Source organism: Rutidosis leptorrhynchoides, chromosome 4, assembly GCF_046630445.1.
Source record: "Rutidosis leptorrhynchoides isolate AG116_Rl617_1_P2 chromosome 4, CSIRO_AGI_Rlap_v1, whole genome shotgun sequence".
NCBI classification, from domain to species: domain Eukaryota; kingdom Viridiplantae; phylum Streptophyta; class Magnoliopsida; order Asterales; family Asteraceae; genus Rutidosis; species Rutidosis leptorrhynchoides.
The window spans coordinates 306,006,201-306,150,379 of NC_092336.1; positions in this window are offsets into that span (position 1 = coordinate 306,006,201).

Consider the following 144,179-nt stretch of genomic DNA (forward strand, 5'->3'; position numbering starts at 1 on the left):
ATAAGCAGTACTCATGTCTAGACGAGATCCTAATGCTTGCTGTAATGTCTGCCAGAATCTTGAAATAAATCTGCCATCCCTATCAGGGATAATAGAGATTGGTATTCTATGTTTGGAGACAACTTCCTTCAAATACAATTGTGTTAACTTCTCTATCAAGTCATCTTCTCTTATTGGCAGGAAGTGTGCTGATTTGGTGAGACGATCAACTACTACCCAAATAGTATCAAAACCACTTGCAGTCCTTGGCAATTTAGTGATGAAATCCATGGTAATGTTTTCCCATTTCCATTTCGTGATTTTGGGTTGTTGAAGTAGATCTGATGGTTTCTGATGCTCAGCTTTGACCTTAGAACACGTCAAACATTCTCCTACGTATTTAGCAACATCGGCTTTCATACCCGGCCACCAAAAATGTTTCTTGAGATCCTTGTACATCTTCCCCGTTCCAGGATGTATTGAGTATCTGGTTTTATGAGCTTCTCTAAGTACCATTTCTCTCATATCTCCAAATTTTGGTACCCAAATCCTTTCAGCCCTATACCGGGTTCCGTCTTCCCGAATATTAAGATGCTTCTCCGATCCTTTGGGTATTTCATCCTTTAAATTTCCCTCTTTTAAAACTCCTTGTTGCGCCTCCTTTATTTGAGTAGTAAGGTTATTGTGAATCATAATATTCATAGCTTTTACTCGAATGGGTTCTCTGTCCTTTCTGCTCAAGGCGTCGGCTACCACATTTGCCTTCCCCGAGTGGTAACGAATCTCAAAGTCATAATCATTCAACAATTCAATCCACCTGCGCTGCCTCATGTTCAGTTTTTTCTGGTTAAATATGTATTGAAGACTTTTATGGTCGGTATATATAATACTTTTGACCCCATATAAGTAGTGCCTCCAAGTCTTTAATGCAAAAACATCCGCGCCTAATTCCAAATCATGCGTCGTATAATTCTGCTCGTGAATATTCAATTGTCTAGACGCATAAGCAATTACCTTCGTTCGTTGCATTAATACACAACCGAGACCTTGCTTTAAGGAATCACAATATATCACAAAATCATCATTCCCTTCAGGTAATGTAAATATAGGTGCCGTAGTTAACTTTTTCTTTAATAATTGAAACGCTTTCTCTTATTCATCCTTCCATTCAAATTTCCTCCCTTTATGCGTTAAGGCAGTCAAGGGTTTTGCTATTTTGGAAAAATCTTGGTTGAATCCCCTGTAATAACCAGCTATCCCTAAAAATTGGCGTATGTGTTTCGGAGTTTTCGGGGTTTCCCACTTTTCAACGATTTCAATCTTTGCTGGATCCACCTGAATACCTTCTTTGTTCATTATATGACCGAGGAATTGAACTTCTTCAAACCAAAATGCACACTTTGAAAACTTAGCGTACAGTTTCTCTTGCCTTAACAACTCTAACACTTTTCTCAAATTTTCTTCCTGCTCTTGGTCATTCTTTGAGTAAATAAGTATGTCATCGATGATAACAATGACAAACTTGTCAAGGTATGGTCCACACACTCGGTTCATGAGGTCCATGAACACAGCTGGTGCGTTAGTCAACCCAAACGGCATAACCATAAACTCGTAATGACCGTAACGCATCCTAAAAGTAGTCTTTGGAATATCATCCTCCTTCACCCGCATTTAATGATACCCAGAACGTAAATCAATCTTTGAATAAACCGACGAGCTTTGTAGTTGATTAAATAAGTCATCGATTCTCGGTAGCGGGTAGCGGTTCTTGATGGTAAGTTTGTTCAACTCTCGGTAATCGATACACAACCTAAATGTACCATCCTTCTTCTTGACAAACAAAACAGGAGCTCCCCACGGTGATGTACTTGGTCGAATGAAACCATGCTCTAAAAGTTCTTGTAATTGGCTCTGAAGTTCCTTCATTTCGCTGGGTGCGAGTGTGTGTGGAGCACGAGCTATTGGTGCAGCTCCCGGTACAAGGTCTATTTGAAATTCAACGGATCGGTGTAGAGGTAGTCCCGGTAATTCTTTCAGAAATACATCCGGAAATTCTTTTGCAACGGGAACATCATTGATGTTCTTTTCTTCGGAATTAACTTTTTTGACGTGTGCTAGCACAGCATAGCAACCTTTTCTTATTAGTTTTTGTGCCTTCGGGTTACTAATAAGATTTAACTTCGCGTTGCTCTTTTCTCCGTACACCATTAAGGGTTTTCCTTTTTCTCGTATAATGCGAATTGCATTTTTGTAACAAACGATCTCTGCTTTCACTTCTTTCAACCAGTCCATACAGATTATCACATCAAAACTCCCTAACTCTATTGGTATCAAGTCAATCTTAAATGTTTCGCTAACCATTTTAATTTCTCGATTCCGACATATATTATCTGCAGTAATTAATTTACCGTTTGCTAATTCGAGTAAAAATTTATTATCCAAGGGCGTCGGTGAGCAACTTAGTTTAGCACAAAAATCTCTACTCATATAGCTTCTATCCACACCCGAATCAAATAAAACATAAGCAGATTTATTGTCAATGATAAACGTACCCGTAACAAGCTCCTGATCTTCCTGCGCTTCTGCCTATTAATATTGAAAACTCCTCCATGGCCCTGCCCATTAGTATTCCCCTGATTCGGGCAATTTCTACTAAAGTGGCCCGGTTTTCCACATCCAAAACAAACTATGGCGGTGTTATTTGTTCCAACATTATTTGTTCTTTTAGTTCTGTTATGCATTGGTTCGTAGATTTCGCACTTCTTCGCGCTATGACCATTTCTTTTACACTTGTTGCAAAATGTCATGCAGAACCCCAGGTGATGCTCTTCACATCTTTGGCATGGTTGTTTTTGGTTTTTGTTGCTATTGTTGTTATTGAGATTGTTGTTGGGATTGTTATTGTTGCTGTTGTTGTTGTTGTTGTTGTTGTTGTTGTTGTTGTTGTTGTTATTGTTGTTGGGACGGTTATTGTAGTTGTTGTTGGGACGTTTATTGAAGTTGTTGTTGAGATTGATGTTGCGGTTATTGGGATAGTTATTGCGATTGTGGTTGTGATTGTTGTTGTTGTATTGGTGACTCTTGTCATTGGTTTCTTCCCACTTTCTCTTGACTTGTTTCATGTTAGTCTCTTCGGTCGCCTGCTCTTTAATCCTTCCTTCAATCTGGTTCACTAATTTGTGAGCCATTTGACTTGCCTTTTGTATGGAGACGGGCTCGTGTGAACTCACATCTTCTTGAATTCTTTCCGGTAACCCTTTTACAAATGCGTCGATTTTCTCTTCTTCGTCTTCGAACGTTCTGGGACACAATAGGCACAATTATGTGAATCGTCGTTCGTACGTGGTGATATCGAAACCTTGCGTTCGTAATTCTCTAAGCTCTACCTTGAGCTTATTGACCTCATTTCTGGGACGATACTGCTCGTTCATCAATTGCTTGAATGCTGACCATGGTAGTGCGTAAGCAGCATCTTGTCCTACCTGCTAGAGATAGGTATTCCACCATGTAAATGCCTTACCTGTGAAGGTATGCATAGCGTACTTAAATTTCTCCTCTTCAGTACACTTAATTATGGCAAACACCGATTCGAGTTTCTCGGTCCACCGTTTCAATCCAATTGGTCCTTCGGTTCCATCAAATTCCAAAGGTTTGTGTCAAGACCCATCCTAATCCATCCAGACGAAGTCCATATCGATTATAAATGATTCACAACAGTTGATTACATCGCGAGGTACTTGGCCTCTATATGATTCATTTTACAAACATTGCATTCGTTTTTGAAAAGACAATCTTTCATTACAACGAAAGTTGACGACATGCATACCATTTCATAATATATCTAACTATAATCGACTTAATAATACTCTTGATGATCTCAACGACTCGAATGCAACGTCTTTTGAAATATGTCATGAATGACTTCAAGTAATATCTCTAAAATGAGCAAATGCACAGCGGAAGATTTCTTTCGTACCTGAGAATAAACATGCTTTCAAGTGTCAACCAAAAGGTTGGTGAGTTCATTAGTTTAACATAAATAATCATTTCCATCCTTTTAATAGACCACAAGATTTCATATTTCAATACACATCCCATACATAGAGATAAAAATCATTCATATGGATTGAACACCTGGTAACCGACATTAACAATATGCATATTAGAATATCCCCATCATTCCGGGATCCTCCATCGGACATGATATAAATTTCAAAGTACTAAAGCATCCGGTACTTTAGATGGGGCTTGTTGGGCCCGATAGATCTATCTTTGGGATTCGCGTCAATTAGGGTGTCTGTTCTCTAATTCTTAGATTACCAGACTTAATAAAAAAGGGCATATTCAATTTCGATAATTCAACCATAGAATGTAGTTTCGATCACTTGTGTCTATTTCGTAAAGCATTTATAAAAGCAGCGCATGTATTCTCAGTCTCAAAAATATATATTGCAAAAGCATTTAAAAAAGGAGTAATGAAACTCACGCATATAAATTGTAGTGACCCGAACTTTTCCATGTTTATATATATTAATTGAGATTGATATTTACATGATTAAATGTTTCCAACATGTTAAGCAATCAAATTTGTTAAGACTTGATTAATTGAAATATGTTTCATATAGACAATTGACCACCCAAGTTGATCGGTGATTCACGAACGTTAAAACTTGTAAAAACTATATGATGACATATATATGGATATATATATATAGTTAACATGATACTATGATAAGAAAACATATCATAAAGTATATTAACAATGAACTACATATGTAAAAACAAGACTACTAACTTAATGATTTTTAAACGATACATATATGTAACGATTATCGTTGTAAAGACATTTAATGTATATATATCATATTAAGAGATATTCATACATGATAATATCATGATAATATAATAATTTAAAATCTCATTTGATATTATAAACATTGGGTTAACAACATTTAACAAGATCGTTAACCTAAAGGTTTCAAAACAACACTTACATGTAACGACTAACGATGACTTAACGACTCAGTTAAAATGTATATACATGTAGTGTTTTAATATGTATTTATACACTTTTGAAAGACTTCAATACACTTATCAAAATACTTCTACTTAACAAAAATGCTTACAATTACATCCTCGTTCAGTTTCATCAACAATTCTACTCGTATGCACTCGTATTCGTATTCGTACAATACACAGCTTTTAGATGTATGTACTATTGGTATATACACTCCAATGATCAGCTCTTAGCAGCCCATGTGAGTCACCTAACACATGTGGGAACCATCATTTGGCAACTAGCATGAAATATCTCATAAAATTACAAAAATATGAGTAATCATTCATGACTTATTTACATGAAAACAAAATTACATATCCTTTATATCTAATCCATACACCAACGACCAAAAACACCTACAAACACTTTCATTCTTCAATTTTCTTCATCTAATTGATCTCTCTCAAGTTCTATCTTCAAGTTCTAAGTGTTCTTCATAAATTCCAAAAGTTCTAGTTTCATAAAATCAAGAATACTTTCAAGTTTGCTAGCTCACTTCCAATCTTGTAAGGTGATCATCCAACCTCAAGAAATCTTTGTTTCTTACAGTAGGTTATCATTCTAATACAAGGTAATAATCATATTCAAACTTTGGTTCAATTTCTATAACTATAACAATCTTATTTCAAGTGATGATCTTACTTGAACTTGTTTTCGTGTCATGATTCTGCTTCAAGAACTTCGAGCCATCCAAGGATCCATTGAAGCTAGATCCATTTTTATCTTTTCCAGTAGGTTTATCCAAGGAAATTAAGGTAGTAATGATGTTCATAACATCATTCGATTCATACATATAAAGCTATCTTATTCGAAGGTTTAAACTTGTAATCACTAGAACATAGTTTAGTTAATTCTAAACTTGTTCGCAAACAAAAGTTAATCCTTCTAACTTGACTTTTAAAATCAACTAAACACATGTTCTATATCTATATGATATGCTAACTTAATGATTTAAAACCTGGAAACACGAAAAACACCGTAAAACCGGATTTACGCCGTCGTAGTAACACCGCGGGCTGTTTTGGGTTAGTTAATTAAAAACTATGATAAACTTTGATTTAAAAGTTGTTATTCTGAGAAAATGATTTTTATTATGAACATGAAACTATATCCAAAAATTATGGTTAAACTCAAAGTGGACGTATGTTTTCTAAAATGGTCATCTAGACGTCATTCTTTCGACTGAAATGACTACCTTTACAAAAATGACTTGTAACTTATTTTTCCGACTATAAACCTATACTTTTTCTGTTTAGATTCATAAAATAGAGTTCAATATGAAACCATAGCAATTTGATTCACTCAAAACGGATTTAAAATGAAGAAGTTATGGGTAAAACAAGATTGGATAATTTTTCTCATTTTAGCAACGTGAAAATTGGTAACAAATCTATTCCAACCATAACTTAATCAACTTGTATTGTATATTATGTAATCTTGAGATACCATAGACACGTATACAATGTTTCGACCTATCATGTCGACACATCTATATATATTTCGGAACAACCATAGACACTCTATATGTGAATGTTGGAGTTAGCTATACAGGGTTGAGGTTGATTCCAAAATATATATAGTTTGAGTTGTGATCAATACTGAGATACGTATACACTGTGTCGTGGATTGATTCAAGATAATATTTATCGATTTATTTCTGTACATCTAACTGTGGACAACTAGTTATAGGTTACTAACGAGGACAGCTGACTTAATAAACTTAAAACATCAAAATATATTAAAAGTGTTGTAAATATATTTTGAACATACTTTAATATATATGTATATATTGTTATAGGTTCGTGAATCAACAGTGGCCAAGTCTTACTTCCCGACGAAGTAAAAATCTGTGAAAGTGAGTTATAGTCCCACTTTTAAAATCTAATATTTTTGGGATGAGAATACATGCAGGTTTTATAAATGATTTACAAAATAGACACAAGTACGTGAAACTACATTCTATGGTTGAATTATCGAAATCGAATATGCCCCTTTTTATTAAGTCTGGTAATCTAAGAATTAGGGAACAGACACCCTAATTGACGCGAATCCTAAAGATAGATCTATTGGGCCTAACAAACCCCATCCAAAGTACCGGATGCTTTAGTACTTCGAAATTTATATCATATCCGAAGGGTGTCCCGGAATGATGGGGATATTCTTATATATGCATCTTGTTATTGTCGGTTACCAGGTGTTCACCATATGAATGATTTTTATCTCTATGTATGGGATGTGTATTGAAATATGAAATTTTGTGGTCTATTGTTACGATTTGATATATATAGGTTAAACCTATAACTCACCAACATTTTTGTTGACGTTTAAAGCATGTTTATTCTCAGGTGAATATTAAGAGCTTCCGCTGTTGCATACTAAAATAAGGACAAGATTTGGAGTCCATGTTTGTATGATATTGTGTAAAAACTGCATTCAAGAAACTGATTTCGATGTAACATATTTGTATTGTAAACCATTATGTAATGGTCGTGTGTAAACAGGATATTTTAGATTATCATTATTTGATAATCTACGTAAAGCTTTTTAAACCTTTATTTATGAAATAAAGGTTATGGTTTGTTTTAAAAAGGAATGCAGTCTTTGAAAAACGTCTCATATAGAGGTCAAAACCTCGCAACGAAATCAATTAATATGGAACGTTTTTAATCAATAAGAACGGGACATTTCAGTTGGTATCCGAGCGTTGGTCTTAGAGAACCAGAAAATTTGCATTAGTGTGTCTTATCGAGTTTGTTAGGATGCATTAGTGAGTCTGGACTTCGACCGTGTTTTCTTTAAAAATGATTGCTTAACATTTTTGTTGGAAACTATATATTTTTAACATATGAATATTATATGATATATTAATCTCTTAACGTGTTTGATATTATGTGATAGATGTCTACCTCTAGAACAAGTCCCATTGACTCACCTAATAATAATGAAGAGTCAAATGTAAATTGGAATGATTTGTGGACTAATTCACAAGTTCCCGAAGAGGAACCGGAAGAAGAGTCGGAACCGGAAGAAGAATCGGAACCGGAAGAAGAATCGGAACCGGGAGAAGAATCGGAACCGGATGAAGAAATAGAACCGGTGGGGGAAATAATAAAACGGTTAAGTAAAAGAAAATCCTCAACCAACCGACCAAAGTTAATTATGGTCAATGGTGTTTCCGCCAAGGAAGCAAAATATTGGGAGGATTACCAATTCTCCGATGAATCGGATTCCGACGAGAATTCCGATGATGTTATAGAAATTACCCCAACTGAATTTAAAAAGGCAAAAGAAAATAATAAGGGAAAGGGCATAAAAATAGAGAAATCTAATTCCAACCCCGATGAACTTTATATGTATCGTCAACCCCCGAAGTCCTTAAGTTGTAACAATGACCCGGGAACCTCTAAACCACCAGGTTTTTCTAAACCAATGTGGACAACGACGGCTCGTATTAGGGGAACATCATATATCCCTAGAAACTTGGCAAAACGAACCAAAACCGAAGAAGAAGAAACGAGCGAGTCGGAATAAGATAGTTGTATTCGTGTGGTGTAATATATGTAATATAGTGTTCTTATGCTTTATGATATATGTAAAAATTGCTTGTATTAATAAGTATTTTTTTATGAATCTAACTCTTGTCTATTTTACAGTTTAAAAACACAAAATGGATAGACAACCCAATATTTTAAGAGACCTACCCGGAGACATGATTGATGAAATCTTGTCTAGAGTCGGCCAGAATTCTTCGGCACAACTATTTAAGGCGAGATCAGTTTGTAAGACATTCGAAGAATGTTCCAAGAATGTCTTGGTTTATAAGAGACTTTCGTTTGAAAGATGGGGGATCTCACATTGGGAAACCCATAAGTTACGATGTGTTTACTTTGACGCATATATTGCGGGGAACCCAAATGCTATTTTACGCAACGGGTTAAGAAATTATTTTGACTCAATATATCCGAATATTGGACTTCGTGATTTAGAAAAAGCGGCTAACATGCAACATAAAGAAGCATGTTATGCTTACGGGTTAGTAATGTTCGCTTCTCACCAAAGTGAGAACAAGAACATCGGGCTACAACTATTAAACAAAACGTTTCCACAAGTGACGGAGTCGGTAATTGGGGTAAGAAATGAGGTTTTTAGATTATTACGGGACTGTTGGACATTACGTAACCCTCGTCCCTTGGATGACGTTACAACACACTGTCTTATCAACGGCCATAACGGTTATGTTGCACAAGACCAAGGATGGGAAGTAGTCCTAGTAAAACCAGAATGCATGACTTGTTTCTGGACGTATGAATTACGTGTCTTTATTGCCTTTGCTGAACGACTTGTGTACTAGCTAGAATTGTCTTCACAACTATCTTGTATCAAAGTTATTGTGTGCTATATTTCATGCATTATGTAAAATAAGCGGTATTGTAAGTTTGTAAAATATTGTATAAAAGTTTGAACGCGAAATATTATTATAATCAGTTTTTCATATAGAATTGTAGTAGTTGAATTGTATATTAGCTACTAAGTATGAACTTAACGGGTAGGTACTACCCGAATTTAAACTTATAAAATGCTAATATGAAGAAAAAGCTTTTATAAATGAGTTCATATTATGCTACAAAATACTATTAACTACTCTTAATATTCTGTATGATTAACTTGTTCCATTTAACTATTTTGAAGGAAATGGCACCGACTACTCGACACACCGTGAATATGAATGAAGAGGAATTCCGTACTTTTCTAGCTTCAAACATAGCCGCAGTACAGGCTGCGCTACATACCAACAATAACCTTGGATCTAGCAGTACAGGAAATCGTGTAGGATGCACCTACAAAGAATTCACTGCCTGCAAACCTTTGGAATTTGATGGAACCGAAGGACCGATCGGATTGAAACGGTGGACCGAGAAGGTTGAATCGGTGTTTGCCATAAGTAAGTGTACTGAAGAGGACAAAGTGAAGTATGCTACGCATACCTTCACAGGTTCTGCGTTAACATGGTGGAATACCTATCTAGAGCAAGTGGGACAAGATGATGCGTACGCACTACCGTGGTCAGCATTCAAGCACTTGATGAACGAGAAGTACCGTCCCAGAACCGAGGTCAATAAGCTCAAGAGAGAACTTAGAGGGTTACGAACCCAAGGATTTGATATTACCACGTACGAAAGACGATTCACAGAATTGTGCCTATTGTGTCCGGGAGCATTCGAAGATGAGGAAGAGAAGATCGACGCGTTTGTGAAAGGATTACCGGAAAGAATCCAAGAAGATATAAGTTCACACGAGCCCGCCTCCATACAACAGGCATGTAGAATGGCTCACAAACTAGTGAACCAGATTGAAGAAAGAATTAAAGAACAGACTGCTGAAGAGGCCAATGTGAAGCAAGTCAAAAGAAAGTGGGAGGAAAACGGTGATAAGAATCACCAATACAACAACAACAGCAATTACAACAATAATCGCAACAATTATCCCAACAATCGCAACATCAATCGCAACTACAACAAACGGCCCAACAACAACAACAACAACAACAACAACTACAACAATCATCCCAACAACAATAATAACCGCAACAACAACAACAATCAGAAGCAGCTATGCCAAAGGTGTGAAAAGAATCACTCGGGGTTCTGCACCAAATTTTGCAACAAGTATAAAAGAAATGGTCATAGCGCGGCGAAGTGTGAGGTCTACGGACCAGGGGTTAATAGAACGAAAGGAACAAATGGTGTCGGAACGAGTAATGGCGGAGCAAGTAGTGTCGGAGCAAGTTATGCCAACGTAGTTTGTTATAAATGTGGAAAACCAGGCCACATTATTAGAAATTGCCCGAACCAGGAGAACACGAATGGACAAGGCCGTGGAAGAGTTTTCAACATTAATGCGGTAGAGGCACAGGAAGACCCGGAGCTTGTTACGGGTACGTTTCTTATTGACAATAAATCTGCTTACGTTTTATTTGATTCGGGTGCGGATAGAAGCTATATGAGTAGAGATTTTTGTGCTAAATTAAGTTGTCCATTGACGCCTTTGGATAGTAAAGTTTTACTCGAATTAGCAAATGGTAAATTAATTTCAGCAGATAATATATGTCGGAATCGAGAAATTAAACTGGTTAGCGAAACATTTAAGATTGATTTGATACCAGTAGAGTTAGGGAGTTTTGATGTGATAATCGGTATGGACTGGTTGAAAGAAGTGAAAGCGGAGATTGTTTGTTACAAAAATGCAATTCGCATTATACGAGAAAAAGGAAAACCCTTAATGGTGTACGGAGAAAAGGGCAACACGAAGCTACATCTTATTAGTAATTTGAAGGCACAAAAACTAATAAGAAAAGGTTGCTATGCTGTTCTAGCACACGTCGAGAAAGTACAAACTGAAGAAAAGAGCATCAATGATGTTCCCATTGCAAAAGAATTTCCCGATGTATTTCCGAAAGAATTACCGGGATTACCCCCACATCGATCCGTTGAATTTCAAATAGATCTTGTACCAGGAGCTGCACCAATAGCTCGTGCTCCTTACAGACTCGCACCCAGCGAGATGAAAGAATTGCAAAGCCAATTACAAGAACTTTTAGAGCGTGGTTTCATTCGACCAAGCACATCACCGTGGGGAGCTCCTGTTTTGTTTGTCAAGAAGAAAGATGGTACATTCAGGTTGTGTATCGACTACCGAGAGTTGAACAAACTTACCATCAAGAACCGCTACCCACTACCGAGAATCGACGACTTATTTGATCAACTACAAGGCTCGTCTGTTTATTCAAAGATTGACTTACGTTCCGGGTATCATCAAATGCGGGTGAAAGAAGATGATATTCCAAAGACTGCTTTCAGAACACGTTACGGTCATTACGAGTTTATGGTCATGCCGTTTGGTTTAACTAATGCACCAGCTGTGTTCATGGACCTTATGAACCGAGTGTGTGGACCATACCTTGACAAGTTTGTCATTGTTTTCATTGATGACATACTTATTTACTCAAAGAATGACCAAGAACACGGTGAACATTTGAGAAAGGTGTTAGAAGTATTGAGGAAGGAAGAATTGTACGCTAAGTTTTCAAAGTGTGCATTTTGGTTGGAAGAAGTTCAATTCCTCGGTCACATAGTGAACAAAGAAGGTATTAAGGTGGATCCGGCAAAGATAGAAACTGTTGAAAAGTGGGAAACCCTGAAAACTCCGAAACACATACGCCAGTTTTTAGGACTAGCTGGTTACTACAGAAGGTTCATCCAAGACTTTTCCAGAATAGCAAAACCCTTGACTGCATTAACGCATAAAGGGAAGAAATTTGAATGGAATGATGAACAAGAGAAAGCGTTTCAGTTATTGAAGAAAAAGCTAACTACGGCACCTATATTGTCATTGCTTGAAGGGAATGATGATTTTGTGATTTATTGTGATGCATCAAAGCAAGGTCTCGGTTGTGTATTAATGCAACGAACGAAGGTGATTGCTTATGCGTCTAGACAATTGAAGATTCACGAACAAAATTATACGACGCATGATTTGGAATTAGGCGCGGTTGTTTTTGCATTAACGACTTGGAGGCACTACTTATATGGGGTCAAAAGTATTATATATACCGACCACAAAAGTCTTCAACACATATTTAATCAGAAACAACTGAATATGAGGCAGCGTAGGTGGATTGAATTATTGAATGATTACGACTTTGAGATTCGTTACCACCCGGGGAAGGCAAATGTGGTAGCCGATGCCTTGAACAGGAAGGACAGAGAACCCATTCGAGTAAAATCTATGAATATAATGATTCATAATAACATTACTACTCAAATAAAGGAGGCGCAACAAGGAGTTTTAAAAGAGGGAAATTTAAAGGATGAAATACCCAAAGGATCGGAGAAGCATCTTAATATTCGGGAAGACGGAACCCGGTATAGGGCTGAAAGGATTTGGGTACCAAAATTTGGAGATATGAGAGAAATGGTACTTAGAGAAGCTCATAAAACCAGATACTCAATACATCCTGGAACGGGGAAGATGTACAAGGATCTCAAGAAACATTTTTGGTGGCCGGGTATGAAAGCCGATGTTGCTAAATACGTAGGAGAATGTTTGACGTGTTCTAAGGTCAAAGCTGAGCATCAGAAACCATCAGGTCTACTTCAACAACCTGAAATCCCGGAATGGAAATGGGAAAACATTACCATGGATTTCATCACTAAATTGCCAAGGACTGCAAGTGGTTTTGATACTATTTGGGTAATAGTTGATCGTCTCACCAAATCAGCACACTTCCTACCAATAAGAGAAGATGACAAGATGGAGAAGTTAACACGACTGTATTTGAAGGAAGTCGTCTCCAGACATGGAATACCAATCTCTATTATCTCTGATAGGGATGGCAGATTTATTTCAAGATTTTGGCAGACATTACAGCAAGCATTAGGAACTCGTCTAGACATGAGTACTGCCTATCATCCACAAACTGATGGGCAGAGCGAAAGGACGATACAAATGCTTGAAGACATGCTACGAGCATGTGTTATTGATTTCGGAAACAGTTGGGATCGACATCTACCGTTAGCAGAATTTTCCTACAACAACAGCTACCATTCAAGCATTGAGATGGCGCCGTTTGAAGCACTTTATGGTAGAAAGTGCAGGTCTCCGATTTGTTGGAGTGAAGTGGGGGATAGACAGATTACGGGTCCGGAGATTATACAAGAAACTACCGAGAAGATCATCCAAATTCAACAACGGTTGAAAACCGCCCAAAGTCGACAAAAGAGCTACGCTGACATTAAAAGAAAAGATATAGAATTTGAAATTGGAGAGATGGTCATGCTTAAAGTTGCACCTTGGAAAGGCGTTGTTCGATTTGGTAAACGAGGGAAATTAGATCCAAGGTATATTGGACCATTCAAGATTATTGATCGTGTCGGACCAGTAGCTTACCGACTAGAGTTACCTCAACAACTCGCGGCTGTACATAACACTTTCCACGTCTCGAATTTAAAGAAATGTTTTGCTAAAGAAGATCTCACTATTCCGTTAGATGAAATCCAAATCAACGAAAAACTTCAATTCATCGAAGAACCCGTCGAAATAATGGATCGTGAGGTTAAAAGACTTAAGCAAAACAAGATACCAATTGTTAAGGTTCGATGGAATGCTCGTAGAGGACCCGAGTTCACCTGGGAGCGTGAAGATCAGATGAAGAAGAAATACCCGCATCTATTTCCAGAAGATTCGTCAACACCTTCAACAGCTTAAAATTTCGGGACGAAATTTATTTAACGGGTAGGTACTGTAGTGACCCGAACTTTTCCATGTTTATATATATTAATTGAGATTGATATTTACATGATTAAATGTTTCCAACATGTTAAGCAATCAAATTTGTTAAGACTTGATTAATTGAAATATGTTTCATATAGACAATTGACCACCCAAGTTGATCGGTGATTCACGAACGTTAAAACTTGTAAAAACTATATGATGACATATATATGGATATATATATATAGTTAACATGATACTATGATAAGAAAACATATCATAAAGTATATTAACAATGAACTACATATGTAAAAACAAGACTACTAACTTAATGATTTTTAAACGAGACATATATGTAACGATTATCGTTGTAAAGACATTTAATGTATATATATCATATTAAGAGATATTCATACATGATAATATCATGATAATATAATAATTTAAAATCTCATTTGATATTATAAACATTGGGTTAACAACATTTAACAAGATCGTTAACCTAAAGGTTTCAAAACAACACTTACATGTAACGACTAACGATGACTTAACGACTCGGTTAAAATGTATATACATGTAGTGTTTTAATATGTATTTATACACTTTTGAAAGACTTCAATACACTTATCAAAATAATTCTACTTAACAAAAATGCTTACAATTACATCCTCGTTCAGTTTCATCAACAATTCTACTCGTATGCACCCGTATTCGTACTCGTACAATACACAGCTTTTAGATGTATGTACTATTGGTATATACACTCCAATGATCAGCTCTTAGCAGCCCATGTGAGTCACCTAACACATGTGGGAACCATCATTTGGCAACTAGCATGAAATATCTCATAAAATTACAAAAATATGAGTAATCATTCATGACTTATTTACATGAAAACAAAATTACATATCCTTTATATCTAATCCATACACCAACGACCAAAAACACCTACAAAAACTTTCATTCTTCAATTTTCTTCATCTAATTGATCTCTCTCAAGTTCTATCTTCAAGTTCTAAGTGTTCTTCATAAATTCCAAAAGTTCTAGTTTCATAAAATCAAGAATACTTTCAAGTTTGCTAGCTCACTTCCAATCTTGTAAGGTGATCATCCAACCTCAAGAAATCTTTGTTTCTTACAGTAGGTTATCATTCTAATACAAGGTAATAATCATATTCAAACTTTGGTTCAATTTCTATAACTATAACAATCTTATTTCAAGTGATGATCTTACTTGAACTTGTTTTCGTGTCATGATTCTGCTTCAAGAACTTCGAGCCATCCAAGGATCCATTGAAGCTAGATCCATTTTTATCTTTTCCAGTAGGTTTATCCAAGGAAATTAAGGTAGTAATGATGTTCATAACATCATTCGATTCATACATATAAAGCTATCTTATTCGAAGGTTTAAACTTGTAATCACTAGAACATAGTTTAGTTAATTCTAAACTTGTTCGCAAACAAAAGTTAATCCTTCTAACTTGACTTTTAAAATCAACTAAACACATGTTCTATATCTATATGATATGCTAACTTAATGATTTAAAACCTGGAAACACGAAAAACACCGTAAAACCGGATTTACGCCGTCGTAGTAACACCGCGGGCTGTTTTGGGTTAGTTAATTAAAAACTATGATAAACTTTGATTTAAAAGTTGTTATTCTGAGAAAATTATTTTTATTATGAACATGAAACTATATCCAAAAATTATGGTTAAACTCAAAGTGGAAGTATGTTTTCTAAAATGGTCATCTAGACGTCATTCTTTCGACTGAAATGACTACCTTTACAAAAATGACTTGTAACTTATTTTTCTGACTATAAACCTATACTTTTTCTGTTTAGATTCATAAAATAGAGTTCAATATGAAACCATAGCAATTTGATTCACTCAAAACGGATTTAAAATGAAGAAGTTATGGGTAAAACAAGATTGGATAATTTTTCTCATTTTAGCTACGTGAAAATTGGTAACAAATCTATTCCAACCATAACTTAATCAACTTGTATTGTATATTATGTAATCTTGAGATACCATAGACACGTATACAATGTTTCGACCTATCATGTCGACACATCTATATATATTTCGGAACAACCATAGACACTCTATATGTGAATGTTGGAGTTAGCTATACAGGGTTGAGGTTGATTCCAAAATATATATAGTTTGAGTTGTGATCAATACTGAGATACGTATACACTGGGTCGTGGATTGATTCAAGATAATATTTATCGATTTATTTCTGTACATCTAACTGTGGACAACTAGTTATAGGTTACTAACGAGGACAGCTGACTTAATAAACTTAAAACATCAAAATATATTAAAAGTGTTGTAAATATATTTTGAACATACTTTAATATATATGTATATATTGTTATAGGTTCGTGAATCAACAGTGGCCAAGTCTTACTTCCCGACGAAGTAAAAATCTGTGAAAGTGAGTTATAGTCCCACTTTTAAAATCTAATATTTTTGGGATGAGAATACATGCAGGTTTTATAAATGATTTACAAAATAGACACAAGTACGTGAAACTACATTCTATGGTTGAATTATCGAAATCGAATATGCCCCTTTTTATTAAGTCTGGTAATCTAAGAATTAGGGAACAGACACCCTAATTGACGCGAATCCTAAAGATAGATCTATTGGGCCTAACAAACCCCATCCAAAGTACCGGATGCTTTAGTACTTCGAAATTTATATCATATCCGAAGGGTGTCCCGGAATGATGGGGATATTCTTATATATGCATCTTGTTATTGTCGGTTACCAGGTGTTCACCATATGAATGATTTTTATCTCTATGTATGGGATGTGTATTGAAATATGAAATCTTGTGGTCTATTGTTACGATTTGATATATATAGGTTAAACCTATAACTCACCAACATTTTTGTTGACGTTTAAAGCATGTTTATTCTCAGGTGAATATTAAGAGCTTCCGCTGTTGCATACTAAAATAAGGACAAGATTTGGAGTCCATGTTTGTATGATATTGTGTAAAAACTGCATTCAAGAAACTGATTTCGATGTAACATATTTGTATTGTAAACCATTATGTAATGGTCGTGTGTAAACAGGATATTTTAGATTATCATTATTTGATAATCTACGTAAAGCTTTTTAAACCTTTATTTATGAAATAAAGGTTATGGTTTGTTTTAAAAAGGAATGCAGTCTTTGAAAAACGTCTCATATAGAGGTCAAAACCTCGCAACGAAATCAATTAATATGGAACGTTTTTAATCAATAAGAACGGGACATTTCATAAATATTGTAAAACAGTTATTAAAACAGTGCATGTATTCTCAGCCCAAAAATGTAATGAGTAAAAGGGAGCAAATGAAACTCACCTAATGTATTTTGTAGTAAAAATACATATGACTATATTGAACAATGCGGAGTTGGCCTCGGATTCACGAACATAGATCAATTGTATATTTATTAACACATATCCTTGTAATCGAATAAATATATATATTACTATTAATGATATAATTATTGATATTAATAACTTATTTTCAAAAATAGTAGAACTTGTTATATTATATAGTTTTATATATGGATAACCTTTATTTGTTAAAATTAGTAATTATAATAATACTAAAATATTGTTTGTAATGGTAAAAATGATAATAATGATAATACTTAATTAAAAATATTACAGTTAGTAAATTTGTTAATAATACTATTAATGATAGTTTTTAATTATAAATCTTATAATGATGATATCAGTAGTTTTTGATAATAAAAAAATAATAATTTAATAATAATGGTAGTGAAAATAATATTTTTTGATATTAGTACATAATACTTAATAATAATAATAATAATAATAATAATAATAATAATAATAATAATAATAATAATAATAATAATAATAATAATAATAATAATAATAATAATAATAACAATCTTATTACTAATAATAATAAAAATTCTAAATGTTACTAATACTAATATTAATGTTAATTATAATAGTTTGTATTATTTTCATATTAACAATAATAATAATAATAATAATCCTATCCACAATAATACTATGTCAATATTAATAACACTTTCAACACTTAATGATGTTACTTAATAATAACTAAATGGTAATATTAAAAATCATATTATTAATATTAACATAACAATAACGATAATTAATAATGATCATAATATCAGTAATAATACTAAAAATGTTTATGCTACTTTCAATTATGATGATAATAATAATAATTATAATCATAATAATGATACTTATATTAATAATAAGGATATTAGTAATAATGAATAATAATAATATAACTTATAATGATAATAATAATAAAATTTTATTATTAATAATCATACTACTTAATAATAATACTTAAAATGATAAGATTAATAATGATAATATTGATGATACTTATTTTAATACAATTGATAACAATAATTCTAGTACTTATAAAAGTATAAATATGATAATAATTATAATTATCATACTAATAATAACAATAATCATAATAATAACAATAATACATATACATATAATAATAATAATAATGAAAAATTAAGTAACTACCTCAAGTGAAAGGGGTTTCCTCAAAAAAATATATGACAGCCCCTGGACTCGAACACCAGACCTCTCGAATATACCAAACACACCATAACCACTCGACCCATTTTGTTTTTCTGAAATTAACCCCAAACATTAAAATATAAACCGTGATATATTTCTGTAACACTTTCTTCTTCACTCAAAACCAAATTCGATCGTTGAATCCTAACACGTTTCAGAAAAATAATCTGTTGGCTTTAGTAACTATAAATGAAACGAAATTAACTTAAATGGGGTGCTTAAAATAATTTAACGAACGAAATCAGAAAAAAATAAATGAAAACTACTACTGCAGTTTCGCTGAAAAGAAAAAAAAATAGTAATTTCGATTTTTAGAATATTTGAGACCAAGATTATAACACGAACTGCGTTTGAAATCACTTCTAAAATCTTTATCAATCATCAATTTAATCGAAAACAGCAACACGAACACGAATTTGATCCAAGAACACATTTTGACTTTTTATTTCAAGATTTTTGACTCGAAAATTCGAAATCAAAACTTCGAATTGTGACCTGAAACTTTACAGCAATTTCAACCATATGAATCCTAACTTAACTGCTATTTTAGATTTTGGAAAAACATTTGAATTCGCGTTTTCACTAAAAAGCTAAATACACAGAGTTCCTCGAGCTGTTTTTAAAAAAATATATATATCTGTAAAAAAAATAAAGAAGGCAGTGTGAAATGTTCCGTTCTTATTGATTAAAAACGTTCCATATTAATTGATTTCGTTGCGAGGTTTTGACCTCTATATGAGACGTTTTTCAAAGACTGCATTCATTTTAAAACAAACCATAACCTTTATTTCATAAATAAAGGTATAAAAAGCTTTACGTAGATTATCAAATAATGATAATCTAAAATATCATGTTTACACACGACCATTACATAATGGTTTACAATACAAATATGTTATATCGAAATCAGTTTCTTGAATGCAGTTTTTACACAATATCATACAAACATGGACTCCAAATCTTGTCCTTATTTTAGTATGCAACAGCGGAAGCTCTTAGTATTCACCTGAGAATAAACATGCTTTAAACGTCAACAAAAATGTTGGTGAGTTATAGGTTTAACCTATATATATCAAATCGTAACAATAGACCACAAGATTTCATATTTCAATACACATCCCATACATAGAGATAAAAATCATTCATATGGTGAACACCTGGTAACCGACATTAACAAGATGCATATATAAGAATATCCACATCATTCCGGGACACCCTTCGGATATGATATAAATTTCGAAGTACTAAAGCATCCGGTACTTTGGATGGGGTTTGTTAGGCCCAATAGATCTATCTTTAGGATTCGTGTCTGTTCCCTAATTCTTAGATTACCAGACTTAATAAAAAGGGGCATATTCGATTTTGATAATTCAACCATAGAATGTAGTTTCACGTACTTGTGTCTATTTTGTAAATCATTTATAAAACCTGCATGTATTCTCATCCCAAAAATATTAGATTTTAAAAGTGGGACTATAACTCACTTTCACAGATTTTTACTTCGTCGGGAAGTAAGACTTGGCCACTGGTTGATTCACGAACCTATAACAATATATACATATATATCAAAGTATGTTCAAAATATATTTACAATACTTTTAATACATTTTGATGTTTTAAGTTTATTAAGTCACCTGTCCTCGTTAGTAACCTACAACTAGTTGTCCACAGTTAGATGTACAGAAATAAATCGATAAATATTATCTTGAATCAATCCACGACCCAGTGTATACGTATCTCAGTATTGATCACAACTCAAACTATATATATATTTTGGAATCAACCTCAACCCTGTATAGCTAACTCCAACATTCACATATAGAGTGTCTATGGTTGTTCCGCAATATATATATAGATGGGTCGACATGATAGGTCGAAACATTGTATACTTGTCTATGGTATCTCAAGATTACATAATATACAATATAAGTTGATTAGATTATGGTTGGAATAGATTTATTACTAACTTTCACGTAGGTAAAATGAGTAGTTTTTATCAATCTTGTTTTACTCGCCATTTCTTCGTTTCTAATCCGTTTTGAGTGATTCCAGTGGCCACGGTTTCGTATAGAACTTAAATTTATGAATCTAAATAGAAAAAGTATAAGTTTATAGTCAGAAATACAAGTTACAAGTCTTTTTTGAAAGAGGTAGTCATTTCCGTCGAAAGAACGACATCTTGATGACCATTTTGAAAAACAAACTTTCACTTTGAGTTTAACCATGATTTTTGGATATAGTTTCATGTTCATAAGAAAAATAATTTTTCCAGAAGTATAGCTTTTAAATCAAAGTTCTTCTTAGCTTTTAATTATCCCAACCAAAACAGCCCCCGGTTTTACTACGACGGCGTATATCCAGTTTTATGGTGTTTATCGTGTTTCCGGGTTTTAAATCATTAAGTTATCATATCATATAGATATAGAACATGTGTTTAGTTGATTTTAAAAGTCTAGTTAGAAGGATTAACTTTATTTGCGAACAAGTTTAGAATTAACTAAACTATGTTCTAGTGATTACAAGTTTATAACGTTGAATAAGACAGCTTTTTATGTATGAATCGAATGATGTTATGAACATCATTACTACCTCAAGTTCCTTGGATAAACCTACTGGAAATGAGAAAAATTGATCTAGCTTCAAAGGATCCTTGGATGGCTTGAAAGTTCTTGAAGCAGAATCATGAAACGAAAATAATTTCAAGTAAGATTTCCACTCGAAATAAGATTGTTATAGTTATAGAAATTAAATTAAAGTTTGAATATGATTATTACCTTGTATTAGAAATATAACCTACTGTAAGTAACAAAGGTTTCTTGATCTTGGATGATTACTTGGAATGGATTTAGAAAACCTGGAAGTAAACTTACAATCTTGGAAGTATTCTTGATTTTATGAAACTAGAACTTTTGGAATTTATGAAGAACACTTAGAACTTGAAGATAGAACTTGAGAGAGATCAATTTGATGAAGAAAATTGAAGAATAAAAGTTTTTGTAGGTGTTTTTGTTCGTTGGTGTATGGATTAGATATAAAGGATATGTAATTTTATTTTCATGTAAATAAGTCATGAATGATTACTCATATTTTTGTAATTTTATGAGATATTTCATGCTAGTTGCCAAATGATGGTTCCCACATGTGTTAGGTGACTCACATGGGCTACTAAGAGCTGATAATTGGAGTGTATATACCAATAGTACATACATCTAAAATCTGTGTATTGTACGAGTACGAATACGGGTGCATACGAGTAGAATTGTTGATGAAACTGAACGAGGATGTAATTGTAAGCATTTTTGTTAAGTAGAATTATTTTGATAAGTGTCTTGAAGTCTTTCAAAATTGTATGAATACATATTAAAACACTACATGTATATACATTTTAACTGAGTCGTTAAGTCATCGTTAGTCGTTACATGTAAGTGTTGTTTTGAAACCTTTAGGTTAACGATCTTGTTAAGTGTTGTTAACCCAATGTTTAAAATATCAAATGAGATTTTAATTATTATATTATCATGATATTATGATGTATAAATATCTCTAAATATGATATATATACATTAAATGTCGTTACAACGATAATCGTTACATATATGTCTCGTTTCAAAATCATTAAGTTAGTAGTCTTGTTTTTACATATGTAGTTCATTGTTAATATACTTAATGATATGTTTAATTATCATAATATCATGTTAACTATATATATATATATCCATATATATGTCATCATATAGTTTTTACAAGTTTTAACGTTCGTGAATCACCGGTCAACTTGGGTGGTCAATTGTCTATATGAAACCTATTTCAATTAATCAAGTCTTAACAAATTTGATTGCTTAACATGTTAGAAACACTTAATCATGTAAATAACAATTTCATTTAATATATATATAAACATGGAAAAGTTCGGGTCACTACAGTACCTACCCGTTAAATAAATTTCGTCCAGAAATTTTAAGCAGTTGGAGGTGTTGACGTATCTTCTGGAAATAAATGCGGGTATTTCTTCTTCATCTGATCTTCTCATTCCCAGGTGAACTCGGGTCCTCTACGAGCATTCCATCGAACCTTAACAATTGGTATCTTGTTTTGCTTAAGTCTTTTAACCTCACGATCCATTATTTCGACGGGTTCTTCGATGAATTGAAGTTTTTCGTTGATTTGGATTTCATCTAATGGAATAGTTAGATCTTCTTTAGCAAAACATTTCTTCAAATTCGAGACATGGAAAGTGTTATGTACAGCCGCGAGTTGTTGAGGTAATTCAAGTCGGTAAGCTACTGGTCCGACACGATCAATAATCTTGAATGGTCCAATATACCTTGGATTTAATTTCCCTCGTTTACCAAATCGAACAACGCCTTTCCAAGGTGCAACTTTAAGCATGACCATCTCTCCAATTTCAAATTCTATATCTTTTCTTTTAATGTCAGCGTAGCTCTTTTGTCGACTTTGGGCGGTTTTCAACCGTTGTTGAATTTGGATGATCTTCTCGGTAGTTTCTTGTATTATCTCTGGACCCGTAATCTGTCTATCCCCCACTTCACTCCAACAAATTGGAGACCTGCACTTTCTACTATAAAGTGCTTCAAACGGCGCCATCTCAATGCTTGAATGGTAGCTGTTGTTGTAGGAAAATTCTGCTAACGGTAGATGTCGATCCCAACTGTTTCTAAAATCAATAACACATGCTCGTAGCATGTCTTCAAGCGTTTGTATCGTCCTTTCGCTCTGCCCATCAGTTTGTGGATGATAGGCAGTACTCATGTCTAGACGAGTTCCTAATGCTTGCTGTAATGTCTGCCAAAATCTTGAAATAAATCTGCCATCCCTATCAGAGATAATAGAGATTGGTATTCCATGTCTGGAGATGACTTCCTTCAAATACAGCCGTGCTAACTTCTCCATCTTGTCATCTTCTCTTATTGGCAAGAAGTGTGCTGATTTGGTGAGACGATCAACTATTACCCAAATAGTATCAAAACCACTTGCAGTCCTTGGCAATTTAGTGATGAAATCCATGGTAATGTTTTCCCATTTCCATTCCGGGATTTCCGGTTGTTGAAGTAGACCTGATGGTTTCTGATGCTCAGCTTTGACCTTAGAACACGTCAAATATTCTCCTACGTATTTAGCAACATCGGCTTTCATACCCGGCCAACAAAAATGTTTCTTGAGATCCTTGTACATCTTCCTCGTTCCAGGATGTATTGAGTATCTGGTTTTATGAGCTTCTCTAAGTACCATTTCTCTCATATCTCCAAATTTTGGTACCCAAATCATTTAAGCCCTATACCGGGTTCCGTCTTCCCGAATATCAAGATGCTTCTCCGATCCTTTGGGTATTTCATTGTAGTGACCCAAACTTTTCCATGTTTATATATATTAAATGAAATTATTATTTTACATGATTAAGTGTTTCCAACATGTTAAGCAATCAAACTTGTTAAGAATTGATTAATTGAAATAGGTTTCATATAGACAATTGACCACCCAAGTTGACCGGTGATTCACGAACGTTAAAACTTGTAAAAACTATACGATGACATATATATGGTTATATATATAGTTAAAATGATTTTATTATAAGTATGTATCTCATTAGGTATTTTAACAATGAGTTATATACATAAAAAATGAGACTATTAATTTAAGAAACTCGAAAACGATATATATAACGATTATCGTTATAACAACGTCTTACTAGGTCATATGAATCATATTAAGATATTGATGCACTTGGTTAATTATGTTAAATGATAAGTAACTATATTATTAAGTGTATTAACAATGAAATACATATGTAAAAATAAGACTACTAACTTAATGATTTCGAAACGAGACATATATGTAACGATTATCGTTGTAACGACATTTAACTGTATATATATCATACTAAGATATATTATATATCATAATATCATGATAATATAACAATTTAACTTCTCATTTGTTATAATAAACAATGGGTTAACAACATTCAACAAGATCGTTAACCTAAAGGTTTCAAAACAACATTTACATGTAACGACTAACGATGACTTAACGACTCAGTTAAAATGTATATACATGTAGTGTTTTAATATGTATTCATACACTTTTGAAAGACTGCAAGACACTTATCAAAATACTTCTACTTAACAAAAATGCTTACAATTACATCCTCGTTCAGTTTCATCAACAATTCTACTCGTATGCACCCGTATTCGTACTCGTACAAACACAGCTTTTAGATGTACGTACTATTGGTATATACACTCCAATGATCAGCTCTTAGTAGCCCATTTGAGTCACCTAACACATGTGGGAACCATCATTTGGTAACTAGCATGAAATATCTCATAAAATTACAAAAATATGAGTAATCATTCATGACTTATTTACATGAAAACAAAATTACATATCCTTTATATCTAATCCATACACCAACGACCAAAAACACCTACAAACACTTTCATTCTTCAATTTTCTTCATCTAATTAATCTCTCTTAAGTTCTATCTTCAAGTTCTAAGTGTTCTTCATAAATTCCAAAAGTTCTAGTTTCATAAAATCAAGAATACTTCCAAGATTGCAAGTTTACTTCCAAGTTTTCTAAATCCATTCCAAGTAATCATCCAAGATCAAGAAACCTTTGTTACTTACAGTAGGTTATCTTTCTAATACAAGGTAATAATCATATTCAAACTTTAATTCAATTTCTATAACTATAACAATCTTATTTCGAGTGGAAATCTTACTTGAAATTGTTTTCATGTCATGATTCTGCTTCAAGAACTTTCAAGCCATCCAAAGATCCTTTGAAGCTAGATCTATTTTTCTCATTTCCAGTAGGTTTATCCAAGGAACTTGAGGTAGTAATGATATTCATAACATCATTCGATTCATACATATAAAGCTATCTTATTCGAAGGTTTAAACTTGTAATCACTAGAACATAGTTTAGTTAATTCTAAACTTGTTCACAAATAAAAGTTAATCATTCTAACTTGACTTTTAAAATCAACTAAACACATGTTATATATCTATATGATATGCTAATTTAATGATTTAAAACCTGGAAACACAAAAAACACCGTAAAACCGGATTTACGCCGTCGTAGTAACACCGCGGGCTGTTTTGGGTTAGTTAATTAAAAACTATGATAAACTTTGATTTAAAAGTTGTTATTCTGGGAAAATGATTTTTATTATGAACATGAAACTATATCCAAAAAATATGGTTAAACTCAAAGTGGAAGTATGTTTTCTAAAATGGTCATCTAGACGTCGTTCTTTCGACTGAAATGACTACCTTTACAAAAACGACTTGTAACTTATTTTTCCGACTATAAACCTGTACTTTTTCTGTTTAGATTCATAAAATAGAGTTCAATATGAAACCATAGCAATTTGATTCACTCAAAACGGATTTAAAATGAAGAAGTTATGGGTAAAATAAGATTGGATAATTTTTCTCATTTTAGCTACGTGAAAATTGGTAACAAATCTATTCCAACCATAACTTAATCAACTTGTATTGTATATTATGCAATCTTGAGATACCATAGACACGTATACAATGTTTCGACCTATCATGTCGACACATCTATATATATTTCGGAACAACCATAGACACTCTATATGTGAATGTTGGAGTTAGCTATACAGGGTTGAGGTTGATTCCAAAATATATATAGTTTGAGTTGTGATCAATACTGAGATACGTATACACTGGGTCGTGGATTGATTCAAGATAATATTTATCGATTTATTTCTGTACATCTAACTGTGGACAACTAGTTGTAGGTTACTAACGAGGACAGCTGACTTAATAAACTTAAAACATCAAAATATATTAAAAGTGTTGTAAATATATTTTGAACATACTTTGATATATATGTATATATTATTATAGGTTCGTGAATCAACCAGTGGCCAAGTCTTACTTCCCGACGAAGTAAAAATATGTGAAAGTGAGTTATAGTCCCACTTTTAAAATCTAATATTTTTGGGATGAGAATACATGCAGGTTTTATAAATGATTTACAAAATAGACACAAGTACGTGAAACTACATTCTATGGTTGAATTATCGAAATTGAATATGCCCCTTTTTATTAAGTCTGGTAATCTAAGAATTAGGGAACAGACACCCTAATTGACGCGAATCCTAAAGATAGATCTATTGGGCCTAACAAACCCCATCCAAAGTACCGGATGCTTTAGTACTTCGAAATTTATATCATATCCGAAGGGTGTCCCGGAATGATGGGGATATTCTTATATATGCATCTTGTTAATGTCGGTTACCAGGTGTTCACCATATGAATGATTTTTATCTCTATGTATGGGATGTTTATTGAAATATGAAATCTTGTGGTCTATTATTATGATTTGATAATATATAGGTTAAACCTATAACTCACCAACATTTTTGTTGACATTTTAAGCATGTTTATTCTCAGGTGATTATTAAGAGCTTCTGCTGTCGCATACTTAAATAAGGACGAGATTTGGAGTCCATACTTGTATGATATTGTGTAAAAACTGCATTCAAGAAACTTATTTCGTTGTAACATATTTGTATTGTAAATCTTTATGTAATGGTCGTGTGTAAACAGGATATTTTAGATTATCATTATTTGATAATCTACGTAAAGCTTTTTAAACCTTTATTTATGAAATAAAGGTTATGGTTTGTTTTAAAAATGAATGCAGTCTTTGAAAAACGTCTCATATAGAGGTCATAACCTCGCAATGAAATCAATTAATATGGAACGTTTTTAATCAATAAGAACGGGACATTTCAGTTGGTATCCGAGCGTTGGTCTTAGAGAACCAGAAATTTTCATTAGTGTGTCTTATCGAGTTTGTTAGGATGCATTACTGAGTTGTAACAACCCAAACCATACCGCGTATAAAACCCCGTTAAATTTCATGACAAAAAAAAAAAATTTGCTGTCTGACCCAGTTGCGCGGCGCGCCAACAGGTTGCGCGGCGCGCAAAACCTGTCTGGCAGCCCGCTGTCCCGTTTTCCTTGAAATGTGAAAATGTTTGACCCGTTCCCGACGCTTTTAGCCAAAACGCTTTTAACCATGAATTCATACATATAAAACTAACACGTTTAATTAATAAAATTAAGTTTACGAAGCGGGTCCCACATCGACCCATTTTACCACCTTAAGTACCAAAATACAATTTTCGACTTTAAGACTTTAATACAACACAAAGCCGAGCATGGCGATCGGGGATACGCTACCCAATCCTAAACGATCCAAAAGCAAGTCTCTAAAGCAAGCTATGAAAGTCTTCTAGTCCTCGCACTTACCCGAGCCACCGTCCGCATGAAATCTATAAAAAGAGTCAACAACGAGAGGGTAAGCTAACGCTTAGTGAATGATAATATACTACATACATATATATGTATAAAATGAATACGCCACACAAAACAAATACCGCATACCGAAGCATCCAAGTATAAAGCGTCTACACTAAGCATACCGTACGATCTAAGCAACGAGCTAAAGATACAACACAAAAGATAGTCCATCAACGACAAAGTAAACATCGCCAAATAGCTACACCCGGAGGGTTAGCTACAACACAACAACACATTAATATATATATATAACAATATAAACGAACAAGGTTAACCCCTTAACCTCAAACACACGAACATTGGCCGAACAACCCGAGCCTTGTGAATTCGCACAACCCGAAATTCACTTCTCAACCATAAGATGACCGAACAACCCGAGTCATCATGAATCCGCACTACCCGAGATTCATTACCTCCAATAAGGTGACCGAACAACCCGAGTCACCATGAATCCGCACTACCCGAGATTCATTTCACAATACTAAAACCCACGGTCACGGGATTATAAAATCCACCACACAACCATATCAACCCTTCGCCATTAGGGTTATAACAACCAAATCACAACCAAGTGTGATAACGTGCACACAAACATGTACTTCGCCAAAGATGGTCAACCAAGACGCACAAACGTGCCAATTGGACTCATACACAAGTCCTTCAAATCCACCTATATGTGAAGTGAGCTCTATAACCGAGAATCACTTCACCTGACCCGCACCCATCCTACACATACATATGCATATAGGATATTATCACTCACCTTGAAGTCTTGAAGAAGCTTCCAAGTGAATCCGCAACTTGCCAATGGAAGATACCTATTCCATTATCACAATTACAACAATACAATTAGAATGGATTTATAAACCACCCAATTCGACCCTTAGTGCAAATTCGACCCAAATGCACTTTCAAGTACAAACCGCGCCCAAAACTAATCAATAATCACTAACACGAGTGAGAATGGTCCTAATACATCCATTAAACCCGAACACAAGTGCCAAACACGTGTCATACCCATTTTGACACTTAAACCCTAATTTTGACCCATAAAGGCCAAAATCTCATCCTTTACAAGTTTTGACACCAAAACTCATTTAACTCGGTTCTATACTTCAACTTAATCCATTTTAAGTTTATAAACCTCATTAAATCGCCAATCGGGTCATAGTCACCACCAAACCCTAATTTGACCCAAAGTCAAAGTTAGTCAACCAAACAACCTCCAATGGGTTCCAATACTTCCATAATCGCTAACTAAAGTGATTAAACTAAATTTCAAGTTCTAAACATGGCCAATTTGTTCACCAACCCAAAATCCACCAACAATTAACAATAAACCCGATTACTAGCATCACTAAACCCATTTCATCACCTAAAAGGGTATTACAACAAATTAACTCAAAACCCTAACTTGAATATCAAATTAAATAATTGAAATTCGGAGTTTGAGCTTACCAATACTATCACCGTGTAGCCGAGAACGAAAGGAACAACTTTAAAACCCGAGCTTTTGCGAGAAATCCACTCCTTCTTCCCCAATCAAGCTCTCTCTCTAAACTCCCTTCTCTCTCTCTAGATGTAAGTGTGTGAGTGAAAGAGGTGAAAATGAAGATAAGATTGCCCATGGATCAGTTTTGTGGCTCAAAACCCGGCCACCAAGTGAAATACCCATTTTACCCTTTTTAAAACACTTAAAAGAAAAAGGGGTCTGCCAGCTCGATTCTGCGCGGCGCGCACCAGGACCGCGCTGCGCGCAACATGCCTGTTCCAGCTTCTTTTGCTTTTTAACTAATACAAATAGCCAATGCAACCAGAACTCGAATGTTATAAGTACATAAGTATGTAATATAAATATTTGGGTCTTACAACTCTCCCCCACTTAGACTCGATCACGTCCTCGTGATCCTCGTCACTTAACCCAACGGACCTCACCTCACGGTCCTCGACGTAAGTCCCAAACCGACTTTCCTAAGCAATTCTTTCCAACGAATCGCCTTCTACAACTTAATCGTCACCCGCGATTTCTCAAGTTCACAACCCGAGCACTAAACCATGCTCATTCCCCAACATCGAGGAAAACTCAACTAATCTCGTACCGGGATGTCAATCCCTTAGCATACTAATACCGAGTACAACTCTAAAAGCAACCAAGTCTCAACCTAAGGTCAACGACCCGAAACAATGAAGACCGAACCAAAAGAATCCTTACGGATACCACCAATCACGAATCATCCATTGTAGTGCGCAATACGACCCATACGCAACTACCGTAACAACACAATCCACGGTTAGAAACCGATAGCGCCCAAAGCGGCTATGGGAACATAAATCCTAAGGTGTACGAAATCGTCCATCGTCACACCCGTAACAAACATGTGAGCGAAACACGGCTATCGCATCATTAATCCTACCACGTGGTCCTCACGACCCCACCATCGACGCATAAAACGACCGATAGTTCCCACAACATGGTCCTTACGACCCCACCATTGGTGTATCAAACAACCAATAGATTACAACTCAACATGGCCGAAACAACCCGAGCCAAAACACATATGGAGGATGGTCGAAACAACCCGAACCTTAGTGAATTCGCACAACCCGAAATCCACCAACCCAATCCATATATCTCACAACGAAATGACCGCACAACCCGAGTCATCGTGAATACGCGCAAACCGATATTCACTACTACCGCCACATAGTATAACCGAGGATGGCCGTACAACCCGAACCTTAGTGAATCCGAACTACCCGACATTCACTACCTCAAACTATGAGCCCAACCAACAGGGACATTCGTACTACCCGAAATATTGTGAATACGAACAACCCGATATTCACGTCCCACAACACAACCCTCTTGATGAAGTCAGCGGACCCCGAAGGTCATGCTCCACCAATCTCAATATCGGATGAAGTCAGCGGACCCGAAGATCATGCTTCACCGATCTCAATACCGGATGAAGTCAGCGGACCCGAAGATCATGCTTCACCGATCTCAACACCACACTCATGACGAAGTCAGCGGACCCTAAAGATCATGCTCCATCAATCACGTACTCCCATGATGAAGTCAGCGGACCCTAAAGATCATGCTCCATCACGCAACCATACTATAATGAAGTCAGCGGACCCCGAAAGTCATGCTTCATTAATCATCAATACCACGATGAAGTCAGCGGACCCCGAAGGTCATGCTTCATCAACTACATACCATAATCGAGCAAGAACCACCTATATCAAACATAGGTACCGAACAAGAATTCTCCAAAAGAGAACCCGACACACACCTTCCTTAACCGAAGGATTTCACCTTGCTCACCAAACACGTCCATTATCTCTCAACGAGATTTACCACATTACCGCCTCGGTGGGATTCCAATCCAAACCATAAGTACAATTTATCCGAAATCGCACTCTACCACGAATCGACCCAAAACTAGGTCTCGGTAAAAATTCCAGATCTACCAAAATCATCATCCGAAATATCACACTAACACTTTCCTCGCGCAGGAGTGCGACTCCCCCACTTGGAAACACGTTCCTATATCACAACTCGTACACCCGTACGATGCTACCAAAGGTAGACTTTACCAACAATTGGGTACACACGACCCATCACCACACCTTGCTCTAACCTTGAGCACACGAAGGATTTCAATCAATCCTTAAACACTTCGAACGAAAAGTGTACCACGATTACACAAACCATACCCTCGCAATTATCCAATTGCTTTAGTTTGTCAAGTTTCACCTAGTCACTCATGTACCTACGGGTTTCTCCCGGTACCCTAAGTACAATGTAACCACAACACAATCGGAGTCGACACCACGCTAGTAGGTATAAAAGAGGCACCTAATGTCGCGTCATAAGGACTCCATTACCAACACACATCGAGATTTTAAACACTCGGCCTCAAAGGTTCCAATCACCCGACGAACCTCATGGTTCATCACTTCAACACCAAAAGCGAACACGCGCTAAACAATCGAACACCAAAACCATTTCCGTGGCTTGGTAGTAACATTCCCCAAATACTAAGGAATGCTTGGTTACACCAAGTCTTACGCCCTTCGTCCAACAACCAAACATGCAAATTACTATGCAATTAACAAGTCCGAACATATATGCCACGTAAATAAATATTCAAAGACATATTTATTAAAACGAAACATACCTCAACGTCTCCTTGCGGCATTCGCCGCCGCCAACTCGGGACAATCCGGCTTGCGATGTCCCTCTTTATGACAATAGTAGCACATTCCGTCATCACTTCTCGGCATTGTGCATTCCCACAACTTGTGACCCCTAACGCCACAATTGAAACACCTAGGCGCACGAGAATCCACCGCGCCCTTTACCACATTACTCGTACTCGCACTCGGACCCTTAGTCCTCTTACTCGGAGCACCATAAGAAATAACCCTTCTCTCACTTGAAGGTTCGCCCTTTTTCGATCGCGTATAAGACTCGAAACCTCTAACCACCGCAAATAACTCCGCAAACGACTTCGCGTAACCCCGGCTAATTTTATCTTTCAAGTCATCATTCAAAGTTCGATAGAAATCCTCCATCAACAAACGATCATTCCCCAAATATTCCGGGCAAAAACGAGCCTTCGACATAAAAGTCGTCTTTAAAGTATTCAAGTCCATAGAACCCTGTTGCAAATTTCGCAACTCACAACGCAATTCCGATAAATCGGCTGAAGTTCGGAACTCCTCGAAGAATTCCTCCTTAAATTCATCCCATGATAACGCCATAAACGTCTCACCACCGACAAGATCAATCTTGCCATCCAACCAATCCTTCGACCTACCCCGCAACAAACTAGTAGCGAGTCTCGTCTTTTTCTCGGGAGGGCATTCCATAGTACGAAAACACCCTTCGACATCCGAAACGCAAGTCGTACTCACCAAAGGATCCGGCTTCCCATCATACATCGGGGGTCTAGTCCTCATGAAGCTCTTAAGACAACGCTCCATTTCACCCCTATTTTGGAATTCGGAATACTTCCCATCCATTTCTTCTCGAAACGCTCTCATTTGCTCCGCAACGGCGGTCGCAACTCTAGCGTTAAATTCCGTGTCATTCGTCTCGTTCTCGTTTCGCGTCGTCATTCTAAAGAATGCAAAACGATTAGTCCACGCACGTATAAAACGACACGCACAACACCACCCCATCTTGCTAAACACTCGTCGTACATCACTTGTTAGACACGATTTGCACCCGTAATAAGGTCTGCAAGTTCTTATTACGCACACACGCCGCATCGACTTGTTAGTACAACGACCGCCTCGCTCGATGATATAAACAAACACAACCAAAATTCTACGCGGTACAAACACACGCGAGAATTACTATCACAACCAAGAGCATATTAATAATATCCGCATTACTAATATAAACGTTAGTCAACCTATAAACAAGGCACTAACTAAACCCATTCCGACCCGTAATCCTACAAGTCCCGCAACAAATTAAGCACACACAAAAGTCTAAGTCTAGGCACCTATCTCAAGTCACCTAAATCCCTTAGACCATGCTCTGATACCACTTGTAACAACCCAAACCATACCGCGTATAAAACCCCGTTAAATTTCATGACAAAAAAAAAAATTTGCTGTCTGACCCAGTTGCGCGGCGCGCCAACAGGTTGCGCGGCGCGCAGAACCTGTCTGGCAGCCCGCTGTCCCGTTTTCCTTGAAATGTGAAAATGTTTGACCCGTTCCCGACGTTTTTAGCCAAAACGCTTTTAACCATGAATTCATACATATAAAACTAACACGTTTAATTAATAAAATTAAGTTTACGAAGCGGGTCCCACATCGACCCATTTTACCACCTTAAGTACCAAAATACAATTTTCGACTTTAAGACTTTAATACAACACAAAGCCGAGCATGGCGATCGGGGATACGCTACCCAATCCTAAACGATCCAAAAGCAAGTCTCTAAAGCAAGCTATGAAAGTCTTCTAGTCCTCGCACTTACCCGAGCCACCGTCCGCATGAAATCTATAAAAAGAGTCAACAACGAGAGGGTAAGCTAACGCTTAGTGAATGATAATATACTACATACATATATATGTATAAAATGAATACGCCACACAAAACAAATACCGCATACCGAAGCATCCAAGTATAAAGCGTCTACACTAAGCATACCGTACGATCTAAGCAACGAGCTAAAGATACAACGCAAAAGATAGTCCATCAACGACAAAGTAAACATCGCCAAATAGCTACACCCGGAGGGTTAGCTACAACACAACAACACATTAATATATATATATAACAATATAAACGAACAAGGTTAACCCCTTAACCTCAAACACACGAACATTGGCCGAACAACCCGAGCCTTGTGAATTCGCACAACCCGAAATTCACTTCTCAACCATAAGATGACCGAACAACCCGAGTCATCATGAATCCGCACTACCCGAGATTCATTACCTCCAATAAGGTGACCGAACAACCCGAGTCACCATGAATCCGCACTACCCGAGATTCATTTCACAATACTAAAACCCACGGTCACGGGATTATAAAATCCACCACACAACCATATCAACCCTTCGCCATTAGGGTTATAACAACCAAATCACAACCAAGTGTGATAACGTGCACACAAACGTGTACTTCGCCAAAGATGGTCAACCAAGACGCACAAACGTGCCAATTGGACTCATACACAAGTCCTTCAAATCCACCTATATGTGAAGTGAGCTCTATAACCGAGAATCACTTCACCCGACCCGCACCCATCCTACACATACATATGCATATAGGATATTATCACTCACCTTGAAGTCTTGAAGAAGCTTCCAAGTGAATCCGCAACTTGCCAATGGAAGATACCTATTCCATTATCACAATTACAACAATACAATTAGGATGGATTTATAAACCACCCAATTCGACCCTTAGTGCAAATTCGACCCAAATGCACTTCCAAGTACAAACCGCGCCCAAAACTAATCAATAATCACTAACACGAGTGAGAATGGTCCTAATACATCCATTAAACCCGAACACAAGTGCCAAACACGTGTCATACCCATTTTGACACTTAAACCCTAATTTTGACCCATAAAGGCCAAAATCTCATCCTTTACAAGTTTTGACACCAAAACTCATTTAACTCGGTTCTATACTTCAACTTAATCCATTTTAAGTTTATAAACCTCATTAAATCGCCAATCGGGTCATAGTCACCACCAAACCCTAATTTGACCCAAAGTCAAAGTTAGTCAACCAAACAACCTCCAATGGGTTCCAATACTTCCATAATCGCTAACTAAAGTGATTAAACTAAATTTCAAGTTCTAAACATGGCCAATTTGTTCACCAACCCAAAATCCACCAACAATTAACAATAAACCCGATTACTAGCATCACTAAACCCATTTCATCACCTAAAAGGGTATTCCAACAAATTAACTCAAAACCCTAACTTGAATATCAAATTAAATAATTGAAATTCGGAGTTTGAGCTTACCAATACTATCACCGTGTAGCCGAGAACGAAAGGAACAACTTTAAAACCCGAGCTTTTGCGAGAAATCCACTCCTTCTTCCCCAATCAAGCTCTCTCTCTCTAAACTCCCTTCTCTCTCTCTAGATGTAAGTGTGTGAGTGAAAGAGGTGAAAATGAAGATAAGATTGCCCATGGATCAGTTTTGTGGCTCAAAACCCGGCCACCAAGTGAAATACCCATTTTACCCTTTTTAAAACACTTAAAAGAAAAAGGGGTCTGCCAGCTCGATTCTGTGCGGCGCGCACCAGGACCGCGCGGCGCGCAACATGCCTGTTCCAGCTTCTTTTGCTTTTTAACTAATACAAATAGCCAATGCAACCAGAACTCGAATGTTATAAGTACATAAGTATGTAATATAAATATTTGGGTCTTACATGAGTCTGGACTTCGACCGTGTTTTCTTTAAAAATGATTGCTTAACATTTTTGTTGGAAACCATATATTATTAACATGTATATATTATGTGATATATTAATCTCTTAACATGTTTGATATTGTGTGATAGATGTCTACCTCTAGCACAAATCCCATTGACTCACCTAATAATAACGAAGAGTCGAATATATATTGGACTGATTCACAAGTTCCCGAAGAAGAACCGGAAGAAGAATCAGAATCGGAAGAGGAGGAACCGGAGGAGGAAATAGAACCGGTGGGGGAAATAATAAAACGGTTAAGTAAAAGAAAATCCTCAACCAACTGACCAAGGTTAATTATGGTCAATGGTGTTTCCGCCAAGGAAGCAAAATATTGGGAGGATTACCAATTCTCCGATGAATCGGATCCTGACGAGGATTCCGATGATGTTATAGAAATTACCCCAACTGAATTTAAAAAGGCAAAAGAGAACAATAAGGGAAAGGGCATAAAAATAGAGAAATCTGATTCAACCCCGATGAACTTTATATGTATCGTCAACACCCGTATTTCTTAAGTTGTAACAATGACCCGGGAACCTCTAAACCACCAGCTTTTTCTAGACCAATGTGGAAAACGACGGCTCGTATTAGGGGAACATCATATATCCCTAAAAACTTAGCAAAAAGAACCAAGTTCGAAAATGAAGAAACGAGTGAGTCGGAATAAGATAGTTGTATTTGTGCGGTGTAATATATGTAATATAGTGTGCTTATGCTTTACGATATATGTAAAAATTGCTTGTATTAATAAGTATCTTTTATGAATCTAACTCTTGTCTATTTTACAGTATAAAAACACAAAATGGATAGACAACCCAATATTTTAGAAGACTTACCCGGAGACATGATTGATGAAATCTTGTCTAGAGTCGGTCAGAATTCTTTGGCACAACTATTTACGGCGAAATCAGTTTGTAAGACATTCGAAGAACGTTCCAAGAATTCCTTGGTTTATAAAAGGCTTTCGTTCGAAAGATGGGGGATATCACATTGGGAAATCCATAAGTTACGATGTGTTTACTTTGACGCATATATTGCGGGGAACCCAAATGCTATTTTACGCAACGGGTTAAGAAATTATTTTGACTCAATATATCCGAATATAGGACTACGTGATTTAGAAAAAGCGGCTACCATGCAACATAAAGAAGCATGTTATGCTTACGGCTTAGTAATGTTCGCTTCTCACCAAAGTGAGAATAAGAACATCGGGCTACAACTATTAAACAAAACATTCACACAAGTGACGGAGTCGGTAATTGGGGTAAGAAATGAGGTTTTTAGGTTATTACGAGACTGTTGGTCATTACGTAACCTTCGTCTCTTTGACGACGTTAAAACACGCTGTCTTATCAATGGCCATAACGGTTATGTTCCACAAGACCAAGGATGAGAAGTAGTCCTAGTAAAACCAGAATGCATGACTTGTTTCTGGACGTATGAATTACGTGTCTTTATTGCCTTTGCTGAACGACTTGTGTACTAGCTAGAATTATCTTCACAACCATCTTGTATCAAATTTATTGGGTGCTATATTTCATGCTATATGTAAAATAAACGGTATTGTAAGTTTGTAAAATATTGTGTAAAAGTTTGAACGCGAAATATTATTATAATCAGTTTTTCATATAGAATTGTAGTAGTTGAATTGTATATTAGCTACTAAGTATGAACTTAACGGGTAGGTACTACCCGAATTTAAACTTATAAAACGCTAATATGAAGAAAATGCTTTTATAAATGAGTTCATATTATGCTACGAAATACTATTAACTACTCTTAATATTCTGTATGATTAACTTGTTCCATTTGACTATTTTGAAGGAAATGGCACCGACTACTCGACACACCGTGAATATGAATGAAGAGGAATTCCGTACTTTTCTAGCTTCAAACATAGCCGCAGTACAGGCTGCGCTACATACCAACAATAACCTTGGATCTAGCAATACAGGAAATCGTGTAGGATGCACCTACAAAGAATTCACTGCCTGCAAACCTTTGGAATTTGATGGAACCGAAGGACCGATCGGATTGAAACGGTGGACCGAGAAGGTCGAATCGGTGTTTGCCATAAGTAAGTGTACTGAAGAGGACAAAGTGAAGTACGCTACGCATACCTTCATAGGTTCTGCGTTAACATGGTGGAATACCTATCTAGAGCAAGTGGGACAAGATGATGCGTACGCACTACCGTGGTCAGCATTTAAGCACTTGATGAACGAGAAGTACCGTCCCAGAACCGAGGTCAATAAGCTCAAGACAGAACTTAGAGGGTTACGAACCCAAGGATTTGATATTACCACGTACGAAATACGATTCACAGAATTGTGCCTATTGTGTCCGGGAGCGTTCGAAGATGAGGAAGAGATGATCGACGCGTTTGTGAAAGGATTACCGGAAAGAATCCAAGAAGATATAAGTTCACACGAGCCCGCCTCCATACAACAGGCATGTAGAATGGCTCACAAACTAGTGAACCAGATTGAGGAAAGAATTAAAGAACAGACGGCTGAAGAGGCCAATGTGAAGCAAGTCAAAAGAAAGTGGGAGGAAAACGGTGATAAGAATCACCAATACAACAACAACAGCAATTACAATAATAAACGCAACAATTATCCCAACAATCGCAACATCAATCGCAACTACAACAAACGGACCAACAACAACAACAACAACAACAACAACAACAACAACAACAACAACAACAACAACAACAACAATAACAACCGCAACAACAACAACAATCAGAAGCAGCTATGCCAAAGGTGTGAAAAGTATCACTCGGGGTTCTGCACCAAATTTTGCAACAAGTGTAAAAGAAATGGTCATAGCGTGGCGAAGTGTGAGGTCTACGGACCAGGGGTTAACAGAACAAAAGGAACAAATGGTGTCAGAACGAGTAATGGCGGAGCAAGTAGTGTCGGAGCAAGTTATGCCAATGTAGTTTGTTATAAATGTGGAAAACCGGGCCACATTATTAGAAATTTCCCGAACTAAGAGAACACGAATGGACAAGGCCGCGGAAGAGTTTTCAATATTAATGCGGCAGAGGCACTGGAAGACCAGGAGCTTGTTAAGGGTACATTTCTTATTGACAATTAATCTGCTTACGTTTTATTTGATTCGGGTGCGGATAGAAGCTATATGAGTAGAGATTTTTGTGCTAAATTAAGTTATCCATTGACGCCGTTGGAGAGTAAATTTTTACTCGAATTAGCAAAGGTAAATTAATTTCAGCAGATAATATATGCCGGAATCGAGAAATTAAACTGGGTAGCGAAATATTTAAGATTGATTTGATACCAGTAGAGTTAGGGAGTTTTGATGTAATAGTTGGCATGGACTGGCTGAAGAAGGTGAAAGCAGAGATCGTATGTTATAAAAATGCAATTCACATTATACGAGAAGAAGGAGAACCCTTAATGGTGTACGGAGAAAAGGGCAACATGAAGCTACATCTTATTAGTAATTTGAAGGCACAAAAACTAATAAGAAAAGGTTGATATGATGTTCTAGCACACGTCGAGAAAGTACAAACTGAAGAAAAGAGCATCAATGATGTTCCCGTCGCAAAAAAATTTCCCGATGTATTACCGAAAGAATTACCGGGACTACCTCTACACCGATCTGTTGAATTTCAAATAGATCTTGTACCAGGAGCTGCACCAATAGCTCGTGCTCCTTATAGACTCGCACCCAGCGAGATGAAAGAACTGCAAAGCCAACTGCAAGAACTATTAGAACTTGGTTTCATTCGACCAAGCACATCACCATGGGGAGCTCCTGTTTTGTTTGTCAAGAAGAAGGATGGTACATTTAGGTTGTGTATTGACTACAGAGAGTTGAACAAACTTACCATCAAAAACCGTTATCCACTACCGAGAATTGACGACTTATTTGATCAAATACAAGGCTCGTCGGTTTATTTGAAGATCGATTTACGTTCTGGATATCATCAAATGCGAGTAAAGGAGGATGATATTCCAAAAACTGCTTTTAGGACGCGTTATGGTCATTACGAGTTTATGGTTATGCCGTTTGGATTGACTAACGCACCAGCTGTGTTCATGGACCTTATGAACCGAGTGTGTGGGCCATATCTTGACAAGTTTGTATTTGTTTTCATCGATGACATACTTATTTATTCAAAGAATGATCAAGAGCACGAAGAACATTTGAGAAAAGTGCTAGAAGTATTGAGGAAAGAAAAACTGTATGCTAAGTTTTCAAAGTGTGCATTTTGGTTGGAAGAAGTTCAATTCCTCGGTCACATAGTGAACAAAGAAGGTATCCAGGTGGACCCAGCAAAGATCGAAACCGTTGAAAAGTGGGAAACCCCGAAAACTCCAAAACACATACGCCAGTTTTTAGGACTAGCTGGTTACTACAGAAGGTTCATCCAAGACTTTTCCAGAATAGCAAAACCCTTGACTGCATTAACGCATAAAGTGAAGAAATTTGAATGGAAGGATGAACAAGAGGAAGCCTTCCAGTTATTGAAGAAAAAGCTAACTACGGCACCTATATTGTCATTGCCTGAAGGGAATGATGATTTTGTGATTTATTGTGATGCATCAAAGCAAGGTCTCGGTTGTGTATTAATGCAACGAACGAAGGTGATTGCTTATGCGTCTAGACAATTGAAGATTCATGAACAAAATTATACAACGCATGATTTGGAATTAGGCGCGGTTGTTTTTGCATTAAAGACTTAGAGGCACTACTTATATGGGGTCAAAAGTATTATATATACCGACCACAAAAGTCTTCAACACATATTTAATCAGAAACAACTGAATATAAGGCAGCGTAGGTGGATTGAATTGTTGAATGATTACAACTTTGAGATTCGTTACCACTCGGGGAAGGCAAATGTGGTAGCCGACGCCTTGAGCAGAAAGGACAGAGAACCCATTCGAGTAAAATCTATGAATATAATGATTCACACTAACCTTACTACTCAAATAAAGGAGGCGCAACAAGGAGTTTTAAAAGAGGGAAATTTAAAGGATGAAATACCCAAAGGATCGGAGAAGCATCTTAATATTCGGGAAGACGGAACCCGGTATAGGGCTGAAAGAATTTGGGTACCAAAATTTAGAGATATGAGAGAAATGGTACTTAGAGAATCTCATAAAACCAGATACTCAATACATCCTGGAATGGGGAAGATGTACAAGGATCTTAAGAAACATTTTTGGTGGCCAGGTATGAAAGCCGATATTGCTAAATATGTAGGAGAATGTTTGACGTGTTCTAAGGTCAAAGCTGAACATCAGAAACCATCAGGTCTACTACAACAACCTGAAATCCCGGAATGGAAATGGGAAAACATTACCATGGATTTTATTACTAAATTGCCAAGGACTGCAAGTGATTCTGATACTATTTGGGTAATAGTTGATCGTCTCACCAAGTCAGCACACTTCCTGCCAATAAGAGAAGATGACAAGATGGAGAAGTTAGCACGACTGTATTTGAAGGAAGTCGTCTCCAGACATGGAATACCAATCTCTATTATCTCTGATAGGGATGGCAGATTTATTTCAAGATTCTGGCAGACATTACAGCAAGCATTGGGAACTCGTCTAGACATGAGTACTGCCTATCATCCACAAACTGATGGGCAGAGTGAAAGGACGATACAAACGCTTGAAGACATGCTACGAGCTTGTGTTATTGATTTCGGAAACAGTTGGGATCGACATCTACCATTAGCAGAATTTTCCTACAACAACAACTACCATTCAAGCATTGAGATGGCACCGTTTGAAGCACTTTATGGTAGAAAGTGCAGGTCTCCGATTTGTTGGAGTGAAGTGGGGGATAGACAGATTACGGGTCCGGAGATAATACAAGAAACTACCGAGATTAATCATCCAAATTCAACAAAGATTGAAAACCGCCCAGAGTCGACAAAAGAGCTACGCGGACAGTAAAAGAAAAGATATAGAGTTTGAAATTGGAGAAATGGTCATGCTTAAGGTTTCACCTTGGAAAGGCGTTGTTCGATTTGGTAAACGGGGGAAACTAAATCCAAGGTACATTGGACCATTCAAGATTATAGATCGTGTCGGACCAGTAGCTTACCAACTGGAGCTACCTCAACAACTCGCGGCTGTACATAACACTTTCCACGTCTCAAATTTGAAGAAATGTTTTGCTAAAGAAGATCTCACTATTCCTTTGGACGAAATCCAAATCAATGAAAAACTTCAATTCATTGAAGAACCCGTCGAAATAATGGATTGTGAGGTTAAGAGACTTAAACAAAACAAGATACCGATTGTTAAGGTTCGATGGAATGCTCGTAGAGGACCCGAGTTCACTGGGAGCGTGAAGATCAGATGAAGAAGAAATACCCGCATTTATTTCCAGAAGATACGTCAACACCTCCAATTGCTTAAAATTTCGGGACCAAATTTATTTAACGGGTAGGTACTGTAGTGACCCGAACTTTTCCATGTTTATATATATATATATTAAATGAAATTGTTATTTTACATGATTAAGTGTTTCCAACATGTTAAGCAATCAAACTTGTTAAGACTTGATTAATTGAAATAGGTTTCATATAGACAATTGGCCACCCAAGTTGACTGGTGATTCACGAACGTTAAAACTTGTAAAAACTATACGATGACATATATATATATGGTTATATATATAGTTAACATGATTTTATTATAAGTATGTATCTCATTAGGTATTTTAACAATGAGTTATATACATAAAAATGAGACTATTAATTTAAGAAACTCGAAAACGATATATATTACGATTATCGTTATAACAACGTCTTACTAGGTACATATGAATCATATTAAGATATTGATACACTTGGTTAATTATGTTAAATAATAAGTAACTATATTATTAAGTGTATTAACAATGAAATACATATGTAAAAATAAGACTACTAACTTAATGATTTCGAAACGAGACATATATGTAACAATTATCGTTGTAACGACATTTAACTGTATATATATCATACTAAGATATATTATATATCATAATATCATGATAATATAACAATATAACATCTCATTTGTTATAATAAACAATGGGTTAACAATATTCAACAAGATCGTTAACCTAAAGGTTTCAAAACAACATTTACATGTAACGACTAACGATGACTTAACGACTCAGTTAAAATGTATATACATGTAGTGTTTTAATATGTATTCATACACTTTTGAAAGACTTCAAGACACTTATCAAAATACTTCTACTTAACAAAAATGCTTACAATTACATCCTCGTTCAGTTTCATCAACAATTCTACTCGTATGCACCCGTATTCATACTCGTACAATACACAGCTTTTAGATGTATGTACTATTGGTATATACACTCCAATGATCAGCTCTTAGCAGCCCATGTGAGTCACCTAATACATGTGGGAACCATCATTTGGCAACTAGCATGAAATATCTCATAAAATTTCAAAAATATGAGTAATCATTCATGACTTATTTACATGAAAACAAAATTACATATCCGTTATATCTAATCCATACACCAATGACCAAAAACACCTACAAACACTTTCATTCTTCAATTTTCATCATCTAATTGATCTCTCTCAAGTTCTATCTTCAAATTCTAAGTGTTCTTCATAAATTCCAAAAGTTCTAGTTTCATAAAATCAAGAATACTTCCAAGATTGCAAGTTTACTTCCAAGTTTTCTAAATCCATTCCAAGTAATCATCCAAGATCAAGAAACCTTTGTTACTTACAGTAGGTTATCTTTCTAATACAAGGTAATAATCATATTCAAACTTTAATTCAATTTCTATAACTATAACAATCTTATTTCGAGTGGAAATCTTACTTGAAATTATTTTCGTGTCATGATTCTGCTTCAAGAACTTTCAAGCCATCCAAAGATCCTTTGAAGCTAGATCTATTTTTCTCATTTCCAGTAGGTTTATCCAAGGAACTTGAGGTAGTAATTATGTTCATAACATTATTCGATTCATACATATAAAGCTATCTTATTCGAAGGTTTAAACTTGTAATCACTAGAACATAGTTTAGTTAATTCTAAACTTGTTCGCAAATAAAAGTTAATCCTTCTAACTTGACTTTTAAAATCAACTAAACACATGTTCTATATCTATATGATATGCTAACTTAATGATTTAAAACCTGGAAACACGAAAAACACCGTAAAACCGGATTTACGCCGTCGTAGTAACACCGCGGGCTGTTTTGGGTTAGTTAATTAAAAACTATGATAAACTTTGATTTAAAAGTTGTTATTCTGGGAAAATGATTTTTATTATGAACATGAAACTATATCCAAAAATTATGGTTAAACTCAAAGTGAAAGTATGTTTTCTAAAATGGTCATCTAGACGTCGTTCTTTCGACTGAAATGACTACCTTTACAAAAACGACTTGTAACTTATTTTTCTGACTATAAACCTATACTTTTTCTGTTTAGATTCATAAAATAGAGTTCAATATGAAACCATAGCAATTTGATTCACTCAAAACGGATTTAAAATGAAGAAGTTATGGGTAAAACAAGATTGGATAATTTTTCTCATTTTAGCTACGTGAAAATTGGTAACAAATCTATTCCAACCATAACTTAATCAACTTGTATTGTATATTATGTAATCTTGAGATACCATAGACACGTATACAATGTTTCGACCTATCATGTTGACACATCTATATATATTTCGGAACAACCATAGACACTCTATATGTGAATGTTGGAGTTAGCTATACAGGGTTGAGGTTGATTCCAAAATATATATAGTTTGAGTTGTGATCAATACTGAGATACGTATACACTGGGTCGTGGATTGATTCAAGATAATATTTATCGATTTATTTCTGTACATCTAACTGTGGACAACTAGTTGTAGGTTACTAACGAGGACAGCTGGCTTAATAAACTTAAAACATCAAAATAAATTAAAAGTGTTGTAAATATATTTTGAACATACTTTGATATATATGTATATATTGTTATAGGTTCGTGAATCAACCAGTGGCCAATTCTTACTTCCCGACGAAGTAAAAATCTGTGAAAGTGAGTTATAGTCCCACTTTTAAAATCTAATATTTTTGGGATGAGAATACATGCAGGTTTTATAAATGATTTACAAAATAGACACAAGTACGTGAAACTACATTCTATGGTTAAATTATCGAAATCGAATATGCCCCTTTTTATTAAGTCTGGTAATCTAAGAATTAGGGAACAGACACCCTAATTGACACGAATCCTAAAGATAGATCTATTGGGCCTAACAAACCCCATCCAAAGTACCGGATGATTTAGTACTTCGAAATTTATATCATATCCGAAGGGTGTCCCGGAATGATGGGGATATTCTTATATATGCATCTTGTTAATGTCGGTTACCAGGTGTTCACCATATGAATGATTTTTATCTCTATGTATGGGATGTGTATTGAAATATGAAATCTTGTGGTCTATTATTATGATTTGATAATATATAGGTTAAACCTATAACTCACCAACATTTTTGTTGACGTTTTAAGCATGTTTATTCTCAGGTGATTATTAAGAGCTTCCGCTGTCGCATACTTAAATAAGGACGAGATTTGGAGTCCATGCTTGTATGATATTGTGTAAAAACTGCATTCAAGAAACTTATTTCATTGTAACATATTTGTATTGTAAACCATTATGTAATGGTCGTGTGTAAACAGGATATTTTAGATTATCATTATTTGATAATCTACGTAAAGCTTTTTAAACCTTTATTTATGAAATAAAGGTTATGGTTTGTTTTAAAAATGAATGCAGTCTTTGAAAAACGTCTCATATAGAGGTCAAAACCTCGCAACGAAATCAATTAATATGGAACGTTTTTAATCAATAAGAACGGGACATTTCATTCATCCTTTAAATTTCCCTCTTTTAAAACTCCTTGTGGCGCCTCCTTTATTTGAGTAGTAAGCTTATTGTGAATCATTATATTCATAGATTTTACTCGAATGGGTTCTCTGTCCTTCCTGCTCAAGGCGTCGGCTACCACATTTGCCTTCCCCGGGTGGTAACGAATATCAAAGTCGTAATCATTCAACAATTCAATCCACCTATGCTGCCTCATATTCAGTTGTTGCTGATTAAATATGTGCTGAAGACTTTTGTGGTCAGTATATATAATACTTTTGACCCCATATAAGTAGTGCCTCCAAGTCTTTAATGCAAAAACAACCGCGCCTAATTCCAAATCATGCGTCGTATAATTTTGTTCGTGAATCTTCAATTGTCTAGACACATAAGCAATCACCTTAGTTCATTGCATTAATACACAACCGAGACCTTGCTTTGATGCGTCACAATAAATCACAAAATCATCATTCCCTTCAGGCAATGACAATATAGGTGCCGTAGTTAGCTTTTTCTTCAATAACTGAAACGCTTTCTCTTGTTCATCCTTCCATTCAAATTTCTTCCCTTTATGCGTTAATGCAATCAAGGGTTTTGCTATTCTGGAAAAGTCTTGGATGAACCTTCTGTAGTAACCAGCTAGTCCTAAAAACTGGCGTATGTGTTTTGGAGTTTTTGGGGTTTCCCACTTTTCAACGGTTTCGATCTTTGCTGGGTCCACCTGGATACCTTCTTTGTTCACTATGTGACCGAGGAATTGAACTTCTTCCAACCAAAATGCACACTTTGAAAACTTAGCATACAGTTTTTCTTTCCTCAATACTTCTAGCACTTTTCTCAAATGTTCTTCGTGCTCTTGATCATTCTTTGAATAAATAAGTATGTCATCGATGAAAACAAATACAAACTTGTCAAGATATGGCCCGCACACTCAGTTCATAAGGTCCATGAACACAGCTGGTGCATTAGTTAAAGCAAACGGCATGACCATAAACTCGTAATGACCGTAACATGTTCTGAAAGCAGTCTTTGGAATATCATCTTCTTTCACCCGCATTTGATGATACCCGGAACGTAAGTCAATCTTTGAATAAATAGACGAGCCTTGTAGTTGATCAAATAAGTCGTCGGTTCTCGGTAGTGGGTAGCGGTTCTTGATGGTAAGTTTGTTCAACTCTCGGTAGTCGATACACAACCTGAATGTACCATCTTTCTTCTTGACAAACAAAACAGGAGCTCCCCACGTTGATGTGCTTGGTCGAATGAAACCACGCTCTAAAAGTTCTTGTAATTGGCTTTGCAGTTCTTTCATCTCGCTGGGTGCGAGTCTGTAAGGAGCACGAGCTATTGGTGCAGCTCCTGGTACAAGATCTATTTGAAATTCAACGGATCGATGTGGGGGTAATCCCGGTAATTCTTTCGGAAATACATCGGGAAATTCTTTTGCGATGGGAACATCATTGATGCTCTTTTCTTCAGTTTGTAATTTCTGGACGTGTGCTAGAATAGCATAGCAAGCTTTTCTTATTAGTTTTTGTGCCTTCAAATTACTAATAAGATGTAGCTTCGTGTTGCCCTTTTCTCCGTACACCATTAAGGGTTTTCCTTTTTCTCGTATAATGCGAATTGCATTTTTGTAACAAATGATCTCTGCTTTCACTTCTTTCAACCAGTCCATACCGATTATCACATCAAAACTCCCTAACTCTACTGGTATCAAGTCAATCTTAAATATTTCGCTACCCAGTTTAATTTCTCGATTCCGGCATATATTATCTGCTAAAATTAATTTACCGTTTGCTAATTCGAGTAAAAATTTACTATCCAACGGCGTCAATGGACAACTTAATTTAGCACAAAAATCTCTACTCATATAGCTTCTATCCGCACTCGAATCAAATAAAACTTAAGAAGATTTATTGTCAATAAGAAACGTACCCGTAACAAGCTCCGGGTCTTCCTGTGCCTCTGCCGCATTAATATTGAAAAGTCTTCCGCGGCCTTGTCCATTCGTGTTCTCCTGGTTCGGGCAATTTCTAATAATGTGGCCTGGTTTTCCACATTTATAACAAACTACATTGGCATAACTTGCTCCGACACTACTTGCTCCGCCATTACTCGTTCTGACACCATTTGTTCCTTTCGTTCTGTTAACCCCTGGTCCGTAGACCTCACACTTCGCCACGCTATGACCATTTCTTTTACACTTGTTGCAAAATTTGGTGCAGAATCCCGAGTGATACTTTTCACACCTTTGGCATAGCTGCTTCTGATTGTTGTTGTTGTTGTTGCGGTTGTTATTGTTGTTGGGATGATTGTTGTAGTTGCTGTTGTTGTTGTTGTTGTTGTTGTTGTTGTTGTTGTTGTTGTTGTTGTTGTTGTTGTTGTTGTTGTTGTTGTTGTTGTTGTTGTTGTTGTTGTTGTTGTTGTTGTTGTTGGGCCGTTCGTTGTAGTTGCGATTGATGTTGCAATTGTTGGGATAATTGTTGCGATTATTGTTGTAATTGCTTTTGTTGTTGTATTGGTGATTCTTATCACCGTTTTCCTCCCACTTTCTTTTGACTTGCTTCACATTGGCCTCTTCAGCAGTCTGTTCTTTAATTCTTTCTTCAATCTGGTTCACTAGTTTGTGTGCCATTCTACATGCCTGTTGTATGGAGGCGGGCTCGTGTGAATTTATATCTTCTTGGATTCTTTTCGGTAATCCTTTCACAAACGCGTCGATCTTCTCTTCCTCATCTTCGAACGCTCCCGGACACAATAGGCATAATTCTGTGAATCGTCTTTCGTACGTGGTAATATCAAATCCTTGGGTTCGTAAGCCTCTAAGTTCTGTCTTAAGCTTATTGACCTCTGTTCTGGGACGGTACTTCTCGTTCATCAAGTGCTTGAATGCTGACCACGGTAGTGCGTAAGCATCATCTTGTCCCACTTGCTCTAGATAGGTATTCCACCATGTTAACGCAGAACCTGTGAAGGTATGCGTAGCGTACTTCACTTTGTCCTCTTCAGTAAACTTACTTATGGCAAACACCGATTCGACCTTCTCGGTCCACTGTTTCAATCCGATCGGTCCTTCGGTTCCATCAAATTCCAAAGGTTTGCAGGCAGTGAATTCTTTGTAGGTGCATCCTACACGATTTCCTGTACTGCTAGATCCAAGGTTATTGTTGGTATGTAGCGCAGCCTGTACTGCGGCTATGTTTGAAGCTAGAAAAGTACGGAATTCCTCTTCATTCATATTCACGGTGAGTCGAGTAGTTGGTGCCATTTCCTTCAAAATAGTCAAATGGAACAAGTTAATCATACAGAATATTAAGAGTAGTTAATAGTATTTCGTAGCATAATATGAACTCATTTATAAAAGCTTTTTCTTCATATTAGCGTTTTATAAGTTTAAATTCGGGTAGTACCTACCCGTTAAATTCATACTTAGTAGCTAATATACAATTCAACTACTACAATTCTATATGAAAAACTGATTATAATAATATTTCGCGTTCAAACTTTTACACAATATTTTACAAACTTACAATACCGCTTATTTTACATATAGCATGAAATATAGCACACAATAAATTTGATACAAGATGGTTGTGAAGATAATTCTAGCTAGTACACAAGTCGTTCAGCAAAGGCAATAAAGACACGTAATTCATACGTCCAGAAACAAGTCATGCATTCTGGTTTTACTAGGACTACTTCCCATCCTTGGTCTTGTGGAACATAACCGTTATGGCCGTTGATAAGACAGCGTGTTGTAACGTCGTCAAAGGGACGAGGGTTACGTAATGACCAACAGTCCTGTAACAATCTAAAAACCTTGTTTCTCACCCCAACTACTGAGTCCGTTACTTGTGGAAATGTTTTGTTTAATAGTTGTAGCCCGATGTTCTTGTTCTCACTTTGGTGAGAAGCGAACATTACTAACCCGTAAGCATAACATGCTTCTTTATGTTGCATGTTAGCCTCTTTTTCTAAATCATGAAGTCCTATGTTCGGATACATTGAGTCAAAATAATTTCTTAACCCGTTGCGTAAAATAGCACTTGGGTTTCCCTCAATATATGCGTCAAAGTAAACACATCGTAACTTATGGGTTTCCCAATGTGATATCCCCCATCTTTCAAACGAAAGTCTCTTATAAACCAAGTTATTCTTTGAACATTCTTCGAATGTCTTACCAACTGATTTCGCCGTAAACAGTTGTGCCGAAGAATTCTGACCGACTGTAGGCAAGATTTCATCAATCATGTCTCCGGGTAGGTCTCTTAAAATATTGGGTTGTCTACCCATTTTGTGTTTTTATACTGTAAAATAGATAAGAGTTAGATTCATAAAAAAAATACTTATTAATACAAGCAATTTTTACATATATCATAAAGCATAAGCACACTATATTATATATATTACACCATACGAATACAACTATCTTATTCCGACTCGCTCATTTCTTCTTCTTCGGTTTTGGTTCGTTTTGCCAAGTTTCTAGGGATATATGATGTTCCCCTAATACTAGCTGTCGTTTTCCACAACGGTTTAGAAAAACCTGGTGGTTTAGAGGTTCCCGGGTCATTGTTACAACTTAAGGACTTCGGGGGTTGACGATACATATAAAGTTCATCGGAGTTGGAATTAGATTTCTCTATTTTTATGCCCTTTCCCTTATTATTTTCTTTTGCCTTTTTAAATTCAGTTGGGGTAATTTCTATAACATCATCGGAATTCTCGTCAGAATCCTATTCATCGGAGAATTGGTAATCCTCCCAATATTTTGCTTCCTTGGCGGAAACACCATTGACCATAATTAACCTTGGCCGGTTGGTTGAGGATTTTCTTTTACTTAACCATTTTATTATTTCCCCCACCAGTTCTATTTCCTCCTCCGGTTCCTCCTCTTCTTGTTCTGATTCTTCTTCCGGTTCTGATTCTTCTTCCGGTTCCTCTTTGGGAACTTGTGAATCAGTCCAATATATATTCGACTCTTCGTTATTATTAGGTGAGTCAATGGGATTTATGCTAGAGGTAGACATCTATCACACAATATCAAACATGTTAAGAGATTAATATATCACATAATATTTGCATGTTAATAATATATAGTTTCCAACAAAAATGTTAAGCAATCATTTTTAAAGAAAACACGGACGAAGTCCAGACTCACTAATGCATCCTAACAAACTCGATAAGACACACTAATGCAAATTTTCTGGTTCTCTGAGACCAACACTCGGATACCAACTGAAATGTCCCGTTCATATTGATTATAAACGTTCCATATTAAATGATTTCGTTGCGAGGTTTTGACCTCTATATGAGACGTTTTTCAAAGACTGCATTCATTTTTAAAACAACCATAACCTTTATTTTATCAATAAAGGTTTTAAAAACATTACGTTGATTATCAAATAATGATAATCTAAAATATACTGTTTACACACGACCATTACATAATGGTTTACAATAGAAATATATTACATCGACATATATTTCTTGAATGCAGTTTTTACACAATATCATACAAACATGGACTCCAAATCTTGTCCTTATTTTAGTATGCAACAGCGGAAGATCTTAGTATTCACCTGAGAATAAACATGCTTTAAACGTCAACAAAAATGTTGGTGAGTTATAGGTTTAACCTATATATATCAAATCGTAACAATAGACCACAAGATTTCATATTTCAATACACATCCCATACATAGAGATAAAAATCATTCATATGGTGAACACCTGGTAACCGACATTAACAAGATGCATATATAAGAATATCCCCATCATTCCGGGACACCCTTTGGATATGATATAAATTTCGAAGTACTAAAGCATCCGGTACTTTGGATGGGGTTTGTTAGGCCCAATAGATCTATCTTTAGGATTCGCGTCAATTAGGGTATCTGTTCCCTAATTCTTAGATTACCAAACTTAATAAAAAGGGGCATATTCGATTTCGATAATTCAACCATAGAATGTAGTTTCATGTACTTGTGTCTATTTTGTAAATCATTTATAAAACCTGCATGTATTCTCATCCCAAAAATATTAGATTTTAAAAGTGGGACTATAACTCACTTTCACAGATTTTTACTTCGTCGGGAAGTAAGACTTGGCCACTGGTTGATTCACGAACCTATAACAATATATACATATATATCAAAGTATGTTCCAAATATATTTACAATACTTTTAATACATTTTGATGTTTTAAGTTTATTAAGTCAGCTGTCCTCGTTAGTAACCTACAACTAGTTGTCCACAGTTAGATGTACAGAAATAAATCAATAAATATTATCTTGAATCAATCCACGACCCGGTGTATACGTATCTCAGTATTGATCACAACTCAAACTATATATATATTTTGGAATCAACCTCAACCCTGTATAGCTAACTCCAACATTCACATATAGAGTGTCTATGGTTGTTCCGCAATATATATATAGATGGGTCGACATGATAGGTCGAAACATTGTATACGTGTCTATGGTATCTCAAGATTACATAATATACAATATAAGTTGATTAGATTATGGTTGGAATAGATTTATTACTAACTTTCACGTAGGTAAAATGAGTAGTTTTTATCAATCTTGTTTTACTCGCCATTTCTTCGTTTCTAATCCGTTTTGAGTGATTCCAGTGGCCACGGTTTCGTATTGAACTTAAATTTATGAATCTAAATAGAAAAAGTATAAGTTTATAGTCGGAAATACAAGTTATAAGTCTTTTTTGAAAGAGGTAGTCATTTCCGTTGAAAGAACGACATCTTGATGACCATTTTGAAAAACATACTTTCACTTTGAGTTTAACCATGATTTTTGGATATAGTTTCATGTTCATAAGAAAAATCATTTTTCCAGAAGTATAGCTTTTAAATCAAAGTTATTCTTAGCTTTTAATTATCCCAACCAAAACAGGCCCTGGTTTTACTACGACGGCGTATATCCAGTTTTATGGTGTTTATCGTGTTTCCGGGTTTTAAATCATTAAGTTATCATATCATATAGATATAGAACATGTGTTTAGTTGATTTTAAAAGTCTAGTTAGAAGGATTAACTTTATTTGCGAACAAGTTTAGAATTAACTAAACTATGTTCTAGTGATTACAAGTTTATAACGTTGAATAAGACAGCTTTTTATGTATGAATCGAATGATGTTATGAACATCATTACTACCTCAAGTTCCTTGGATAAACCTACTGGAAATGAGAAAAATGGATCTAGCTTCAAAGGATCCTTGGATGGCTTGAAAGTTCTTGAAGCAGAATCATGAAACGAAAACAATTTCAAGTAAGATTTCCACTCGAAATAAGATTGTTATAGTTATAGAAATTGAATTAAAGTTTGAATATGATTATTACCTTGTATTAGAAAGATAACCTACTGTAAGTAACAAAGGTTTCTTAATCTTGGATGATTACTTGGAATGGATTTAGAAAACTTGGAAGTAAAATTACAATCTTGGAAGTATTCTTGATTTTATGAAACTAGAACTTTTGGAATTTATGAAGAACACTTAGAACTTGAAGATAGAACTTGAGAGAGATCAATTAGATGAAGAAAATTGAAGAGTGAAAGTGTTTGTAGGTGTTTTTGGTCGTTGGTGTATGGATTAGATATAAAGGATATGTAATTTTGTTTTCATGTAAATAAGTCATGAATGATTACTCATATTTTTGTAATTTTATGAGATATTTCATGCTAGTTGCCAAATGATGGTTCCCACATGTGTTAGGTGACTCACATGGGCTGCTAAGAGCTGATCATTTCAGTGTATATACCAATATTACATACATCTAAAAGCTGTGTATTGTACGAGTACGAATAAGGGTGCATACGAGTAGAATTGTTGATGAAACTGAACGAGGATGTAATTGTAAGAACTTTTGTTAAGTAGAAGTATTTTGATAAGTGTCTTGAAGTCTTTCAAAAGTGTATGAATACATATTAAAACACTACATGTATATACATTTTAACTGAGTCGTTAAGTCATCGTTAGTCGTTACATGTAAGTGTTGTTTTGAAACCTTTAGGTTAACGATCTTGTTAAGTGTTGTTAACCCAATGTTTATAATATCAAATGAGATTTTAAATTATTATATTATCATGATATTATGATGTATAAATATCTCTTAATATGATATATATACATTAAATGTCGTTACAACGATAATCGTTACATATATGTCTCGTTTCAAAATCATTAAGTTAGTAGTCTTGTTTTTACATATGTAGTTCATTGTTAATATACTTAATGATATGTTTAATTATCATAATATCATGTTAACTATATATATATCCATATATATGTCATCATATAGTTTTTACAAGTTTTAACGTTCGTGAATCACCGGTCAACTTGGGTGGTCAATTGTCTATATGAAACCTATTTCAATTAATCAAGTCTTAACAAGTTTGATTGCTTAACATGTTGGAAACACTTAATCATGTAAATAACAATTTTATTTAATATATATATAAACATGGAAAAGTTCGAGTCACTACACAGTGTGGAGAATGATATCTGTACAATTCATATTTTCATAAATCAGATGTAGTTGATTGATATAAGAGACTATGGCTCGACATGAATATTCACACAGAGGAAAAACAAACAGAAAAAAATAAAAGACTTTTTAACAGAAAAAGACAGATTCAAGTATTAAGCGTAATTTATGCCCCTTTTATTTTATTTATAATATATTTAATTAATATTAATATTTAATAATTATATTAATAATTCTATTATTAATAATAAGAATACAAATAATAATACTAATACGAATAATAATATTAATAATCATAATATCAAATAATACTACTAATAATACTAATAATTAAAATTATAATAATTATAATGATAATAAATATAATTCCAATAATAATAACAATAAGAATAATTTTAGTAATGATAATAAAAATGATAATAATATTAACAATACTAATAATACTACTAATTATAATAATAATATTATAATATCAATAAATTTGATAATGATAATAATATAACCACTCTACATAACAAATTTCATATTTATATGTTATATGAAATAATATTATTAATACTGATATTACTATTAATATTTATTTTAATAATAGTACTGAAAGTACTATCTATATTTTAACTTACTTAATGTTATACATCATTAGTTATTTCGTATTTACTGATTACATAATATTTTCATTTTAGTAGTAACTTAATTATTATAAATACTACTTTACATTTCAATTCGATTTAAATGATTTATTGATATTATATTAATTTAAATTAATATATGCACTTATAATTATATTTACATATATACAAATTTATTTATGCACAATTGCTCGTGAATCGTCGGCACAGTCGAAGGTCAATTGAACACATGAACATAGTTGCGAAGTTTTCGAGACTCAACATTACAGACTTTGCTTATCGTGTCGAAATCATATAAAGATTAAGTTTAAATTTAGTCGGAAATTTCCGGGTCACTACAGTAACTACCCGTTAAAGAAATTTCGTCCCGAAATTTGAGTAAGGTCGTCATGGCTAACAATAAAAAATGTTTTCATGACGAATACGAGTTGTTGAATAGAGTTTTATCATTATTGATTAATATAGATTAAACAATTCGATTACTCGAAGAGTACGAGTGAAGCTATCATAAAATATTGAAATGAGTAAATGCATGTTTGTCTTAACTGGTGACGTAGTCAGGGTTGAGTTCCGTAATTCAAGGGATTTAAAGAAAATCTTCGAAATCTAAAAGATTTGATTCTTCGGCGAATAAGAAAATTAGGATCTCTTTAATTAAATGCGATCATCTGCCTCAAGTGCTTTGTCTGATATTTTCACTATAAATTTACCTTTTCCGTTCCCTTACTTTCACTACTTCAATACTTTCTTTCTTAATTCATAATTCCAAGAATTGTGAAAATGCTTAATCCCGTTCTAATCCTTGATATTTTTCTAATTATCACTTATGTCATCCTTCTTTTCAATCTTCCACCAGAAGAATCTGTTTACTTCTACTATTACCTTGGGGTGATGCTATTCTTAATTATACCGTGTCTTTATATTGCTATTCGTACTAATATCCACGGTTTGTAATCTCGTTGTTGTTATTGGGCTTTATATTTTCTCTTATATTTTGGGAGCTCTTTTGCCTTTTTATTCTCTTCCCAACCTCTAGTAAAGCGAGTAATGGTCCAGAATTCTTAAGTATGGAATTTCGAATGAACTTAATGTTCTAAACAAGAAAGAATGTAATAGCACGATTTGATTTGTCAAATTACCAGAATCACTGAGAATAGAACTATCAAGAATATATTTTCTTGATATGTTCAGAAGTTAAGCAAAATGAAAGAGTTATGTAACATGGCACATGATGATGTTATGATCTGTGAATCATCACGTTCAATTTAGAAACTCAGCATGACTTACTGTAATATAATCACGTTGATCAAGTGTCATTATATTATACTAACTCATGCATCAGTTCCCAACATTACTTCTATAACATTCATATTTTAAGCTCGAAAGTTTACAGAATATAGAAACTAACAGTTTCTATATGATGTAATATTGATAGCGCGAAGAGATTAATGATTTCAGATAAGAATAGTTATAAAAATATCTCCAGAAATATGGAGGATATTTATAATGAAAGATACGATAGTATCACGGAATATCTAATATCAGAGGATGATAGAAACTATTATCTGCAAGGGTTTAGAGTAAGGAGCAAGATATTCACTAAAGACTTTAGCAGACATTGAATCATTTGGATTCTTTGAAGTAAAACTTATTCTTTGTGATTTATCCACGGATTTCTTCCTAGTTTCACATAATCTGCTTTTTGGTACTAAATTTTCTATTGAATGTTTCCAATATAATGATACACAGGAAGCACGAGGAGGTATATAATTTCGAATGAGAATATTTATGAAAATATCCACAGAAATATCGAAGATATTGATGATGATATTTTGGAATTTCTAAGTTCGATGGTTGATGGAGAAAGATTTTCCGCAAGATTTTAACATGACTTTGGAGCAAGATATTCTCTAAAGATTTCAACGGATCCAGAATTACCTGAATCTTTTGAATATAGGGTTTGGTCCTTGTATTTGTCCTTGGTCTCCTTCATGGGTAGCTCAATCTGTTTTTCATACCCAATTTTCTATCGAGCGTTCCTAACACTCCTTTCTTTATCATCAAACTTTTAGTCGTTTAGACCATCTACCATTTTTCTGTTTCCTCTGCATTTAATGCTATGATATCTGAATCATCGGTTATTAATCCGAGGTGGTTTCAGGAAAATTGTGTTTTTAGATGATTAAACGTTGATGGTAATATGGTGGAATATGAAAGGTTCCCTGGTAACAATAAAAGAGCACGCGTATATATCAACGTTATAATAAGGTTGTTTCGTACGAATAGTCGAAGTTGTCTTGTTGGAGCTGTGACAAAACTGGCTATCTCGAACAGCAGATGCAAAGTTATTTTAAGTAATAATAACGCTAAAGAAGCTAGCACAGATACGTGTTAAACGTTTACTCAGGTTTCGAGTATTTTCAGGTGCATGACTATATGCATCAATCTTTTCTTCGGTAGATGAAATGCGGTTGGTTCATCCTCTCGATTGAGGTGTTTTCAAGATTCATGAAAGGTTTGATCGCAGATTTTAATCGTCAAGATACAAATGAGATTTAGATGAAATCAAGTGGCAAACTTGAAGAATTGTTTAGTTTCATATATTATAATCAATATTTTAATTCATTTTAATTGTCCAATGTTATTAGTCCACAGTCGATAGTCCACAGTTAACAGTCTAATAATTTATATATAGTTTAATATATAATATTCGAATTAATTAATAAATATCGTGACCCGTGTACATGTCTCAGACTCGATCACAACTCAAAGTATATATATTATTTGAGAATCAACCTCAACCCTGTATAGAGAACTCGATCATTACTGCATATAGAGTGTCTATGGTGATTCCAAATAATATATATAGATGCGTCGATATGATATGTCAAAACCTTGTATACGTGTCCCGATATTTAAAGTGCGTAAAATAAATATCAGAAATTAAATAACGATAAATAAAGTGCATAAAGTAAATAACAGAAATTAAATGACGATAAATAAAATTGCGAGAATGTAAATTGCGATAAATAAACTGCGATAAATAAATTGCGATAATTAAATGGTAATACGAAATTAACAGTTAGCTAGGAACAGTTAGCTAGGATTTTGTTAGCGTGGATTCTTAATAGAATTTCATATTGTTAATTAATCTGTTTCTAATCAATTTTTATTGTGTCCATTATTTCTTCATTATGCCACTTGTTGGATTCTGATAGGTCAAAATCCAAATATGTAATTGGATGAATATGGTTATTCCGTGGTGAACGGATTTGTATATCGGTGGATGTAAGTAGGATAGTATATGACTGTTGAAACAAATTCGAAGAACGTACACTGTAACTTATTAATGTGAAATTTAAATAGTCCTCGGGTATTACCTACCCGTTAAAATATTTTCACCATTAACAGTTTGTACAAGAGAATTTTTAATTACAATCTTTATGAAAACATATATACATATATATTTTCTCCAGATGTATTCATGGATTTAATGAGTTAATATGATATTAAACTCATTTGCTTTTCGGTTGGAACTAGAATAAATAATCTCTAAAACTTTAGAGATTACATATTCGACATGTCGAACGAAGATCATACTCAAAGTACAGATGATGATATTGAAGCATGGATTGTTGATGGTACTGGTGCTGTTATTGATTGTACTGTTGGTGCCGGTGATGTTGTTGAAGCTGGTACATTTTGCACCATATTCTCCGAATTGATTATTCGAGCGCGAAGTTCGTTGACTTATTACTCCAGGATGATTTTCGGTCGGAACGAGCGGATGAATAAGGTTCAGAATTGTGGATAGAATATAATCTTGTCGAGTTACCCCGGAAATGAGACTGAAAATGGTGTCTCAAACGGGTTCGCCGGTAAACGCTTCAGGTTCATTGTCAAGAGGTGAATTCGGTTGGCGGAAGAGATTGCCTTCTGCGCATTTCCATTAATTAAGTCGACTACGAACCCACCAGATGAATTGACAATGGCAGATTGGTTGATTCATGCCGATGACGCTGTTTTCGGAGCTTAGGTGAACATCTATGTCGGAATAGCTGTCGGAATAACTATCGGAATAACTATCGGAATCTGAGGGACTCGAACTGGTTGTAGTATTCATCTCGTACGATCAGATGAAGGATTTTCGATAAGAAATCGATTATAGGATGTAGATTAGTACCCTGCAATACATAATTTACATATGCATATATAATACTAAAATCCCGTAAGTTACGGAGGAATCTACGGAAGTTGTCAGGCAAAGTTACAGTAACAGATACGCTAAGATATGAAGTAGCAGATACGCTAAGATATAAATTTTGTCTATACACTATTCATGCAGTCAATGCAGTAAAACGTGTCTAGACTAAGAATGATAAGCAAGTGATTCTCTAAGAATGATAAGCAGGTAATTTTTGACACCAAATGATAAGCAAAACTTTTGACATGCAGATACAGTCGAAGTCCAGACTCACTAATGCATCCTAACGACTTATCAGTTAGACACAATAATGCAGACATGGTTCGCTAAGACCACTGCTCTGATACCAACTGTCAAGACGCGTCCTAATCCATCCAGATGAAGTTCATATCAATTATAAACGATTCACAGCAGTTGATTACATCGCGAGGTACTTGACCTCTATATGATACATTTTAAAAACATTGCATTCGTTTTTGAAAAGACAATCTTTCATTACAACGAAAGTTGACGACATGCATACCATTTCATAATATATCTAACTATAATCGACTTAATAATACTCTTGATGATCTCAACGACTCGAATGCAACGTCTTTTGAAATATGTCATGAATGACTCCAAGTAATATCTCTAAAATGAGCAAATGCACAGTGGAAGATTTCTTTCGTACCTGAGAATAAACATGCTTTCAAGTGTCAACCAAAAGGTTGGTGAATTCATTAGTTTAACATAAATAATCATTTCCATCCTTTTAATAGACCACAAGATTTCATATTTCAATGCACATCCCATACATAAAGATAAAAATCATTCATATGGATTGAACACCTGGTAACCGACATTAACAATATGCATATTAGAATATCCCCATCATTCCGGGATCCTCCATCGGACATGATATAAATTTCAAAGTACTAAAGCATCCGGTACTTTGGATGGGGCTTGTTGGGCCCGATAGATCTATATTTAGGATTCGCGTCAATTAGGGTGTCTGTTTCCTAATTCTTAGATTACCATACTTAATAAAAAGGGACATATTCGATTTCGATAATTCAACCATAGAATGTAGTTTCGATCACTTGTGTCTATTTCGTAAAGCATTTATAAAAGCAGCGCATGTATTCTCAGTCCCAAAAATATATATTGCAAAAGCATTTAAAAAGGGAGTAATGAAACTCACGCATATAAATATTGTAAAACAGTTATTAAAACAGTGCATGTATTCTCAGCCTAAAAATGTAATGAGTAAAAGGGAGCAAATGAAACTCACCTAATGTATTTTGTAGTAAAAATACATATGACTATATTCAACAATGCGGGGTTGGCCTCGGATTCACGAACCTATATCAATTGTATATTTATTAACACATATCCTTGTAATCGAATAAATATATATATTACTATTAATGATATAATTATTGATATTAATAACTTATTTTCAAAAATAGTAGAACTTGTTATATTATATAGTTTTATATATGGATAACCTTTGTTTGTTAAAATTAGTAATTATAATAATACTAAAATATTGTTTGTAATGGTAAAAATGATAATAATGATAATACTTAATTAAAAATATTACAGTTAGTAAATTTGTTAATAATACTATTAATGATAGTTTTTAATTATAAATCTTATAATGATGATATCAGTAGTTTTTGATAATAAAAAAATAATAATTTAATAATAATGGTCGTGAAAATAATAATTTTTGATATTAGTAAATAATACTTAATAATAATAATAATAATAATAATAATAATAATAATAATAATAATAATAATAATAATAATAATAATAATAATAATAATAATAACAACAATCTTATTACTAGTGATAACCTTAATAATAATACTTTTGTTAATAATATAAAAATTCTAAATGTTACTAATACTAATATTAATGTTAATTATAATAGTTTGTATTATTTTCATATTAACAATAATAATAATAATAATAATAATAATAATAATAATAATAATAATAATAATAATAATAATAATAATAATAATAATAATAATAATAATAATAATAATAATAATAATAATAATAATAATAATAATCCTATCCACAATAATACTATGTCAATATTAATAACACTTTCAACACTTAATGATGTTACTTAATAATAACTAAATGGTAATATTAAAAATCATATTATTAATATTAACATAACAATAACGATAATTAATAATGATCATAATATCAGTAATAATACTAAAAATGTTTATGCTACTTTCAATTATGATGATAATAATAATAATTATAATCATAATAATGATACTTATATTAATAATAAGGATATTAATAATAATGAATAATAATAATAATAATAATAATATAACTTATAATGATAATAATAATAAAATTTTATTATTAATAATCATACTACTTAATAATAATACTTAAAATGATAAGAATAATAATGATAATATTGATGATACTTATTTTAATACAATTGATAACAATAATTCTAGTACTTATAAAAGTATAAATATGATAATAATTATAATTATCATACTAATAATAACAATAATCATAATAATAACAATAATACATATACATATAATAATAATAATAATGAAAAATTAAGTAACTACCTCAAGTGAAAGGGGTTTCCTCAAAAAAAATATATGACAGCCCCTGGACTCGAACAACCGACCTCTCGAATATACCAAACACCCCATAACTACTCGACCCATTTTGTTTTTCTGAAATTAACCCCAAACATTAAAATATAAACCGTGATATATTTCTGTAACACTTTCTTCTTCACTCAAAACTAAATTCGATTGTTGAATCCTAACACGTTTCAGAAAAATAATCTGTAGGCTTTAGTAACTATAAATGAAACGAAATTAACTTAAATGGGGTGCTTAAAATAATTTAACGAACAAAATCAGAAAAAAATAAATGAAAACTGCTACTGCAGTTTCGCTGAAAAGAAAAAAAATAGTAATTTCGATTTTTAGAATATTTGAGACCAAGATTATAACACGAACTGCGTTTGAAATCACTTCTAAAATCTTTATCAATCATCAATTTAATCGGAAACAGCAACACGAACGCGAATTTGATCCAAGAACACATTTTGACTTTTTATTTCAAGATTTTTGACTCGAAAATTCGAAATCAAAACTTCGAATTGTGACCTGAAACTTTACAGCAATTTCAACCATATGAATCCTAACTTAACTGCAATTTTAGATTTTGGAAAAACATTTGAATTTGCGTTTTCACTAAAAAGCTAAATACATAGAGTTCCTCGAGCTGTTTTAAAAAAATATATATATCTGTAAAAAAAATAAAGAAGGCAGTATGGAGAATGATATCTGTACAATTCATATTTTCATAAATCAGATGTAGTTGATTGATATAAGAGACTATGGCTCGACATGAATATTCACACAGAGGAAAAACAAACAGAAAAAAATAAAAGACATTTTAACAGAAAAAGACAGATTCAAGTATTAAGCGTAATTTATGCCCCTTTTATTTTATTTATAATATATTTAATTAATATTAATATTTAATAATTGTATTAATAATTCTATTATTAATAATAAGAATACCAATAATAATACTAATATGAATAATAATATTAATAATCATAATATCAAATAATACTACTAATAATACTAATAATTAAAATTATAATAATTATAATGATAATAAATATAATTCCAATAATAATAACAATAAGAATAATTTTAGTAATGATAATAAAAATGATAATAATATTAACAATACTAATAATACTACTAATTATAATAATAATATTATGATATTAATAAATTTGATAATGATAATAATATAACCACTCTACATAACAAATTTCATATTTATATGTTATATGAAATAATATTATTAATACTGATATTACTATTAATATTTATTTTAATAATAGTACTGAAAGTACTATCTATATTTTAACTTACTTAATGTTATACATTATTAGTTATTTCATATTTACTGATTATATAATATTTTCGTTTTAGTAGTAACTTAATTATTATAAATACTACTTTACATTTCAATTCGATTTAAATGATTTATTGATATTATATTAATTTAAATTAATATATGCAGTTATAATTATATTTATATATATACACATTTATTTACACACAATTACTCGTGAATCGTCGGGCACAGTCGAAGGTCAATTGAACACATGAACATAGTTACAAAGTTTTCGAGACTCAACATTACAGACTTTGCTTATCGTGTCAAAATCATATAAAGATTAAGTTTAAATTTAGTCAGAAATTTCCGGGTCACTACAGTTTGCAGGTAGTGAATTCTTTGTAGGAGCATCCTACACGATTTCTTGTGGAATTAGTTCCACTGCTAGATCCAGAGTTATTGTTATTTTGCATCGCATCCTGCACTGCAACTATGTTCGCAGCAAGGAAAACATGGAAGTCTTCCTCACTCATGTTCAAGTTCTGACGAGTCACCGGTGCCATTTCCTTCAAATTAGCTAAAAGAATTGAGTTAATCATATAGAATTTAAGAGTAGTCAATAGTATTTCATAGCATAATATGAACATATTTATAAAAGCTTTTTCTTCATATTAGCATTTTATAGTTTTAATTCGGGTAGTACCTACCCGTTAAGTTCATACTTAGCAGCTATTATACAATTCAACTACTACGATTCTATATGAAAAACTTATTACAATAATATTTCGCGTTCAATCTTTATACAATATTTTACAAACTTACAATACCGCTATTATACATATAGGATGAAATATAGCACATAATAACTTTGCTACTCGGTAGCTATGAAGGCAATTCTAGTTAATACACAAGTTGTTCAGCAAAAGAAATAAAGACACGTAATTCATAAGTCCAGAAACAAGTCATGCATTCAGGTTTTACTTGTGACGACCCGGGAATTTCTGACTAAATTTAAACTTAATCTTTATATGAATTCGACACGATAAGTAAAGTCTGTAATGTTGAGTCTCAAAGTTTTTGAACTGTTTCATATATTCAATTACACTTCAACTGTTCTCGACGATTCACGAACAATTGTTGTAAGTAATATTAATATTACTTTCATTATTACTATTAATATTAACATTAATATTGGTATTGTTGATATTAGTATTATTATTATTATTATTATTATTATTATGATTAAAAGGCTTTTATTCGCCACTGATTATCAATGTAGTACGAAATCCAGTCCGTAAATAGTGACGACTAATATTATTACATGGTTATATATTTATATTATATATATATATATATATATATATATATATATATATATATATATATATATATATATATATATATATATATATATATATATATATATATATATATATATATATATATATATATATATATATATATATATATATATATATATATATATATATATATATATATATATATATAATCCTTTTCTCATTTGTCTAAATTTCTACCCGTGAATTGATTAATGTCACCAAATTATTAAAGGAGTTAGTATGCTTTATTGTTTTCTTTCTTTTGTCATTTCATCCTCATAAATTAACTAACCGTCTATTCTTTATAAATATGCATATATATGAAGAGATGTAGAGATATGAGTGGGATATGACATCACCCACAAACCTTTATCAAATATCAAATTTACGTTTCTGTTTCCTTTCATTTTCGTACCCGACCACCTTACCCACTTAATCCTTTCCATCTTTTCTAATTCACATGTTTCTTTTGCTTTGATTAATTAACATATATATATATATATATATATATATATATATTTATATATATTAACTTTTGGGACAATCATCAATCCACATATGCTCGATATTGTATATATATACATATAATACCGTACCCACTTGATTCATTTAATATATCTGCTCGATATTGGATCTTCCTGTTTCACTATGTATGTCCGAACATCAAAACAAACAACCACCAAAACTCTAGTTCTATTTCTGCTGCCATCGATAGGCAAATTAAAGCTGCAACTTTGCTACCATACTAATCGATCACTAATTCTATTCGGTCACCACCTACAATTTCACCCTCACCATGGCTCCACAATCATGAACAACCATCAACCGCTACCATCTCTCTTCCCTCTCTCCTATTTGTGTTCAAAGAAAACCACCAACGAACATTTCTAGCTATTTTGTTTATGGTCATTAACACCACCATTTTGTTCACCAATTTGTTGAACCATCATCATTGAGCTTCGCCACCCTACACCGGCATCCTCTACCACCACAACCATCTAGAATCACCACCATGCCATACTTTTTCCTCATAAATATTTAACACCCACCACTATCATAAACAACCACCTCCATCACTATAACGTTTCTTCACCACCTTCACTACTTTTCTCCAACTACCACATAAAATTATCCATATCACTACCTCTCTCTCTCTTTTCTCTCTCACCTTCTTATTCCTTCTTTCGTGAACTCAACACCACAACCATCATCTTACAGCCGCTGCTATTTTTGTTAATATATCGATCATGGTGATGACGAAGAAGAGGTGGGAGATGATAAATAGTATCGACATACACGGTAATTATATTATTACTGAATATTTCGATGATGTATATATAAATTAGGATAAAAAAATCATAAAGGGATGGTGACAGCCTAAAGTGGTTGATAATCAAATCATTCCACGTAACAACTTGGATTGCCAACGAATCCTTATCTGTTTAATTGACATGGGCCAGGATTCCTATTTGTGTTGTTGGACTACTGATGCAACCTGGGCCGAAGCCCATAACACACATATATTAGAATCAAGCGGTCCAAAAATCCACTTAGATTAACTGAATTGCTTATCGACTTACTACTGTTACCATATTGTGTTTCTGTGTTACGTTATACATGGGTATGTGATGAGTGAGATAACAAGATGTTGATGATGATCGATTATAGATGTATGTGGTATTGTTGAGGTACAATGAGGAGAACGAGGGTTAAGAGATGACAATACAACCACCATCTATCTGCGTAGTTATTTCTGTTTCTAATTGTAGTGACCCGAACTTTTCCGAACCTTTCTATGATTATATGTTTAATGAAAACTATATTTACATGATTAAATGTTTCCAACATGTTAAGCAATCAAACTTGTTAAGACTTGGTTAATTGAAACAGAAATTTTGTAAACGTCTGATTACCCAGTTTGACCAATGATTCACGAACGCTATAAGTTGTATATGACATGATGATACATAAATGAATAAATATATATGTTTAACATGATATAATGATCATCAAGTATCTCATTAAAAATAGTAACAATAAGTTATATACTTAAAAAGGAAACTATTGACGTATGAAACTCGAAAGGATACATATAACGATTATCGTTATAACCACGTCTTACTAAATATATATGAAGCATATTAATACATTGTTATATTATATATAACATGATAATATGATAATTAAATATATCATTAAGTGTATTAACAATGAAATACATAAGTAAAAACAAGACTACTAACTTAAGGATTTCGAAACGAGACATATATGTAACGATTATCGTTGTAACGACATATAAATGTATATATCATATTAAGATATATTAATATATCATAATATCATGATAATATAATAATTTAAAATCTCATTTGATATTATAAACTTTGGGTTAACAACATTTAACAAGATCGTTAACCTAAAGGTCTCAAAACAACACTTACATGTAACGACTAACGATGACTTAACGACTCAGTTAAAATGTATATACATGTAGTGTTTTAATATGTATTCATACACTTTTGAAAGACTTCAAGACACTTATCAAAATACTTCTACTTTACAAAAATGCTTACAATTACATCTTCGTTCAGTTTCATCAACAATTCTGAAATGTCCCGTTCTTATTGATTAAAAACGTTCCATATTAATTGATTTCGTTGCGAGGTTTTGACCTCTATATGAGACGTTTTTCAAAGACTGCATTCATTTTAAAACAAAACATAACCTTTATTTCATCAATAAAGGTTTAAAAAGCTTTACGTAGATTATCAAATAATGATAATCTAAAATATCCTGTTTACACGCGACCATTACATAATGGTTTACAATACAAATATGTTACAACGAAATAAGTTTCTTGAATGCAGTTTTTACACAATATCATACAAGCATGGACTCCAAATCTCGTCCTTATTTAAGTATGCAACAGCGGAAGCTCTTAATAATCACCTGAGAATAAACATGCTTAAAACGTCAACAAAAATGTTGGTGAGTTATAGGTTTAACCTATTTATTATCAAATCATAATAATAGACCACAAGATTTCATATTTCAATACACATCCCATACATAGAGATAAAAATCATTCATATGGTGAACACCTGGTAACCGACATTAACAAGATGCATATATAAGAATATCCCCATCATTCCGGGACACCCTTCGGATATGATATAAATTTTGAAGTACTAAAGCATCTGGTAGTTTGGATGGGGTTTGTTAGGCCCAATAGATCTATCTTTAGGATTCGCTTCAATTAGGGTGTCTGTTCCCTAATTCTTAGATTACCAGACTTAATAAAAAGGGGCATATTCGATTTCGATAATTCAACCATAGAATGTAGTTTCACGTACTTGTGTCTATTTTGTAAATCATTTATAAAACCTGCATGTATTCTCATCCCAAAAATATTAGATTTTAAAAGTGGGACTATAACTCACTTTCACAGATTTTTACTTCGTCGGGAAGTAAGACTTGGCCAATGGTCGATTCACGAACCTATAACAAATATGTACATATATATCAAAGTATATTCAAAATATATTTACAACACTTTTAATACATTTTGATGTTTTAAGTTTATTAAGTCAGCAGTCCTCATTAGTAACCTACAACTAGTTGTCCAATGTTAGATGTACAGAAAAAATTGATATATATTATCTTAAATCAATCCACGACCCAGTGTATACACGTCTCAGGCTAGATCACAACTCAAAGTATATATATTTTTGGAATCAACCTCAACCCTATATAGCTAACTCCCTCATTACTGCATATAGAGTGTCTATGGTTGTTCCAAATAATATATACACATGGGTCGATATTATATGTCAAAACATTTGTATACGTGTCTATGGTATCCCAAGATTACATAATATATTAGAATACATGTATAATACAATATAAGTTAGCTAGGATATGATTAATATAGATTTGTTACCAATTTTCACGTTGCTACAACAAGAAAAATTATCCAATCTTGTTTTACCCATAACTTCTTCATTTTAAATCCGTTTTGAGTGAATCAAATTGCTATGGTTTCATATTGAACTCTATTTTATGAATCTAAAAAGAAAAAATATAGGTTTATAGTCGAAAATATAAGTTACAAGTCATTTTTGTAAAGGTAGTCATTTCAGTCGAAAGAACGACGTCTAGATGACCATTTTAGAAAACGTACTTCCACTTTGAGTTTAACCATGATTTTTGGATATAGTTTCATGTTCATAAGAAAAATTATTTTCCCAGAAGAACAACTTTTAAATCAAAGTTTATCATAGTTTTTAATTAACTAACCCAAAACAGCCCGCGGTGTTACTGCGACGGCGTATGTCCGGTTGTACAGTGTTCTTCGTGTTTCCAGGTTTTAAATCATTAAGTTAGCATATCATATAGATATAGAACATATGTTTAGTTGGTTTTAAAAGTCAAGTTAGAAGGATTAACTTTTATTTGCGAACAAGTTTAGAATTAACTAAACTATGTTCTAGTGATTACAAGTTTAAACCTTCGAATAAGATAGCTTTATATTTATGAATCGAATGATGTTATGAACATCATTACTACCTCAAGTTTTTTGGATAAAGCTACTGAAAATGAGAAAAATGGATCTAGCTTCAAAGGATCCTTGGATGGCTTGAAAGTTCTTGAAGCAGAATCATGACATGAAAAACAAGTTCAAGTAAGATTTCCACTCGAAATAAGATTGTTATAGTTATAGAAATTGAATCATAGTTTGAATATGAGTATTACCTTGTATTAGAAAGATATATTACTGTATATAAAAAAGATTTCTTGAGGTTGGATGATTATTCTACAAGATTGGAAGTAAGCTAGCAAACTTGGAAGTATTCTTGATTTTATGAAACTAGAACTTGTAGAATTTATGAAGAACACTTAGAACTTGAAGATAGAACTTGAGAGAGATCAATTAGATGAATAAAATTGAAGAATGAAAGTATTTGTAGGTGTTTTTTGGTCATTGGTGTATGGATTAGATATAAAGGATATGTAATTTTGTTTTCATGTAAATAAGTCATGAATGATTACTCATATTTTTGTAATTTTATGAGATATTTCATGCTAGTTGCCAAATGATGGTTCCCACATGTGTTAGGTGACTCACATGGGCTGCTAAGAGCTGATCATTGGAGTGTATATACCAATAGTACATACATCTAAAAGCTGTGTATTGTACGAGTACGAATACGGGTGTATACGAGTAGAATTGTTGATGAAACTGAACGAGGATGTAATTGTAAGCATTTTTGTTAAGTAGAAGTATTTTGATAAGTGTCTTGAAGTCTTTCAAAAGTGTATGAATACATATTAAAACACTACATGTATATACATTTTAACTGAGTTGTTAAGTCATCGTTAGTCGTTACATGTAAGTGTTGTTTTGAAACTTTAGGTTAACGATCTTGTTAAATGTTGTTAACCCAAAGTTTATAATATCAAATGAGATTTTAAATTATTATATTATCATGATAATATGATGTATGAATATCTCTTAATATGATATATATATATACATTAAATGTCGTTTCAACGATAATCGTTACATATATGTCTTGTTTCAAAATCATTTAGTAGTCTTGCTTTTACATGTGTAGTTCATTGTTAATATACTTAATGATATGTTTACTTATCATAATATCATGTTAACTATATATATATCCATATATATGTCATCATATAGTTTTTACAAGTTTTAACGTTCGTGAATCACCGGTCAACTTGGGTGGTCAATTGTCTATATGAAACCTATTTCAATTAATCAAGTCTTAACAAGTTTGATTGCTTAACATGTTGGAAACACTTAATCATGTAAATAACAATTTCATTTAATATATATATAAACATGGAAAAGTTCGGGTCACTACAGTACCTACCCGTTAAATAAATTTCGTCCCGAAATTTTAAGCAGTTGGAGGTATTGACGTATCTTCTGGAAATAAATGCGGGTATTTCTTCTTCATCTGATCTTCATGCTCCCAGGTGAACTCGGGTCCTCTACGAGCATTCCATCGAACCTTAACAATCGGTATCTTGTTTTATTTAAGTCTATTAACCTCACGATCTATTATTTCGACGGGTTCTTCAATGAATTAAAGTTTTTCATTGATTTAGATTTCGTCCAACGGAATAGTGAGATCTTCTTTAGCAAAACATTTCTTCAAATTCGAGACGTGGAAAGTGTTATGTACATTTGCAAGTTGTTGAGGTAACTCAAGTCGGTAAGCTACTGGTCCGACACGATCAATAATCTTGAATGGTCCAATATACCTTGGATTTAATTTCCCTCGTTTACCAAATCGAACAACACCTTTCCAAGGTGCAACCTTAAGTTTGACCATATCTCCAATTTCAAATTCTATGTCTTTTCTTTTAATGTCGGTGTAGCTCTTTTGTCGACTTTGGGTGGTTTTCAACCGTTGTTGAATTTGGATGATCTTCTCGGTAGTTTCTTGTATTATCTCCGGACCCGTAATCTGTCTATCCCCCACTTCACTCCAACAAATCGGAGACCTGCACTTTCTACCATAAAGTGCTTCAAACGGCGCCATCTCAATGCTTGAATGATAGCTGTTGTTGTAGGAAAATTCTGCTAATGGTAGATGTCGATCCCAACTGTTTCCGAAATCAATAACACATGCTCGTAGCATGTCTTCAAGCATTTGTTTTGTTCTTTCACTCTGCCCATCAGTTTGTGGATGATAAGCAGTACTCATGTCTAGACGAGTTCCTAATGCTTGCTGTAATGTCTGCCAGAATCTTGAAATAAATCTGCCATCCCTATCAGAGATAATAGAGATTGGTATTCCATGTCTGGAGACGACTTCCTTCAAATACAGTCGTGCTAACTTCTCCATCTTGTCATCTTCTCTTATTGGTAGGAAGTGTTCTGACTTGGTGAGACGATCAACTATTACCCAAATAGTATCATAACCACTTGCAGTCCTTGGCAATTTAGTAATGAAATCCATGGTAATGTTTTCCCATTTCCATTCCGAGATTTCAGGTTGTTGTAGTAGACCTGATGGTTTCTGATGTTCAGCTTTAACCTTAGAACACGTCAAACATTCTCCTACATATTTAGAAATATCGGCTTTCATACCTGGCCACCAAAAATGTTTCTTAAGATCCTTGTACATCTTCCCCGTTCCAGGATGTATTGAGTATCTGGTTTTATGAGCTTCTCTAAGTACCATTTCTCTCATATCTCCAAATTTTGGTACCCAAATTCTTTCAACCCTATACCGGGTTCCGTCTTCCCGAATATTAAGATGCTTCTACGATCCTTTGGGTATTTCATCCTTTAAATTTCCCTCTTTTAAAACTCCTTGTTGCGCCTCCTTTATTTGAGTAGTAAGGTTAGTGTGAATCATTATATTCATAGATTTTACTCGAATGGGTTCTCTGTCCTTTCTGCTCAAGGCGTCAGCTACCACATTTGCCTTCCCCGGGTGGTAACGAATCTCAAAGTCGTAATCATTCAACAATTCAATCCACCTACGCTGCCTCATATTCAGTTGTTTCTGATTAAATATATGTTGAAGACTTTTGTGGTCGGTATATATAATACTTTTGACCCCATATAAGTAGTGCCTCAAAGTCTTTAATGCAAAAACAACCGCGCCTAATTCCAAATCATGCGTCGTATAATTTTGCTCGTGAATCTTCAATTGTCTAGACGCATAAGCAATCACCTTCGTTCATTGCATTAATACACAACCGAGATCTTGCTTTGATGCGTCACAATAAATCACAAAATCATCATTCCCTTCAGGCAATGACAATATAGGTGCCGTAGTTAGCTTTTTCTTCAATAATTGAAATGCCTTCTCTTGTTCATCCTTCCATTCAAATTTCTTCCCTTTATGCGTTAATGCAGTCAAGGGTTTTGCTATTTTGGAGAAATCTTGGATGAATCTTCTGTAGTAATCAGCCAATCCTAAAAATTGACGTATATGTTTCGGATTTTTTGGGGTTTCCCACTTTTCAACGGTTTCGATCTTTGCCGGGTCCACCTGGATACCTTCTTTGTTCACTATGTGACCGAGGAATTGAACTTCTTCCAACCAAAATGCACACTTTGAAAATTTAGCGTACAGTTTTTCTTTCCTCAATACTTCTAGCACTTTTCTCAAATGTTCTTCGTGCTCTTGATCATTCTTTGAGTAAATAAGTATGTCATCGATGAAAATAATGACCAACTTGTCAAGATATGGCCCACACACTCGGTTCATAAGGTCCATGAACACATCTGGTGCATTAGTCAATCCAAACGGCATAACCATAAACTCGTAATGACCATAACGCGTCCTAAAAGCAGTTTTTGGAATATCATCCTCCTTTACTCGCATTTGATGATATCCAGAACGTAAATCGATCTTAGAATAAACCGACGAGCCTTGTAGTTGATCAAATAAGTCATCAATTCTCGGCAGTGGATAACGGTTTTTGATGGTAAGTTTGTTCAACTCTCTGTAGTCAAATACACAACCTAAATGTACTATCCTTCTTCTTGAACACTCGGTTCATAAGGTCCATGAACACAGCTGGTGCGTTAGTCAATCCAAACGGCATAACCATAAACTCGTAATGACCATAACGCGTCCTAAAAGCAGTTTTTGGAATATCATCCTCCTTTACTCGCATTTGATGATATCCAGAACGTAAATTGATCTTAGAATAAACCGACGAGCCTTGTAGTTGATCAAATAAGTCGTCAATTCTTGGCAGTGGATAACGGTTTTTGATTTTAAGTTTGATGGTACACAACCTAAATGTACCATCCTTCTTCTTGACAAACAAAACAGGAGCTCCCCATGGTGATGTGCTTGGTCGAATGAAACCACGTTCTAATAGTTCTTGCAATTGGCTTTGCAGTTCTTTCATCTCGCTGGGTGCGAGTCTGTAAGGAGCACGAGCTATTGGTGCAGCTCCTGGTACAAGATCTTTTTGAAATTCAACAGATCGATGTGGAGGTAGTCCCGGTAATTCTTTTGGAAATACATCGGGAAATTCTTTTGCGACAAAAACATCATTGATGCTCTTTTCTTCAGTTTGTACTTTCTCGACATGTGCTAGAACAGCATAGCAACCTTTTCTTATTAGTTTTTGTGCCTTCAAATTACTAATAAGATGTAGCTTCGTGTTACCCTTTTCTCCGTACACCATTAAGGGTTCTCCTTCTTCTCGTACAATGCGAATTGCATTTTTATAACATACGATCTCTGCTTTCACCTTCTTCAGCTAATCCATGCCAACTATTACATCAAAACTCCCTAACTCTACTGGTATCAAATCAATCTTAAATATTTCGCTACCCAGTTTAATTTCTCGATTAAGGCATATATAATCTGCTGAAATTAATTTACCGTTTGTTAATTCGAGTAAAAATTTACTATCCAATGGCGTCAATGGACAACTTAATTTAGCACAAAAATCTATACTCATATAGCTTCTATCCACACCCGAATAAAATAAAATGTAAGCAGATTTATTGTCAATAAGAAACGTACCCGTAACAAGCTCCGGGTCTTCCTATGCCTCTGCCGTATTAATATTGAAAACTCTTCCGCGGCCTTGTCCATTCGTGTTCTCCTGGTTCGGGCAATTTCTAATAATGTGGCCCAGTTTTCCACATTTATAACAAACTACATTGGCATAACTTGCTCCGACACTACTTGCTCCGCCATTACTCGTTCTGACACCATTTGTTCCTTTCGTTCTGTTAACCCCTAGTCCATAGACCTCACACTTCACCACGCTATGACCATTTCTTTTACACTTGTTGCAAAATTTGGTGCAGAACCCCGAGTGATACTTTTCACACCTTTGGCATAGCTGCTTCTGATTATTGTTGTTGTTGCGGTTGTTATTGTTGTTGGGATGATTGTTGTAGTTGTTGTTATTGTTGTTGTTGTTGTTGTTGTTGTTGTTATTGGACTATTTGTTGTAGTTGCGATTGATATTGCGATTGTTGGGATAGTTGTTGCGATTATTGTTGTTGTATTGGTGATTCTTATCACCGTTTTCCTCCCACTTTCTTTTGACTTGCTTCACATTGGCCTCTTCAGCCGCCTGTTCTTTAATTCTTTCCTCAATCTGGTTCACTAGTTTGTGAGCCATTCTACATGCCTGTTGTATGGAGGCGGGCTCATGTGAACTTATATCTTCTTGGATTCTTTCCGGTAATCCTTTCACAAACGATTCGATCTTCTCTTCCTCATCTTCTAACGCTCTCGAACACAATAGGCACAATTCTGTGAATCGTCTTTCGTACATGGTAATATCAAATCCTTGGGTTCGTAACCCTCTAAGTTCTGTCTTGAGCTTATTGACCTCGGTTTTGGGACGGTACTTCTCGTTCATCAAGTGCTTGAATGCTGACCACGGTAGTGCGTAAGCATCATCTTGTCCCACTTGCTCTAGATAGGTATTCCACCATGTTAACGCAGTACCTGTGAAGGTATGCGTAGCGTACTTCACTTTGTCCTCTTCAGTACACTTACTTATGGCAAACACCAATTTGACCTTCTCGGTCCACCTTTTTAATCCGATCGGTCCTTCAGTTCCATCAAATTCCAAAGGTTTGCAGGCAGTGAATTCTTTATAGGTGCATCCTACATGATTTCTTGCGCCGATAGCTGCATTGCTAGATTCGGAGTTATTGTTGGTATGTAGCGCAGCCTGTACTGCGGCTATGTTTGCAGCAAGAAAGGTACGAAATTCCTCTTCGCTCATATTCATGGTTTGTCGAGTAGTCGGTGCCATTTCCTTCAAATAGTCAAATGAAACAAGTTAATCATACAGAATATTAAGAGTAGTCAATAGTATCTCGTAGCATAATATGAACTCATTTATAAAAGCTTTTTCTTCATATTAGCGTTTTATAAGTTTAAATTCGGGTAGTACCTACCCGTTAAGTTCATACTTAGTAGCTAATATACAATTCAACTACTACAATTCTATATGAAAAACGGATTATAATAATATTTCGCCTTCAAACTTTTTCACAATATTTTACAAACTTACAATACCGCTTATTTTACATATAACATGAAATATAGCACACAATAACTTTGATACAAGATAGTTGTGAAGATAATTCTAGCTAATACATAAGTCGTTCAGCAAAGGCAATAAAGACACGTAATTCATACGTCCAGAAACAAGTCATGCATTCTGGTTTTACTAGGACTACTTCCCATCCTTGGTCTTGTGGAACATAACCGTTATGGCCGTTGATAAGACAGCGTGTTGTAACGTCGTCAAAGGGACGACGGTTACGTAATGTCTAATAGTCCTGTAACAATCTGAAAACCTCATTTCTTACCCCAATTACCGACTCCGTCACTTGTGGGAACGTTTTGTTTAATAGTTGTAGCCCGATGTTCTTGTTCTCACTTTGGTGAGAAGCGAACATTAATAACCCGTAAGCATAACATGCTTCTTTATGTTGCATGTTAGCCGATTTTTCTAAATCACGAAGTCCTATACTCGGATATATTGAGTCAAAATAATTTCTTAACCCGTTGCGTAAAATAGCATTTGGGTTCCCCGCAATATATGCGTCAAAGTAAACACATCGTAACTTATGAATTTCCCAATGTGATATCCGCCATCTTTCGAACGAAAGCCTTTTATAAACCAAGGCATTCTTGGAACGTTCTTCGAATGTCTTACAAACTGATCTCGCCTTAAATAGTTGTGCCAAGGAATTCTGACCGACTCTAGACAAGATTTCATCAATCATGTCTCCGGGTAGGTCTCTTAAAATATTGGGTTGTCTATCCATTTTGTGTTTTTATACTATATATATATATATATATATATATATATATATATATATATATATATATATATATATATATATATATATATATATATATATATATATATATATATATATATATATATATATATAATACAAGCAATTTTTACATATATCATAAAGCATAAGCACACTATATTACATATATTACACCACACGAATACAACTATCTTATTTCGACTCGCTCGTTTCTTCTTCTTCGGTTTTGGTTCGTTTTGCCAAGTTTCTAGGGATATATGATGTTCCCCTATTACGAGCCATCGTTTTCCACATTGTTTTAGAAAAACCTGGTGGTTTAGAGGTTCCCGGGTTATTGTCACAACTTAAGAAATACGAGTGTTGACGATACATATAAAGTTCATCGGGTTTGGAATCAAATTTCTCTATTTTTATGCCCTTTCTCTTATTGTTCTCTTTTGCTTTATTAAATTGTGTTGGGATAATTTCTATAACATCATCGGAATCCTTGTCGGGATCCGATTCATCGGAGAATTGGTAATCCTCCCAATACTTTGCTTCCTTGGCGGAAACACCATTGACCATAATTAACTTTGGTCGGTTGGTTGAGGATTTTCTTCTACTTAACCGTTTTATTATTTCTCCCACTTATTCTATTTCTTCTTCCGGTTCCGATACTTCTTCCGGTTCCGACTCTTCTTCCTGTTCCTCTTCGGGAACTTGTGAATCAGTCCACGAATCATTCCAATTTACATTTGACTCTTCATTATTATTAGGTGAGTCAATGGGACTTGTTCTAGAGGTAGACATCTATCATATAATATCAAACACGTTAAGAGATTAATATATCACATAATATTCACATGTTAAAAATATATAGTTTCCAACAAAATTTGTTAAGCAATCATTTTTCAAGTAAACACGGTCGAAGTCCAGACTCACTAATGCATCCTAACAAACTCGATAAGACACACTAATGCAAAATTCTGGTTCTCTAAGACCATCGCTCTGATACCAACTGAAATGTCCCGTTCTTATTGATTAAAAACGTTCCATATTAATTGATTTCGTTGCGAGGTTTTGACCTCTATATGAGACGTTTTTCAAAGACTGCATTCATTTTAAAACAAACCATAACCTTTATTTCATCAATAAAGGTTTAAAAAGCTTTACGTAGATTATCAAATAATGATAATCTAAAATATCCTGTTTACACGCGACCATTACATAATGGTTTACAATACAAATATGTTACAACGAAATAAGTCTCTTGAATGTAGTTTTTACACAATATCATACAAGCATGGACTCCAAATCTCGTCCTTATTTAAGTATGCGACAGCGGAAGCTCTTAATAATCACCTGAGAATAAACATGCTTAAAACGTCAACAAAAATGTTGGTGAGTTATAGGTTTAACCTATATATTATCAAATCATAATAATAGACCACAAGATTTCATATTTCAATACACATCCCATACATAGAGATAAAAATCATTCATATGGTGAACACCAGGTAACCGACATTAACAAGATGCATATATAAGAATATCCCCATCATTCCGGGACACCCTTCGGATATGATATAAATTTTGAAGTACTAAAGCATCTGTACTTTGGATGGGGTTTGTTAGGTCGAATAGATCTATCTTTAGGATTCGCGTCAATTAGGGTGTCTGTTCCCTAATTCTTAGATTACCAGACTTAATAAAAAGGGGCATATTCGATTTCGATAATTCAACCATAGAATGTAGTTTCACGTACTTGTGTCTATTTTGTAAATCATTTATAAAATCTGCATGTATTCTCATCCCAAAAATATTAGATTTTAAAAGTGGGACTATAACTCACTTTCACAGATTTTTACTTCGTCGGGAAGTAAGACTTGGCCAATGGTCGATTCACGAACCTATAACAAATATGTACATATATATCAAAGTATATTCAAAATATATTTACAACACTTTTAATACATTTTGATGTTTTAAGTTTATTAAGTCAGCTGTCCTCGTTAGTAACCTACAACTAGTTGTCCAACGTTAGATGTACAGAAAAAAATTGATATATATTATCTTGAATCAATCCACGACCCTGTGTATACACGTCTCAGGCTAGATCACAACTCAAAGTATATATATTTTTGGAATCAACCTCAACCCTGTATAGCTAACTCCCTCATTACTGCATATAGAGTGTCTATGGTTGTTCCAAATAATATATACACATGGGTCGATATGATATGTCAAAACATTTACATACGTGTCAATGGTATCTCAAGATTACATAATATATTAGAATACATGTATAATACAATATAAGTTAGCTAGGATATGATTAATATAGATTTGTTACCAATTTTCACGTTGCTACAACAAGAAAAATTATCCAATCTTGTTTTACCCATAACTTCTTCATTTTAAATCCGTTTTGAGTGAATCAAATTGCTATGGTTTCATATTGAACTCTATTTTATGAATTTAAACATAAAAAATATAGGTTTATAGTCATAAATATAAGTTACAAGTCGTTTTTGTAAAGGTAGTCATTTCAGTCGAAAGAACGACGTCTAGATGACCATTTTAGAAAACATACTTCCACTTTGAGTTTAACCATGATTTTTGGATATAGTTTCATGTTCATAAGAAAAATCATTTTCCCAGAAGAACAAATTTTAAATCAAAGTTTATCATAGTTTTTAATTAACTAACCCAAAACAGCCCGCGGTGTTACTACGACGTCGTATGTCCGGTTTTACAGTGTTCTTCCTGTTTCCAGGTTTTAAATCATTAAGTTAGCATATCATATAGATATAGAACATGTGTTTAGTTGATTTTAAAAGTCAAGTTAGAAGGATTAACTTTTATTTCCGAACAAGTTTAGAATTAACTAAACCATGTTCTAGTGATTACAAGTTTAAACCTTCGAATAAGATAGCTTTATATGTATGAATTGAATGATGTTATGAACATCATTACTACCTCAAGTTTTCTGGATAAAGCTACTGGAAATGAGAAAAATGGATCTAGCTTCAAAGGATCCTTGGATGGCTTGAAAGTTCTTGAAGCAGAATCATGACACGAAAAACAAGTTCAAGTAAGATTTCCACTCGAAATAAGATTGTTATAGTTATAGAAATTGAATCAAAGTTTGAATATGAGTATTACCTTGTATTATGAAGATATCTTACTGTAAATAAAAAAGATTTCTTTAGGTTGGATGATCATTCTACAAGATTGGAAGTAAGCTAGCAAAGTTGGAAGTATTCTTGATTTTATGAAACTAGAACTTGTAGAATTTATGAAGAACACTTAGAACTTGAAGATAGAACTTTAGAGAGATCAATTAGATGAAGAAAATTGAAGAATGAAAGTTTTTGTAGGTGTTTTTGGTCATTGATGTATGGATTAGATATAAAGGATATGTAATTTTGTTTTCATGTAAATAAGTCATGAATGATTACTCATATTTTTGTAATTTTATGAGATATTTCATGCTAGTTGCCAAATGATGGTTCCCACATGTGTTAGGTGACTCACATGGGCTGCTAAAAGCTGATCATTGGAGTGTATATACCAATAGTACATACATCTAAAAGTTGTGTATTGTACGAGTACGAATACGGGTGTATACGAGTAGAATTGTTGATGAAACTGAACGAGGATGTAATTGTAAGCATTTTTGTTAAGTAGAAGTATTTTGATAAGTGTCTTGAAGTCTTTCAAAAGTGTATGAATATATATTAAAACACTACATGTATATACATTTTAACTGAGTTGTTAAGTCATCGTTAGTCGTTACATGTAAGTGTTGTTTTGAAACCTTTAGGTTAACGATCTTGTTAAATGTTGTTAACCCAATGTTTATAATATCAAATGAGATTTTAAATTATTATATTATCATGAAAATATGATGTATGAATATCTCTTAATATGATATATATATACATTAAATGTCGTTACAACGATAATCGTTACATATATGTCTCGTTTCAAAATCATTAAGTTAGTAGTCTTGCTTTTACATGTGTAGTTCATTGTTAATATACTTAATGATATGTTTACTTATCATAATATCATGTTAACTATATATATATATCCATATATATGTCATCATATAGTTTTTACAAGTTTTAACGTTCGTGAATCACCGGTCAACTTGGGTGGTCAATTGTCTATATGAAACCTATTTCAATTAATTAAGTCTTAACAAGTTTGATTGTTTAACATGTTGGAAACACTTAATCATGTAAATAACAATTTCATTTAATATATATATATAAACATGGAAAAGTTCGGGTCACTACAAATTCTACTCGTATGCACCCGTATTCGTACTCATACAATACACAGCTTTTAGATGTATGCACTATTGGTATATACACTCCAATGATCAGCTCTTAGCATCCCATGTGAGTCACCTAACACATGTGGGAACCATCATTTGGCAACTAGCATGAAATATCTCATAAAATTACAAAAATATGAGTAATCATTCATGACTTATTTACATGAAAACAACATTAAATATCCTTTATATCTAATCCATACACCAATGACCAAAAACACCTACAAACACTTTCATTATTCAATTTTCTTCATCTAATTGATCTCTCTCAAGTTCTAACTTCAAGTTCTAAGTGTTCTTCATAAATTCTACAAGTTCTAGTTACATAAAATCAAGAATACTTTCAAGTTTGCTAGCTCACTTCCAATCTTGTAAGGTGATCATCCAACCTCAAGAAATCTTTGTTTCTTACAGTAAGTTATCATTCTAATACAAGGTGATAATCATATTCAAACTTTGGTTCAATTTCTATAACTATAACAATCTTATTTCAAGTGACGATCTTACTTGAACTTGTTTTCGTGTCATGATTCTGCTTCAAGAACTTCGAGCCATCCAAGGATCCGTTGAAGCTAGATCCATTTTTCTCTTTTCCAGTAGGTTTATCCAAGGAACTTAAGGTAGTAATGATGTTCATAACATCATTCGATTCATACATAAAAAGCTATCATATTCGGAGTGGTAAACTAGTAATCACTAGAACATAGTTTAGTTAATTCTAAACTTGTTCGCAAATAAAGTTAATCCTTCTAACTACACTTTTAAAATCAACTATACACATGATCTATATCTATACGATATGCTAACTTAATGATTTAAGACCCGGAAACACGATAAACACCATAAAACCGGATTTACGCCGTCGTAGTTACAACTGGGGGCTGTTTTGGTTTGGATAATTAAAAACTATGAAAAACTTTGATTTAAAAGCTATACTTCTGGGAAAATGATTTTTCTTATGAACATGAAATCATATCCAAAAATCATGGTTTAACTCAAAGTGAAAGTATGTTTTTCAAAACAGTCATCAAGATGTCGTTCTTTCGACGGAAATGACTACCTCTTTCAAAAACGACTTGTAACTTGTATTTCTGACTATAAACCTATACCTTTTCTGTTTAGTTTCATAAATTCAAGTTCAATACGAAACCATGGCCGCTTAAATCACTCAAAACGGATTAGAAACGAAGAAATGGCGAGCAAAACAAAATTGGTAAAAACTACTCATTTTAGCTACGTGAAAATTGGTAACAAATCTATTCCAACCATAACTTAATCAACTTGTATTGTATATTATGTAATCTTGAGATACCATAGACACGTATACAATGTTTCGACCTATCATGTCAAAACATCTATATATATTTTGGAACAACCATAGACACTCTATATGTGAATGTTGGAGTTAGCTATACAGGGTTGAGGTTGATTCCAAAATATATATAGTTTGAGTTGTGATCAATACTGAGATATGTATACACCGGGTCTTGGATTGATTCAAGATAATATATATCGATTTATTTCTGTACATCTAACTGTGGACAACTAGTTGTAGGTTACTAACGAGGACAGCTGACTTAATACACTTAAAACATCAAAATGTATTAAAAATATTGTAAATATATTTTGAACATACTTTGATATATATGTACATATTTGTTATAGGTTCGTGAATCGACCAGTGGCCAAGTATTACTTCCCGACGAAGTAAAAATTCTGTGAAAGTGAGTTATAGTCCCACTTTTAAAACCTAATATTTTTGGGATGAGAATACATGCAGGTTTTATAAATGATTTACAAAATAGACACAAGTACGTGAAACTACATTCTATGGTTGAATTATCGAAATCGAATATGCCCCTTTTTATTAAGTTTGGAAATCTAAGAATTAGGGAACAGACACCCTAATTGACGCGAATCCTAAAGATAGATCTATTAGGCCTAACAAACCCCATCCAAAGTACCGGATGCTTTAGTACTTCGAAATTTATATCATATCCGAAGGGTGTCCCAGAATGATGGGAATATTCTTAAATATGCATCTTGTTAATGTCGGTTACCAGGTGTTCACCATATGAATGATTTTTATCTCTATGTATGGGATATTGAAGTATGAAATCTTGTGGTCTATTATTATGATTTGATAATATATAGGTTATGTTGGGATTTAACAAGTTCATAATATACTTAAACCATTTTAAGAATTAAGAAAGCGGAAGCATGTTAATTACCATTTTAGAACATGTTAATCTTTAACCAATTAAAGTTAAATCCCAAATAGGATCAAGTTGTGAAATATACTTACAAACTATAAGTAAGAAAGGAGTTTATACCTTCTCCAAGCTAGGTAGTGAGTGATGAAGATGATGATGATGAATGGAGCCTCAAATAGATGAAACCTCAAGTAGTTATACCCCAAGCTTATCACCAACACCTTGTACTTTGGTTAGGGTTTGTTTACACTTGTAATGAGCTTAAAAGATCAAGATTAGGACCTTCTTTTGCTCCCTAAACCCCACGGTTTTCTGCTGTCCCAAACAGCAGAATTTTTGCTTCAAACTTAATATATTTACAAGTGTGTGTTTTTTAAAAATGAGTCAACTTGTATGTATATGGATTTGGGAAAGTATGGCCATGAAATGGAATCTCTAGCATGTGTGCATCTAACTCCAAGGCCACTACTTCAAGTTATTATATAAAATAGTTTTTATAAAACATGATATAATTTATAAGCTTGCAATGTTTTATAAACTTGTTCTTTTATAAAATTAGATTTTATAAAACAAATTTTATAAACTTGCATCTTATAAATTATGTATACATTATTTATAAAACTAATTATATAAAATTCCATATTGTTTTTTATGCATACTTTATTTTATAAAACCAATTTTATAAAATGTAACATAACTTAATTAATTATTTAACCTATAAATAATTAAATCCATATCATATAAATTATTCCATAATTTATATATATATATACATCAAGTAATAATATTTTAGAAAACCATTTTTCTAAAATTCAAGTGTTACGTATTTAATCAACAACCCAATCGCTAAGATCAAATACGAATAAGGGGTCAGTAAGCTTGTTATTGGGTATGACCCGACTTGGATCAAAACATATTAGCCACGTTAATTTAATATGTATCTCGGGCATACGAAATACCTTCAATCTCCCACTTGCATGAGAAACATAAGAAATTAATGCAAGTGACGGATACCACCTAACGACCGTCCATCACCCCCAATATGTTATGACTTTGTGCCATTCAATAACATCATCCTTTTCGAGTTCCCCTCTCGAATATGAATAGGTGAATCTTTCATTATATCCTTTCATCCTAGATGTCATGTTAAATCCAAGAGACATAGAGTGATCACTCTCTTCTAGATTTAACTTTATCAGGCCTTAGACATCTGACTCTCAACGAATAAGAGGGACAAATTCCATCTTGACTACATATGTCCTAGACATACACTATGCATTATACCTGAGCTCTTCCTTATGAACTACCATATTTCAGAATAGTGAAGGAAAGAATCAAGGCACAATACTTAGTGAATGTCCGAACCCAATATGTATCTCATGTCAGAGGATACGATGATATTCGCCTTTACTCAAGATTACATGTGATCAACCACAAAGGCTCCATTTAGTAAGTCTTGAGGGCGGGTCTTCCAATATTTGTATCCCACAAATATCTATTAACCTTGGTTGCAACTTTGCACCACATTCATCCCGTGAATGTATACCAATTCGAGTTCATAATAGTCTAAACCTCACATTTGCTCCCACAAATGTGATGGACTACGGAATTTAGAATAATTACTTATTCATGGATAAAATATGCAAAATAGGAACATAACTCAAAATAAATTAATACCATAATTATATTAATGAGTTTGAACAATTTCGTTCCGTTACAATACTTAAAACAGATCATGACCATTCACTAGAATATCGAAGCCTTAATGCACTAACATGCCCTTGATGTTTTGCACCATGTAAGAGCTTCGTGAGTCGATCCGGTATATTTAGATCTGTGTGAACTTTGCGAATACATATCTTTCCTTTTTCAACTTTATCCCTTATGTAGTTTAATCTCCGCTCAATGTGACGGGTCTTTTGGTGAGCACGAGGTTCCTTGATTTGAGCAATAGCACCCTCGTTGTCACAAAAGATCTCAAGAGGGTCCTGAATGGAAGGGACTACTCCTAAGTCGTCGATGAATTTCTTCATCCATGCAGCTTCCTGAGCTGCCAATGATGCGGCAATGTACTCTGACTCTGTAGTGGATAGAGCAACAACATCCTGTTTTGAACTCTTCCAAGAGACCGCTCCTCCATTTAATGTGAAGACATAGCCAGATTGTGATCGAGAATCATCTCGATCAGTTTGGAAGCTCGCATCCACGTAACCTTTTACAGTGAGTTCCTCCTCACCAGACCCATATATCAGAAACATATCCTTAGTCCTCCTAAGGTATTTTAATATACTTTTGACAGCAATCCAATGACTATTTCCTAGGTTATTCTGGTATCTACTTGTCAGGCTAAGAGCGCATGACACATCCGGTCTAGTGCATATCATTGCATATATGATTGACCCAATGGCAGACGCATATGGGACTTTCTTCATTCTCTCATGTTCATCTTTCGTGGTGGGGCACTGAGATGAACTAAGGAGCGTTCCTCTTTGAATAGGTACCAAAACTTTCTTAGAGTTCTCCATCTTGAACCTTTTCAAGATCTTTTCAATGTATGCACTTTGATTCAAACCTATCAGTTTCTTGGATCTATCCCTGTAGATCCCAATCCCCAAAATGTATTGTACTTCTCCAAGATCCTTAATGGAGAAGCATTTACTTAGCCAAGTTTTAACTCTTTGCATTGCCAGAATATCATTTCCAAATAACAATATATCATCCACATATAGTACAAGGAACATGATAGTGCTCCCACTAGCTTTCTTATATACACAAGATTCATCACCATTTTAATGAAGCCAAATTTCTTGGCTTCCTTATTAAAATGATGATTCCACATTCTAGATGCTTGTTTCAATCCGTAGATTGACTTCTTTAACTTGCATACCTTTTTAGGATATTTCGGATCAACAAAACCTTCAGGCTGAACCATATAGACATCTTCCACAAGATATCCATTTAGGAAAGCGGTCTTGACATCAATTTGCCATATTTCATAATCATAATGAGCAGCAATGGCAAGTAATATCCTAATAGACTTTAGCATTGCCACAGGCGAAAAAGTTTCATCATAGTCAACCCCTTGAGTTTGAGTGAAACCTTTTGCTACAAGTCTAGCTTTATATGTATCCAAGTTTCCATGTATGTCGGTTTTCATTTTGAAAAGCCATTTACAATCAACTAGCCTTGAGGCAATCGGTTGTGTAACAAGTTCCCAAACTTGGTTTTCATACATAGATTGCATCTCAGCGTTCATGGCTTCCTGCCATTTATCTTTATCAATCCTTGATAAAGCATCTTGGTAGTTTGTTGGTTCATCCAAATCAACCACATAGCAACCATCCATGAGAAACCCATATCTCTCAGGTGGATTACTAATCCTACCAGATCTGCGAACGTCTTATGTATTTTGATCATCCATTTGATCATTCTCAACATTTTGATGTTGAGTGCTAGTGTCAGCCAATTGTGTATCATCTACTTGATCTTGAAACTCTTCAAGATCTATTTTTCTTTCACTATTTCCTTCCATTAGGAACTTAGTTTCAAGGAATTCCACCTTCCGAGCAACAAATACATTCTGCTCGGATAGATCATAGAAATAATATCCCATATTATCCTTGGGATATCCTATGAAGATACACTTCGTGGATCGAGCATTCAACTTATTAGGGACGTAACGCTTAGGATAAGCTTCACATCCCCACACCTTTAAGTATGATAGAGATGGAGGTTTTCCAAACCACATCTCATGAGGAGTTAGTTCCACTTTCTTGGTTGGGGCCACATTTAGAATACGAGCCGCGGAGCATAGACAATAACCTTAAAATGATAGAGGTAACGAGCTTCTAGCCATCATAGATCAAACCATATCCATTAGGGTTCGGTTCCTCCTTTCGGAAACTCCATTCAGTTGGGGTGTTCCGGGAGGAGTGAGTTGCGAGATAATCCCACAACTTCTAAGATGATCTTGGAAAGCATCACTTAGGTATTCACCTCCTCTATCGGTACGAAGTACCTTGATTGTCTTATTGAGTTGATTTTGTACTTCGCTTTGATACTCTTTGAATGCTTCAAAAGTTTCGTCCTTATGTCTTAACAAGTAGACATATCCGAAACGACTGAAGTCATCATTGAAAGTAATGAAGTATCTTTCACCATTCCTAGTTATGGGCTTAAAGGGTCCACATACATCCGAATGTATTAATCCCAATAAGTCCTTAGCCCTTTCGTAGGTCCCTTTGAAAGGTGCTTTAGTCATTTTGCCTTGTAAAAAAAATTCACATACATCAAACGAGTCTAGTTCATTTGATTTCAAAAGGCCATTCTTTTGAAGTGTATGCATTCGATTCTTGTTTATGTGACCAAGGCGACAATGCCATAAGTAGGAATCACTCAAATCCCTTTTGAGTTTCTTGGTGCTAGTATGGTATATTGAGCTACTAGATGATGTGTCATCATGAACCAATTCATAAATTCCATTTGAAGGCGAAGCCTTAAAATAGAATACATTATCTAAATAAACGTGGATATCATCATTAACAAAATTAAGATAAAAACCACATTGTTTTAAACGGGAAACTGAAATAATGTTTCGACATAAATCTGGTGCATACAAAACATTGTTCAAAATAAGTTCCAAACCACTTGGAAGCTTTAATACAAAGTCTCCTTGAGCCTTCACTTGCACTTTGGCTCCATTACCCATAAAGAGACTTGATGTTCCCGTTTGCTTGCTACTTCTTTTGAACCCCTGCAAAGAATTGCAAATGTGAGTTCCACATCCAGTGTCTAATACCCATGTATTAGAAGAAGTAATACTAAGCTCTATATATACCATATATATATTACCTGAGGTTTGCCCCGCATCCCTCTTTTCCTTCAACTCCTTAAGGTAGACCGGGCAGTTTCCTTTCCAGTGACCCATTTCACCGCAACCGAAGCACGGGTCTTCCTTGGGGTTTGCTTTTCAGGCAACCTTTTGCTTCTTGTTCTTGTTTTTGGTTGGGGTAACCATCCTCCCCTTTCCCTTGCCTTGATGGGCGGGTCCTTTCCTCTTAGCCGCCTTTGGCTTAGAGGTGTTATTACCTTTGGACCCACCATCATTGATCATTAGCACGGGTGAAGCCCTCTTACCCATGCCAGTTTCTTCCGTCCTAAGCATGCCATGAAGTTTGCCAATGGTCTTATCCATCCCATTCATATTGTAATTAATTACAAATTGGTCAAACCTCTTTGACAAGGAGTTTAGGATAAGATCCGTGGCTAGCTCATTAGATATGTTAAGATTAAGACGGTTTGCGCGATCAATGAGGCTTTTCATCTTAAGGACATAAGATGAAATGGATTGGGAGTCGTCCATACGACATGCATTAAGCGCTCGAACGGTCTCGAAGCACTCGACACGTGCTTGTTGAAGGAACATCTCCTTCAATTGCGTGATCATGTCGTATGCAGTATGATGCTCGAAATCCTTTTGGAGTTCGGGTATCATAGTCCCAAGCATTAGGCAAGCGACTTGCACCGAATTGGAGCAATACTTATCCCAATAAGCCATGCCTTCCGTATCATCCTCGTCGGGTTGATCGGGAATGGGGTCTTCCAACACATACGCCTTATCCTCAAGTTTGAGGACAATCCTAAGATTGCGGAACCAATCCATAAAGTTTGTATGGTTGAGTTTGTCTTTCTCGAGGAGAGACCTTAACGATAGGTTGTTCAAGTTAATGGGTGCGTTTTGCATGTTGTTGTTATTGGCGGTCATCTACAAAATTTAACAAAGTTCATTTAAGTATCGATTTTAAATTTAACAATCAATACCCTTTAAATCCAATTGATATATATTAAATTTTAGAATCTAACGGTAAACCAAATTTCGGTTAGGTGACCTTTATCCCGTCATTTGATTTAGCTAGGCAGTCATTATATGACAATTGCAATCCTTTTGCAACTTCTAAGTTATGGGATCATGCAATCCTTTTGCATGACATATTATCCCATCAACGCCTATTTGTTCATCATGCTTCGGTGACCCTAAGTTCATGATTTCCAAATCAAGTCGTCCTACTTGTTTAGACATGTAAACTTAACATACAAGTGGTTAGGTGACCTTTATCCCACAAGTGTCCTAAATTTACCTTAATCATATTAGTTTGCTCATAACAGTTAGGTGACCTTTATCCCATTATAAGTTCCTTAATACGTCTAAGTGTCACACAATAGAATGGCGTTTAAACTTGTTAACCTAGTGTGTTAAAGGGATTTTAAGTTTTCATTATTTCTAGTTTGAGAAAACTTTTATGCCATACACCAACATGCATTTAGTGTATGGTTCTTATGAAAATCCATTTTCATGTCATGTAACAATGCCAATTTTATTACTTTGATATAAACCATTTTATATGTGCAATCCGTTTATAATTCTTAATAACCATTTATTAACGTCTTTTGCCATTTGAATTTAACCAATTAAATTGTCATTTTAGTTTGTTGTTAACTTGTGTGATTAACTTGTAACATACATACAATCCACAATCATACAATAAACAACCAAGCATGCATAACAACATGTTCACAATCAAGCCTTTTGGTAAGCATTTTGTTTAGCCGAAAACAAAATGCCACCGGGTAAGGGGTAATTACACAAAGTAGGAGATTTCAAATCTCCCACTTAACCTTGCATCCAAATGCTTCTTCATGTGTTCTTCAAGTCTTCATCATTCTTCATCATTTTACAAAATATATCCTAATACATTTTGTCTAAAAAATGAAATTACAACCTAATCTATTTTACATACCAAATATAAAATAAATTACATAACCAAATGAATTATTACATGCCAAATGAATAAATATTATTACAAACCAATTGAATAAATATCAATCAACCATGCATGCAACCAAACACAAGGTCAAGGCTTAGATTGTGAACTTTAACTACATAAGAGATAGGCAATACAGAATCACAAGTGATTGGCAGTACAGAATCACAAGTGATTGGCAGTACAGAATCACAAGTGTTTGGCAGTACAGAATGCAGAATCACAAGTGATTTTGGCCAAAATGACAAACCACCCAAAACCGAAAATTTTACATTCTACTTCATGCATGTTCATAGAATGCAAAATTATAGTGGGTTTAATAACCATCTCGAAGCATATTTCAACAACTTCGGCTCTAGATACCATTGTTGGGATTTAACAAGTTCATAATATACTTAAACCATTTTAAGAATTAAGAAAGCGGAAGCATTATATTACCATTTTAGAACATGTTAATCTTTAACCAATTAAAGTTAAATCTCAAATAGGATCAAGTTGTGAAACATACTTACAAACTACAAGTAAGAAAGGAGTTTATACCTTCTCCAAGCTAGGTAGTGAGTGATGAAGATGATGATGAGGAATGGAGCCTCAAATAGATGAAACCTCAAGTAGTTATACCCCAAGCTTATCACCAACACCTTGTACTTTGGTTAGGATTTGTTTACACTTGAAATGAGCTTAAAAGATCAAGATTAGGACCTTCTTTTGCTCCCTAAACCCCACGGTTTTCTGCTGTCCCAAACAGCAGAATTTTTGCTTCAAACTTAATGTATTTGCAAGTGTGTTTTTTTAAAAAATGAGTCAACTTGCATGTATATGGAATTGGGAAAGTATGGCCATGAAATGGAATCTCTAGCATGTGTGCATCTAACTCCAAGGCCACTACTTCAAGTTATTATATAAAATAGTTTTTATAAAACATGATATAATTTATAAGCTTGCAATGTTTTATAAACTTGTTCTTTTATAAAATTAGATTTTATAAAACAAATTTTATAAACTTGCATCTTATAAATTATGTATACATTATTTATAAAACTAATTATATAAAATTCCATATTGTTTTTTATGCATACTTTATTTTATAAAACCAATTTTATAAAATGTAACATAACTTAATATTATTTAACCTATAAATAATTAAATCCATATCATATAAATTATTCCATAATTTATATATATATACATCAAGTAATAATATTTTAGAAAACCATTTTTCTAAAATTCAAGTGTTACGTATTTAATCAACAACCCAATCGCTAAGATCAAATACGAATAAGGTGTCAGTAAGCTTGTTATTGGGTATGACCCGACTTGGATCAAAACATATTAGTCACGTTAATTTAATATGTATCTCGGGCATACCAAATACCTTCAGGTTAAACCTATAACTCACCAACATTTTTGTTGACGTTTTAAGCATTTTTATTCTCAGGTGATTATTAAGAGCTTCCGTTGTCGCATACTTAAATAAGGACGAGATTTGGTTTCCATGCTTGTATGATATTGTGTAAAAACTGCATTCAAGAAACTTATTTCGTTGTAACATATTTGTATTGTAAACCATTATGTAATGGTCGCGTGTAAACGGGATATTTTAGATTATCATTATTTGATAATCTACGTAAAGCTTTTTAAACCTTTATTGATGAAATAAAGGTTATGGTTTGTTTTAAAATGAATGTAGTCTTTGAAAAACGTCTCATATAGAGGTCAAAACCTCGCAACGAAATCAATTAATATGGAACGTTTTTAATCAATAAGAACGGGACATTTCAGTTGGTATCCGAGCGTTGGTTTTAGAGAACCAGAATTTTGCATTAGTGTGTCTTATCGAGTTTGTTAGGATGCATTAGTGAGTCTGGACTTCGACCGTGTTTACTTGAAAAATGATTGCTTAACAAATTTTGTTGGAAACTATATATTTTTAACATGTGAATATTATGTGATATATTAATCTCTTAACGTGTTTGATATTATGTGATAGATGTCTACCTCTAGAACAAGTTCCATTGACTCACCTGATAATAATGAAGAGTCAAATGTAAATTGGAATGATTCGTGGACTGATTCACAAGTTCCCGAAGAGGAACCGGAAGAAGAGTCAGAACCGGAAGAAGAATCGGAACCGGAAGAAGAAATAGAACCAGTGGGGGAAATAATAAAACGGTTAAGTAGAAGAAAATCCTCAACCAACCGACCAAAGTTAATTATGGTCAAAGTTAATTTCCAATTCTCCGATGAATCGGATCCCGACAAGGATTACGATGATGTTATAGAAATTACCCAAACACAATTTAATAAGGAAAAAGAGAACAATAAGAGAAAGGGCATAAAAATAGAGAAATTTGATTCCAAACCCGATGAACTTTATATGTATCGTCAACACCTGTATTTCTTAAGTTGTGATAATAACCCGGGAACCTCTAAACCACCAGGTTTTTCTAAACCAATGTGGAAAACGACGGCTCATATTAGGGGAACATCATATATCCCTAGAAACTTGGCAAAACGAACCAAAACTGAAGAAGAAGAAACGAGCGAGTCGGAATAAGATAGTTGTATTCGTGTGGTGTAATATATGTAATATAGTGTGCTTATGCTTTATGATATATGTAAAAATTGCTTGTATTAATAAGTATTTTTTTATGAATCTAACTCTTATCTATTTTACAGTATAAAAACACAAAATGGATAGACAACCCAATATTTTAAGAGACCTACCCGGAGACATGATTGATGAAATCTTGTCTAGAGTCGGTCAGAATTCTTTGGCACAACTATTTACGGCGAAATCAGTTTGTAAGACATTCGAAGAACGTTCCAAGAATTCCTTGGTTTATAAAAGGCTTTCGTTCGAAAGATGGGGGATATCACATTGGGAAATCCATAAGTTACGATGTGTTTACTTTGACGCATATATTGCGGGGAACCCAAATGCTATTTTACGCAACGGGTTAAGAAATTATTTTGACTCAATATATCCGAATATAGGACTTCGTGATTTAGAAAAAGCGGCTAACATGCAACATAAAGAAGCATGTTATGCTTACGGGTTAGTAATGTTCGCTTTTCACCAAAGTGAGAACAAGAACATTGGGCTACAACTATTAAACAAAACGTTCCCGCAAGTGACGGAGTCGGTAATTGGGGTAGGAAATGAGGTTTTTAGATTGTTACAGGACTGTTGGACATTACGTAACCCTCGTCCCTTTGACGACGTTACAACACGTTGTCTTATCAACGGCCATAACGGTTATGTTCCACAAGACCAAGGATGGGAAGTAGTCCTAGTAAAACCAGAATACATGACTTGTTTCTGGACGTATGAATTACGTGTCTTTATTGCCTTTGCTGAACGACTTGTGTACTAGCTAGAATTATCTTCACAACCATCTTGTATCAAATTCATTGTGTGCTATATTTCATGCTATATGTAAAATAAGCGGTATTGTAAGTTTGTAAAATATTGTGTAAAAGTTTGAACGCGAAATATTATTATAATCAGTTTTTCATATAGAATTGTAGTAGTTGAATTGTATATTAGCTACTAAGTATGAACTTAACGGGTAGGTACTAACCGAATTTAAACTTATAAAACGCTAATATGAAGAAAAAGCTTTTATAAATGAGCTCATATTATGCTACGTGATTCTATTGACTACTCTTAATATTCTGTATGATTAACTTGTTTCATTTGACTATTTTGAAGGAAATGGCACCAACTACTCGACACACCTTGAATATGAGCGAAGAGGAATTTCGTGCCTTTCTTGCTTCAAACATAGCCGCAGTACAGGCTGCGCTACATACCAACAATAACCTTGGATCTAGCAGTACAGGAAATCGTGTAGGATGCACCTATAAAGAATTCACTGCCTGCAAACCTTTGGAATTTGATGGAACCGAAGGACCGATCGGATTGAAACGGTGGACCGAGAAGGTCGAATCGGTGTTTGCCATAAGTAAGTGTACTGAAAGGACAAAGTGAAGTACGCTACGCATACCTTCACAGGTACTGCATTAACATGGTGGAATACCTATCTAGAGCAAGTGGGGCAAGATGATGCTTACGCACTACCGTGGTCAGCATTCAAGAACTTGATGAACGAGAAGTACCGTCCCAGAACCGAGGTCAATAAGCTCAAGACAGAACTTAGAGGGTTACGAACCCAAGGATTTGATATTACCACCTATGAAAGACGATTCACAGAATTGTGCCTATTCTGTCCGGGAGCGTTCGAAGATGAGGAAGAGAAGATCGACGCATTTGTGAAAGGATTACCAGAAAGAATCCAAGAAGATATAAGTTCACATGAGCCCGCCTCCATACAACAGGCATGTATAATGGCTTACAAACTAGTGAACCAGATTGAGGAAAGAATTAAAGAACAGGCGGCTGAAGAGGCCAATGTGAAGCAAGTCAAAAGAAAGTGGGAGGAAAACGGTGATAAGAATCACCAATACAACAACAACAACAATTACAACAATAATCGCAACAACTATCCCAACAATCGCAACATCAATCGCAACTACAACAAACGGCCCAACAACAACAACAACAACAACAACAGCAACTACAACAATCATCCGAACAACAATAACAACCGCAACAACAACAATAATCAGAAACAGCTATGCCAAAGGTGTGAAAAGTATCACTCGGGGTTCTGCACCAAATTTTGCAACAAGTGTAAAAGAAATGGTCATAGCGCGGCGAAGTGTGAGGTCTACGGACCAGGGGTTGACAGAACGAAAGGAACAAATGGTGTCGGAACGAGTAATGGTGGAGCAAGTAGTGTCGGAGCAAGTTATGCCAATGTAGTTTGTTATAAATGTGGAAAACCGGGCCACATTATTAGAAATTGCCCAAACCAGGAGAACACGAATGGACAAGGCCGCGAAAGAGTTTTCAATATTAATGCGGCAGAGGCACAGGAAGACCCGGAGCTTGTTATGGGTACGTTTCTTATTGACAATAAATCTGCTTACGTTTTATTTGATTCAGGTGCGGATAGAAGCTATATGAGTAGAGATTTTTGTGCTAAATTAAGTTGTCCATTGACGCCGTTGGATAGTAAATTTTTACTCAAATTAGCAAACGGTAAATTAATTTCAGCAGATTATATATGCCGGAATCGAGAAATTAAACTGGGTAGCGAAATATTTAAGATTGATTTGATACCAGTAGAGTTAGGGAGTTTTGATGTAATAGTTGGCATGGACTGGCTGAAGAAGGTGAAAGCAGAGATCGTATGTTATAAAAATGCAATTCGCATTGTACGAGAAGAAGGAGAACCCTTAATGGTGTACGGAGAAAAGGGCAACACGAAGCTACATCTTATTAGTAATTTGAAGGCACAAAAACTAATAAGAAAAGGTCGCTATGCTGTTCTAGCACGTGTCGAGAAAGTACAAACTAAAGAAAAGAGCATCGATGATGTTTTTGTCGCAAAAGAATTTCCCGATGTATTTTCGAAAGAATTACCGGGACTACCTCCACATCAATCTATTGAATTTCAAATAGATCTTGTACCAGGAGCTGCACCAATAGCTCGTGCTCCTTACAAACTCGCACCCAGCGAGATGAAAGAACTGCAAAGCCAACTGCAAGAACTATTAGAACGTGGTTTCATTCGACCAAGCACATCACCATGGGGAGCTCCTGTTTTGTTTGTCAAGAAGAAAGATGGTACATTTAGGTTGTGTGTTGACTACAGAGAGTTGAACAAACTTACCATCAAAAACCGTTATCCACTGCCGAGAATTGACGACTTATTTGATCAACTACAAGGCTCGTCAGTTTATTCGAAGATTGATTTACGTTCTGGATATCATCAAATGCGAGTAAAGGAGGATGATATTCCAAAATCTGCTTTTAGGACGCGTTATGGTCATTACGAGTTTATGGTTATGCCGTTTGGATTGACTAACGCACCAGCTGTGTTCATGGACCTTATGAACCGAGTGTGTGGGCCATATCTTGACAAGTTTGTCATTGTTTTCATCGATGACATACTTATTTACTCAAAGAATGATCAAGAGCACGAAGAACATTTGAGAAAAGTGCTAGAAGTATTGAGGAAAGAAAAACTGTACGCTAAGTTTTCAAAGTGTGCATTTTGGTTGGAAGAAGTTCAATTCCTCGGTCACATAGTGAACAAAGAAGGTATCCAGGTGGACCCAGCAAAGATCGAAACCGTTGAAAAGTGGGAAACTCCAAAAACTTCGAAGCATATACATCAATTTTTAGGATTGGCTGGTTACTACAGAAGATTCATCTAAGATTTCTCCAAAATAGCAAAACCCTTGACTGCATTAACGCATAAAGGGAAGAAATTTGAATGGAAGGATGAACAAGAGAAGGCGTTTCAGTTATTCAAGAAAAAGCTAACTACGGCACCTATATTGTCATTGCCTGAAGGGAATGATGATTTTTTGATATATTGTTACGCCTCAAAGCAAGGTCTCGGTTGTGTATTAATGCAACGAACGAAGGTAATTGCTTATGCGTCTAGATAATTGAAGATTCACGAGAAAAATTATACGACGCATGATTTGGAATTAGGCACAGTTGTTTTTGCATTAAAGACTTGGAGGCACTACTTATATGGGGTCAAAAGAATTATATATACCAACCATAAAAGTCTTCAACACATATTTAATCAGAAACAACTGAACATGAGGCAGCGTAGGTGGATTGAATTGTTGAATGATTACGACTTTGAGATTCGTTACCACCCGGGGAAGGCAAATGTGGTAGCCGACGCCTTGAGTAGAAAGGACAGAGAACCCATTCGAGTAAAATCTATGAATATAATGATTCACAATAACCTTACTACTCAAATAAAGGAGGCGCAACAAGGAGTTTTAAAAGAGGGAAATTTAAAGAATGAAATACCCAAAGGATCGGAGAAGCATATTAATATTCGGGAAGATGGAACCCGGTATAGGGCTGAAAGGATTTAGGTACCAAAATTTGGAGATATGAGAGAAATGGTACTTAGAGAAGCTCATAAAACCAGATTCTCAATACATCCTGGAACGGGGAAGATGTACAAGGATCTCAAGAAACATTTTTTTGGTGGCCAGGTATGAAATCCGATGTTGCTAAATACGTAAGGGAATGTTTGATGTGTTCTAGGGTCAAAGCGGAGCATCAGAAACTATCAGGTCCACTTCAACAACCCGAAATCCCGGAATGGAAATGGGAAAACATTACCATGGATTTCATCACTAAATTGCCAAGGACTACAAGTGGTTTTGATACTATTTGGGTAATAGTTGATCGTCTCACCAAATCAGCACACTTCCTGCCAATAAGAGAAGATGACAAGATGGAGAAGTTAGCACGACTGTATTTGAAGGAAGTCGTCTCCAGACATGGAATACCAATCTCTATTATCTCTGATAGGGATGACAGAATTATTTCAAGATTCTGGCAGACATTACAGCAAGCATTAGGAACTCGTCTAGACATGAGTACTGCCTATCATCCACAAACTGATGGGCAGAGTGAAAGGACGATACAAACGCTTGAAGACATGCTACGAGCATGTGTTATTGATTTCGAAAATAGTTGGGATCGACATCTACCGTTAGCAGAATTTTCCTACAACAATAGCTACCATTCAAGCATTGAGATGGCTCCGTTTGAAGCACTTTATGGTAGAAAGTGCAGGTCTCCGATTTGTTGGAGTGAAGTGGGGGATAGACAGATTACGGGTCCGGAGATAATACAAGAAACTACTGAGAAGATCATCCAAATTCAACAACGGTTGAAAACAGCCCAAAGTCGACAAAAGAGCTACGCCGATATTAAAAGAAAAGATATAGAATTTGAAATTCGAGATATGGTGATGCTTAAGGTTGCACCTTGGAAAGGTGTTGTTCGATTTGGTAAACGAGGGAAATTAAATCCAAGTTATATTGGACCATTCAAGATTATTGATCGTGTCGGACCCGTAGCTTACCGACTTGAGTTACCTCAACAACTCGCGGCTGTACATAACACTTTCCACATCTCGAATTTGAAGAAATATTTTGCTAAAGAAGATCTCACTCTTCCATTGGACGAAATCTAAATCAATGAAAAACTTCAATTCATTGAAGAACCCGTTGAAATAATGGATCGTGAGGTTAAGAGACTTAAACAAAACAAGATACCGATTGTTAAGGTTCGATGGAATGCTCGTAGAGGACCCGAGTTCACCTGGGAATGAGAAGATCAGATGAAGAAGAAGTACCCGCACTTATTTCCAGAAGATGAGCCAACACCTCCAATCGCTTAAAATTTCGGGACGAAATTTATTTAACGGGTAGGTACTGTAGTGACCCGAACTTTTCCGAACCTTTCTATGATTATATGTTTAATGAAAACTATATTTACATGATTAAATGTTTCCAACATGTTAAGCAATCAAACTTGTTAAGACTTGGTTAATTGAAACGGAAATTTTGTAAACGTCTGATTACCCAGTTTGACCAATGATTCACGAACGCTATAAGTTGTATATGACATGATGATACATAAATGAATAAATATATATGTTTAAAATGATATAATTATCATCAAGTATCTCATTAAAAATAGTAACAATAAGTTATATACTTAAAAGGGAGACTATTGACGTATGAAACTCGAAACGATACATATAACGATTATCGTTATAACCACGTCTTAATAAATATATATGAAGCATATTAATACATTGTTATATTATATATAACATGATAATATGATAATTAAATATATCATTAAGTGTATTAACAATGAACTACATAAGTAAAAACAAGACTACTAACTTAAGGATTTCGAAACGAGACATATATGTAACGATTATCGTTGTAACAAAATTTAAATGTATATATCATATTAAGATATATTAATATATCATAATATCATGATAATATAACAATTTAAAATCTCATTTGATATTATAAACTTGGGGTTAACAACATTTAACAAGATCGTTAACCTAAAGGTCTCAAAACAACACTTACATGTAACGACTAACGATGACTTAACAACTCAGTTAAAATGTATATACATGTAGTGTTTTAATATGTATTCATACACTTTTGAAAGACTTCAAGACACTTATCAAAATACTTCTACTTTACAAAAATGCTTACAATTACATCCTCGTTCAGTTTCATCAACAATTCTACTCGTATGCACCCGTATTCGTACTCGTACATTACACAGCTTTTAGATGTATGTACTATTGGTATATACACTCTAATGATTAGCTCTTAGCAGCCCATGTGAGTCACCTAACACATGTGGGAACCATCATTTGGCAACTAGCATGAAATATCTCATAAAATTACAAAAATATGAGTAATCATTCATGACTTATTTACATGAAAACAAAATTACATATCCTTTATATCTAATCCATACATCAACGACCAAAAACACCTACAAACACTTTCATTCTTCAATTTTTTTCATCTAATTGATCTCTCTCAAGTTCTAACTTCGAGTTCTAAGTGTTCTTCATAAATTCTACAAGTTCTAGTTACATAAAATCAAGAATACTTTCAAGTTTGCTAGCTTACTTCCAATCTTGTAAGGTGATCATCCATCCTCAAGAAATCTTTGTTTCTTACAGTAGGTTATCATTCTAATACAAGGTAATAATCATATTCAAACTTTGGTTCAATTTCTATAACTATAACAATCTTATTTCAAGTGATGATCTTACTTGAACTTGTTTTCGTGTCATGATTCTGCTTCAAGAACTTCGAGCCATCCAAGGATCCGTTGAAGCTAGATCCATTTTTCTCTTTTTCAGTAGGTTTATCCAAGGAACTTAAGGTAGTAATGATGTTCATAACATCATTTGATTCATACATAAAAAGCTATCATATTCGAAGTGGTAAACTAGTAATCACTAGAACATAGTTTAGTTAATTCTAAACTTGTTCGCAAATAAAGTTAATCCTTCTAACTACACTTTTAAAATCAACTATACACATGATCTATATCTATATGATATGCTAATTTAATGAAAAACTTTGATTTAAAAGCTATACTTCTGGGAAAATGATTTTTCTTATGAACATGAAACCATATCCAAAAATCATGGTTTAACTCAAAGTGAAAGTATGTTTTTCAAAACAGTCATCAAGATGTCGTTCTTTCGACAGAAATGACTACCTCTTTCAAAAACGACTTGTAACTTGTATTTCCGACTATTAACCTATACCTTTTCTATTTAGTTTCATAAATTCAAGTTCAATACGAAACCGTGGCCGCTTAAATCACTCAAAACGGATTAGAAACGAAGAAATGGCGAGCAAAACAAAATTGGTAAAAACTACTCATTTTAGCTACGTGAAAATTGGTAACAAATCTATTCCAACCATAACTTAATCAACTTGTATTGTATATTATGTAATCTTGAGATACCATAGACACGTATACAATGTTTCGACCAATCATGTCGACACATCTATATATATTTCAGAACAACCATAGACACTCTATATATGAATGTTGGAGTTAGCTATACAGGGTTGAGGTTGATTCCAAGATATATATAGTTTGAGTTGTGATCAATACTGAGATATGTATACACTGGGTCATAGATTGATTCAAGATAATATATATCGATTTATTTCTGTACATCTAACTGTGGACAACTAGTTGTAGGTTACTAACGAGGACAGCTGACTTAATAAACTTAAAATATCAAAATGTATTAAAAGTGTTGTAAATATATTTTGAACATACTTTGATATATATGTACATATTTGTTATAGGTTCGTGAATCGACCAGTGGCCAAGTCTTACTTCCCGACGAAGTAAAAAATCTGTGAAAGTGAGTTATAGTCCCACTTTTAAAATCTAATATTTTTGGGATGAGAATACATGCAGGTTTTATAAATGATTTACAAAATAGACACAAGTACGTGAAACTACATTCTATAGTTGAATTATCGAAATCGAATATGCCCCTTTTTATTAAGTCTGGTAATCTAAGAATTAGGGAACAGACACCCTAATTGACGCGAATCCTAAAGATAGATCTATTGGGCCTAACAAACCCCATCCAAAGTACCGGATGCTTTAGTACTTCGAAATTTATATCATATCTGAAGGGTGTCCCGGAATGATGGGGATATTCTTAAATATGCATCTTGTTAATGTCGGTTACCAGGTGTTCACCATATGAATGATTTTTATCTCTATGTATGAGATGTGTATTGAAATATGAAATCGTGTGGTCTATTATTATGATTTGATAATATATAGGTTAAACCTATAACTCACCAACATTTTTATTGACGTTTTAAGCATGTTTATTCTCAGGTGATTATTAAGAGCTTTCGCTGTCGCATACTTAAATAAGGACGAGATTTGGAGTCCATGCTTGTATGATATTGTGTAAAAACTGCATTCAAGAAACTTATTTCGTTGTAACATATTTATATTGTAAACCATTATGTAATGGTCGCGTGTAAACAGGATATTTTAGATTATCATTATTTGATAATCTACGTAAAGTTTTTTAAACCTTTATTGATGAAATAAAGGTTATGGTTTGTTTTAAAATGAATGCAGTCTTTGAAAAACGTCTCATATGGAGGTCAAAACATCGCAACGAAATCAATTAATATGGAACGTTTTTAATCAATAAGAACGGGACATTTCACTAATCCTACTGCTTTCCTACTAATTCCAGACGCAAACCCACAAATCCTTGGGCCGCTAATGTATTGGACTGTTAATCTAAATTGGGTTGTTAACGATAATTAGGCTTTTGAATTACTTGGGCCAAAATGATGCAAAAGCCGGTTAAGTACAAATGGCTTAAGGAATAGAGCAGAAAGAGGCGACAGAACCATGGTTAAGGGCGTTGGGTATAAATCGAGAGGTCGTGGGTTCGACCCATGTCTAAGGCATTCTTTTTAGGGAAAAAGCTTTTAAAGGTAGTTTCAAATATTACTGTTTTTATTGTTATTATTATTAATTAGTTGTCATTATTAAGTTAATTATTATTATCAACAATATTAGTAATATGATTAAATGATTAATAGCATAATTAATCGTATTATCATTTAGTATTATTATCATCATTATTATTAGTATCATTAGTAGTAAATTTACTATTATTATTATTATTATTATTATTATTATTATTATTATTATTATTATTATTATTATTATTATTATTATTGTTATTATTATTATTATTATTATTATTATTATTATTATTATTATAAGTATTATTATTAAGTATTATCATAAAAGTTATTATTGGTAGTATCTTTATGCTTAGAATGATTATTTTTTTATATCATTATTATTAAAAGTTATTATTTTCATTAAAATTATTATTATTATTATTATTAAAATTAACATTTTTATCTAAAATTATCATTTTTATTATTGGAATTATCATTATATTTATTATTTTTATTTTTATCAATAATAATATCATTATTTTTATTAGTATAAAGTATCATTATTTTATTAATATTATTATTGTCATTACTATTATTATTAGAATTATCATCCTTATTATTATTATTTTTATCATTATTATTATTATTATATAAAGATACAACTTTGTATTATTATTTTATCAAATAAATATTAGATCTATAAAAAAAATTCATTTAATACATATAACATAACTAAATGACATAACTAGTTTAATATATTTATAGTAAATACTAATTATTTATCTAAAGTATGTAAGATAAATATAGTTAATTAAATTATTAATAAAACATATAATTTACTAAAATAACAATTAATAAGTGTTAGGACCCCGAAGTTGTATAGTGTTAATGTGAATTAAGCTTAAATGACGGTTCCTTAGAAGAGGGCTATATAAGGAACCTAAGTAGTCCTAATTAGATAGCCATTGTATTGTAACCGAGTTCTAGAAGCTGTGGAATGTAATTTTACCGATTCTCCCTCATACCGAGTCTCCTTCCTACATACCGAATCTCATTCTATCTTATCATCTGTCTCAATCTCAACATGATCTGACATATCATTTGGTATCAGAGCTTCCAGGAAGTGATTCTACATCACTATATCGATCCAGAGATTGTAGATTATAGAATCTGAATACTCTCGGTAAAATGAATCAGATTCGGTATTATCGAATTTGATAGTCTGACATTCAGATTCTTTTGATAAGTTCAGCGAAGGTGTATTAGGTCTATTAGAAACAATTTCGATCATCATTACAGCTTTTTAACTTCAATTATTGAGAATCAAGTTGATTTTTAGAGTTTGTGGCTAAAACTCTCGGTATTGCTTAATTCAAGCTTGATTCTGGATTTTTGTGAAGATTTAAAGATTCAGTTGTGTTCGTGAGGTGTTAAATTACATTTCTGTCGGTTCAATTTCTCCAATTTTTCAAGTTTTGAAGATTTGATCAACACTCGGTATCGTAACCGTCATACCGAGTCTGCTTCATTACTGAAAATTCATCTTAAGTGTTGCAGATTGTGGTGTATTTGTGATTCTATCACATTCGGTTTGATTATACGCAGCTAATTGGTGTGGTTTGAGAAAGGATTCTGTTATATTTCTAAGTTTTAGACTTAGACTCGGTATTGTCAACTGCTACAGTTGACATTCGGTATCCTGAATCTTCGGTATCGTTGATATTCTGTTTGTTACTAACTTATTTTCTTGTGCAGCAAGGTTACCGAATCTAATTCAAGGGAATTGGATTGCGTTTACACATAATATTTTACAGAATTTGACTACCGAGTCATTTACCGAATCAGAATCTCGGTTTCACTTAATTCTTTGGTTTTAAGTATTCTGAGGCTTCAAGTTGTGTGGTTACCGAATCCATACCGAATCTGGGTGTGTTACTTGTGATTCTTATCAGTTTCTGATACAGAATCGGGTTTACCGAATTGTTACCGAATCTACTACTGTACCGAACCACTTACCGAGTCTATTGGAGAATTCTGACTCAATGTCTGACGATGATGAGGTACAATCAACTGAAATCTCACCTGATTTTATAAAAATGCAAAATGACTTGATGAAGAATCTGGTCTCAATGTCAAAAGGAGTCAAAGGCTTAAAGTCTGAAAACAAGATTTTAAAAGATAAAATCAAACTAAATGAGACCAGACCTTCCTCATCCAAATTTCAAACGGATGTGCAACGATTGACTCTCCAACTCAGCTCTACGGAAACTGAGTTGGAAGATCTTAAGAAGACAATTCATCCGATTAAAGTTGAACGAACTGATTATCGTTTAAAATCTGAACGACTTGCAGAAAAAGTTCAATTATTAGAAAAAGATCTTTCTGATTTAAAAAACCAACATGAACCCACACTTTCAAAGCTAAACAAGAAAATTATTCATTTAAAAAACGCCATAATTGAAAAAGACACTGAAATTTCTTCGTTGTCAAAAGAGTCTGTTCTAATGAAAGCTCAACTTGCTCGATATGAGGAAAAACTCTATCGTACAGAGCAATCTAAAGCTATCATTGATTTAGAACTTTCAAAACAAACAATTTTCATGAACAGACCAAAAACGATTCATGGTGAAAAGTGGGGGTTGGGTTATGAAGATCCTAAGATCTTAGATGGAGCTTCCAAAAAGATTCCAGGATTATATCATTCTGATTACTTTCAAGCTGGTTTACCACCGCATTTTGTGCATGCTTCTGATGCTGATTTTGATGATATTATTGTTAATCGCAAATCTTAAAAATACCATCAAAGTAGCTTAATGTATGAGAAAATTAATGCAAAAATGGGTAAATCAAATCCTGATTTCTTGAAGGAACTTGTTGAAACTGAAAAGAATGTGCAATGTGCTAATTATGTGCCGACACGTAGATTGGTTTACATTCCTACACTCATGCTAGAGAAGTACATTTTAATGCTTGAGAATGAAGTATTTAACAAACCTAGTTCTAGCATTATTAACATAGATGAGGTGTTTGATAAATCAACTTTTGATGTGAAACCAATTCTACCTGCTTTACCTGTATGTCCAGATGATATTTTCCGTAAAGACCTAGCACATGAACTAACTATTTTCTTTGAGACAGAATCTCTAGGTCAAAATTCTTTAGATGAAAAAGTAGAACCTCATAATGAACCAATCATTGAACCTTTGATATATTTTGAAAGTCAACTTCATCCTTTGCATGATTATTATTTACATTTGCCTGCTGTATGTAATTTGAATCGTATAGTAGCTCAACTGGAACAGGAGAATATTGACTTGCAACTTAAGTGCCAATCATTAGAACAAATGCTTGCTTTGTGTGATAAATTTCATTCACTGCCTAAGAAAGAATGTACCTATGCTTTTAAGGAGGGTGAAGTGATAGTTTCTGCTGAAGAATTATGTCTTGAGATTAAAAACTTAAAACAAAAGATAATTCAACTGAAACAGGCTAACACACTTAAGCAATCGTCTAATGTTGAAACCAATGTGCTTGAATGTATTGGTGGGATTACTAAGAAGGGGAAGGGAACAACAACATCTAAGGATGTAAAACCCATTACTATTCTTAAAAATCCTCTACGTTCTCAATTTAGCAATCGTGGTTCAAAAGTTGTTTCTACAACTCAATTTATTGTCAAAAAGGTTCATTCTCCCGATGGTTCTGTGTCAACTGAAAAGATTCCTATGATTCCAATGACAAAAACTTCAAAAGCGAGTCTTTTAATGACATCAGTTAAGTCCACACAACACACAAGTCCTAAACCTGATTTAAGTGAGTATGATGTAGAAGAACGTAAAATCAAATTGGAGATTTTGCAAAATCAATCATCTCATGTGTCAACTAAAAAGTTTGGATGTCTAACTAACAAAGGTGTTTTTCGTGTCACATGTCATAATCCAAACTTGAATTACAAATCTGTATGGGTTCCTAAGTCCACGACTAAGAAAGTAGCAACCAAACCAACACAATCTTCTAGTAGGCCTAGGAAATCATCTCATGTTTTTCAATTTTCGTTTGTGAACAAAACATCTGCTTGGAATAAGTTGTGTGTTAAGACTTCTGATAACGATGTAAAACTTGATATTGCGTATGATGCTTCATGTAATGTGATTTTAAATGATGCTTTATTGTCTAAACTGCATGATGCTTTACATGATTCTTTCATCTTTGATCCAAAGTTTATTGCTGGTACTAACCGAAAAGGACCCAAGAATCTTTGGGTACCTAAACTCTAGGAAATTCACATTTACAGGGTTTCGACGTCTATGTTTGGTATATCGATTTCGGTTGTTCTCGACACATGACTGGCGATAAATCCTTGCTTGTCAACTTCATTGACAAATTTCTAGGAACGGTTACATTTGGAAATGATGAAATTGCAGCGATAATGGGTTACGGAGATTATGTGCAAAATGGCATAACAATCAAACGTGTTTCATATGTTGAAGGTTTGGGGTGCAGTTTATTTAGTGTGAGTCAATTCTGTGATGGAGATCTTAAAGTTCTGTTTGAACGTCGACAATGCTCGGTGCAATCCACCGAAGGAAATGATCTTCTTGTTGGTAAACGTTGTGCTTCACAATATACTATTGACCTCAATGATGCACCTTCACATACAACCATGTGTTTGTCTACTCGTTCTACCAAAGAAAATTCATGGTTATGGCATCATCGGATGTCACACCTGAATTATAAGGGTATCAATCGACTAGTCTCTAAAGACTTAGTTGATGGTATTCCAACCTTTCAATATGATAAGCATCATGTGTGTCCATCATGTGCGATGGGTAAGCTAAAACGGACTAATCATCCGCTTAAGCAAAACCCCAGTACTTCATCATCTTTGCAATTATTGCATATGGACTTATGTGGACCCATGCGTATTTCTAGCCTCGGTGGCAAGAAACATGTGCTTGTTATTGTCGATGACTATACCCGGTTTACATGGATTTTTCTTTTGCGAACTAAGTCAGAAACCCCCGCCATTATCATTGAGTTCATTAAAAAGACTCAACGCTCTTTTAACAAACATGTTAAGAGCATTAGAACTGATAATGGGACGGAATTTAAGAATGACCCACTTGATAGTTATTTGAAAGACCAAGGCATTGAACATCAGTTCTCTGCTGCTCAGACCCCCCAACAGAATGGAGTAGTCGAATGACGTACTCGTACGTGGTGCGAAGTAGCTCGAACGATGATTGCTTACTCCAAACTACCTCCAAAAATGTGGGGGGAGGCCATTTCAACTGCATGCTATACCCAAAATCGTTGTATTGTTAATAAACATTTTGATAAAACTCCATACGAGTTATTATATGGTAGACGCCCGAATGTCAAATATTTTCGTGTCTTTTTTGTATATGCTATGTGCTTAATGATTTTGACAGCCTCGGAAAGTTTGATCCAAATGGCGATCAAGCTATATTTCTCGGTTATTCTTCGAACAAAGTTGCCTATCGGGTTTATCACAAACGAACAAAAACGATTAAAGAGAGCATAAATGTCAAGTTCGATGAATTTTCGGGAATGGCTTTTGAACAACTCAGTTCAAAACCCGATCCTAACCTGGCTACTACTTCTTCCGCACGAAACTCAATTTTCTCGACGAAGGGTGTTCCTACGGTTACATCAGAGGAATTGGATATCTTGTTTGATAGTCTTTATGCTACTCAATGGAATTCAAATGTTCAAGCCATACCGGTTACACGGTCACAGTCAACTACTGTGGAGACTCAACAAAGTCTTTTTGATGAAGATACAACACCAACTGATTCACCTGTTGCTTCTTCATATGAAATGTCCCGTTCTTATTGATTAAAAACGTTCCATATTAATTGATTTCGTTGCGAGGTTTTGACCTCTATATGAGACGTTTTTCAAAGACTGCATTCATTTTAAAACAAACCATAACCTTTATTTCATCAATAAAGGTTTAAAAAGCTTTACGTAGATTATCAAATAATGATAATCTAAAATATCCTGTTTACACACGACTATTACATAATGGTTTACAATACAAATATGTTACAACGAAATAAGTTTCTTGAATGCAGTTTTTACACAATATCATACAAGCATGGACTTCAAATCTTGTCCTTATTTAAGTATGCGACAGCGGAAGCTCTTAATAATCACCTGAGAATAAACATGCTTAAAATGTCAAAAAAATGTTGGTGAGTTATAGGTTTAACCTATATATAAAATCGTAACAATAGACCACAAGATTTCATATTTCAATATACATCCCATACATAGAGATAAAAATCATTCATATGCTTGTATATAAGAATATCCCCATCTTTCCGGGACACCCTTCGGATATGATATAAATTTCGAAGTACTAAAGCATCCGGTACTTTGGATGGGGTTTGTTAGGCCCAATAGATCTATCTTTAGGATTCGCGTCAATTAGGGTGTCTGTTCCCTAATTCTTAGATTACCAGACTTAATAAAAAGGGGCATATTCGATTTCGATAATTCAACCATAGAATATAGTTTCACGTACTTGTGTCTATTTTGTAAATCATTTATAAAACCTGAATGTATTCTCATCCCAAAAATATTAGATTTTAAAAGTGGGACTATAACTCACTTTCACAGATTTTTACTTCGTCGGAAAGTAAGACTTGGCCACTGGTCGATTCACGAACCTATAACAAATATGTACATATATATCAAAGTATGTTCAAAATATATTTACAACACTTTTAATACATTTTGATGTTTTAAGTTTATTAAGTCAGCTGTCCTCGTTAGTAACCTACAACTAGTTGTCCACAGTTAGATGTACAGAAATAAATCGATATATATTATCTTGAATCAATCCACGACCTAGTGTATACACGTCTCAGGCTAGATCACAACTCAAAGTATATATATTTTTGGAATCAACCTCAACCCTGTATAGCTAACTCCAACATTACTGCATATAGAGTGTCTATGGTTGTTCCAAATAATATATATACATGGGTCGATATGATATGTCAAAACATTTGCATACGTGTCTATGGTATCCCAAGATTACATAATATATTAGAATACATGTATAATACAATATAAGTTAGCTAGGATATGATTTGTATAGAATTGTTAATATTTCCCGTAGCTACAAAAATAAAAAATATCCAATCTTGTTTTACCCATAACTTCTTCATTTTAGATCCGTTTTGAGTGAATCAAATGGTTTCATATTGAACTCTATTTTATGAATCTAAACAGAAAAAGTATAGGTTTATAGTCGAAAATATAAGTTACAAGTCATTTTTGTAAGAGGTAGTCATTTCAGTCGAAAGAACGACGTCTTGATGGCCATTTTGAAAAACATACTTCCACTTTGAGTTTAACCATGATTTTTGGATATAGTTTCATGTTCATAAGAAAAATCATTTTCCCAGAAGAACAACTTTTAAATCAAAGTTTATCATAGTTTTTAGTTATCAAACCCAAAACAGCCCTTGGTGTTACTACGACGGCGTATGTCCAGTTTTACGGTGTTTTTCGTGTTTTCAGGTTTTAAATCATTAAGTTAGCATATCATATAGATATAGAACATGTGTTTAGTTGATTTTAAAAGTCAAGTTACAAGGATTAACTTTTGTTTGCGAACAAGTTTAGAATTAACTAAACTATGTTCTAGTGAATTCAAGTTTAAACCTTCGAATAAGATAACTTTGTATGTAAGAATCGAATGATGTTATGAACATCATACTACCTCAAGTTTTGTGGATAAACCTACTAGAAAAGAGACAAATGGATCTAGCTTCAAAGGATCTTGGATGGCTTGAAAGTTCTTGAAGTAGAATCATGACACGAAAACAAGTTCAAGTAAGATTTCCACTCGAAATAAGATTGTTATAGTTATAGAAATTGAATCAAAGTTTGAATATGAGTATTATATTATATTAGAAAGATATCTTACTATAAATAAGAAAGATTTCTTGAGGTTGGATGGTCACTCTACAAGATTGGAAGTAAGCTAGCAAACTTGGAAGTATTCTTGATTTTATGAAATTAGAACTTGTAGAATTTATGAAGAACACTTAGAACTTGAAGATAGAACTAGAGAGATCAATTAGATGAAGAAAATTGAAGAATGAAAGTGTTTTTAGGTGTTTTTGGTCGTTGGTGTATGGATTAGATATAAAGGATATGTAATTTTGTTTTCATGTAAATAAGTCATGAATGATTACTCATATTTTTGTAATTTTATGAGATATTTCATGCTAGTTGCCAAATGATGGTTCCCACATGTGTTAGGTGACTCACATGGGCTGCTAAGAGCTAATAATTGGAGTGTATATACTAATAGTACATACATCTAAAAGCTGTGTATTGTACGAGTACGAATACGGGTGCATACAAGTAGAATTGTTGATGAAACTGAACGAGGATGTAATTGTAAGCATTTTTGTTAAGTAGAAGTATTTTTATAAGTGTCTTTAAGTCTTTCAAAAGTGTATGAATACATATTAAAACACTACATGTATATACATTTTAACTGAGTCGTTAAGTCATCGTTAGTCGTTACATGTAAGTGTTGTTTTGAAACCTTTAGGTTAACGATCTTCTTAAATGTTGTTAACCCAATGTTTATAATATCAAATGAGATTTTAAATTATTATATTATCATGATATTATGATGTACGAATATCTCTTAATATGATATATATACATTAAATGTCGTTACAACGATAATCGTTACATATATGTCTCGTTTCAAAATCATTAAGTTAGTAGTCTTGTTTTTACAAATGAAGTTCATTGTTAATATACTTAATGATATGTTTACTTATATTAATATCATGTTAACTATATATATCACCATATATATGTCATCATATAGTTTTTACAAGTTTTAACGTCCGTGAATCACCGGTCAACTTGGGTGGTCAATTGTCTATATGAAACCTATTTCAATTAATCAAGTCATAACAAGTTTGATTGCTTAACATGTTGGAAACACTTAATCATGTAAATAACAATTTCATTTAATATATATATAAACATGGAAAAGTTTGGGTCACTACATCATACTCCCTACCACCTCCTGTTACTGATAATCTTGAACCAATTCAAGATTCATCAGTTAATACAACTCCAGCTATTCATCTAGATATTCAATTGAATCCATTAGATAATGTTACATCAGATCAAGCGGATCAAGGCTCAACGTCAACAACAGTTGATGTTTCAATGGATACCACTGATGTACAACCTCTTCCACACAACCGATGGACTAAAAGTCATCCAATAGATCTTATTATTGGTGATGCATCTGCTCCAGTCTCAACTCGAAGGGCTACTCGGAATATGTGTCTATACACTGCCTTTCTTAGTAAGATTGAACCAACAACTGTTACTCAAGATTAACTAGATCCAAACTAGGTGGTTCCAATGCAAGAAGAGATCAATCAATTTGAACGGTTGAAAGTATGGCGATTAGTTCCAAGACCAACGAGTCAACGACCAATAGGGGTTAAGTGGATTTTTAAGAACAAGAAGGATTCTGATGGAATTGTGGTTCGGAATAAGGCACGTCTTGTGGCCAAGGGATATCGACAACAAGAGGGTATTGATTATGACAAGACGTTTACTCCGGTTGCTAGGATTGAGGCTATTCGTCTTTTCCTTGCCTTTGCTTCTTTTATGAAGTTTACGTTGTTTCAAATGGATGTCAAAACTGCTTTTCTGACGGTCATCTTCAAGAGGAAGTCTATGTCGATCAACCAGAAGGCTTTGTTGATCCCATTCATCCAAATTACGTATACTACTTGGAAAAGGCTTTGTATGGTCTGAAGCAAGCACCGCGTGCATGGTACGAGACCTTAACAAAGTATTTGCTGGACAATGGCTTTTCTCGTGGAACGATTGATACAACGCTATTCATCCGTAAAAACCACGGTCACATTCTCTTGGTTTAAATTTACGTTGATGATATTATTTTTGGTTCCACGTCCCCGGCCTTATGCAAAGAATTTGGTGACCTTATGGCCAACAAATTCGAAATGAGCATGCTTGACCGGTTAAATTTCTTTTTGGGGTTACAAGTAAAACAATTACCAAACGGGATTTTTCTCAGTCAAACAAAGTATATCAATGATATGCTAAAACGTTTTAAAATGACTGCTTTAAAACCAATGACAACCCCAATGAGGACTTTACTGGATGCTGATACTAATGGGGAACCCTTTGATATTACGCTTTATCGAAGCATGGTTGGTTCTTTAATGTATCTGACTGCAAGTCGACCTGACATTACACTTGCTGTAACTGTCTGTGCCCACTTTCAGTCAAACCCTAAGAAATCTCATTCCAAAGCGATTGTTAGGATCTTTCAGTACCTTAAAGGTACACCTAACCTTGGGATCTGGTATCCTCATGGATCCGATTTCAATCTCACTGCTTACACTTATGCGGATCATGGCGGTTGCCATGTTGATAGAAAAAGTACATCTGGATCAATTCAGATGTTAGAGAATAGGCTAGTTGGTTGGTCATCCAAAAATCAGAACTGTGTGTCTTTATCAACAGCTGAGTCTGAGTACATTGCTGTAGCTCATTGTTGTTCACAAGTTTTGTGGATGCAAATTCAACTTTCAGACTATGGCTTTAAATTTTCTAAGACCCCGATTTATTGTGATTCACAAAGTGCTATTGCAATTACAAGCAACTCGGTCCAGCATTCTAAGACCAAACACATAGATATTCGCTATCATTTCATTAAGAACCATGTAGAGAAAGGGGATGTAGAGTTATACTTTGTGCCTACCAAAGTGCAATTAGCTGACATGTTCACTAAGCCCTTAGATGAACTTAGGCTAAAGTTCTTGATCAAAGAGATTGGCATGGTAGAGTATAGTGCTTGATATTCCTTAGATCTGTTGGGAATTATTCTTGGGATCTTGTGTTTAGGGGGAGTAGATACTTTCTAGGGGGAGCAACTACTTTCATATGCTTTGGATATCATATTTTAAGGGGGAGCCTTTAGACTTATGATAACTTCCTAGATATTATTGTTCAATGGTTACGTAAGGGGGAGGTAACTCATTGATATCATATTTCAAGGGGGAGTTAATTCATTTTCTTGGGAATTTTATCAAAATGCTGATTTACTTTTTTGTATATCACATTTTGAGGGGGGAGAAAATGAGAAAATTACTCAAAAATATTGTTTTTAAAAAGTGAATTCATAAATTCTTTGTTTTTATCTGAAATAATTCACTAAGGCTTGTATACATCTCAGTATGCAACCTGTTTTAACAATTGGTATCACTGAAGATTTGTACTTTGTTAACAAATTCAAAGTTCCTTTAAGTACAAATCTTATTTTGAAAAATTCATAAAAATTGGAAAAGATAAAATCCAAAAATATTTGATTTTTACTGAATAAATGCTATTTTTAGCATTATACCGAATCTGACATCCAACAATACAGATTCGGTAAGTTCAATGTTTTCAAAAAATTGTCTCAGAATTGTTTTCCATGAAAAGATTGAAATGAATTTTAAGAGGAAAAGTCAATTTGTCAAGATTTTGAAGTTAAATTGATAAAGTTTTGAATAGTGGACTGTATTCGGTAAAATAGGCCCATTTGGTAAAGCCCATTCGGTATTTTATCTTAGGTATCTATAAAAGGAGGGTCAAAGTCAAACTAACTCTCTTATTGTGCTTAATTACCTACCGAGTTTTAATGAACATACCGAATCTGCCTAATCTACCGAGTCCGTTCTTCTGTTTCTTCAAATCTTTGGTATAATTTCATTTTAATCATTGCTTTAGATACATACGTGTAGATCTGAGATAATTAAATGTTTTTTAACCAGAAAAGATCAAAATAACTGGATTATGACTCTCAATTTTGAAATTTTGTTGATTATACCGAGTCTGAGTCGTATTCTACTAATCTTTGATTAAACTCAATTGATTTGGTTAATTAACATGAATTCTTGTCTAGTCAGAGTTATATTAATTGATCTATCATTTGACCAAGTTTGATTACATGTTTAATTGATTGTTTGATGGATTATGTATCTACCGAATATGTTCTATCTACAGTACCGAGTCTGTTCATACGATTAACATGTTGTTCTGCTTCTAATTGAGTGGTTAATTGATTATGGTTGTGATTTTACATGATAGAATATGCATGTTTGAGTGACTTTATGTTACTTTTGGAGATACCGAATCTGTTCTTCTCTTGATACTGAGTCTGATTTTTGGTACCTTGAAACTTTTTGATTTTTATCTTCAAACACTTAACATGTTTATTCTATATCTTTCTGATCTGAAAACTCAAGCTTATTTGGTTACAGAATCTCAAGTTTTCATGACTACCGAATCTGCTTGAATTGTGTTTAAAAAAATTGACTAAGTGTTGTTCTGATTCTTTATGTTATATAATTGACTTTGCATGATGAATTTGTATTGTGATGAATATCATATGAATGTCATGATTGTCAATTACTTGTTCATATTTGAGAATAAAGGATTTTTATATCTTTGAAAAACCATAAAAAACATAAAATATAAAAGATAAAACATATACAAAGGATTTCAAAGGCAAATAAGAATAGAGATATATGCTTTATGTTAAATATCTTGTGGTCTTCTATTTCTTATTTATACAGCTAAATGACAAACAATCACTTCATCAACTCTGAAACCAACATTCTCTGCAACTACTGGACTGCAATTCTAGAGAGGCACACTCTGTGGCCTGCTCTAAACTCTACAGTCAGTGTACCTGTAACAGATCTGGAGCTACTTAACAGAACAATTAGGTTTGTGGAAGCTACACAACCTACTGCTGAAAATCCATAGGGAACACAAGATCGTTTTGAATTTCAACTTAGAGGAGTTCAAGGGAGGAGGAGTATCACTAAGGCTGATTTCAGGAGGATATTCAGACTTCCTGTTGTGCAGAATGCTCCTGCTTTTCCTACTACTCAGCAGATGATGTTATCTGTCTTTAATCTTAGTTATGTTGGAGCCCGCAATGTTCCTTCGGATAAGTTTCAGAAGAAATATCTGCACTCAAGGTGGTATGTGATCTTCTCAATCATCAACAGATGCTTGCTGATGACAAGGAGTGGATCTGACAGCCTGACTGTGCCAATGCTGAAGTTGTTCTACTCTTTCATAATAGTAGAAGCTGTTGACTATGCAAAACTAATATGGGATTTGGTTCAAGCTCAAGTTGATAAGCCAAGCGGTTCATACATCCCTTGCGAAAGGTTTTTCTGTATCTTTATCCATGATGCTATAAATGCTTGCAGAAATGCAAATATATTTGTACCAGGTACACATGGATTACAGATGAAATGATTTGGGGAGCTGAAGATGAATACCCCGATGGTATCTGATAATCAATTCACTGCGTCGATTCCAAATTGGCTAGTGAGGCTAGCTGAACCCCAAGATGCTCGTATGCGTTCTTATTTTGAGGCTGTAGGAATACCTCTTCCGAACCCGGTACAACAAGAACAAGTTGAACCCGCCGCGGTTCCAGCCCCAGACGTTGTAGAGGAACCTGTAGTTCAACCAACTGGACCATATAATCCTCCACTTAGGGTGAACCTCAAACGATCTAGGGCAGCACACCAAGCTCAACCCGTGAGGATCAGGGAACCTAGTTCAACTAGGATTGAACCAACCCTTTCCACAACACCCGAAGTGAGCAGTGACACTGACACTTCAGCAACAGCATCTGAATCGTCTCCCGAACATTCTCCTAAGAGAACTCGATATGTACCTGATGAGATGATTCAGACTCCGCCAACCCAACGAGTAACTAGATCTAGGACTTCAACACCTATCGACCGCCAAACAGTTACTACAACCGTTGGTGATACGGACCAAGACCTAGAGCCAATTAGGTTACCCTAACCCATCTCCGTATCACATCCAATAATAACAGTAAGCCCTACGCTAAATGAAGCGCAAGCTTCGGTAGGCAAGAGATCTAAACGCACGGATGGTAAAAAGACCACTAAGCCCATCCAATCTAAACATGACTTAAGAATAAATCCTACAAAGCAAGATGCTTTGGCATCTAAGGAAGTAAAGTCTTCCTCTGCAGTAAAGTCGGCGTTGACTCAATCGATTGAGGAAACTCAATCATTGAAGTCCAGAACGGCCGAAGGGGAGCCGAAAAATCTTGAAAAGGCACCCTGCGTATCGGCTGGAAATCCTCTTGTGCCTCAACGTACAACAGGGTCTGGAGGTCCGGCTTATCTTGATGAGGGAGATCTGCCGTGTCCCATGGAAACGAGTCAACATGACAATCCTTCGGGATATTTATCAGACTTCCAGCAGACTGATCCCTTGGTTCATGAAAGTGATCCATTGGATCAAACCACTTCTCTTCCGGATTCTGAAACTCAGAGTTTGGAAGAGGAGTCTTTAACTGAAAGAGATGTGCCACCTCATGGTATATCAATGATTTCGGGAGTCGGAGATAGCAATATCTCTGCAAGAGCTAAACCGACGGGTAGTTCTGCTACTCTGTCAGAGTCCCATGAGACTAAAGTCATGGAGGCGGATGCTTCGAAAGAAACTTCGCCGGTGACAACTCCGGTTGTTACCCAACCTCCATCAGAAGGGGATATCACGAATCTAACTAGTAGTATGTACAGTCCTACATATAAGAATAATGCCGCACAATCATCCTTACATGCCCTAACTGCAACTCAAACACTTCCATCGACATCGCCTTCAACAGTTACTGTTGATGATGCTATTGTTCAAGGTTACACCGTTGTTTCACCAACTGGGTTACCTTCTCGAATTTCAAATAGATATGGATTACAGTATCTCTCTGACAATGAGGTGGAGGAGCTCTATCTTGCTGAGTTTGCTAAACGGACTGATTTTGATGAAGTTCGCGAGACTATGATGATTTATCTTGAGCAAGCAAGGATAGTGTATCCTTTCTCTCCATGCAAGTCACCTGGACCAATTCACATGCCTGATCATGATGATTTCGATCCCGACAATCTTCATGAGAGGGAGAATAGACAAAGTGGTCATCGGTCCAGTGGTTATGAAGCTGGTACATCTAGTCCACAGAAGGATAAAGATGTTGTTGATATATCTGATTCCGGTAGTGATGAAATTGAGGAAATCCAGTGTGAAAGTTTTCTAGATGAATCAGAAAGTCAGAGGGAGGGTAACTCAGGGATGTTAATGATTATGGATACAGCTGATCAATCAGATAATAAGTCATCTCAAGAGAACAATCAAAACTTTGACAACATTGAAGATATTTTGAAGGGGTCATCGAGTGTCGCCAATGAATTCAATGATCATGAATTTGTTAACTTGACATCTCCAACTGATGAATTTGGAATACACTTCGAAAAGGAGATTTTCTCTAATGGCAAAGAAGATACTACGACTCCTCCTGATTTGAATGTTCCATTTCAAACTGCAGAGATTGTTCTTGAGCGTGATGCTGATTACCAACTAAGTGAGGATGAAGAGAAAACGATTCTTCGTTCACCATTCATTGAACAACAAGCGTATAGAATCTATGGTGATTCCGATCTCGTCCTTTCTGCATCAATGAGTGTTCTGGGTGCATGGAAATATCATAAGAAGCCAGAATATCTCAAAGTTTATCTGAGTGTTCGCAATAAATTCAAATTGAAGAATGAAGAGAAACTTCAAATTCAGCGGAATTCAGAGATCAAAAGCATAAATAAGGTTTTGATGATTAATAAGGATGGAGTGAAGATGCCATTGTTTCAAGTTACAAGAATAGATGATGAGGATTATCAGTTTTCAGAAGCGGATTTTGATAAACTGAAGATGGACGACATTATTTTCATTTACAATTATTTAATTAACTTGAATGAATATGCAACAACTTATCATGCTACTACAATGAAGGCAGTCTACAGGTTTATTCTTGATTCGATGAGATGGATGTCTGTTCATGATTTTCAAATGGGATTGGAATCTGGACACAAAAAGCTCGAAATCAAACCGCCAAATCAAGTGATTGAAGAACTAAGATACATGTCCTTACTTGAAGTGAGCGACTGTCCATATGGGTTTGCATTTGTCAATTCTTACTAAACAAAGATCTTCATCAGAGTCTCAGATTTCAGAAGATACTCAGACAGAACGTTAATGTATGCTTTCAAATACATGAAATGGAGACTGATCAATAACTGCTATTCAACTAAAGATAATGAGATTGTCAAATACATTCTCACAAGATTGAAAAGTCGTCTCAAAACAAGAATGAATATACGAAGATATGAGAATCTCAAGGGATTCAAATCTAAAGTTCACTTCAGAGGAACAAAGTTCCTTTAGATGTTTTAGATAGGATTATATTGTAAAGTTCACATTTAACACTAAGGGGGAGATTGTTAGGACTCCGAAGTTGTAGAGTGTTAATGTGAATTAAGCTTAAATGAAGGTTCCGTAGAAGAGGGCTATATAAGGAACCTAAGTAGTCCTAATTAGATAGCCATTGAATTGTAACCGAGTTCTAGAAGCTGTGGAATGTAATTTTACCGATTCTCTCTCATACCGAGTCTCCTTCCTACATACCGAATCTCATTCTATCTTATCATTTCTCTCAATCTCAACATGATCTGACCTATCAATAAGATTATATATAAATTTGTTCGATTACAAATACGTGTGTTAATATACATATAAATGTTATAGGTTCGTGAATCCGAGGCCAACCCTACACTAGTTCAATATTGTCATGTGTATTTTTACTACAAAATACAGTATGGTGAGTTTCATTTGCCTTTTTACCCTTTATATTTTTGGGCTGAAAATACATGCGCAATTTTTATAAATGTTTTACGAAATAGATACAATTAATCGAAACTACATTATATGGTTGAATGATCGAAGCCGAATATGCCCCTTTTTACTTGGTAACCTAAGAATTAGTAAACCAGTCTACTAATTGACGTGAATCCCAAAGATAGATCTATTGGGCCTAACGAACCCCATCCGTAGTAGCGAATGCTTTAGTAATTCGATGTTGTTTTATATCATGTCCGAAGGATTTCCTGGAATGATAGGGGATATTCTTATATGCATCTTGTTAATGTCGGTTACTAGGTGTTCAATCCATATGAATGATTTTTGTCTCTATGCATGGGACGTATATTTATGAGAACTGGAAATGAAATTCTTGTGGTCTATTAAAATGATGGAAATGATTATTTATGTTAAACTATTGAACTCACCAACCTTTTGGTTGATACTTTAAAGCATGTTTATTCTCAGGTATTAAAGAAATCTCCCGCTGTGCATTTGCTCATTTTAAAGATATTACTTGGAGTCATTCATGACATATTTCAAAAGATGTTGCATTCGAGTCGTTGAGTTCATCAAGATTATTATTAAGACAATTATAGTTGGATATTTTATGAAATGGTATGCATGCCGTCAACTTTCGATGTAATGAAATTTTGTCTTTTAAAAACGAATGCAATGTTTGTAAAATGTATCATATAGAGGTTAACTACCTCGCGATGTTATCAACTATTGTGAATCGTTTATAATGTATATGAATGGGTCCTTTCATTACTAAGACGACTTCCCATCCTTGATCTTGTGAAAAGTAACCGTTATTGTAGTGACCCGAACTTTTCCATGTTTATATATATATATTAAATGAAATTTTTATTTACATGTTTAAGTGTTTCCAACATGTTAAGCAATCAAACTTGTTAAGACTTGATTAATTGAAATAGGTTTCATATAGACAATTGACCACCCAAGTTGACCGGTGATTCACGAACGTTAAAAACTTGTAAAAACTATACGATGACATATATATGGTTATATATATAGTTAACATGACTTTATTATAAGTATTTATCTCATTAGGTATTTTAACAATGAGTTATATACATAAAAATGAGACTATTAATTTAAGAAACTCGAAAACGATATATATAACGATTATCGTTATAACAACGTCTTACTAGGTACATATGAATCATATTAAGATATTGATACACTTGGTTAATTATGTTAAATGATAAGTAAATATATTATTAAGTGTATTAACAATGTAATACATATGTAAAAATATGACTACTAACTTAATGATTTCGAAACGAGACATATATGTAACGATTATCGTTGTAATGACATTTAACTGTATATATATCATACTAAGATATATTATATATCATAATATCATGATAATATAACAATTTAACATCTCATTTGTTATAATAAACAATGGGTTAACAACATTCAACAAGATCGTTAACCTAAAGGTTTCAAAACAACATTTACATGTAACGACTAACGATGACTTAACGACTCAGTTAAAATGTATATACATGTAGTGTTTTAATATGTATTCATACACTTTTGAAAGACTTCAAGACACTTATCAAAATACTTCTACTTAACAAAAATGCTTACAATTACATCCTCATTCAGTTTCATCCACAATTCTACTCATATGCACCCGTATTCGTACTCGTACAATACACAGCTTTTAGATGTATGTACTATTGGTATATACACTCCAATTATCAGCTCTTAGCAGCCCATGTGAGTCACCTAACACATGTGGGAACCATCATTTGGCAACTAGCATGAAATATCTCATAAAATTACAAAAATATGAGTAATCATTCATGACTTATTTACATGAAAACAAAATTACATATCCTTTATATCTAATCCATACACCAACGACCAAAAACACCTACAAACACTTTCATTCTTCAATTTTCTTCATTTAATTGATCTCTCTTAAGTTCTATCTTCAAGTTCTAAGTGTTCTTCATAAATTCCAAAAGTTCTAGTTTCATAAAATCAAGAATACTTCCAAGATTGCAAGTTTACTTCCAAGTTTTCTAAATCCATTCCAAGTAATCATCCAAGATCAAGAAACCTTTGTTACTTACAGTAGGTTATCTTTCTAATACAAGGTAATAATCATATTCAAACTTTAATTCAATTTCTATAACTATAACAATCTTATTTCGAGTGGAAATCTTACTTGAAATTGTTTTCGTGCCATGAATCTGCTTCAAGAACTTTCAAGCCATCCAAGGATCCTTTGAAGCTAGATCTATTTTTTCTCATTTCCAGTAGGTTTATCCAAGGAACTTGAGGTAGTAATGATGTTCATAAGATCATTCGATTCATACATATAAAGCTATCTTATTCGAAGGTTTAAACTTGTAATCACTAGAACATATTTTAGTTAATTCTAAACTTGTTCGCAAATAAAAGTTAATCCTTCTAACTTGACTTTTAAAATCAACTAAACACATGTTATATATCTATATGATATGCTAACTTAATGATTTAAAACCTGGAAACACGAAAAACACCGTAAAACCGGATTTACGCCGTCGTAGTAACACCGCGGGCTGTTTTGGGTTAGTTAATTAAAAACTATGATAAAATTTTATTTAAAAGTTGTTATTCTAGGAAAATGATTTTTATTATGAACATGAAACTATATCCAAAAATTATGGTTAAACTCAAAGTGGAAGTATGTTTTCTAAAATAGTCATCTAGACGTCGTTCTTTCGACTGAAATGACTACCTTTACAAAAACGACTTGTAACTTATTTTTCCAACTATATACCTATACTTTTTCTGTTTAGATTCATAAAATAGAGTTCAATATGAAACCATAGCAATTTGATTCACTCAAAACGGATTTAAAATGAAGAAGTTATGGGTAAAACAAGATTGGATAATTTTTCTCATTTTAGCTACGTGAAAATTGGTAATAAATCTATTCCAACCATAACTTAATCAACTTGTATTGTATATTATGTAATCTTGAGATACCATAGACACGTATACAATGTTTCGACCTATCATGTCGACACATCTATATATATTTCGGAACAACCATAGACACTCTATATGTGAATGTTGGAGTTAGCTATACAGGGTTGAGGTTGATTCCAAAATATATATAGTTTGAGTTGTGATCAATACTGAGATACGTATACACTGGGTCGTGGATTGATTCAAGATAATATTTATCGATTTATTTCTGTACATCTAACTGTGGACAACTAGTTGTAGGTTACTAACGAGGACAGCTGACTTAATAAACTTAAAACATCAAAATATATTAAAAGTGTTGTAAATATATTTTGAACATACTTTGATATATATGTATATATTGTTATAGGTTCGTGAATCAACCAGTGGCCAAGTCTTACTTCCCGACGAAGTAAAAATCTGTGAAAGTAAGTTATAGTTCCACTTTTAAAATCTAATATTTTTGGGATGAGAATACATGCAGGTTTTATAAATGATATGCAAAATAGACACAAGTATGTGAAACTACATTCTATGGTTGAATTATCGAAATCGAATATGCCCCTTTTTATTAAGTCTGGTAATCTAAGAATTAGAGAACAGACACCCTAATTGACGCGAATCCTAAATATAGATCTATTGGGCCTAACAAACCCCATCCAAAGTACCGGATGCTTTAGTACTTCGAAATTTATATCATATCTGAAGGGTGTCCCGGAATGATGGGGATATTCTTATATATGCATCTTGTTAATGTCGGTTACCAGGTGTTCACCATATGAATGATTTTTATCTCTATGTATGGGATGTGTATTGAAATATGAAATCTTGTGGTGTATTGTTACGATTTGATATATATAGGTTAAACCTATAACTCACCAACATTTTTGTTGACATTTAAAGCATGTTTATTCTCAGGTGAATACTAAGAGCTTCCGTTGTTGCATACTAAAATAAGGATAAGATTTGGAGTCCATGTTTGTATGATATTGTGTAAAAACTACATTCAAGAAACTGATTTCAATGTAACATATTTGTATTGTAAACCATTATGTAATGGTCGTATGTAAACAGGATATTTTAGATTATCATTATTTGATAATCTACGTAAAGCTTTTTAAACCTTTATTTATGAAATAAAGGTTATGGTTTGTTTTAAAAATGAATGCAGTCTTTGAAAAATGTCTCATATAGAGGTCAAAACCTCGCAACGAAATCAATTAATATGGAACGTTTTTAATCAATAAGAACGGGACATTTCAGTTGGTATCAGAGCGTTGGTCTTAGAGAACCAGAAAATTTGCATTAGTGTGTCTTATCGAGTTTGTTAGGATGCATTAGTGAGTCTGGACTTCGATCGTGTTTTCTTTAAAAATGATTGCTTAACATTTTTGTTGGAAACTATATATTATTAACATGTATATATTATGTGATATATTAATCTCTTAACATGTTTGATATTGTGTGATAGATGTCTACCTCTAGCACAAATCCCATTGACTCACCTAATAATAACGAAGAGTCAAATATATATTGGACTGATTCACAAGTTCCCGAAGAAGAACCGGAAGAAGAATCAGAACCGGAAGAAGAATCAGAACCGGAAGAGGAGGAACCAGAGGAGGAAATAGAACCGGTGGGGGAAATAATAAAACGGTTAAGTAAAAGAAAATCCTCAACCAACCGACCAAGGTTAATTATGGTCAATGGTGTTTCCGCCAAGGAAGCAAAATATTGGGAGGATTACCAATTCTCCGATGAATCGGATTCCGACGAGAATTCCGATGATGTTATAGAAATTACCCCAACTGAATTTAAAAAGGCAAAAGAAAATAATAAGGGAAAAGGCATAAAAATAGAGAAATCTAATTCCAATCCCGATGAACTTTATATGTATCGTCAACCCCCGAAGCCCTTAAGTTGTAACAATGAGCCGGGAACCTCTAAACCACCAGGTTTTTCTAAACCGTTGTGGAAAACGACAGCTCGTATTAGGGGAACATCATATATCCCTAGAAACTTGGCAAAACGATCCAAACCCGAAGAAGAAGAAACGAGCGAGTCGGAATAAGATAGTTGTATTCGTGTGGTGTAATATATGTAATATAGTGTGCTTATGCTTTATGATATATGTAAAAATTGCTTGTATTAATAAGTATTTTTTTTATGAATCTAACTCTTGTCTATTTTACAGTATAAAAACACAAAATGGATAGACAACCCAATATTTTAAGAGACCTACCTGGAGACATGATTGATGAAATCTTGTCTAGAGTCGGTCAGAATTCTTCGGCACAACTATTTACGGCGAAATCAGTTTGTAAGACATTCGAAGAACGTTCCAAGAATGTCTTGGTTTATAAGAGACTTTCGTTTGAAAGATGGGGGATATCACATTGTGTGCTATATTTCATGCTTTATGTAAAATAAGCGGTATTGTAAGTTTGTAAAATATTGTATAAAAGTTTGAACGCGAAATATTATTATAATCAGTTTTTCATATAGAATTGTAGTAGTTAAATTGTATATTAGCTACTAAGTATGAACTTATCGGGTAGGTACTACCCGAATTTAAACTTCTAAAACGCTAATATGAAGAAAAAGCTTTTATAAATGAGTTCATATTATGCTACGAAATACTATTAACTACTCTTAATATTCTGTATGATTAACTTGTTCCATTTGACTATTTTGAAGGAAATGGCACCGACTACTCGACACACCGTGAATATGAATGAAGAGGAATTCTGTACTTTTCTAGCTTCAAACATAGCCGCAGTACAGGCTGCGCTATATACCAACAATAACCTTGGATCTAGCAGTACAGGAAATCGTGTAGGATGCACCTACAAAGAATTCACTGCTTGCAAACCTTTGGAATTTGATGGAACCGAAGGACCGATCGGATTGAAACGGTGGACCGAGAAGGTCGAATCGGTGTTTGCCATAAGTAAGTGTACTGAAGAGGACAAAGTGAAGTACGCTACGCATACCTTCACATGTTCTGTGTTAACATGGTGGAATACCTATCTAGAGCAAGTGGGACAAGATGATGCATACGCACTACCGTGGTCAGCATTCATGCACTTGATGAACGAGAAGTACCGTCCCAGAACCGAGGTCAATAAGCTCAAGACAGAACTTAGAGGGTTACGAACCCAAGGATTTGATATTACCACATACGAAAGACGATTCACAGAATTGTGCCTATTGTGTCCAGGAGCGTTCGAAGATGATGAAGAGAAGATCGACGCGTTTGTGAAAGGATTACCGGAAAGAATCCAAGAAGATATAAGTTCACATGAGCCCGCCTCCATACAACAGGCATGTAGAATGGCTCACAAACTAGTGAACCAGATTGAGGAAAGAATTAAAGAACAGACGGATGAAGAGGCCAATGTGAAGCAAGTCAAAAGAAAGTGGGAGGAAAACGGTGATAAGAATCACCAATACAATAACAACAGCAATTACAATAATAATCGCAACAATTATCCCAACAATCGCAACTATAATAAACGGCCCAACAACAACAACAACAACAACAACAACAACAACAACAACAACAACAACAACAACAACAACAACAACAACAACAACAACAACAACAACAACAACAACAACAACAACAACAACAACAACAGCAACTACAACAATAATAATAACCGCAACAAGAACAACAATCAGAAGCAGCTATGCCAAAGGTGTGAAAAGTATCACTCGGGGTTCTGCACCAAATTTTGCAACAAGTGTAAAAGAAATGGTCATAGCACAGCGAAGTGTGAGGTCTACGGACCAGGGGTTAACAGAACGAAAGGAACAAATGGTGTCAGAACGAGTAATGGCGGAGCAAGTAGTGTCGGAGCAAGTTATGCCAATGTAGTTTGTTATAAATGTGGAAAACCGGGCCACATTATTAGAAATTGCCCGAACCAGGAGAACACGAATGGACAAGGCCGCGGAAGAGTTTTCAATATTAATGCGGCAGAGGCACAGGAAGACCCTGAGCTTGTTACGGGTACGTTTCTTATTGACAATAAATCTACTTACGTTTTATTTGATTCGGGTGCGGATAGAAGCTATATGAGTAGAGATTTTTGTGCTAAATTAAGTTGTTCATTGACGCCATTGGATAGTAAATTTTTACTCGAATTAGCAAACGGTAAATTAATTTCAGCAGATAATATATGCCGGAATCGAGAAATTAAACTGGGTAGCGAAATATTTAAGATTGATTTGATACCATTAGAGTTAGGGAGTTTTGATGTAATAGTTGGCATGGACTGGCTGAAGAAGGTGAAAGCAGAGATCGTATGTTATAAAAATGCAATTCGCATTGTACGAGAAGAAGGAGAACCCTTAATGGTGTACGGAGAAAAGGGCAACATGAAGCTACATCTTATTAGTAATTTGAAGGCACAAAAACTAATAAGAAAAGGTTGCTATGCTGTTCTAGCACACGCCGAGAAAGTACAAACTGAAGAAAAGAGCATCAATGATGTTCCCGACGCAAAAGAATTTCCCGATGTATTTCTGAAAGAATTACCGGGACTACCACCACATCGATCTGTTGAATTTCAAATAGATCTTGTACCAGGAGCTGCACCAATAGCTCGTGCTCCTTATAGACTCGCACCCAGCGAGATGAAAGAACTGCACAGCCAACTGCAAGAACTATTAGAACGTGGTTTCATTCGACCAAGCACATCACCATGGGGAGCTCCTGTTTTGTTTGTCAAGAAGAAGGATGGTACATTTAGGTTGTGTATTGACTACAGATGGTTAAACAAACTTACAATCAAAAACCGTTATCCACTGCCGAGAATTGACGACTTATTTGATCAACTACAAGGCTCGTCGGTTTATTCGAAGATCGATTTACGTTCTGGATATCATCAAATGCGAGTAAAGGAGGATGATATTCCAAAAACTGCTTTTAGGACGCGTTATGGTCATTACGAGTTTATGGTTATGCCGTTTGAATTGACTAATGCACCAGCTGTGTTCATGGACCTTATGAACCGAGTGTGTGGGCCATATCTTGACAAGTTTGTCATTGTTTTCATCGATGACATACTTATTTACTCAAAGAATGATCAAGAGCACGAAGAACATTTGAGAAAAGTGCTAGAAGTATTGAGGAAAGAAAAACTGTACGCTAAGTTTTCAAAGTGTGCATTTTGGTTGGAAGAAGTTCAATTCCTCGGTCACATAGTGAACAAAGAAGGTATCCAGGTGGACCCGGAAAAGATTGAAACCGTTGAAAAGTGGGAAACCCCAAAAACTCCGAAGCATATACGTCAATTTTTAGGATTGGCTGGTTACTACAGAAGATTCATCCAAGATTTCTCCAAAATAGCAAAACCCTTGACTGCCTTAACGAGTAAAGGGAAGAAATTTGAACGGAAGGATGAACAAGAGAAGGCGTTTCAATTATTGAAGAAAAAGCTAACTACAGCACCTATATTGTCATTGCCTGAAGGGAATGATGATTTTGTGATTTATTGTGACGCATCAAAGTAAGGTCTCGGTTGTGTATTAATGCAACGGACGAAGGTGATTGCTTATGCGTCTAGACAATTGAAGAATCACGAGCAAAATTATACGACGCATGATTTGGAATTAGGCGCGGTTGTTTTTGCATTAAAGACTTGGAGGCACTACTTATATGGGGTCAAAAGTATTATATATACCGACCACAAAAGTCTTCAACACATATTTAATCAGAAACAACTGAATATGAGGCAGCGTAGGTGGATTGAATTGTTGAATGATTATGACTTTGAGATTCGTTACCACCCGGGGAAGGCAAATGTGGTAGCCGACGCCTTGAGTAGAAAGGACAGAGAACCCATTCGAGTAAAATCTATGAATATAATGATTCACACTAACCTTACTACTCAAATAAAGGAGGCGCAACAAGGAGTTTTAAAAGAGGGAAATTTAAAGGATGAAATACCCAAAGTATCGGAGAAGCATCTTAATATTCGGGAAGACGGAACCCGGTATAGGGCTGAAAGAATTTGGATACCAAAATTTGGAGATATGAGAGAAATGGTACTTAGAGAAGCTCATAAAACCAGATACTCAATACATCCTGGAACGGGAAAGATGTACAAGGATCTTAAGAAATATTTTTGGTGGCCAGGTATGAAAGCCAATATTGCTAAATATATAGGAGAATGTTTGACGTGTTCTAAGGTCAAAGCTGAACATCAGAAACCATCAGGTCTACTACAACAACCTGAAATCCCAGAATGGAAATGGGAAAACATTACCAAGGATTTCATTACTAAATTGCCAAGGACTGCAAGTGGTTATGATACTATTTGGGTAATAGTTGATCGTCTCACCAAGTCAGCACACTTCCTGCCAATAAGAGAAGATGACAAGATGGAGAAGTTAGCACGACTTTATTTGAAGGAAGTCGTCTCCAGACATGGAATACCAATCTCTATTATCTCTGATAGGGATGGCAGATTTATTTCAAGATTCTGGCAGACATTACAGCAAGCATTGGGAACTCGTCTAGACATGAGTACTGCCTATCATCCACAAACTGATGGGCAGAGCGAAAGGACGATACAAACGCTTGAAGACATGCTACGAGCTTGTGTTATTGATTTCGGAAACAGTTGGGATCGACATCTACCGTTAGCAGAATTTTCCTACAACAACAGCTACCATTCAAGCATTGAGATGGCACCATTTGAAGCACTTTATAGTAGAAAGTGTAGGTCTCCGATTTGTTAGAGTGAAGTGGGGGATAGACAGATTACGGGTCCAGAGATAATAAAGGAAACTACCGAGAAAATCATCCAAATTCAACAAAGATTGAAAACCACCCAGAGTCGACAAAAGAGCTACGTTGACAGTAAAAGAAAAGATATAGAGTTTGAAATTGGAGAAATGGTCATGCTTAAGGTTTCACCTTGGAAAGGCGTTGTTCGATTTGGTAAACGGGGGAAACTAAATCTAAGGTACATTGGACCATTCAAGATTATAGATCGTATCAGACCAGTAGCTTACCAACTGGAGCTACCTCAATAACTCGCGGCTGTACATAACACTTTCCACATCTCAAATTTGAAGAAATGTTTTGCTAAAGAAGATCTCACCATTCCGTTGGACGAAATCCAAATCAATGAAAAACTTCAATTCATTGAAGAACCCGTCGAAATAATGGATCGTGAGGTTAAGAGACTTAAACAAAACAAGATACCAATTGTTAAGGTTCGATGGAATGCTCGTAGAGGACCCGAGTTCACCTGGGAGCGTGAAGATCAGATGAAGAAGAAATACCCGCATTTATTTCCAGAAGATACGTCAACACCTCCAACTGCTTAAAATTTCGGGACGAAATTTATTTAACGGGTAGGTACTGTAGTGACCCGAACTTTTCCATGTTTATATATATATTAAATGAAATTGTTATTTACATGATTAAGTGTTTCCAACATGTTAAGCAATCAAACTTGTTAAGACTTGATTAATTGAAATAGTATATACATGTAGTGTTTTAATATGTATTCATACACTTTTGAAAGACTTCAAGACATTCTACTTAACAAAAATGCTTACAATTACATCCTCGTTCAGTTTCATCAACAATTCTACTCGTATGCACCCGTATTCGTACTCGTACAATACATAGCTTTTAGATGTATGTACTATTGGTATATACACTCCAATGATCAGCTCTTAGCAACCCATGTGAGTCACCTAACACATGTGGGAACCATCATTTGGCAACTAGCATTAAATATCTCATAAAATTATAAAAATATGAGTAATCATTCATGACTTATTTACATGAAAACAAAATTACATATCCTTTATATCTAATCCATACACCAACGACCAAAAACACCTACAAACACTTTCATTCTTCAATTTTCTTCATCTAATTGATCTCTCTTAAGTTCTATCTTCAAGTTCTAAGTTTTCTTCCTAAATTCCAAAAGTTCTAGTTTCATAAAATCAAGAATACTTCCAAGATTGCAAGTTTACTTCCAAGTTTTTTAAATCCATTCCAAGTAATCATCCAAGATCAAGAAACCTTTGTTACTTACAGTAGGTTATCTTTCTAATACAAGGTAATAATCATATTCAAACTTTAATTCAATTTCTATAACTATAACAATCTTATTTCGAGTGTAAATCTTACTTGAAATTGTTTTCATGTCATGATTCTGCTTCAAGAACTTTCAAGCCATCCAAGGATCCTTTGAAGCTAGATCTATTTTTTCTCATTTCCAGTAGGTTTATCCAAGGAACTTGAGGTATTAATGATGTTCATAACATCATTCGATTCATACATATAAAGCTATCTTATTCGAAGGTTTAAACTTGTAATCACTAGAACATAGTTTAGTTAATTCTAAACTTGTTCGCAAATAAAAGTTAATCCTTCTAAATTAACTTTTAAAATCAACTAAACACATGTTCTATATCTATATGATATGCTAACTTAATGATTTAAAACCTGAAAACACGAAAAACACCGTAAAACCGGATTTACGCCGTCGTAGTAACACCGCGGGCTGTTTTGGGTTAGTTAATTAAAAACTATGATAAACTTTGATTTAAAAGTTGTTATTCTGGGAAAATGATTTTTATTATGAACATGAAACTATATCCAAAAATTATGGTTAAACTCAAAGTGGAAGTATGTTTTCTAAAATAGTCATCTAGACGTCGTTCTTTCGACTGAAATGACTACCTTTACAAAAACTACTTGTAACTTATTTTTTCGACTATAAACCTATAATTTTTCTGTTTAGATTCATAAAATAGAGTTCAATATGAAACCATAGCAATTTGATTCACTCAAAACGGATTTTAAAATGAAGAAGTTATGGGTAAAACAAGATTGGATAATTTTTCTCATTTTAGCTACGTGAAAATTGGTAACAAATCTATTCCAACCATAACTTAATCAACTTGTATTGTATATTATGTAATATTGAGATACCATAGACACGTATACAATGTTTTGACCTATCATGTCGACACATCTATATATATTTCGGAACAACCATAGACACTCTATATGTGAATGTTGGAGTTAGCTTTACAGGGTTGAGGTTGATTCCAAAATATATATAGTTTGAGTTGTGATCAATACTGAGATACGTATACACTGGGTCGTGGATTGATTCAAGTTAATATTTATCGATTTATTTCTGTACATCTAACTGTGGACAACTAGTTGTAGGTTACTAACGAGGACAGCTGACTTAATTAACTTAAAACATCAAAATATATTAAAAGTGTTGTAAATATATTTTGAACATACTTTGATATATATGTATATATTGTTATAGGTTCGTGAATCAACCAGTGGCCAAGTCTTACTTCCCGACGAAGTAAAAATCTGTGAAAGTAAGTTATAGTCCCACATTTAAAATCTAATATTTTTGGGATGAGAATACATGCAGGTTTTATAAATGATATACAAAATAGACACAAGTATGTGAAACTACATTCTATGGTTGAATTATCGAAATCGAATATGCCCCTTTTTATTAAGTCTGGTAATCTAAGAATTAGGGAACAGACACCCTAATTGACACGAATCCTAAAGATAGATCTATTGGGCCTAACAAACCCCATCCAAAGTACCGGATGCTTTAGTACTTCGAAATTTATATCATATCCGAAGGGTGTCCTGGAATGATGGGGATATTCTTATATATGCATCTTGTTAATGTCAGTTACCAGGTGCTCACTATATGAATGATTTTTATCTCTATGTATGGGATGTGTATTGAAATATGAAATCTTGTGGTTTATTGTTACGATTTGATATATATAGGTTAAACCTATAACTCACCAACATTTTTGTTGACGTTTAAAGCATGTTTATTCTCAGGTGAATACTAAGAGCTTCCGCTGTTGCATACTAAAATAAGGACAAGATTTGGAGTCCATGTTTGTATGATATTGTGTAAAAACTGCATTCAAGAAACTGATTTCAATGTAACATATTTGTATTGTAAACCATTATGTAATGGTCGTGTGTAAACATGATATTTTAGATTATCATTATTTGATAATCTACGTAAAGCTTTTTAAACCTTTATTTATGAAATAAAGGTTATGGTTTGTTTTAAAAATAAATGCAGTCTTTGAAAAACGTCTCATATAGAGGTCAAAACCTCACAACGTAATCAATTAATATGGAACGTTTTTAATCAATAAGAACAGGACATTTCAGTTATGACCATTGGCTAGGCAGCATGTTGTAATGTCGTCAAAAGGAAGAGGGTTTCGTAATGTCCAACAGCCCCATAATAATCTAAAAACCTTGTTTCTCACCTCAACTACTGAATCCGTCACTTGTGGGAAGGTTTTATTTAAAAGTTGTAATCCGATGTTCTTTTTCTCACTTTGGTAAGAAGCGAACAACACTAACCCGTAAGTATAACATGCTTCTTTATGTTGCATGTTAGAAGCTCTTTCTAACTCACGAAATCCTATATTGGGATATGTTGAGTCAAAATAGGTTCTTAACCCGTAGCGTAAAATTGCATTTGGGTTCCCCGCATTTAACGCTTTAAAGAAAACAAGGCATAACTTATGTTCTCCCCAATGTGATATACCCCACCTATCAAAGGAAAGCCTTTTATAAACTAAGGCATTTCTGGAAAGTCTTTCAAATGTTTGACAAGTTAATTTCGCCATAACTAAATGTGCTGATGAATTCTGACCGACTCTAGACAAGATTTCCTCAATCATATTCTCTGGTAGGTCTTCTAAAATATTCGGTTGTCTACCCTTAACGTCCATTTTGTTTTTATACTGTAAAATAGAAAAGGATTAGATTCGTAAAAGATAATTAACAAACAATACAAGCAATTTTTACATAGAATATATAAGGACAAGCACACTACAATACATGTAATACACAACATGATTACAACCCTCTAATCTGAATCACTGGTTTCTTCTTCTTCAGACTTGGTTCGTTTTCCTAATTTTTTAGGGATATATGGTGTTCCTCTAATACGAGCCATCGTTTTCCACAATGGTTTAGAAAAACCTGGTGGTTTAGAGGTTCCCGGGTTATTGTTACAATTTAGGAAATACGGATATTGCCGATACATATAAAGTTCATCGGGGTTGGAATCAGGTTTCTCTATTTTTATTCCTTTTCCCTTATTATTTTCTTTTGCTTTATTAAATTGGGTCAAGGTAATTTCTATAACATCATCGGAATCCTCATCAGGATCCAATTCATCGGAAAATTGGTAATCTTCCCAAAATTTTGCTTCCTCGGCGGAAACACCAATGACCATTATCGACTTTGATCCGTTGGTTGAGGATTTTCTTTTATTTAATCGATTTATAGTAGGTATCAATATTTCTTCCTCCGGAACCTCTTCTTCTTCCGGTTCCTCCTCTTTCGGTTCCTCTTCTTCCGGTTCCTCCTCTTCCGGTTCCTCTTCGGGAATTTGTGAATCTTCCCAAAGTATATTCGACTCATCATTATTATTAGGTGATTCGATGGGATTTGTACTAGTGGTAGACATATATCACACAATATCAAAAACATTAAGAGGTTAATATATAACATAATATTTACATGTTAATAATATATAGTTTCCAACAAAAGTGTTAAGCAATTTTTTTTAAAGAAAACACGGTCGAAGTCCAGACTCACTAATGTATCCTAACAAACTCGATAAGACACACTAATGCAAATTTATGGTTCTCTAAGACCAACGCTCAGATACCAACTGAAATATCCCGTTCATATTGATTATAAACGTTCCATATGATTTGATTTCGTTGCGAGGTTTTGACCTCTATATGTGACGTTTTTCAAAGACTGCATTCGTTTTTAAAACAAACCATAACCTTTATTTTGTCAACAAGGTTAAAAGGACACCACCTAGATTATCCAGAAATGATAATCTAAAAATATCATACTTACACACTACCAATACATATTGGTTTACAATATTAATATGTTACAACAAAATGAATCTCGAATGTAGTTTTAAACAATATTATACAAGCATGCTGACACCAAATTTTAAATGTGGGCCTAACATGAAATGTCCCGTTCTTATTGATTAAAAACGTTCCATATTAATTGATTTCGTTGCGAGGTTTTGACCTCTATATGACACGTTTTTCAAAGACTGCATTCATTTTTAAAACAAACCATAACCTTTATGTTATAAATGAAGGTTTAAAAAGCTTTACGTAGATTATCAAATAATGATAATCTAAAATATCCTGTTTACACACGACCATTACATAATGGTTTACAATACAAATATGTTACATCGAAATCAATTTCTTGAATGCAGTTTTTACACAATATCATACAAACATGGACTCCAAATCTTGTCCTTATTTTAGTATGCAACAGCGGAAGCTCTTAATATTCACCTGAGAATAAACATGCTTTAAACGTCAACAAAAATGTTGGTGAGTTATAGGTTTAACCTATATATATAAAATCGTAACAATAGACCACAAGATTTCATATTTCAATACACATCCCATACATAGAGATAAAAATCATTCATATGGTGAACACCTGGTAACCGACATTACCAAGATGCATATATAAGAATATCCCCATCATTCCGGGACACCCTTTGGATATGATATAAATTTCGAAGTACTAAAGCATCCGGTACTTCGGATGGGGTTTGTTAGGCCCAATAGATCTATCTTTAGGATTCGCGTCAATTAGGGTGTCTGTTCCCTAATTCTTAGATTACCAGACTTAATAAAAAGGGGCATATTCGATTTCGATAATTCAACCATAGAATGTAGTTTCACGTACTTGTGTCTATTTTGTAAATCATTTATAAAACCTGCATGTATTCTCATCCCAAAAATATTAGATTTTAAAAGTGGGACTATAACTCACTTTCACAGATTTTTACTTCGTCGAGAAGTAAGACTTGGCCACTGTTGATTCACGAACCTATAACAATATATACATATATATTAAAGTATGTTCAAAATATATTTACAACACTTTTAATATATTTTGATGTTTTAAGTTTATTAAGTCAGCTGTCCTCGTTAGTAACCTACAACAAGTTGTCCAGAGTTAGATGTACAGAAATAAATCGATAAATATTATCTTAAATCAATCCACGACCCAGTGTATACGTATCTCAGTATTGATCATAACTCAAACTATATATATTTTGGAATCAACCTCAACCCTGTATAGCTAACTCCAACATTCACATATAGAGTGTCTATGGTTGTTCCGAAATATATATAGATGTGTCGACATGATAGGTCAAAACATTGTATACGTGTCTATGGTATCTCAAGATTACATAATATACAATACAAGTTGATTAAGTTATGGTTGGAATAGATTTGTTACCAATTTTCACGTAGCTAAAATGAGAAAAATTATCCAATCTTGTTTTACCCATAACTTCTTCATTTTAAATCCGTTTTGAGTGAATCAAATTACTATGGTTTCATATTGAACTATATTTTATGAATCTAAACAGAAAAAATATAGGTTTATAGTCAGAAAAATAAGTTACAAGTCGTTTTTGTAAAGGTAGTCATTTCAGTCGAAAGAACGACGTCTAGATGACCATTTTAGAAAACATACTTCCACTTTGAGTTTAACCATAATTTTTGGATATAGTTTCATGTTCATAATAAAAATCATTTTCTCAGAATAACAACTTTTAAATCAAAGTTTATCATAGTTTTTAATTAACTAACCCAAACAGCCCGCGGTGTTACTACGACGGCGTAAATCCGGTTTTACGGTGTTTTTCGTGTTTTCAGGTTTTAAATCATTAAGTTAGCATATCATATAGATATAGAACATGTGTTTAGTTAATTTTAAAAGTCAAGTTAGAAGGATTAACTTTTGTTTGCGAACAAGTTTAGAATTAACTAAACTATGTTCTAGTGATTACGAGTTTAAACCTTCGAATAAGATAGTTTTATATATATGAATCAAATGATGTTATGAACATCATTACTACCTCAAGTTTAGTAGGTAAACCTACTGGAAGTGACAAGAAATGATCTAGCTTCAAAGGATCCTTGGATGGCTTGAAAGTTCTTGAAGTAGGATCATGACACAAAAACAAGTTCAAGTAAGATTTTTACTCGAATTAAGATAGTATATAGTTATAGAAATTGAATCAAAGTTTGAATATGAATATTAACTTGAATAAGAAAGATAACCTACTGTATATAACAAAGGTTTCTTGATCTTAGATGATTACTTGGAATGGATTAGAAAGCTTGGAAGTAAATTAGTAAACTTGAAGGGATTTTTGAAGTGTTCTTGAAGTGTTCTTCCTATGATGATTATAGGTTGATTCTTGAAGTGATTTTTGATGAAGATGATGATTAACTACTGGAAAAATACGTTCATAATAGTGTGTGTCTGTTGAGAGAGAATTAGAAAGAGAATTGGAAGTGAAATGGAGTGAATGATGAGTGGTAATTGGTGAGTGGTGAGTGGGGTTAAAAGGAGTTCTAGTTAGTTGACTAGCTCATGGTAGAAGTTAAAATTGATTAGTCATACATGATATAATCAAGAGTGGAATCGCATGCTAGTTCTTATTGGTATATACCCATAGTAAGTACGTTTTGAAGCTGTGTATAATACGGGTAAGAATACGACTAGAATTCTTGATGAAAGAAAAGAATGGGAAAGTAACTGTAACCATTTTCATTAAGTATGAGTGTTTTGATATATGTCTTGAAGCCTTCTAAAAGTATTTTAATACATCTAAATACACTACACGTATATACATTTTAACTGAGTCGTTAAGTCATCGTTAGTCGTTACATGTAAGAGTTGTTTTGAAACCTTTAAGTTAACGATCTCAATTAATGTTGTTAACCCATTGTTTATTATATCTAATGAGATGTTAAATTATTATATTATCATGATATTATGATATATTAATATATCTTAATATGATATATATACATTTAAATGTCGTTACAACGATAATCGTTACATATATGTCTCGTTTCGCAATCCTTAAGTTAGTAGTCTTATTTATATGTATATAACTCATTGTTAATATACTTATGGAGATACTTACTTATCATAATCTCATGTTAACCATATGTATATCCATATATATATCGTCATGTCGTTTTTACAAGTTTTAACGTTCGTGAATCGCCGGTCAACTTGGGTGGTCAATTGTCTATATGAAACATATTTCAATTAATCAAGTCTTAACAAGTTTGATTGCTTAACATATTGGAAACATTTAATCATGTAAATATCAATCTCAATTAATATATATAAACATGGAAAAGTTCGGGTCACTACAGTACCTACCCGTTAAATAAATTTCGTCCCGAAATTTTAAGTTGTTGAAGGTGTTGATGAATCTTCTGGAAATAGATGCGGGTATTTCTTCTTCATCTGATCTTCACGCTCCCAGGTGAACTCGGGTCCTCTACGAGCATTCCATCGAACCTTAACAATTGGTATCTTGTTTTGCTTAAGTCTTTTAACCTCACGATCCATTATTTCGACGGGTTCTTCGATGAATTGGAGTTTTTCGTTGATTTGGATTTCATCTAACGGAATAGTGAGATCTTCTTTAGCAAAACATTTCTTCAAATTCGAGACGTGGAAAGTGTTATGTACAGCCGCGAGTTGTTGAGGTAACTCAAGTCGGTAAGCTACTGGTCCGACACGATCAATAATCTTGAATGGTCCAATATACCTTGGATTTAATTTCCCTCGTTTACCAAATCGAACAACGCCTTTCCAAGGTGCAACTTTAAGCATGACCATCTCTCCAATTTCAAATTCTATATCTTTTCTTTTAATGTCAGCGTAGCTCTTTTGTCAATTTTGGGCGGTTTTCAATCGTTGTTGAATTTGGATGATCTTCTCGGTAGTTTCTTGTATAATCTTCGGACCCGTAATCTGTCTATCCCCCACTTCACTCCAACAAATCGGAGACCTGCACTTTCTACCATAAAGTGCTTCAAACGGCGCCATCTCAATGCTTGAATGGTAGCTGTTGTTGTAGGAAAATTCTGCTAACGGTAGATGTCGATCCCAACTGTTTCCGAAATCAATAACACATGCTCGTAGCATGTCTTCAAGCGTTTGTATCGTCCTTTCGCTCTGCCCATCAGTTTGTGAATGATAGGCAGTACTCATGTCTAGACGAGTTCGTAATGCTTGCTGTAATGTCTGCCAGAATCTTGAAATAAATCTGCCATCCCTATCAGAGATAATAGAGATTGGTATTCCATGTCTGGAGACGACTTCCTTCAAATACAGTCGTGCTAACTTCTCCATCTTGTCATCTTCTCTTATTGGCAGGAAGTGTGCTGATTTGGTGAGACGATCAACTATTACCCAAATAGTATCAAAACCACTTGCAGTCCTTGGCAATTTAGTGATGAAATCCATGGTAATGTTTTTTCATTTCCATTCTGGGATTTCGGGTTGTTGAAGTAGACCTGATGGTTTCTGATGCTCAGCTTTGACCTTAGAACACGTCAAACATTTTCCTACGTATTTGGCAACATCGGCTTTCATACCCGGCCACCAAAAATGTTTCTTGAGATCCTTGTACATCTTCCCCGTTCCAGGATGTATTGAGTATCTGGTTTTATGAGCTTCTCTAAGTACCATTTCTCTCATATCTCCAAATTTTGGTACCCAAATCCTTTCAGCCCTATACCGGATTCCGTCTTCCCGAATATTAAGATGCTACTCCGATCCTTTGGGTATTTCATCCTTTAAATTTCCTTCTTTTAAAACTCCTTGTTGCGCCTCCTTTATTTGAGTAGTAAGGTTATTATGAATCATTATATTCATAGATTTTACTCGAATGGGTTCTCTGTCCTTCCTGCTCAAGGCATCGGCTACCACATTTGCCTTCCCCGGGTGGTAACGAATCTCAAAGTCGTAATCATTCAACAATTCAATCCACCTACGCTGCCTCATATTCAGTTGTTTCTGATTAAATATGTGTTGAAGACTTTTGTGGTCGGTATATATAATACTTTTGACCCCATATAAGTAGTGCCTCCAAGTCTTTAATGCAAAAACAACCGCGCCTAATTCCAAATCATGCGTCGTATAATTTTGCTCGTGAATCTTCAATTGTCTAGACGCATAAGCAATCTCCTTCGTTCGTTGCATTAATACACAACCGAGACCTTGCTTTGATGCGTCACAATAAATCACAAAATCATCATTCCCTTCAGGTAATGACAATATAGGTGCCGTAGTTAGCTTTTTCTTCAATAACTGAAACGCTTTCTCTTGTTCATCCTTCCATTCAAATTTCTTCCCTTTATGCGTTAATGCAGTCAAGGGTTTTGCTATTCTGGAAAAGTCTTGGATGAACCTTCTGTAGTAACCAGCTAGTCCTAAAAACTGGCGTATGTGTTTCGGAGTTTTCGGGGTTTCCCACTTTTCAACAGTTTTTATCTTTGCCGGATCCACCTTAATACCTTTTTTGTTCACTATGTGACCGAGGAATTGAACTTCTTCCAACCAAAATGCACACTTTGAAAATTTAGCGTACAATTCTTCCTTCCTCAATACTTCTAACACCTTTCTCAAATGTTCACCGTGTTCTTGGTCATTCTTTGAGTAAATAAGTATGTCATCAATGAAAACAATGACAAACTTGTCAAGGTATGGTCCACACACTCGGTTCATAAGGTCCATGAACACAGCTGGTTTATTAGTTAAACCAAATGGCATGACCATAAACTCGTAATGACCGTAACGTGTTCTGAAAGCAGTCTTTGGAATATCATCTTCTTTCACCCGCATTTGATGATACCCGGAACGTAAGTCAATCTTTGAATAAACAGACGAGCCTTGTAGTTGATCAAATAAGTCGTCGATTCTCGGTAGTGGGTAGCGGTTCTTGATGGTAAGTTTGTTCAACTCTCGGTAGTCGATACACAACCTGAATGTACCATCTTTCTTCTTGACAAACAAAACAGGAGCTCCCCACGGTGATGTGCTTGGTCGAATGAAACCACGCTCTAAAAGTTCTTGTAATTGGCTTTTCAGTTCTTTCATCTCGCTGGGTGCGAGTCTGTAAGGAGCACGAGCTATTGGTGCAGCTCCTGGTACAAGATCTATTTGAAATTCAACGGATCGATGTGGGGGTAATCCCGGTAATTCTTTCGGAAATACATCGGGAAATTCTTTTGCGACGAGAACATCATTGATGCTCTTTTCTTCAGTTTGTACTTTCTCGACGTGTGCTAGAACAACATAGCAACCTTTTCTTATTAGTTTTTGTGCCTTCAAATTACTAATAAGATGTAGCTTCGTGTTGCCCTTTTCTCCGTACACCATTAAGGGTTTTCCTTTTTCTCGTATAATGCGAATTGCATTTTTGTAACAAACGATCTCTGCTTTCACTTCTTTCAACCAGTCCATACCGATTATCACATCAAAACTCCCTAACTCTACTGGTATCAAGTCAATCTTAAATGTTTCGCTAACCAGTTTAATTTCTCGATTCCGACATATATTATCTGCTGAAATTAATTTACCATTTGCTAATTCGAGTAAAAATTTACTATCCAAAGGCGTCAATGGACAACTTAATTTAGCACAAAAATCTCTACTCATATAGCTTCTATCCGCACCCGAATCAAATAAAACGTAAGCAGATTTATTGTCAATAAGAAACGTACCCGTAACAAGCTCCGGGTCTTCCTGTGCCTCTGCCGCATTAATATTGAAAACTCTTCTGCGGCCTTGTCCTTTCGTGTTCTCCTGGTTCGGGCAATTTCTAATAATGTGGCCCTGTTTTCCACATTTATAACAAACTACATTGGCATAACTTGCTCCGACACTACTTGCTCCGCCATTACTCGTTCCGACACCATTTGTTCCTTTCGTTCTATTAACCCCTGGTCCGTAGACCTCACACTTCGTCGCGCTATGACCGTTTCTTTTACACTTGTTGCAAAATTTGGTGCAGAACCCCGAGTGATACTTTTCAGACCTTTGGCATAGTTGCTTCTGATTGTTGTTGTTGTTGCGGTTATTATTGTTGTTGGGATGATTGTTGTAGTTGCTGTTGTTGTTGTTGTTGTTGTTGTTGGGCCATTTGTTGTAGTTGCGATTGTTGGGATAATTGTTGCGATTATTGTTGTAATTGCTGTTGTTGTTGTATTGGTGATTCTTATCACCGTTTTCCTCCCACTTTCTTTTGACTTGCTTCACATTGGCCTCTTCAGCAGTCTGTTCTTTAATCTTTCTTCAATCTGGTTCACTAGTTTGTGAGCCATTCTACATGCCTGTTGTATGGAGGCGGGCTCGTGTGAACTTATATCTTCTTGGATTCTTTCCGGTAATCCTTTCACAAACGCATCGATCTTCTCTTCCTCATCTTCGAATGCTCCCGGACACAATAGGCACAATTCTGTGAATCGTCTTTCGTACGTGATAATATCAAATCCTTGGGTTCGTAACCCTCTAAGTTCTGTCTTGAGCTTATTGACCTCGGTTCTGGGACGGTACTTCTCGTTCATTAAGTGCTTGAATGCTGACCAAGGTAGTGCGTACGCATCGTCTTGTCCCACTTGCTCTAGATAGGTATTCCACCATGTTAACGCAGAACCTGTGAAGGTATGCGTAGCGTACTTCACTTTGTCCTCTTCAGTACACTTACTTATGGCAAACACCGATTCGACCTTCTCGGTCCACCGTTTCAATCCGATCGGTCCTTCGGTTCCATCAAATTCCAAAGGTTTGCAGGCAGTGAATTCTTTGTAGGTGCATCCTACACGATTTTCTGTACTGCTAGATCCAAGGTTATTGTTGGTATGTAGCGCAGCCTGTACTGCGGCTATGTTTGAAGCTAGAAAAGTACGGAATTCCTCTTCATTCATATTCACGGTGTGTCGAGTAGTAGGTGCCATTTCCTTCAAAATAGTTAAATGGAACAAGTTAATCATACAGAATATTAAGAGTAGTTAATAGTATTTCGTAGCATAATATGAACTCATTTATAAAAGCTTTTTCTTCATATTAGCATTTTATAAGTTTAAATTCGGGTAGTACCTACCCGTTAAGTTCATACTTAGTAGCTAATATACAATTCAACTACTACAATTCTATATGAAAAACTGATTATAATAATATTTCGCGTTCAAACTTTTACACAATATTTTACAAACTTACAATACCGCTTATTTTACATATAGCATGAAATAAAGCACACAATAAATTTGACACAAGATGGTTATGAAGATAATTCTAGCTAGTACACAAGTCGTTCAGCAAAGGCAATAAAGACACGTAATTCATACGTCCAGAAACAAGTCATGCATTCTGGTTTTACTAGGACTAGTTCCCATCCTTGGTCTTGTGGAACATAACCGTTATGGCCGTTGATAAGACAGCGTGTTGTAACGTCGTCAAAGGGACGAGGGTTACGTAATGACCAACAGTCTCGTAATAACCTAAAAACCTCATTTCTTACCCCAATTACCGACTCCGTCACTTGTGGGAACGTTTTGTTTAATAGTTGTAGCCCAATGTTCTTGTTCTCACTTTGGTGAGAAGCGAACATTACTAATCCGTAAGCATAACATGCTTCTTTATGTTGCATGTTAGCCGCTTTTTCTAAATCACGAAGTCCAATATTCGGATATATTGAGTCAAAATAATTTCTTAACCCATTGCGTAAAATAGCATTTGGGTTCCCCGCAATATATGCGTCAAAGTAAACACATCGTAACTTATGGATTTCCCAATATGATATCCCCCATCTTTCGAATGAAAGCCTTTTATAAACCAAGGCATTCTTGGAACGTTCTTCGAATGTCTTACAAACTGATCTCGCCTTAAATAGTTGTGCCGAAGAATTCTGACTGACTCTAGACAAGATTTCATCAATCATGTCTCCGGGTAGGTCTCTTAAAATATTGGGTTGTCTATCCATTTTGTGTTTTTATACTGTAAAATAGACAAGAGTTAGATTCATAAAAAAAAAAATACTTATTAATACAAGCAATTTTTACATATATCATAAAGCATAAGCACACTATATTACATATATTACACCACACGAATACAACTATCTTATTCCGACTCGCTTGTTTCTTCTTCTTCGGTTTTGGTTCGTTTTGCCATGTTTCTAGGGATATATGATGTTCCCCTAATACGAGCCGTCGTTTTCCACATTGGTTTAGAAAAACCTGGTGGTTTAGAGGTTCTCAGGTCATTGTTACAACTTAAGGACTTCGAGGGTTGACGATACATATAAAGTTCATCGGGGTTGGAATTAGATTTCTCTATTTTTATGCCCTTTCCCTTATTATTTTCTTTTGCCTTTTTAAATTCAGTTGGGGTAATTTCTATAACATCATCGGAATTCTCGTCAGAATCCGATTCATCAAAGAATTGGTAATCCTCCCAATATTTTTCTTCCTTAGCGGAAACACCATTGACCATAATTAACCTTGGTCGGTTGGTTGAAGATTTTCTTTTACTTAACCGTTTTATTATTTCCCCCACCGGTTCTATTTCTTCATCCGGTTCCGATTCTTCTTCCGGTTCCGATTCTTCTTCTGGTTCCGACTCTTCTTCCGGTTCCTCTTCGGGAACTTGTGAATCAGTCCACGAATCATTCCAATTTACATTTGACTCTTCATTATTATTAGGTGAGTCAATGGAACTTGTTCTAGAGGTAGACATCTATCACATAATATCAAACGCGTTAAGAGATTAATATATCACATAATATTCACATGTTAAAAATATATAGTTTCCAACAAAATTTGTTAAGCAATCATTTTTCAAGTAAACACGGTCGAAGTCCAGACTCACTAATGCATCCTAACAAACTCGATAAAACACACTAATGCAAAATTCTGGTTCTCTAAGACCAACGCTCGGATACCAACTGAAATGTCCCGTTCTTATTGATTAAAAACGTTCCATATTAATTGATTTCGTTGCGAGGTTTTGACCTCTATATGAGACGTTTTTCAAATACTGCATTCATTTTTAAAACAAACCATAACCTTTATTTTATAAATGAAGGTTTAAAAAGCTTTACATAGATTATCAAATAATGATAATCTAAAATATCATGTTTACACACGACCAATACATAATGGTTTACAATACAAATATGTTACATCGAAATCAGTTTCTTGAATGCGGTTTTTACACAATATCATACAAACATGGACTCCAAATCTTGTCCTTATTTTAGTATTGTCATAACCCGTCCTTAACCATAAGAACGTGTTAGATAACGTATGATTTCATTGCGAGGTATTGACCTCTATATGCGACATTTTTAAAAGAGAAACTGCATATATTATACATTACAAACCATAACCATTATTTTTGTTACAAGCTTTAGACAATAAAAAGATGATTATTGTTTAGCGATAATCTTCGACTTACAAACTTTACATATAATGATAACAACACGATTTCGAGCATATTTTACAACACAAATCCTTGGGTATGCAGTTTTATTTTTGACACAAATATGCGTAAGCA